Raw genomic sequence first — 144179 nt, forward strand, 5'->3', positions numbered from 1 at the left:
AGTTTTGTGGGCCCCACCATGATGTATGTGTTGTATCCACACCGTCCATCCATTTGGAGAGATCGTTTTAGGGAATTATCCAAAGAATGAGAAGGATCCAAAGATAGAGTGGACCCCACCACAAAAAACAATAGTGAGGGTGACACCCACCGTTGAAACCTTTCTAAGGTCCACCATGATGTTTATTTGAGATCCAACTTGTTCATGTGTTAACGCAGACATGAAAGAAGGGAAAACTCTAATATCAACTTGATCAAAAAATTTTGTGGCCCTTAGAAGTTTTTAACGATGGGCATCACTCTCCCCACTTTTTTCTATGGTGGGGTCCACTAGAGCTTTTGATTTGCCTCATTCTTTGGATAATGTCATAATATGATCTCTCGAAATGGATGGATGGTGTGGATACAATACATACATCATGGTGGGGCTCACATAACTTGGTGATGTCACTTCAGTAGCGAGTTTCGCTACTCAACCTCTTAGTAGCTAATCCGCGTCCCCCTCCAAGACGGAAGTGGATCGCGTAGTGAGTAACTCATTATGCTTAGTGTACTGAGTAAACTATGTGAGGTCCACCATGATTTATGTATTTTATTTTCTGTCCATCCATTTTCCCGGATAATTTTATGGCTTGAGCCCAAAAATAAAGTATATACAATGATCAAATGGACCACACCACAAGAAACAGTTGAATTAAACTTCTACTGTTGAAAATTTCTTGGGGGCCATAGAAGTTTTGGATCAAGCTTATATTTTTGTTTTCCGTTCGTCCATGTCCGTATGATCTTATGAACAGGTTAGATGACAAATAAACATCACTATGGGGCATAGCAAGGTTTCAATGGTGGAAATCATTATCCACACTGTTTCCTGAGGCATGACCCACTTGATCTTTGGATATGCTTCAATTTTGGTCTCAACCCCATAAATTAGATGGACAAATGGATGGACGGTGTGGATCGACCACATACATTCAAGGTGGGCACAACTTAGTTTACTCAGTACAATGATAGCCTACTGAGTAACTCAGTACGCAAGCAATCCGATTTCCTCCGAGACTCTGTATGAAGATCTAGAAAGGATTTATACGGCTCAATACAGATGGACTGTATAGATGAAACACATACATCATGGTGGGGCCCACATAGCACGACCACCAGCCAGGGAGTAGCCAATCCGTTTCCTAATTCCAGGGGACGCGGATTTCCTACGAAAGCCTTTCCTAAGAGGTTCCTGCACAAAGATTCTGTGTGGGGCCCACTGTGACGTTTGTGTGAAATCCAACCAATCCATTCGTTTTTAGATATCATTTTAGGACATTATACCAAAAATGAGGAGGATCCAAAACTCAAGTGGGCCATAGAGATGAAACAGTGGTGAAAGGAATGCTTACCGTTGAAACCTTCCTAGGCTCCACCTTGATGTTTATATTCCATCCAAACCGTTTATAAGGTCATTTTCACTGAGATGAAATGTGCAAGTGCTATAATGTTCAAAGCACACTTCACACCTTGTTTGTCAAATTTCATTTAGTCAAAACATCTTAGCAAGTGATCTTCAAGTTGGTTCAAGATCAAAGATCAAGCTCAAGCTCAAGTTCAAAATCAAGATCAAGCTCAAGTTGAAAACCAAGCTCAAGCTCAAGTTGAAGATCAAGCTCAAGCTCAAGTTAAAAAGCAAGATCAAGCTCAAGCTCAAGTTGAAAACCAAGCTCAAGCTCAAGTTGAAGATCAAGCTCAATCTACTAAAGTGTTAGAAGAAGATCAAGCTCCTTAGAGAAGTTCAAGTCTCTAATATTCCAAGTCTATGAAGTTTAGTCCATACAAGTATGATAAACCCTAGAAAGACCTAAGTTTTAGCTCGACCAACCTAAGAATTTCTCGATCAGTCCTAGTTCTAGCTGAAGTAAAACAGAAATTTTGTTACTCCTTCGACCAGTCGAGTGGACTCCTCGACCAGTCGAAGGACACTCTTCGACCAATCGAGCATTTCTCGGCTTGAAGTCCAGGAACAAATTCAGTTCAGATTTTGGCTCCTTCGACTAGTCGAAGACCACCTTCGACCAGTCAAGCAGAGCCTTCGACTAGTTGAAGATTCATTAGATCTTATCCCGCTCATATCTGAAAATTTATTGGAACTGAATCCGATGCTTGAGCCAGTCGAAGACTGTCTTAGATGAGTCGAAGCAATAACTTTTTTGTCTATAAATTAAGGTTCTTTCTCAATCCAAAAATGCATTCAAGTCTATCAAAATCCTTCTGCAAGAGAGAGAGAGAGAGAGAGAGAGAGAGAGAGAGAAAGAGAGAGAGTGAGAGAGAGAAGCCTCAGTTATTGTCAAACTATCAAGCGGTATTTATAAATCATTTTATAGCTTCTTTTATTTAATTCCTTAATCTCTAATTATATCATTCTGATTCTAAAAAGAGAGGGAATACACTTCTTTTTGAGATTTAAAGGAATTAATACAAGTAGCATTGGTCTAAATCTAATTAAAATCAATAGAACCCTTGACCTTTTCTATTGGGCTGAACATTCAACATTCAACATTCAAGAAAAGGGTTCTTCAACTATAACTTCTTATACGGTGAAGATAAGTATACATTTACATTTTATATTTGGTTTTTCTGAGATAACCGGAAAATCTCAGTGTTGGTTTTTCTGAGATAAGCCAGAAAATCTCAGTAAGGGGTTTCTTTGTTTGTGATAGCTCGATAAAATCACAACTGTATCAAGTTTTAAGGTAACCTTATGAAAACCTTATTCATAGTGAAAGCCAAGATTACATGGTTAGTAATCTTGGGAGTGTAGTAGGGGTCGCTATTTGAGAACAATTGTTGACACATCGAACCATTATAATTCTTATTGTTGTGGTGAATACTTTTATTATTTTGTGGTGAATGGTTGTAATTCCTTTTATCCTAAAGTGGTGAATGTTTGTAATAGTTAGTTTTATTTACTCTTGCTTTGATTGGAATTTTGATTCTTATCAAATTCGTGAAATAAGATTGTCCTACCTAAACTTGTTTGGGTGAAGGTTATCCTACGAATCAGTTTGAATCAACGTTTAAATATTAGTGAGATTGAGATCTCTGATTTATTTATTATTCAGCACTTTATTCGATTATTTGACATATTCCTATTCACTCCCCTCTAAGACTTCTTAAGCTTTTCTTTTCAAAATGAAAACACAAGGAACTTAAACCTATACAAAACTTTTGTAGCCATATAAAAATTTCAACGGTGGTCACTAAATCCGCACTATTTCCTTTCGTGTGGCCCATTGAAGTTATGGATACACCTTGTTTTTGGCCAAAAGTCTTAAAATGATCTCAAAAAATGGATGGATGGGAGTAGCTTTCTCACAAACATCGTAGTGGGCCCCACACAAAATCCTTACACAGGAACTTCATGCGAAAGGCTTTTGCAGGAAATCCGTGTGAAATTCCAAAAGTCTCGGAGAGAGTCATTTAAGACTCTCTCTCTCTCTCTCTCTCTCTCTCTCTCTCTCTCTCTCTCTCTCCCTCTCTCTCTCTCTCAATGCGCTGAGTCCCAGCCATTCTGGTAATCTTACATCTTATATGAAAGCTTTCATATAAGTTATTTGCGGCCTTGTGCGTAGGAGACTGGATCTCTCTCTCTCTCTCTCTCTCTCTCTCTCTCTCTCTATATATATATATATATATATATATATATAGTGCACAAGTACCATGGATGCATCCCTAACTAACACAAAATTATACCTAATCAACATGAAAACTGTAAAATAGTTTACATGCTAACTGTAAATATTTTTTTTTTTAAAGTTCCCACAAACATCAACCATAAGTCCAAAAGTCTAGAGTCATACAAGAACAGTCTAAACTGTGACAATGGCACATACACACCAGTTACCGTCAAAAGTCAGAAGTAAACAACGTAACATGCAATCCAACAGACGAAGGCTACAACGACCAGCCGTACACAGGGACACACTATGTCATGCCCCAGACTCGGAAACCGGGCTCACAAAATTCTCGATCGCCGAATCCGGCACCGACAGCCTCCATAGTACCCCATTCTTAGCTCTTGGCACCCATATACCAGGTTCTGATCGTGGGATCCTATAAGGAAGATTTTCAACATAAATTTATTTCATAAGAAGCATAACCATAAGCATAACCCATAAACAACAACCAGCAACATCACCACATATCCATTATAATAAAAAACTTTAAGTACAATGCATAAAGAAAATACAATATCAATATCAAAAGCTTCAGAAGACAGCTGCACTCTCCAATCTCAATGCTGTTGCGGCGTCCTAGTTCACCTGCATGCAACGATCGTTAATAAGTCTATAGAAAGCTTAAAGGGTGGTGTAAGTGTGTGCGTAAGGTATATATGCCAAGAATACAATACCAGAGTAATGCAGAATCACGCTGGTAAGTCCATGAATGCTATCAGCCATGCCAAGGCTATGAAATATGGGGCCTACATGGCCAAATGACATGCGAGATGCAACTCAAGCATACCAATCCTCATTTGAGTCCACATACCAATACAGCTCATCTCTGAAAAATCACCGGAGTCTAGTACACTATACACCAAATTGCCGCCCCAACTGGACGCACAACCATACAAGTGGAAGGGACCTCACTATCTGCCTAACCAGTAGTCAGCCAATATCTACCTGGTATATTGATACAGACCCATTTATGAGCTGGTCAAACTCAGCTTAGATTGCCCCCTACCCTGGGGTGGGTAAGGCCATACCCCCTTCCAACCAACCACAACACAGTGAGAGACGTAGCCTAATGGTATTTGACACTCATGCGCTCATACATCTACTCGGTCTCGACGTTCGAGCATCCTCTTGGTACCATAAGGGCTTAGGTACTTTCACCCAGGGACATCTATGGCGCCCCAGTGCTGGAATCAAGAATTTTTGGTATCCAGACCTGCCATCCACGATACGCCTATAGAGGCTATGGCCTTGATTTTGCTAAGGCATATAGCAATCGAATCATATAATGTAAGGTACATGAATCACACTATCCAATCATACATCAATCCTGCGCGTATCACGCGCTTATATGTGGCAACTCCGTCTATCTGGGAGTCCCATAAATAATCTTTCCAATGGCATATGTTATGATCAGTCACTCCTTATAACAAGCATGTAAATTATTCACATGGGCATGTAACATGATGTTATGCTAGCTTATACACAGTATGTCCTACTAACTTAAGTACATTAGCATGATTAACAGATATAATATCAATATCAGTCCTCAACAGTGGATATACCAAATCTGATACCACAGATTCTTCTATGTACGTCAATGATGTACTCTCCTCATGACAAGGATGGGCCTAGATGGCCTACTCATATCAATTTCGGTAGCACGGGTCTACGGTGAGGATGGACCATGCAACATCAATAGGGCCTAATAATTTGGGTTAACCCACTAAGAAAATAATGAGAATGGGCCTAACAAGGCCTAAAGGAAGGTCACAATGTGGACTTTTAACCATCATTGCCCATCAATGTGGACATTTAACCAACATTGCTCCCAAGGAGTGGCCCACATAGAGCCACACGTATAGTGAGCCCACGACCTCACACAATGGCCTAATATACATCACAATGGGCCTCACTCAAGGGCCACATATACATCACATCGAGCCTCACCATATGGGCCTCATATATATCACGTCAGGCCTCACACATGGGCCACATATATATCATATTAGGCCTCACTCATGGTCCTTATATACATCACATTGGGCCTCAACCCATGGGCCTCAAATACATCACAATAGGCCTCATATACATCAAGTGGGGCACATCACATGGGCCGCACCAATGGGCCTCATATACATCAAGTGAGCCGCATCACATGGGCCGCACCAATGGGCCTCAAATACATCAAGTGGGCCACATCAATGGGCCGCACCAATGGGCCTCACATACATCAAGTGGGCCGCATCAATGGGCCGCACCAATGGGCCTCATATACATCAAGTGGGCCGCATCAATGGGTCACACCAATGGGCCTCATATACATTAAGTGGGCCGCACTAATGGGCCTCATATACATCAAGTGGGCCGCATCAATGGGCCACACCATCTACACCATTCGTCTATTTTAAAAATCATTTTAGAGCATTACCCAAAAAAATGGATCACATCGGAGGATCATCTAGACCATACAACAAATAACAGTGGAGATAGTGATTTCCGCCGTCAAACAATTCACCGGGTCGGGGCCCGCTATCACATTTATTTCCATCTAATCTATTTATACGGTCACAAGGACTTGAATTAAGTGGAAAAACAAATTTCATACTAATCCAAAACTTCTGGGATACCAAAAGGGTTTTAATGGTAGCCGCTCAATCCTCCACCGTTTTTTGCAGTGTGGTCCACCTAATATACGGATCTACCTCATTTTTAGTCTCAAGTCTTATGACGAACTTGCCATTTGGATGGACGGTTTGGATGTAACACATACATCTACAGTGGGTTCCACCATCCAACCATCTGGATGGTATGGATATAACACATACCTCATGTCTGACCCACAAATGGATAGTTGGCGTGGATGAAACCCATACATTTGGTGGGTCCCACGGAACTTGCTAAGTCACTACATCAACTATATAGCTGGGGTGGGTACTCTAGCCAAACCGTCCAGCAGGTGGGTCCCACATGGGGCCCACCACACACACACACACACACACACACATATATATCATATAATATTATATTATATTATATTTAAAAAAAAAAAAAAACATGTAGCATCCAGATGGTTGGACGTCCATCCAACGGACAGTCTAGATTTACATACATCAAGGTAGGGCCCCACATAGCAGATGGACGGCGTGGCTACATACTTCTGGTGGAGTCCCACCTTGGATGGATTGTGTGTGTATGAAATACATACATCTAGTGGGGGCCACATCCTAGCTGGATGGTGAGGACCTCACACGTGTGGCTGGGTCCCACCGTTCAGCAAATGGACGGACGATGTGGATCATCCGCATACATCGTGATGGGGCCATAAATCTTGATGACGTTGATACATCAACCAATCCACTTCCAGGTGGGTCCACATGTGTGGGGCCCACCAGGATAAAGCTGATATCTGGGATTTCTCTTCGTCTAGGCCTATTGGACGATGTTAGCAATGCTGGACCGTCCAGCCAGCCACTGGACGCCAGAAGTTGGGTCCACACGTGTGGCCGGCATGGATATAGAATACACACATCATGTGGGGTCCATCAGGGTCGTCACATGGCCCCGGAATCGGCTAATATTTGTGTTTTTACTTCATCCATGGTGGCGGGAAGGGGCCCAACCGATGGATGGTCTAGATCAAGTGGGCCACAATCCATCACAAAAGAGAGAGAGAGAGAGAGATCAGCATATTAGAGGGACCCCGCCACTATGGGTCCCTCTTTATTACAACACAAACATCAAGATGGGTCCCATCACAAGTGGACCTACATAAAAAAAAATCAAGATCCTACGTTATGATCACCCACCAATTGGCCTTCTTCTTTAGCTCCTTAGAATGCTAATCTCCTCAGCTCCTTTGATGGAGGATGATGAAGTTTGGATGGTTGGATGGTGAGATGTGGGGGGTAGAAAGTGGGCCACACTTAGCTCTTTGGAATAGCTTGGACGTTGGCTCTCTTGGTTGCTTAAGAGTGAAGAAAGAAATGAGAGAGAGAGAGAGAAGTGATGGGATGAAAAGGTGATGGAGTGATGGGTGATGGGTGTAAGGAAGGGATGGTGGAGAGAGAGAGAAAGTTGACTTTGGGAATGGGAGAGGTATGGGTGTTATAAGGGGAGTGATGGGATGTGTATTTGACTTTAGGTGATTAATTGATGTGATGGGTTATAGAGATTCTTCAAAATTCACAACGCGTGACATTTTCCTTGAAATAAATGTGAACCCACAACTCCTGACTTGGGTATCACATCAGTGCGTGAGATGCTGCGTTGGAACTACGACGATGGCGCGGTCGCTAGGGTATAAGTCTTAGGTCGATCCAACTCTAATATATGGGATACGACTTAAGGTCGCACACAAATGTTATTAACACGTCGCGGGTTGACGAAATTTGACCAAGAGGACCGCGGGATCCTAAGGAATGGTACGGACTAGGTTACGAGCCTTACAGCTCTCCCCTCCTAATAAAAATTTCGTTCTTAAAATTTACACAATCATCATAACTAGACATAACTTATAAGGAAGAGGAAACACAGCATCATCATATAAAATTAGAGACAGCATACAAGATACAACATATAATCAATCATCAAAGAGATGGGGACAGCGCTCTTGAATCTCGACCTTACGCTTCCAAGACGCCCCATCAACAGAATGGTGACCCCACTGCACCTTCACCAAGGGAATGACCTTGGTCCAAAGGACCTACTTCTTCCGATCAAGGATACGAATCAAGGATACAAACTGGTTGCTCAATATAAGAAGCGTCATCGTGAATCTCCAGCGGCAGCCAATCAATAACTGGAATGGTGTTTGACCCACACATCCCCAACATAGAGACATGAAAAACATTGTGAACGTCAGACAACTGAGATGATAAAGTATGCTGATAGGTCACGGCACCAACCCGCCCACTGATCTCGAAAGGTCCTATAAATCTTGGGATAAGCTTGCCCTTCCCTCCAAATTGAACTATGCCCTTGATGAGTGAGACCTTGAGATACACTCTATCCCCAACATCGAACTCCAAGGGACGACGCCGGCGATTAGCAAAACTCTTCTACCGGCTTTGATATATGCGTATCATCTGCCTGATGATATCGATAGCCTCTGACGTCTATTGCACAAGCTTAAGACTTAGGAGACGCTGCTCTCCAACCTCGGTCCAACAACTTGAAGATCTGCATGGTCTGCCTTATAGTGCCTTAAAAGGAGTCATGTCAATGGTCGCTTGATAGCTATTATTGTATGCAAACTCAACCAATCGCAGATGCTTATCCTAGCTACCCTAGAAGTCAATCACGCAGGCCTGAAGCATATCCTCAAGGATCTGGTTGACCCACTCGGTCTGACCATCGGTCTGTGGATGATACGTAGTGCTGAGCTGCAAAACAGACCCCATCTCTCTCTAAAAGCTTTCCTAAAATTGAGACGTAAACCTCAGGTCTCGGTCAGAAATGATTGAGATTGGAACATCATGCAGTCTCACAATCTCCTCCATAAATAACCTCGCAAGACGGTCCAAAGACCAGGTTGTACGAATAGCAAGAAAATGTGCCGACTTCGTCAGGCAATCCATGACAACCCAGATGGCATCATGACCCCGCTGAGTTCTCGGCAAGCCCATAATGAAATCTATCGACATGTGCTCCAACTTCTACGTCGAGATGCTCAACGGCTACAATGGACCAGGGGGGCTTTAATGATCGCCCTTGACAGGCTGGCATGTGTCACACTCAGCCACAAAACTAGCGATCTGGCACTTCATCCCCGCCCAAAAATACTGTCGCCTCATATCTCGATCATCTTCGTCGAGCCAGGGTGGATAGAAAACCACGATCGATATGCCTTAGTCATAAGATCTCTGTGCAACTCAGGAATATCCGGGACACATAATCGGCCTCTAAAGCGAAGTCCACCATCAGAACTAATCTGTCAATCTGACTGACTCTCAGATGCTGCCTCTGCCCGATAACCCGGTAACGACTCATCTGTCTGCTGAGCCTCGATCACCCTTGCAATAAGAGAGGGTTGAATCGACAGGCTCGATAGCTGAACGATAAAAAACTGCAGACCAAACTCAAAGTCATACTCTGATATATCCCCAAGCATCCTCCACTCATGAATCATCATGTGTGCCACCAAGCCTCGTGGCTGACGGCTGAGGGCATCCGCCACCATGTTTGTCTTACCTGGGTGGTACTAAATATCAAAATCATAATCCTTCAGGAGCTCCATCCAACGCCTCTATCTCATGTTCAACTTGAACTGAGAGAATAGGTACTTCAAGCTCTTGTGGTCGGAGAAGAGCTCGAACCTAACCCCATAGAAATAGTGCCTCAACACCTTCAGTGCGAAGACCATTACTACTAGCTCTAAATCATGTGTGAGGTAGTTCAGCTCATGGACCTTGAGTAGGCGAGATGCATAAGTCACTGGCCTCTCGTGCTGCATCAGGACAACACCCAAACCAATATACGAGGCATTGGTAAATACAACAAATCCATCACTCTCAGAGGGAAGAGTGTGGACATGAAGTGCTCCTTCAGCTCCATAAATGCTCGCTCACAAGAGTCTCTCCAAACAAACTCTACGCCCCTCCGAGTTAAACTGGTCAGCGGTGTTGCAATACCGGAGAATCCCTTGATAATATCCCGCCAAGCTAAGAAAACTGTAGATCTCAGACACGTTCGTGTGTTGGCCCCACTGACGTACTGCATCAACCTTCGAGGGGTCCACAGGGACACCCTCCCTCATCACCACGTGACCGAGGAACTTCACCTCCTCCTGCCAAAACTCGCACTTCTCCACCTTCGTATATAGCTGGTGGGTACGGATGCAATGAAATCTCCAGATGCTACACATGCTCCTCACTTGTCCTCCAATATATCAGAATGTCGTCAATGAATACCACAACAAAGTGATTGAGATAAGGACAGAAGACCTCGTTCATCAATTGCATGAAGACTGCGGGTGCATTGGTCAGTCCAAAGAACATAACCTGAAACTCAAAGTGACCATAGTGCGTCCTAAAAGTTATCTTCAGAATGTCCTCCTCTCAGACTCGAATCTAATGATAACCGAAACACAGGTCAATCTTCAAAAAGAACTGTGCACCCTGCAACTGATCAAATAAATCATATATCCTCGGGAGTGGATACTTGTTCTTGATCATGACCTGGTTGAGCTCGCAGTAATCCAAGCAAAGCCTCAATGAGTCATCCTTCTTCCTGACAAAGAGTACCAGTGCTCTCCATGATGAACTGTTCGGACGGATGAAGCCTAACTCTAGCAACTTGTCCAACTATTGTTGTGGCTCCCACAACCCCATCGGTGCTAAACGATATAGGGCCTTTGAGATAAGCGCGGTACCGGGAACAAGATCAATCTGAAACTCAATATGTCAGCGTGGCGGTAATCCTGAAATCTCCTGGGATACATCAGAAAAATTACAAACCACTAGCAACTGATCGATATATAAGGCAACAGGCTCCTCAATAGCACACAACATTAAACAAGACAACAGCTCTCCTCTAGGCTCGGCAACGAACTGAAACTGCGACAAGCTTAGTATACAGAACCTGACTGTCTCGCGGAGCAGTCCAACACAGCGTGGTACTCGGCAAACCAATCTATACCCAAGATGACGTCAAAATCTAACATCGGCATCACAAACAAGTCGGCAGGTAAGAAAATCTCTCCCACCAACATGGGGTAAGACAAACAGAAGTGGTCTAACACTGAAGTCTTCCCCAACGACGTCGATATGATCAACCTCTTACAAGCAGACTCTATTAACAATCCATTCGAATGACAAAATCCCTCGGACATAAAAGAATGCGAAGCACCGGAATCAAACAAAACTCAAGCGATGCATGCAGAGACAGAAATAATACCCTCAACGACTCCTCCAGATGAATGTAAGTCATGCTGAGCCGTATAGAACCTAGCCTGAGCTGGCTGGGGAGGTGCCTATCCCCTCTGAGGGTGTTGCTACTGTTAATGTCGCTGAGGCCATCGAAACTGTTGCCTCTACTGCTGAGGTCTCGAAAGTTGGTGCTGATGCTGCAGCTGAGGGGGCCTCGGTGGTGGGAGCTGCTGTCACTGCTACTATGAAGGCTGCTGCGGTGCTCTCAGCTACTATTGTGGAGGCTACTGCAGTGCTTTCAGTTGCTGTTGTTGTGGTCGGGGACACTCTCAAAAAGTAATCCAGGGATCTCTTGTCTGGTATTATTTTTCTTCATAGTCGAGTAAAGGTCGAGCCCTTATTACTAATAACCCCTCCTCCAATAAGAGCTAGAAGGACAATTAGTTTTTCACTTCTAGAGAGTGGGAGGCCCCAGCGGCGAAGCTGGGCAGGTTGCGGTTTTGGGTCCCCGCCAAGTTTGTTAGCCTAGGTCAGAACTTAAGTTGTAGCTTCTAGTTGTTCATTGTTTATTTTTTATTTTGCTCTTTTTGTAGCTTTTCGACTGATCTGGTCATCTCTATTGGCATCACTCACTCAGTGTCAGCCCCAGCTCTTTATGATCCGACCCACCAAGTCCGGAATGTCCGAGAGTGTTTCGCGACTCAACGAAACTAGAAGAAGATGATCACTCCAACTCTCTTAAAGCATGTTGGCTTATCGACAGTTGGGTCAACAGGTGTGTTTGTTTAAGTAGATTCCCAAAAGTTTTCAGTTTCTTTCCATTTTCTGAGCATTATTCTTATCATTTTTTTATAGAGATGGCAGATTGCCCTTGGTTGAAGAGGTTGAAGCTTCCCTTCACAGTAGAACTGAGCAACTGACGAGGGCTACTAAGAATGATACTCCCTCGTCCTTAATCCAATAGGCACCTGGGGTCGAGGCTTCGGAGATAGGCACAGGCAGGTCGGAGCCTGCCCCCGAGGTTTTTCCACCGGTCAAGCAGGTCGGCACCAACCGCAGAAGGCAAAACTGGGGTGCTCTAAGAAACTGGCTCGGATGGTTTAGCTCGGGGTGCTCCTCCTTCGAATTCAAGCCCGAGGGAGGTTGTCGACCTTGATTTGTCCTCGGCCCATGCTAAGTAGGAACAGCCAGAGGTCGTTGCAGCCGTGGGGCTAGAGATAGCGATGGGGAGCAGTTTGGGATGCCAGGCTCCTAAGGGGGATAGGGTATCAAGTTCAGCAGCTCCCGTATCCCTCTCTTGCCATATGGCGGTGCTAGCTCACTAGAACCATCGCCACATGACTGAGGAGGAGCTCAGCTCAATGCTCTCCCTGCAACCTAAACCCTTGCTAGGTGGGGTGGCGTCAATATTGATTAAGCTAATAATGTCGATCTTTTTGGTATATATGTGCTCTCCCCTCTTTTTCGTTGGCAAACTTTTGTTGCTTTTTCTATTCGCAAGGTGCCACCGGAGTTCTCGCCTCCCACCATGCTTTCCTCGAGCTAAGGGGCCGCTTCGAGGAGGTAGCTTGGAGGCTCGATTTTGCTAGGGTTGAGCTCCAAGCCAAGGCATCGACTGTGGAGGCCAGGACGGCGGCCCATGCTGAGGTCGAGGCTTTGCATGGGCCTTAAGGGTTATCGAGGAGGACAAGGCCACCAACACTACTTTGTTGGTAAAGGAGCAACGGGAGAACGCTGAGCTGGTGGCCTAGGTGGTTGAAGTGGAATCTCGCCTTACTAAGGCAAGTGGTCGTGCATTCAATGCGGAGACTAGGCCGGCGGAGGTCCAGGCCTCGATCCCTGTGAGGGAAGCAGCAGCCGTGAAAGTGTTCAAGGCTTTTGAGGAGTGCACAACCAAGCTGGAGTAGATTTTCAACCTTGGCTTCCAGCGATTCTAGGAAGACATTCAGAAGAGATACCCAGACCTGAACCTGCGCTGCCTAGACGGCGACACTCCAAAAGACCCTCCTGTTGCTGCTGCCCCTAAGACCAAGGAGCCTCCTTAGGGATAGATCTCCCTTTCTTATACTTCCCTTTACATTTTTTATGGAATAGAAATATACTTTTTGTTGATTCAGCTTTGTGCCTATGTGTGTGATTAGTCGGTATGGTAGTTGCGCGTGTAACTTTTTACTCGATAATCAAACATGTAGATTTTCAATCATTAGTAGAGCATGCAGATCGTTAGGTCATGTAACTTAGTAGATAAAACAATATAAATGTAAAAAGAACCTTTTTCTCTTTAAAGAAGGGAGGTTTCTTATAATCGTGCATGAGTAGCTTTTTTCGAGGTGGATAGTCGAGTACAATTGTAATGCCCGTAGAAATCCTTCATGAGTAGTAATTCTTTAAGTGCTTAACATTCCATGGGTGAGATAAGAGTTATCCATCCATATCTTCCAGTTAATAGGTCCCTGGTCAGACTATACTAGCCACCTTGTACGGTCCTTCCCAGTTCAACCTTAGGGCTCCCGAGCCAGGTTCCTTAGTATTTTGGAAGTTTTGTCGAAGAAATAGGTCCTCTACTCGGAATCTACACACTTTGACCATTGAGTTGTATTACCGAGTAGCCCTATGTTGATAAGTGGCGACCTTTAGTTGTGCCCTTTCTCTTAGTTCTTCAACCAGATCAAGACTTAAGGTCATTTGTTCATCATTTTTGCCTAAGTCGAACACCTCGGTGTGTGTGTGTTGAGGGTACTCTAATCTACCAGGATGATCGCTTCTGCACAGAAGGCCAGGGAAAACGGGGTTTCTCCAAACATCGTTCAAGCGGTCGTTCGATATGCCCATAGGACATGCAACAGCTCGTCTGCCCAGGCCCCTTTGGATTTTTTTAGTTTTCTTTTCAAGTGGTTCTTTATGATTTTATTGACAACTTCCACTTATCCATTAGCTTGGGGGTACCAAGGTGAAGAGAAGGCATTACGAATGCCAAGCTTTTCACATAGTCCTCGAAAATGAACATTGTTAAACTACCTGTTGTTGTCCGTAATGATGGTATGGGAGATGACGTACCTATAGATGATGTTTTTCTAGATGAAGTTGGTGGTTTTCTACTTGGTAATTTTAGCTAAAGGCTCGTCCTCAACCCACTACGTAAAGTAGTTGACAGTGACGTTGGCGAATCTGGTCTGTCGCCTGCCCATATGCAGAGGTCCTATGATGTCAACCCCCATTGCACAAAGGGTAATGTGCCACTCATCAGGGTCAACTGCTCGGGCAGTTACAGCGGTATTACGGCAAAACATTGGCACTTGTCGTATCTCTTTGTATATTGCTTTACATCTTTGTGTATGGTAGGCCAGTAGTACCCCTGTCAAATTACTTTATGAGCTAGGGCTCTCCCACCTAAATGTTTGTCGCGGACACCTTCATGAATTTCTTTTAGGACATATTTGGCCTCGTCTGGTTGTAAGCATCTCAAGTATGGTAACGAAAAGTCCCTCTTATAGAGTACATCTCCCAAAATAATATACCGAGATGATCTGTTTTTTGCTTTGAGGGCTTCGATATTGTCGTCGGGTAGCTTCCCCTGCTGCAAGTAGCGTATTATCAGATCCATCTAGCTCAGTGACTGGTTTATTGGGAGAGTCTCCTTCTGATAAGGCTAACTAATACTAGGCTTGGGCAAGAACTCGATCAGTACGATCCTGGCAAGGTCATCATCAACTGTTGCGGCTAGTTTTGAGTAGAGCATCTGCCTTGGAATTTTCTAACCTAGGGACCAGGATGACCTTGCACTTGTCGAGTTTGCAGAGCAATTATCGCGTTCTTTCTAGATAGGCAATCATTCTTTCTCCTATGGCTTGGTATTCTATGGTGACTTGGTTGACTATGAGTTAAGAGTCACTATAGATTTTTAAAACTCAATCTCCTATTGCCTTACCTAGCTTGAACCCTACAAGGAGAGCTTCGTATTCTGCTTTATTGTTGGAGGCTGGGAATCCGAACCTCGAGGCATACTCTACATCGGTCTGGTCATGTGCAATGAGTATTAGACCTGCCCCACTTCCCTTTGAGTTTGATGACCCATCGACATAGAGGGTCCATTCCTGCAGGCTGACTATTTGTTTATTCTCTACCTCTTGTGGGAGAATGGGATAGGTGAATTCAATAACAAAGTTGGCAATAGTTTGGCCCTTGATTGTGGCTCCAGGTCAGTATATGACATCGAATTCACCGAGCTTGATCACCCACTGTTTTAGTTGTCCTGATCCTTCGGGCTTTTTGAGCACTTGACAGAGTAGCAGATTAGTTGAAACAATGATGGTGTAGGCCTGAAAGTATGGTTAAAGACACCAGGACGATATAATTAGTGTCAGCGCTAATTTTTCTATGTTAGGATATCACATCTTGACTTGAACCATAGCCTTGTTGACATAGTATACGAGGAGCAATTTGTTCCCGACCTCGTGTATTAGGGCCAAGCTGACTGTTGTAGTTGAGACTGTTAAATATATCAATAGTGGTTCCCCCAACTCGGATTTAGAGAGTAGCGAAGGTGATCCTAGATACTCCTTGAGCTGCTGAAATGTTTGTTCGCAGTCACTTGTCTAGGTTGGCTTCATGTTCCCTTTCAGTTGCTTAAAGAACAGTAGGCACCTGTCCGTAGCTCTAGATACAAACATGTTTAGAGTTGTTATCCTGCATGTGAGGTATTGGATTTCTTTCATAGTTCTCGAGGAGTTCATCTCCACAAGGGCTAGGATCTTGTTGGGTTTGCCTCTATCCCTCTCTGATTGACTAGGAAGCCGAGGAATTTACTCGAGCTGACACCAAAAGCGCACTTGTTCGAGTTCAATTTCATTATGTACTTTTTCAAGATCGTGAACATTTCTTCTAGGTTTGCCACGTGATTTGTTGCTTTAGTACTTTTGATGAGCATGTCATCGAATAGACTTCCATCATGATATTGATCTGTTTGGCGAACATCTTGTTGACGAAGTGTTGGTACGTCACCCCAACATTCTTCAATCCAAAGGGCATGACTTTGTAACAATAAAGTCCTTTATCAGTGTCAAGGTGCCGAAAAATGAGTGTAAACAATGCCCTATGTCCCTTCGTATTGAGAGATACAATGGGACATTTGATATATGAGTTCTTAGTGGTCGTACAACATGTGTCAGTGCGGCATTTGCATTCAACTGTTGTGTGAGTTAATGCAAGCATTGAAACCATAAATGGTTCATAGCTAGAAAAGATGACCTTTTTCAAAGGGTGGTGGCCCGTGCTTAACCACTATTTATGGAATGATGATGGGATTCAGAACCTAGTTCAACTATGGACAGTGTGTCCTCCTTGTCATAGCCACTCATCCCGATTTAAGTGATTCCTCACTCTTCATCTTGGCCAACTTGATTAATGGCTATTTCTTTTTAATCTGAATTGTCTCCCACAACATTGGGTACCATTTCTTCAAGTATCAGCCATTATTTGGATTCCTATTTTCCCAATCGTTCATATCTTGCAGGAGATATGCTCCTCCACGTAAGATTTTCTTTACCTTCGGTGGCCATTCCCATGTTGCTGACCACTTCTCGTGTTGTAACACCCCGTACCTTTTAGTACTCGGGTGTTACCATGAGGACTTAATTTAGTATAAACACAAACCTGATTCATCTAAACATTCACTTTCATTCTAACTTAAATATGACCATTAGAAATATCTTCACCCATAAATCGAGCCATCCCTCCATTGATTTCTAAAATTGGACCATCACGCTATGTGAATAACCCATTTTTGGGAGTTAACCTCCTTGATAAGTGAATCTAACCGTCCACTAATAGCCTACAGTGTCGGACCATTGAATCCATCAATCATTAGCCTTAAAAATAGGTTGCAAATGTTACATGACTATATCGTAAGAATGGGACCCTAAATCCCATCGTAAATCACTAGGTGGATAGTCCTTGGGCCCTTAGAACCCTTTAGATTGGTGATAATCAAATCTAAAAGAAATATAACCATTGGATTAACAGGAATCAAGAGTTGACCTTAAGATCACTAAGTATGGCCCATCTGAGTTTAGGATCTGCCTCATCCTTTGGGATGGGTCTTAATTCGAGCAACAAAACAAATGAATGGAGTGAATTTGTCATATTCATGATGGTGGACCCCACATTAGGGTGTGAGTGCATAAGGTATTCGTGCACCTGTGATACACCAAGCCGTGAACCCGGTCAAATCGAGCACTGACCAAGCCCACTCAAAAAAGAGAAATTCTTTCTCTTTTTACAACTTTCCCTCCCAGCAACCATTTAAAATGGACAGTGTCTGTTGGCAACATTGGGGCCCATCATGATCAACCATCAAGATGATCTAAACTGTCCATCTTGTAGAGCACTCGAAGTTGACCAAACCATATTTGGCCCATTCGATGATACGCATGCGTATGCACACGAGCACCAGCGTAAGTGAAGTGATATGCGCAGCCCATTTTCCAAAAATGGAAAAAGATGCTTTTATTTCTCTTGCTTTACTGGCGATCCATGTGCACCTCTCACTAGCATCATGGTCGTCTGTTTGAGCATATCTTAAGCCTCCAGGTTAGGGTTTTCTTGGTCAGAATAGAGTACAGAGGAATCTTCTCTATTGTGGCTCAATTATTGGTATGGGGAGCCGGGATCACATCTTAACCATCTGTGGCCCCTTCAATCCATCCCATGCATCCATGTAAGCCCTAAGTTGGAGCCTAGTAGTGTCCCTCGAAGTGATTAGGGTTCCAGCCGCCATTTGGAACTCTTCTTCGTGAGCTGTAGGATGAGCTTAACCCATCATAGGAATGTACCTACCGTTCAAGAGATGGGCCTCACAAGGTCTCTATGACCTATCTGAACCACTAGTGGCCATTGGTTTTATGAAAGGTGAAGTCGATCGAAATCCACCATTATCAAGGAGATTGTCTTCCCTGCTCCTTTGAAAAACCCACCGATTTGAGATGGGCCCCATTGCTCAATCAAGGGTGTCCATTAGGTGGGGCCAGTGTCCCATAAATTCATCCCTAGGGTTTGATTGAAGCTATGCAACAGTATAATGGTAATCAGCATCTAATGAGTAATAATAATGTTGGGTTTGGGTGCGGATTAGAGTCCAACTCATAACTAATCTAGAGATTAGTTGATGATCGAGAAAGGGTTATAAATAACCACCCTTTAGGGTTTCCTTTCCAAAAATAGAAGATGAGAGAGAAAAAGAAAAGATCGAAAGAGAGGAGCTTCTTCCTATTGAGTGTGAAATATTGCATATTTTCCCATAATTGTGCCTCAGTTTTATGAACATGATAATGCTTAATCAATCTATTTATACATGTTTTTCTTGCAAAGTGATTTTGAGAGCTTAAGGTGAAAAGGATGCTAAAAACATGGATTTGATGCTCAAAAGATTACCAAAGTGAGGAGTGGATCTTTAGAGGTTAAGAGTGAAGATTTCAAGAGTCCAAGATCCAAGAAAACTAAGTGAAAAGGGAAGAAATTCGAGATTGCAAAGTGCATAAATCTTGAACTGTTGAACTTGACAGTTCAATGCCATCGAAGCAAGTGTTCGATGCTATCGAAGGAAGCTCGATCCCATAGAAAAAATCAGAAAAATCAAGTTTGGTTGTTAGACATATGGGTGCAATTCTCGATGTCATTGAAGGAAGGCTTGATCCCATTGAAGATGTGCTCTGAAAGGATGAGCTATAGATGTTCTAGAGGGGGGTTAATAAGATAATACAAAATATTTTAATATAATGTAGAATAATAAAACAAATACTCTCAATTGCTTAGAATATTGAAATCTTGATTCCAAATAGTTTATAAGACAACCTTCACCTAAAAAATTTATACAAGGCAACTTTATTTCACGACGTTTTTTAGATCAAAATATCAAACTTAGCAAGAGACAATCAATCACAAGAAAAAAAATAAAAAAATAATTAGTCACCACCAATACACGATGAGTTATAGTGGTTCGGTGCTTAACCCCACACCTACTCCACTCCCAAAATTACCCTCGGAATTTTGGCTTTCACTATTTCAAGGTTTTCACAAGGTCACCTTAACAACCTTATACAGTTCCTATGATTTTCACGGGCTATCACAACAAAACCCAATTTGTGATTTTCACGAGCTCACCACAAAACAACCTATTGAGATTTTCGAGCTATCTCAGAAAAATCCAAATGAAATAAAAGTAAATACAGTACTAATCTTTAGATGCCGAGTCAAAGATGTAACTATAAATTTAATTGCAACGATCTTCTTTCTTGAGATATTGATGAAGACATATATGTGTTCAACCCAAAAAGAATATAGGGATCTAATGTATTTTCAAGTAATAAACAAAAACCCTAATGCTGCAAATTCAATTCTCTAATTCTCAAGTAGAGTATGGATTACTCTATTAAAAATGATTAAAATTAACTTGAGAAAGAGAATAAAAAATCTAAATTAAATATCAAATTTACCACACAAATAGCTTAAGAACGTACTTAGTTTCTCTCCTTGCTTGAGTATATTGCACACAATTTTTCATTGTTAAAATGAATGAGAGAAAACCTCTATTTATGGCCAAAGGTCTTGAAAATTCAGTTGGCCTAATTTTCAGTTCGACTGGTCGAATTCCAACGATTGTGTTCCAATGGCACTTGGATTTCGCAAGATAATATCTTTCAAAAATTCGGATGGCCGAACATAGGGTTCGGCTGATCAAATTTCCTTGAGATCCGAAATGCAACCCTTGCTGGAAACTTGACCGAACACATTTGGGCTGACCGAACAGACAGGTTCAACTAGCCAAACTCAAAGTTTGGCTGGCCAAACTTAACACGGAAAAATCATATCTTGTTGTATACTTGCCCAAAATGTATTGGGTTAGCCAAAGGTAGTTAGGCTGATCGAACTAAAAGTCGGGCTGGCCTAACTTCAATGTATGTTACTTATACTTATACATATCATGTCACCATGTGAAATACACCTAACCTAGGGTCATTCTAAGGTTATACCACATGATGGTTGACAAATACAAAATGCTTCAAACTTTGAATCATACGTATTTAAAGCTTTAAATGTTGAGTCTTCCTTAAGATGTTGATCCAGTCTTTACGAAGTCTTCATGAGTCATTGAAGAACATCTTCATGAGTGCTTGTGATCCATTCAAAACTACAAAATTTGACAATCGTAATTGTGATTTAAGTATAAGCACTTATTATCTCCCCTTTTATCAATTTTGTGACAAAACACAATTACACACAAGTCATCATATAACATTACAACATCTCATAGACTTTATCATACTAATATGTGCTTCGGTTCAAAAGAACATCTATACACCACCTGTAGTACCATATCTTGACGTTCTTACTTGATGCTCCCCCTTAAAGCAAGCACCAATAGCTCTCCCTGAGCACTTAGACAAAGAGAAATACATATATCCAATCCAATATAATCCAATGTAAATATAATCCCATATCATATCATGCATCAGAAAAAAAAAATTCATAAGTTCATTTTGAAAGTGCCCTAGTTTGTCAATTAGCGTGAGCGTTGAGTCAGCAAGACAAAGGAGCCCCATAGGAAGATTGATCAAGCGTCTGCCTCAACAGGATATGTGCCCGAACTCGCCAAAGGTAAACCTTAGCCTCACATCCCATGTTCAAAAACACGAGGTATATAAAACCTTTAAAATTAAATAGAACATCCTAGGATTTTTGGTAAAAAAACTATTTTACAAAATCAGAAAAATCTTTAAAGTTTTCTACCTTTGTCGATTTATCGATACATGGCTCGATGACAACAAAGCCTGTTATCAATGTCCTCGAAGCTCACTCGATATTATCGAATTGAGGACTTCAGATGTCCAGCAACCACAAAGATCTCTGAACTGAATTATCGATATATCGATGAACTATTCAATATCATCGAATTTTGAATCTCGAGTCCATCGAGTCGACTCGATAAAATCGACATCTGGACAGTTGTGTCCAAAATACAACTAAGGCAAATTTTGTGATTCTCGATATATCGAAGGGCTCCTCGATGTCCAAGGAATTCAAATCTCGTTGATATCGGTAGACCTTCGATGATATCAGATTGAGACACAAATCTATCCAGGAAGTTTTTTAGGTTAATCTTTCTCGGATCGAGGATCACTCGATAAAATCGATATTCAAATATCGATCATATCGAGGCTGGGTCGATGTCATCGAAATAGGACATAAACTGTACAGCAAGCTGATAGGAAAATTCTTTGGAATTATCGATGAATCGACACTATCATCGATATCATCGATATTCAAATTTCGATGATATCGAGTGATGCTCGATCGTATCTTATACCTGATTTGTTTCAAAGGCAAGCGCTCCCACATTTTCAAATGTCGAGAAATCGAACCTCATGTCGATGAAATCGGAGTTCGAAATCCGATGACATCGAAGCTTGTTCGATTTCCTCGACCAGTTGGCAAAAAGTTTCAAAATCGTTTGACAATTAAGTTCGTACCATCAGGCGGACAATCGATGCTATCGAGAGTATACACTCGATGATATCGACCATGCTTGATGATATTGAACTCTGTCAAAAATGTGACCATTTTATATCTGTTGGAACCTTTTGCCTATTTAATGAGAGCTTGCCCTTGGTTGTTGGTAGAGAAAAAAAGAGAGTGCTTTTGAGTGTTTAACCCCAAATCATATACCCTAAGCCTTTTCTCTCATGGGAGTTCATCCTCCAATCCACCCTCATCATTGATATTCAATAGAGTGGATTGGGGGTTGAACTTTCACATTCAAGGATCCTGCAGCTATCATCTTAATGGCAAATCATTAAGCTGGGATGCCTTGAATGCATAAATGATTGGAATCGCTCTATCTCCTTTATAGGAAAATATTTAATAGAGTAGGATTCCATCATAACCTTGACCCAACCCATCGTCTTACATTGGTAAATCATCTGAGTTGCGGTTCAAGGGAGCTGAAGATTCTTCGTCATCAAAGGAGGAGATCTTCATCAACGTGCTTAATGGGGCTCATCTACTTATCTATAAGTTATTAGAGTCCAAAGGACCCTTGTGATCATTCCTTCTATAGGATTAGGTCTAAGGTGTTTCTCACCCCTTTTAAGCCCTCATAAGATACCTCCGACGGGAGTGTACGTGGTAGGTGCCTTGTGTTGACCCTTGCTCTGTGGAGAGCATAAACTCTTAGGTCCTTGTGTAGGTCCTTGACCTGTGTAGTCTAAAAGTCAGGTGATGTGTGTTGACCCTTGCTCATGGGAACATAAACTGGTGAGGTTCCTTGTGTGGATCCTTGGCCTGTGTGGCCTAAAATTCGCGTGCTGTATGTTGACCCTTGCTCCTATGTAGGGCATAAACTTGTGTCGTGTAGACACGTTAGAGAAGCCTTGAGTAGCTTGTACTAGTTTGAGGTGAACCTGATTTGAAACCTCTAGTTTGAGGTGAACCTGATGTGAAACCTCTATTAGTGAGATCCGGTACACTCAAGGGTTGAGTGCGTCCGCTGGAAGTGGAGTAGACAAGTAGTCGAACCACTATAAAAATAACTGTGTTTGAGATTTGATTGTTTGTGTGAATTCCTTAAATGTTTTCATATTTAATTATCTGAGATCACACCTCACACATAGTCACATTCATCATAAACTATGATTTGCATCTTGTTTATCTTTTAAATAGATATATGACTGGATCCTCTATTTGGCTTGGAAGCCATTAGAGTTACTTTGAAGAAATCCTGATGCATGCATATTTTCTCAGGATAAGATTGATGGGATTTTAAATTACCATAAAATACTAAAAAGTCCTATTCACCCCCCTCTAGGACATATTGGCATATTCCCACTTCAACTAAAGCGGTCATTACCACAATTTCACATTTCTCCATACTTCATATCATGCATATCATTATATACTATCTCTAAATATCCGATCTCATCAAATAAATATATTGATATATCATATCTCCAGATATCTGATCTCTTCCTATTTTTGTTAGAAGTTGACAAAGGAAGAAATAAATCAAAACTATTTATAATAGAAGACATGAATATAAAGGATAACATCATAAAGATTAATGATATAAAATCATCTAAGAGTATAAAGAAAATTATCTGAATAAACTGAATCTAACTCTAATTAAGAGTGTGGCAAATCCAGGGAGTACTATAAAGTTATTACAAATCATAAATTTATAATCATTCTGATTCAGAAGATAACGGTGCAGGCATCTCAGGATCATTAATCTTCAAACTCCTGTTAAAGCAATAAAAGTACTTTTTAACGTACTAATGTGTTTTTTTTTAGTTTAAAGAAGTCATGGGATACTTGTAAGGCATCCACCTACTTCTCTAAACTATCTAACCTATCAGAAAATTAAGAAGGCTGGAAATTAGAATCATCTGTATCTCCTGATTCTTCCAAATCAACAAAAATATTATCCATGTTACTGTCGCCTTCACGCGCTTCTTCCCAATCACCTTGATGCTCAGGACATGGATTTAACCGCATCATATTTAGATTTGCATTTTCAAATAGGAGTTCAGTTTTCGGTGTTTTGATCGCGGGAATTTGAACATTAAAGTGCAAAGCAAGGGAAGTCATGAGGAATGCAAAATGAATGAAGTCATGACACGAATGGAGGCGATATTGAATAATCAGGAAAGAAATCAAAGATGGAAAACAAATATGTATACCGGATGCAATAACATGCATAACTCGCATCATGAAGGGAGTAAGGTCAGTCTTATTCCCTGCCCTAGGATAGACATTACATGTAAAGATGTGGTGAAGAACGCAGTATTTTAGAAGTAAATTATAAGTGGGGAGAGAGTTACCAAAACTCTATTCATTGTTAAACTCACATAACACTCGGGTAATAGAGATTCTTTCTGAATTGTTCATATCTTCAGAAAGAGTAGCAATTGGTACCCCCATCATCCACCATCTCAACGTCCATAACGGACGATATGATGAAGGGATCTAATGTTTATATTGATGAGACGTAACTGTAGCTTTGATTGCAGTGATCTTCTTTCTTGGGATATTGATGAAGACATATATGTATTCAACCCAAAAAGAATATAGGGATCTAATGTATTTTCAGGTTATAAACAAAAACTCTAATGTTACAAATTTAATTCTCTAATTCTCAAGTATGGATTACTCTATTGAAAATTATTAAAACTAACTTAAGAAGGCCCTGATTTTCTATCCTTGCTTGAGTATATTTCTCACAATTTTTCATTGTTAAAATGAATGAAAGAAGGCCTTTATTTATAGCCAAAGGTCTTAAAATTTAGTTGGCCTGATTTTTTATTTGGCTGGCTGAATTCCAATGATTGCTTTCTAGCAGCACTTGGATTTTGCGGGATAAGATCTTTCAAAAATTCGGCTGGGAGAGCACAGGATTCGGCTAGCCAAATTTCCCTGAGATCTGAAATGCAACCCTTACTGGAAACTTGACCGAACACATTTAGGTTGGCCAAACCCAAAGTTGGGTTGGCCAAAATTGACACGGGAAAGCCATATTTTACTGTATACTAGCTCTAAATGTGTTGAGTTAGCCGAAAGTAGTTAGGCTAGTCAAACTAGAAGTCGAGCTGGCCTAACTTTAGTGTATTTTACTTAGAATTATATATATTATGTCATCATGTGAAATACACCTAACCTAGGGTTATCCTAAGGTTATATCACTTGATGGTTAACACATACAGAATACTTCAAACTTCGAACCATGCATATTTAAAGCTTTAGATTTTGAGTCTTCCTTGAGATGTTGATCCAGTCTTTACGAAGTCTTCATGAGTCGTCGAAAAACATCTTCATGAGTGCTTGTGATCCATTCAGGATTACGAAATTTGACAATCTAACTGTGCTTTAAGTATAAGCACTTACATGCTCGATGCCATCGAAGCCAGTTCGATAACATCGGATAAATCAGAGAAAAATTGATTTACTCGCTAGACAGTTTTGGACATTTCTCGATCTCATCGAGAACATGTTCGATGACATCGAAGCCAGTTCAATGCCATCGAAGGTCAGACAATCTCATCGAAGGACTTACCTAGATAGTTGTTCACAGTTTCCAAATTCAAATTGAACTCGGCAATGGAACTTCGATCGCATCAAAGTTGTGTAAATTCCGTAAATTTGAGGTGGTTTTAAAGTCGGTCTGAGCTAAGCATATATAAGGAGATCTTCTGAGTTCTTCTAAGGACGAATTAGGGTAAGCGGAGTAAAGCAAGTTATTGGAGAACTTCAAGTCTTCCATCTTCTTTAATTCATCCATTCTAGTTAGTTTTTCATGTTTTCTTTTAAGAGTTTTAGTTCAGTCATGCTTTTGGTTGGCTAATCTCTTAGTTAAAGTTAAAAAGTAATGTTTGTATTTTATTTTAATGTCTTTCTTACTTTGACTCAAGTTTAAGATCTTCATATTGGATATTTCATAGTTTATGGTTTAATAAAGAGGCATCTTTGAATTTACTTTAATATCTCGTCAATTCTGGGCACGGCGGATGCTTAAGAACTTCCTGAATGCCTTCTTTTCTATTTTGTGATTGATTGATCTATAGAATTCCTTGATCTAACATTGACTAAGGGCATGGTGGATGCTTTGAACTCTCTACAATCAATACAATAAGACTGTTATATGTGGAACTGTTGCTATGAATGTTTAGAATCTATTTTGAATTTGTTTATGATGTTGTAACCACTCTATCATCCAGCTGGATAGATTCAGACTTTGATTTAAGTTGAAGTATTGATTAAATCAAGTAAGATAGCATTAAGATGACTACAAGTGGATCCTTGCTGCTCTAGTTTCTATTACATTGACAGTTTCAATTCACAACAACATTCTTCTTAAATTCCAGATTTAGTTTACAACTAATTCTAATTCTCAAGTAGTTCAGAAAATCACAACACATTTAGTCTTTGTGGGTACGACCTCGGCCTCACCAAGATTTTTACTGCTTCGCAACCTTGCACTTGGGGTACAAGCAAACAAGTTTTGGCATTGTTGCCGAAGACTATGCTGTATTTTCTAGATAATTTTAGTTTTAGAATTAGTTTAGGATTAGAACTGATTTTTCGTTTCTTTTTTTATTAGTTTTGAATTTCCTAAATTATAGTTGTTCTATTGTCAGTACTAACCTTATTTTTTCTGTTTTGTAGCATCTAACTTAGCAATTCTTCTTCGGTAATATCCTTTTAAGTTTTCTCTTTCTCGAATTTTCTAGATTCTGAAATTTTATTTTTAAGAGTAGTTTGTTTAAAACTAGAGGGATTTAGAGTATTTCATGCCCAAATCGGTACGTGACAACACTGTACATATTTTAAGTGAATGAGGATTAGTCGAAGGGTTGCCTATCCATCACCGGATTAGACATCACTTAAGATCCTCTGAGTTAGTGGAATCAATAACTTCAAATTAACCTCACCATCCGGTTAAGGAACTTCAAGATGAGAATGAGGTACATCAGACACCCCCACCTAAAACCTTACGCGATTGCTTATAACCTACAAGGGCGAGTACACCTTCCTGCATAGTTTTTCCACTCAATGCAGGAAATGTGGATTTCAAGTCGCGAATAATACAACTCCTTCCTAAATTTCATGGATTAGACTCTAAAAGTCCATACTTGCACTTAAAAGAATTTGACATGATCATCGCTACCCTATACTTTAACAATGTTTCTGAAGATACTCTAAGACTGAAATTATTTCCCTTATTACCGAAGGAGAAGGCCAAGTCATGGTTTTACTTTTTAAGGTCGTGATCCATCGGTACATGGGGTAAGATGACTTAAGAGTTACTTAAAAAGTTTTTCCTAGTTCATAAGACAAACACCTTAAGGACGACAGTCATGAATTTCGCTCAAAAAGAGGAAGAGACCTTCTTCCAATGTTGGGAGACATTTAAGGATCTCTTGAATTCGTGTCCACATCATGGCTATGAAACATGGTAGGTGATAAGATTTTTCTATGATAGATTGACTTCGCCCATGCGCTAATTTGTAAAGATGATGTGTAATAGTGAATTCATGAACAAAGAGGCTGATGATGTGTAGGATTACTTTGGTATACTCCCTGAAAATGCACAATCATGGGACACCTCCTCAAGGCCCACCACTTTTAAGCCAACTAAGTCAAGAGAGAAGAGAGGAATGCATGTCTTAAGGGAAGACGATGACATGAACGCTAGGGTGGCCAATCTCATAAGGAAAGTTGAGGCCATGGAGCTTAAGAAGGTAGAAATGGTCAAATCCGACGAGGCCGTGGAAGTTGCTTGCAGTATTTGTGCTAGTAACATATACTTAACACGGGATTATCCTACAATTCTCGTGTTTTAAGAGTTGTTGCATGAGCAATCAAACGTCGTGAACAACTACCAACGATCATTCAGCAAACCCATCTTAAATACATATAATCCCAGTTGGAGAAACCATCCAAACTTCAATTAGAGGAATGGACAAACGACTACCTCTCAAGAGGCCTTTACTCAACTTCTTAATCAACGAAGGCCTCAAGAGAATACGGTTCAGAAATTCATACAGAATCAAGAGCAATTTAATCAGAATACATTACTAGCATTCCAGGATATCAAGACAACTTTAGGAGTGTTTGTATCGTCTATCCAAATAATAGAATCACAATTAGCTGTTAGGGAGAAATGGACTCTTCTGGCCCAACCTCTTCCTAATCCAAAACAACAATGTGAATTAAGTGATCTTAGCACTTCGAATCATATGGAGCAAGATAAATCCATCACCACCTTGAGAGGTGGTAAGACAATCGATAAGACCATGCCAACGAGGGTTGAAAGCCTAAGGACTCAGAAGAAGCTGAGAAGGATGATGGACCTGGTGATGTTCCACAAGAAAAAGAACCGAAAAGACAATACAAGTTGGTTGTGCCATTCCCCCAACGGTTGATTGCACCAAAACCTCTGTCTAACACTCAAGATATCTTGGAGGTTCTAAAACAGGTGAAGGTAAACATTCATCTTTTGGATTTCATCAAACAAATACCTTCACATGCCAAGTTCTTAAGTGACCTTCGTATGGCCAATAGACGATAAAGTATCCAAAAGAAAATTTTTCTAACTGAAAAGGTGAGTAACATCCTAAAGCAAGACGTGCAACAAAAGTACAAGGATCCGGGTAGCCCAACTGTCTCTTGTGTAATCGGGGACCACTAGATTAAGCACGCACTTCTTGACTTAGGAGCAAGCATGAATTTGATTCCTTATTCGGTTTACGAGCAGCTTGGTCTAGGTGAATTAAAACCCACCCGGACTACACTACAGCTTGCTGATCGTCTGGTTCGTATACCAAGAGAAATGATCAAAGACGTGTTAATCCAAGTTGATAAATTCTACTATCTAATAGATTTTTTGTCTTGAATACACAGCTCATCATGAACACAAGCACTAAGATTCCAGTCATCTTAGGTCGTCCATTCCTAGCCACGTCAAACGTCATTATTAATTATAGGAATGGAATCATGAAATTGACTTTTGGAAACAAGACACATTAGACCTGAATATTTTTAACATGTGCAAATAACCCGAGGAAGTTGACGATGCCCACGAAGTTAACCTGATTGATTCATTTGTGGAAGAAATAGTCGTCTTGACTTTTTACTCTGATGCTCTAGAGACGTGTTTGGCCCACTCCCCTGATTTGAATGATGAGATGATTGGGGAGATGAACACCTTGCTTGATGCAACATTGGTCCTTGAAATTGATCGATGGAGGCCACAATTTGAACAATTGCCCCTTAATGCGACAAAACCACTACCGTCAAGTATCAAGGCACCGAAGCTTAACCTAAAACCGTTGCTGGCTGATCTTAAATATTCCTTCTTAGGTCAATATAAGACACCCAATGGTAATTTATACCCACCTAGATGAAGAATAAGAGAGTATGCTCATTGCTACTCTGAAAGAACACAAAAGAGCCCTTGGATGGACCAGTGTGGACCTCAAGGGAATTGATCATTTGATTTGCACTCACCGCATTCACCTTGAGGATAATGCAAAAACTTCTAGACAACCACGACATCGATTAAATCTAAATATGAGGGAAATGGTTAAATTTGAGGTGCTTAAGTTGTTAGGTGTGGGTATTATATATCCGATAGCTAATGAGTGAGTTTAACTTAGGTGGTTCATAAGAAGTCCACGATCACCATTGTATCTAATGCGGAAAATGAACTCGGGCCAACTAGAGTTACTACTGGTTGGAGAATGTGCATTGACTATTAGAAATTATACACCGTCACTAGGAAAGACCACTTTTCTTTGCCTTTAGTTGACCAAATTCTAAAAAGGTTAGCTGGTCATTCCCACTATTGCTTTCTGGACGGTTATTTGGGTTATAACTAGATAGAGATATCCTTTAGAGACCAAGAAAAGACAACTTTCACATGTCCCTTTAGCACTTTCGCATACTGGATAATGTCATTCGGGCTATGTAGAGCTCCCGCCACATTCCAGCGATGCATGTTGAGTATCTTTTTAGACATGGTGGGGCAATTTTTAAAGGTCTTCATGGACGACTTCTCTATTTTTGGTACATCTTTCAGTGAATGCCTTAACAATCTAAAACTTGTGCTGAAAAGATGTGAAGAGAAGAACTTTATGCTTAATTAGGAGAAATGTCACTTCATGGTTCGTAAAGGAATAGTGCTTAGATATATCATATTCTCCAATGGAATCGAGGTAGATAAAGCCAAAATTGATCTTATCTCTAACATACCTTCACCCAAAAGCATACACGACATGCGTTCCTTTTTAGGACATGCCGACTTTTATAGAAGATTCATTAAGGACTTCAGTCACATATCATCCTTTATGCATTCTTCTTAAAAAAGGCACCCTATTCGAGTAGTCGGAAGAATGCCAAAAAACTTTCTCTATGCTTAAGGGCATGTTGACTAGCACTTCAATTATGCAACCACCCGACTGGAGTGTCCCTTTTGAGATTATATGCGACGCTAGTGATTATGCTATTAGGTGGTGTTAGGCTAGAGAAAAGACAAAAAGCCATATGTCATCTACTATGCAAGTAGAACTCTAAATTTTGTCCAGATGAATTATTCCACTATGGAGAATGAACTCTTAGCCGTAGTCTTTGATCTGGACAAGTTTAGGTCCTACTTGATTAGATCCAAGATCATAATATTCATGGACTAATCAGCGCTGAAGTACCTTCTTTCTAAGGATTCCAAGCCCCATCTATTGAGATGGATCATCCTACTATAGGAATTAGATATAGACATTCGTGATGAGAAGTTAAGGAGTAGAGAATGTAGTAGTTGACTATCTTTCCAGGCTAGTCCTATCCGATTCCTTCGAGACAACTCACATTAAATATAGTTCCCTGACGAACAACTATTTAACGTCTCTCATTTACCTTGGTTTGCTGATATTGGCAATTATTTTACTACAGGTATCACACCAACACATTGGATAAAGCAATATAGAAAGAAATTCTTTACCAAGGTGCACAAGTACATGTGGAATTATCCATATTTATTCAAGTATTGCCCATATCAAATCATGAGGAGATGTGTTCCTGACGACAAACATCAAAGCGTAATCTCCTTATGTCATTCACAAGCATGTGGTGGCCATTTTTCGTCTAAGAAGACCATAACAAAAATTATATAGTGTGACTTTTACTGGCCCACTGTGTTCAAAGAAGCTAACAATTTTTGCAAAGCATGTGAGCGTTGTCAAAAGTTGGGTGGGTTGTCATGTCGAAATATGATGCCTTTATACCTCCATTCTTACCATTGAAGCATTTGATTGATGGGGTATTGATTTCATGCGACCATTCCCCCAATCATTCTTTTTTTTTTTTACATATTGCTTATAGTAGATTATGTTACTAAATGGGTCGAAGTGATCCCATGCCAAAATAATGACTATCACATGGTCATTAAATTTCTAAAAGAAAACATCGTCTCTCGGTTCGGAGCGCCTCGAGTCATTATCAGTGATGGAGGAACCCACTTTTACAACAGGCCATTTGAAGCATTAATGAAGAAATATGGTATTTCGCACAAAGTTAGTACTCTCTATCACCTACAGACAAGCGGTTAAGCTAAGATTTCTAATAGGGAAATCAAATAGATCTTAGAGAAAACGGTAAACCCCGATCATAAAGATTGGTTAATTCAATTGATCGATGCATTATGGGCATACTGTATCACATATAAAACCCCTATAGGAATGTCTCCCTTTAAACTAGTTTATGGGAAAGATTACCACTTGCTTGTGGAGTTGGAGCATAAGGCATACTGGGTAATTAAGAATTTTATTTTTAATTTGGACAACGTGAGCTTTTGGCACAAATTAAAACTCAATGAACTTGAAGAGATCCAGAACGATGCATATGAGAGTTCCAGAATTTACAAGGACAGGATGAAGAAGTTCCATGACCAGAACATCCTTTGGAAAACATTCGAGGTAAATCAAAAGGCCCTTTTGTCTAGACTTCATTTATTTTCAAAAAAAAAACTATGATCTCATTGGATACGCCCCTCTGTTGTTAAAATAGTCTATCCTTATGGGGCTGTCGAGATAAAGAATCCAGTGAATGATAATATTTTTAAAGTGAACGGTCATCGACTCAAACCATTCGTTGAGAATTTTGTTTCAAAGGTTATGTTATCCCTCTAAGTGATCATGTGTATCAGGACTGAACTTCTAGTCTGATTGAGGTTCAGTTAGATTAGAATTAGGTTTATTACTTTCTTAGAATTTAGGACTAGGACAGTTTTATTTTATTATTATTTTATGTTGTGCTAATTCCTTTATATAATGAAAATTTTGAACCAATTTGATTCTTCTCCTTCAGGTACTATCATTCCTCCTCACTCCTCTTTTATTTTCACTATCTCATGTTGCTTTAATTGCTTATATATCTTTTACATTAAGGACAATGTAAAATTTAGGTTGGAGGAAATGAGCATATAGATCATTGCTCTATAGGGAGATTTGATGACGTTGGAGAGAGGAGTGTTGAACGTGATCGATAGAGGAAGCCGGACAAGGACCTGGCCACGTCTATTAAAGCTCAAACCATAGTTATTAGTCGAGCTCGTCGAGCCACCATCAAACATGAGATCATTTTGTGCAAGGTGAAGGGTTGACTAGAAAAGGTCGAAGCATTGATTCAACAATTTCTTCCTTTGAATTGTAACTATTTATCCTTGTATTGTAACAATAAATCAATGAAATTGGTCTTCGAGCCTTCTTTCATCATCAGTAACTTGACTTTGCATTTTCCATCTTTTATATTTCTTTATAACCAACTAATGATATGACGCCAAAATTAGAGGGGTCGTGTACAATCCTCTGAAATAATATCCAAGGTGGTTGCATGTTCTTACTTTCCTAGAATAAGAAGTGTCTTTGCCCGCCATAATTGCATTGAACGTGGGTTTTGTAATTACCTATTTATACTGCCTTAGACCTTGTCTTGAACTCTCACTGAAACCCAAGTATATTCTCCAGCTCCCTGATCTTGCAACCATGGCTTCCAACCCGAGCTCCTCTTCCTTCCTCAATGATGTAAAGAGTTATTTAAAGGAAATTCTTGACTAGGGTCTCGTCGACTTCAACCAATCCTCGCTGCTCTTTGATGTCGATCTCTTCATCAAGTAGGCCTTAAAACCCACTAAATCAGATGTTGTGTTGGAAGAACTTATGAAAATACTAAAGTGTTTGTATTTCCTTAAAAATTGTTACTTCTAATTCATCTTTGAGTCTACGAAGCTTGTCGAATATTCGAAGCAACAAGCTACGACCAGGGAAGAGTCCCTACTAGTCAATGAAGCTTATAAGTTGGCCTAGACCAACCAATTACGGTGGAACCAAATTCACCAGTTCACCCATATTTTGCTCTATGTGCTACAAGCATAGAGCACCTAGTTGTTGGAGGATGTCAAGGAGAAAGAGAGCTCCTATGTTGAGCGCTCCTACACTCCTAAGGACCTAAATGTCCCCGAGAATCTCTTCCCCTTCCTCGATTCAGAAATCGCCACTTACTAGGCTTAGTCAAAGATAAGCTTGCCTAGGAAAAGAGAGGCCAAGAACCGAGTCTCTTCTCATGGCAACTCGTTGACCAGCTCATGCATCTTTTACCCATCCTTGTGGAGAAAGGAGCCGACTAGAAATGAAAGCAAGAACAAGGTGAGGTTGAGAAGCAGCAACTCTAGGAGTTTGAAGAAATAAAGGCAAATAATTTCTGAACATTTGAACTGCTTGGCTGCTCTATTTTTCTTTTTGCTTTCTCTTTTTTTTCTTACTTTTGTAATGTGGCCGATGGCCAGCTTAGTTTCAAATGAACTTTTCCTTTTTCAATTCTTGTGTTGTTCACGTACTTGCTAAGATTTATTTTTCTCTGCAATGTAGAATGACATATTCTTCATTGAATTGTTATTTCAGGACATCGAGTATCTGCCTTACCACTTTAATTGGTCATGGCTCAAGATATTCGTAGTGATCAACTGACTGGAATCTTTCACTACTATAGCGAAGGGCATGATGAACAATTACCTTTGAAATTTTTTTCAACTTCAAACTCTTTTGAAAATTGAAAATATGTGTAGTTGAGTATGTATTTGATATAATGAAGAAATATAGAATAAAATTTAAAATTCTAGAGTTTACCTAGTTATTAAACTTTAGAATAAGTCCCCCCTAAAAAACTGATTAATAGAAAGTTTAGACTTCAATTGAGTCTAGTCCACAATTCACACTTGACTCGTATTCTGTGGAAATAACTTAAATTTCTGATTTTAGTATGATTATTACTGAAAAGTACTAGGAACCAAGTCTGAAGATCCTTATCTACCTTAAAAATAATGAAAAAAAGAAGAAAAAAAGAACCAGTTAGAAAACAGTGAAATCGAAAGGGGCTACTATTCTCTGTGTTTCAATGAAAAATCTATGAAAAGAAGAAAAAGACTGAACATAGTGTGAAAGTCGTCGATATAAAATTGAAAAGCTAAAAAATAAGTAAAAATGAGATAGGTTCGGAATCAGTAACTTGTGTTGATCTGCTACTTTGAAATAATGAACATAGCTAACATTATAAAACGAAGTTAACTTCTATGGAATGTGAGTTGTGAACCACCAAGCACATTAGGAACTTGATGTTTAGATGCATTCTACTAATCAATTCATGAAAGAGGACTTACTTCATTTGTTACTGATTTTGTTAAGCACTAGATTGTCATTGTTTCATTCTTACATCTCGGAATTTTACTCATATATGCTGGATTGCATGGAATGTTGTTTTCTGAAGAAAAAAAGTTTGAATTTTGGAAGTTTAATTCACGCATGTTTTGCTCGGGACTAGCAAAATGATGGTTGGGGGGTGTGTTGAGTGTGAAATATTACATATTTTCCCAAGTTTTGCCTTTGTTTTATGAACATGATAATGTTTAATCGATCTATTTATATATGTTTTTATCTTACAAGGTAATTTTGAGAGCTTAAGGTGAAAATGATGGTAAAAGCATGAATTTGATGCTCAAAATATTACCAAAGTGAGTGAATATTTGGAGGTCAATGGTGAAGATTTTAAGAGTCCAAGATCTAAGAAAAGCAAGTGAAGAAGGAAGAAATTCGATATTGCAAAGTGCAGAAATCTGGAACTGCTGAACTTGACAGTTTGATACCATTGAATACAATTTCGATGTCATCGAAGTAATTAGTGTTCGATGCCATTGAAGGAAGCTTGATCCCATCAAAAAAATCATAAAAATCAAGTTTGGTTGCTGGACATATGGGTGCAATTTTTGATGCCATCGAAGGAAGGTTCAATCCTATTAAAGATGTGCTTGATGCCATCGAAGCCAGTTCGATGACATCGGATAAATCAGAGGAAAATCGATTTACTCGCTAGATAGTTTTGGAAGTTTCTCGATCCCATTGAGAACATGTTCAATGACATCGAAACCAGTTCGATGCCATCAAAACCAGTTTAATGCCGTCAAAGGAAAGGTCGGGCGATTTCATCGAAGGACTTACGTAGACAGTTGTTAACAGTTTCCAAATTTGAATTGAACTTAGCAATGGAATTTCGATCCCATCGAAGTACCATTGAAACTGCGTAAATTTGAGGCAATTTCAAAGTCAGTCTGAGCAAAGCCTATAGAAGGGGATCTCATGAGTTCTTCTAAGGACGAATTAGGGTAGGAGTAGTAGAGCAAGGTGTTGAAGAACTTCAAGGTGTAACGCCCCGTATTTTCAGGACCCGAGTATATAACCTGTTTCCCAAAAACCCGAGTGTTAGCTTATAAAATCCAGTGTAAATTTGAACCGTTTATCATTAATTAGAGTTAACAGCAACGAAGCTAGATTAAACTATGCATTGTATAAAAACATTCTGATCATTACAAAATTCCAAATGTAGCGCCCATACAGGACTTATACAATTTCAAATAATAAAGTTCAGGTAAGTAAAAACATGAGTCTATCAACTAGTAGTGGAGATCAATGCGGGCTGCAAGGACCCCGCCTAGCTCCCTAGCTACTTGATCTGCTCCAGCAACTTAGTGAATAGCATCGGCTCGCCCTATACCCGCATCAACTGTTACGGTTTGATAGCGTCAATGGCTATCGTAATGAGGAGCACCCTCGAAGATTATGCACTCATCATTCATAATCCAATATAGATTACAAGTTATGAAATTAGATACACTAAACAGGGCATTTCTTAGTCATATCATATTAAGAAAATCAGACTAATCAACAGAATTTCATCATAGGCAAAATATAATGGCAGTCGCAATGCAAGGAAACATGTCCAGATAACCAAACAATCAACCATACGATTTTCTATTATACCCGAGGATCGCATTTGTACGTGAACTCCACAAGATGGCTAGAAAATCGATAAGCGAACTTCAGCTCCACTTGAAAATCATGGTACAAGTGAATCCATGAGGTGAATAAAAAATCAACCTTCAAACCTCCTCTTCATCCGGAGATCATGTCATACGTGAACTCCGTAAGATGGCTGGAAAATCAATAAGAAAACTTCAGCTCCACCCAAAAATCATGGTGCGACTGAACACCGCAGATGAAGAGAAAAACAATATACAAACTCTAGACTATCCGAAAATCATGTCGTACGTGAACACCGCAAGATGGCTAGAAAATCGATAAGCAAACTTCAACTCTACCCGAAAATCATGGTACGATTGAACACCGCAAGATGGCTAGGAAAACAAACATACAACTCTAGATCACCCGAAAATCATATCGTACGTGAACACCGCAAGATGGCAAGAAAATTGATAAATGAACTTCAGTTCCACCCGAAAATCATGGTACGATTGAACTTCGCAAGATGGCTAGGAAACAACAGATGTGTAAATATATCCAATAAGTCATAAAGGACACTAATGACCCATCCAAACCACAAGGGTAAATGTGTCATTCAAACCGTGTAAGGCAAATGTGGACCGCAGGATCATAAGTCCAAGGTAAGTTCCATTCAATTCGTCATTCAAGCACAAGCGGTAGCATATAAATAAACTAATACATATACAACAAAGGATAGCATGTTATCATCGAACCATTCATGCATGTTATAATTTAAAAGAAACATTTATCGTCCAACACATGAATTAACTATACAACAAGTTGGCATATTCAATAGTAAAGTAAGTAACTCAGTTAAGGGAATCATGTCATCATCTATATCTAGATTGATGAAATCAAGTAGGAAGCTCAAAGGGTGAGTCCTCACCTTGGTCAAACAACCTAGTTGTGTGGCCTGCTAGGCAGCACGAATGTAACCGATTGAGTCAACCCTGATTGATACACATGCGACCATGACCAAATCAACACATCAATGAACATGCTAAATGCTTGGCTTCAAGGGCCAATAAACTTAGTGAAGACTTGTTGAGTCAACTCAGAAGTAAACAAATGAAATGGATTCTGATTTACCTTGACTTGAAGTTTGTCTTGGTGACTCAGATCTGGGTCAACCAGGAAGGCGTGGATGCAACTATGACCTACTGAAATGATAGTGGCTGAGTCGCTTAACGAGTCGACTCGACAACAACTCCAACCAAAGCTCCCTTCTTCCTTTCTTCTTTCTTTCTTTCTCCCCTCTCTCTCTCCCCCTTTTTTTTAAAAATGCTGGAATATCCAGTAACAATCTGGACCGAGTCAACTAGGACTCAACTCGTCAGCGAGTTGACTCGCAACTCTCTCGCCCTTTCTCTCCTCTTCCTTTCTCTCTCCCTCTCCTCTTCCTTTCTTCTCTTTTTCTTTCTTTTCTTCTTAGGCCACCCGACTCAGTCAACTCAGTCCCAAAACCGAGTTGACTCGGTTTTTGACCAGACAGCGGCTCCCTCTCTCTCTGTCTTTCCTTCCCTGTTCCTTCTTGCTTTCTTCTTCTTTTCTCCTTCCTTTCTTCCTCTAGCTTAGAGAGGTCCGGAAACCTCCGGACTCGACCCAGCAACGACCCAGCTGGATACCGGACTGAGTCAGGTCGGCGGGTCAGCTTGACCCGCCTGCGTCTCTCTCTCTCTCTCTCTCTCTCTCTCTCTCTCTCTCTCTCTCTCTCTCTCTCTCTCTCTCTCTCTCTCTCTCTCTCTCTCTCTCTCTCTCTCTCTCTCTCTCTCTCTCTCTCTCTCTCTCTCTCCTTCTCGTATCGACCAGCAGCTCCTGGACTAGGCCAGGAGTAGACCCGACCCAATCCTTATGGCTCGACCCGAGCTCGAGCTAGCGCGGCAATGGCAGCGGCCGCGACAGCAGCGGCAGTCTCCCTCCCTCGTTCTCTTTCTTTTCTTTCCCTTCTCTCCAAACCGTGCTCAGCAACGTGACCAGCCGATCCTGCTTCGGTGCGGGTTATGATAGCAGCGGGGTAGAGCTTGTGCTCTCGGGGAAGAGGCTCCGGCTCTAATGGCGGATTGCCATCTGATGGATTTTTCTCCAATCCGAGCCGTGAAAATGGTAGGAATCAATCCAAGGAGGCTAGAGGAGGGAGATTTCGAAGCTCCCAGTCAGTTTTGGTGGTGGGTTCGAGATTTGGAAGAAACGGCTGAGTTTAAAGGTGCGGCTGCAAGGGGTAGAGCAGCGAATCCCTCACGCAATATAAGCTCCCTACTTTGATGCCCTAAGTCTCCCTGAGCCATTGGATGGATGGCCTGGATTCAATACCGCTGTCTGGCTTTTTGAAACGACTTGGCGAAACAGTGGGCTTTGGCGTCGGTTTTCTACAGAAAACCCCTAATCCGCGTGAACAGACATGGACGGTTGGGATGGCTTGCTCCCACGGCTAAGATTCCTGGATCTAGCCTCACGCGGATCGGCCACGTGGAGGCTTTCCATTTTTGGATAGGAAAGAAACACAATCGCCTTCGTGCGCTGGTTTTTGTGATCTCTTGTGTGTGAAAAATCGGGTGAAACTAGGCATAGTTTGTACGGATTTGGGTCCTATACAAGATGTACGGTTTGGATCGTGGTACAGATCTATGATGCCGGGCCGAAATTCGCCGAAAACATCTCCGTCCGTCCGTCCTGACGAAAAATTTTTAAAAGAAAGAGAGAGGGAATTTCTTTCCTCTTTCGGGCGGGCACGGGTCAGCGCCCGTCTGACCGTGCCAGTGGCCTGGTGCACATCGACTGCGCGTGTAGGTGGTGCACATGCATCAATGGTGGGGCTCACAGGGACATTATTGATGTGATCCACTCCGTTCATCTGTTTTAAAAACTAGCAATAAGGCCCAATCCATAGTATGGGTCAGATCCGAGCCTTATGTGGGCCATATCATCTGAATCATGGCCATTAAGTGCTAGTTATCATTGATTTGGGGTAGAACATGGTCCAGACCCGTGATCAGAACCGTTCATCTAGCTAGTGAGCCACCCAGGGCCACTAATCATGTATATTAGCATCATACCACATAATCCATGTATATATATGCATATATACATATATGTATATTTGAATATAATTACTAACATATTATATTTTATATATATATATATATATATATATATATATATATATATATATATATATATATATATATATATATATATATATTTCATAATTATCATTAAGAATATTCCAAGTGTACTATAGTTAATTTATGAAATATTCTTATACATTCATTATAAATATTAGTAATTAATATCTTAGATTAAAATATATTTACATATTTGTTTAATATAATACATTAATAGTTATAGGTAAATATTTATTTACAATCACTACATTTACAAGGCGTTTTTGTCATGCACATATAGTATAGTAAAATTAATATTAAGTAATATATTATATATATATATATATATATATATATATATATATGCTACAATAGTATAAAATTTAAAATGTAAATATATATCAATTATATAATGATGTGTGGGTGTACAATTTTTTATTTATTTATAGTTTAAATAGCATACATGATTGAATAATTCATGTAACGTACGAATAATTATCACATTACTCTATATTATAGCATACGTGTACAATTACATCACATTAAAATGAATTATTAGGGTATCAACTTAAGATAGGCCACCCATCTGACTTGAGGTAGATCCATAGCTTTAGATCACGATCACTCCTAAAATTAGATTCCCCTACATATCAGTTGGATGGTAGATCTCGAACATCGTAGTTGCTTCACCATCTCGACGGTAGGATTTAGGCTGGAGTGTGAAAGTCTACATAAATTGGGGTTGTATTTATATTAAGTCGAGTTCTCATGGTAACACCCGAGTACAGAAAAGTACAGGGTGTTACAATCTACCCCCCTTAAAGAGAATTTCATCCCGAAATTCAGCACTTTTATCCTATCATCCATTTTTCCTTGCCTTTAAGAATTCACCACTTTCCCATGAAGAATGTGTGTTAAGGATTGGGGTTGTTACACAAGAAGTCTTCCATCTTCTTTAATCCATCCATTCTAGTTAGTTTTTCATATTTTCTTTTAAGAGTTTTAGTTTAATCATGCCTTTAGTTGGTTAATCTCTTAGTTAGAGCTAAGAGGTGAGGCTTGTAGTTTATTTTAATGTCTTTCTTATTTTGATTTAGATTTATGATCTTCATGTTGGATATTTCATAGTTTATGGTTTAATACAGAAGTATTTTTTTAATTTACTTTGATCTATCATCAATTTTGTATACGGTGGATGCTAAGGAACTTCTTAAATGCTTTCTTTTCTATTTTGTGATTGATTGATTTATAGAATTTTTTGATTTACCATTGACTACGGGCATGATAGATGCTTTGAACTCTCTACAATTAATATAATAAGACTGTTATATGTGGAACTGTTGCTATGAATGTTCAAAATCTATTTTTAATATGTTTATAATGTTTTAACCACTCTATCATCCAACCGGATAAATTAGGACTTCGATTCAAATTGAAGTATTGATTTAATCAAGTAAGATGGTATTAAGATGACTACAAGTAGATCCTTGGCGCTATAGTTTCTATTACATTGATAGTTTCAATTCACAAAAACATTCTTCTTAAATTCCAAATTTAGTTTACAGCTAGTTATAATTCTTAAGTAGTTTAGAAAATCACAGTACATTTTATCTCTGTGGATACGACCTCGGTCGCACCGAGATTATTACTACTTCCAAACCTTGCAATTAGGGCACAAGCGAACACATGTGTTGCACAGTCTCAACTCGTCCGAGTTGTTGGGGGAGTCTGTCCTGCCCTTGGCATGTGTACACTTGAGCTTAGTCCAATGGGAAGAAGGTAAAGAAGAAAGGGAGAGAAAAGTGAGGAAGAAAAGAGAAGAAAGAGAGGGGGAAGGTGCTCTCGCTACCTGAGTCGCGAGCTGCTGGACCAGGTAGTTAAAAAAAGTAGAGAGAGAGGAGGGTTGTGAGTTTGATTGCTGGGCAAACTGAGTCAAGTTCTGACCGGGTTTGTCTCAATCGAACGGGTGCTTCGGTCATGGAGTCCGGGGTCAACTAGCTGTGCTGGGCGAGCTTAATCACATCCAGGAACTTCTAGAAAGAAGAAAGGAAAGAGAAGCATAAGAAGAAGAGAGAGAAAGGAGAAATGAAGCTTTGTGTAATAATAGTCAATTGTCATAATAATGAAGCTTCGTAGCTTCAAAGAAGTTGAGAAAATATAATCTATGATGTTGATTGCCCATCCTTGAAAAGGCCATGGTTTCTCAATCGGGTGAAGTTCTAAAACTGGGGTGTGTTGTAGTGGGGTCATGTCTTTGACATGCCTAGCATCCATTTGCATACTCTATACTATCCTTTTGTATGGATGGCTGAAAATAGCCATGTTTTCAGATCAACTGGCTCATCTTTTGTTCCACTCGATAGGCTCCACAGATACCTTCGTGTATTTCCTTCATTACCACCATCACATTGTCTCAACCTAGACAGTTGAGAAGGGAGACCGTCAACTCCTTTTCTGTATAGTTCCTCATCTCGAATGAGGTAGTGAAAAGACGTTTATCACACTGATCTTTCTGTCTCTGGGTTACGCCAGAGTAAATATTGGACGATGGGGCAATGCCAATCATCGTTTTCATCTCTAATGATGCTGCTTCGATGACTAGAAGCCTTTGTTGCATGGTTGGCAATGAGAACTTTTGGACAATGATGAATCTTTTAAATAAGCCTTCCGGGAGCTTCAATCCGGTCTCAATTTGCATCATTTCATTAACATCTTCATTGAGTTCCCTAGGGACGTACTTTAAATCTATGTGGTCGAACTACTCTAACAATTATATCACTATACCATAATAAGGTAGAAGGGCCCAACTGGTGCATCTGTACTTTCCCATGAGCTGACTTAAGACTAATTGAGAATCACTTATAACCTTGATATGCTTAGCCCCCACCTCTCTTAAAATCTCCAAGCTCATTATTAATGCCTCATATTCAACCTGGTTCTTGGTACAATCAAATTTCAATTAGAAAGCATATCTTAAAATATGCTTAGCCCCTAGCTCTCTTAAAATCTCCAAGCTGATTTTTAATGCCTCATATTTAGCCTGGTTCTTGGTACAGTCAAATTTCTATTAGAAAGCATATCTTCTCTCCTTCCTCTATGAGAGATTACGTTTATTCCCGTTACAAAGGAACTCTCTACGAGAGACCCATCAAATATCAATTTCCACGGAACAATATGGATGGCGTGAATACCTATCTCCTCTATTGTGATGTGGTTTTTGACCTGCCTCAGGTGATCAGGCGGGAAATCTGCCAATGCCTGACCCTTCAACGCCTTCTTGGACACATATTTGAAAGAGAATTCTAATAAAGACAGGATTCATTTATCGATCCTTCCTCACAAGATTGGTGGCATGAGCATGTATCCTATAAGGTCAGTCAAAAAAATGACATTTGACTTATCTTGTCATCAAATGGTGAAGGAGCTTGACTACAGCAATGTACAACGGCAAGCGTAGCTTCTCAATAATAGGTATCTCCGCTCAGCATCATGTAGCCTTACGGAGAGTTAATACATGACCCGCTCATTTCTGTCATCATTTTCCTATGTGAGTAACACTGGGAAAATGAGGCATTAATACATGACCCGCTCATTTCTGTCATCATTCTCGTACGTGAGTAACACTGGGATAAATTCGTCGGAAACCGTGAGGCATTAATACATTACTCGCTCATTTCTGTCATCATTTCTGTCATCATTTTCCTATGTGAGTAACACTGGGATAAATTCGTCGGAAACCGAAATATATAGACAAAAAAAATTATCGCTTCTTAGGGGAATCAACGCTGAAGATTTTATTAAATATTCCTTCAACCAGTTGAAAGTGGCCTAATAGTCTGGTATCCAAACAAAGTTTTGGCCAGCTTTTAGTTTAATTAGTGATAAGAAAGGGCTGATCTTTCCTGTAATTTTTGAGATGAATCCATTAAAAAAATACAAAAAAAATAAGAAAAATGATTCCCGCCGTTAGAACATTCTAGGGCCTACCATAATGTGTATTTACCATCCAATCTATTCATAATGTCATACACAACCAGGATGAAGACAAAAAACAAATATCAGATCGATCCAAAACTGCTGTGACCTCCAGGAAGGTTTCAATGATAGACGTTCAATCCCCTCTGCTTTCTGCAGTGTGGTCCACTTGATCTTTGGATTTGTCTTATTTTCGGGATAAACCCTTAAAACGATCTCACCAAATGGACGGACGGTTTGGATATAACACATGACTCAGGGTAGGGCTCACAGAACTTGGTGACGTCAACACATCACCGAGTTCACCGAGTTCGGTGGTGAGTGGTACACCCGCCAATCCGCTTCCCTGAAAACGGATAGGACGGATTGCATTCCAGCAGGAGAAGATTAAAAAAAAAAAAAAAACACTCGACTCTCCCTCTCTGGACGAATTTAGATGGCTTCCTCGACAGTTGCTTCTCACCATGTCCCCCAAAATCCTCTTTCTTTCTCTGCAAAGGGAAGCCCTTGGAATCCCAAAATAAGAAGGAAACTCTTCATTTCATCGAAGTCGGCCTCTTCCTTCAAGACTTCCACTCTCTCCATCCAATCTCCATCGACAAATCCATTCACGGCAAGTTCAAAAAAACCAAAAGGAAAAAAGTCCTCTCTCTCTCTCTCTCTCTCTCTTTCTCTCTCTCTTCTTCTTCTTCTTCTTCTTCTCGATTTCCTTCTTAAAGTCCTGGGCATTCGAGTGCATCTGTGTGCGTTTGGGTGTGCTTCTGTTTTCTTTTAATTTAATTTTATTGGTTTGAAATTCAGAGAGAGATATGGAGTTGGCTTTACTCCAAGAGTCGGAGTGTTAAGAGAGGAATGTTCATTGTACGGGCGGAGATGTTTGGACAACTGACGAGCAGCCTCGAAGCCGCTTGGAACAAACTCAAAGGAGAAGGTCTCCTCTCTCTCTCTCTCTCTCTCTCTCTCTCTCTCTCTCTCTCTCTCTCTCTGGATAGAGCATGCCCGCCACTGCCAAAAAAAATAATAATAAAATAAAAAAAAAAAGAAAAAATAAATAAAGAAAGAAAAAATCACACTAATCAAATGATCCTAATTGTCCAATTGCTAGGGGTTATCCTAATCGTCCAATTGCTACAGGTTGAGCAAAATAAGATTGTGAATAGGTCCAAGCTGACAAGCCATCCTCAACAATTCAAACTCGAGGATAAAACCAATCCAGCCCCCCCTGGCCGATTTACACCCCTACCCACTGATAATGTGAAATGGAAAGCAACCCAAGTTCAGTAAGCAAAATCAAATGGTTAAGATTGTTTGATCAGTCTGATTTTGGGCTACACTGCCACGCTTTAAACCATTATGTGAACCATCATTTGGATGTTCCTGATAGTTTTGTACATATGCCACATTCATGGTGGATGGAAACACCATTACTTAAAAGTAGCTTGACTTATCACCAAAGTTGTCGCTTTTTAGTATTATTTGATTTTATTTTTTTTTTTTATGTATTTTTTTTTTTTTCTGGAGTTAGCTGGGTCAATCACAACTTACCAAAAGATTTTGAGCATGATAAGATTAAATTTTAGGTAGAGAGTAAATAACATTACTCTGTAAATATGCAATGTAATTAAATATGGTAATTTGCAATTGATGTTTGACACTCCCTGCTCGAATTTGATCAGAGCTGAAGACAGTAGTTTTATGTGCCTTGTAAATCTTAATGATCAAGCACTGAGATTAGGCAGAATTGCATGGTTGGTTTGTAGATTCCCAGACATTGTAGATTTTGAAATTCTAGTATAACGAGTGGTTGTCAATTCATGATGCTATTGTAGTTTTAGAAGCCTCCTTCTTAATGTTTTTCATCTAATATTTCATTTTTTTGTTCTTGTCATTGTGTTTGTTAAACGCCCGCTGAGGTGGCTCAAGCTGATCATGATCCTAGCTATTGACGTAGCTCATTTCCTTTAATACTGGAAACCAATCCTTCGATTGTGAAAATCTTTTGAGCTCGAAAAATTAATCCAGCACTTGGAGAATTCACAAAGTAGGTTTAAGTAGATATCTTGGGTTCAAGTCAATTTCTTTAAAATCCAGAAAATTATATCAGATAAACTCGGAAAATCAGAGTACACCTGTTTTCGTTTCTTTTATTTCTTTCATTTTTCTTGAGGATATAAGAACCGAGCATGTGAATGGTGTAAATACAATGTGTGGAGGATCTATATTTTATTGTATATCTCAAAACCCTATATATACAACCATATAATGAATCTATACGGAAACCCAAATCTACCACCTGAATCTCCTCAGATTTACAAATCTTCACAATGTACACACACACAACTATACTCCCACCACACACACACACACAGACACACACACCATATGCACAACATACGTTCATTCATCTCGATACTTCCCCTCAAACTGAGGCTGAGTAACCAGCAACAGTTTGCCCACAAGATAATTGTGTCGAGCACATGTCATTGCTTTAGTAAATATATCAGCAAGTTGATTTCTAAGACAACGTGAGGAAGCGTTATTTCTCCATCCAAGTATTTCTTACAAATGAAGTGACAATTAACCTTAATGTATTTAGTCTCACGTAGAAGATTAGATTAGAAGCAATACATAGGGCTCTCTTGTTATCCCCATTAAGGGGCGTAGGGGACAGGAGATTGATATCCAAGTCTTGTAGGTGTCCTTGTAACCATGTAACCTCAGTGCAAGCTGAGGACATAGCCCTATATCTTGCTTCAAAGGTTGACTTGGATATTTCCACAATAAAAGGCCCTCATGTCATCCCTATGAAGAGGCATAGGGATCAAGTACATGAAAAGAAACATGGCATGTTTCAGAAGTTAAAAAAATCGAACTTTTTTCTAGCCTTTTAAGCTTGAAAATCTTGATCAAGTACTTGTAAAACTTATCTGCTTCAATTCAATCTAGGCTTGGGTGGGATTTAAATGAGTGACCAATCTTCTTTTTAAAAATTTTCTTTAATAAGGAAAAAAATACAAGATAAAGTACATGAAAAGCTCAAAAAATATGATCATACATGAGCTGTTCAATTTGAAAAATTCAAATGAGTGCTCTATCAGGTTTAGAGTCCACCTGGAATCAGGCCCCCATCAAGTTCGAGTTTTCAATTCTGTTTGCGTTGATCAATAAAAGAAAAGGATAAGATTAAAAAAATAATAATCTTTCTGTTGATGTGAATGCCTTCTTTGTAATTTCATACGTTTCAGATGTTTTGACCAAGGAGAACATTGTTGAGCCTATGCGAGAGATTCGGAGAGCTCTTTTGGAAGCGGATGTAAGCTATCAAAACATTAAGATTTACTTATCACAGGATTAATTCATCTTCTCTTGCTTTAAGAAAGACTACTATGCTGATTTGTGGAACAGGTAAGCCTACCAGTCGTGAGAAGGTTTGTGCAGGCTGTAAGTGAACAAGCTGTTGGTGTTGGTTTGATCCGTGGGGTGAGACCTGATCAGCAACTAGTGAAGGTATTAATAGTAACTGGATCATTGTTTGAAGATACCTTGTCAATAGTTGCTCAAAACCAGAAATTCCAATTAAAATGAGTGAACTAATTAAACTGAATGAAATGAAGCTGAGGTCCAACCTCAATAAGTGTTAGAAGTTAACAAATAGAACTGCTTCTTGTATACTTATATCAATCTGGCACTCTTGGGCATGGGGTCAAATCATAGTTGAGTCAAGCTTGAGCCACCCGGTTTGACTTGTCAAAGTGATGCCTCGAGCTAAGTCGGGTCCAATGTTCCAAATATTGGTGATAGTATCAATAATTTCACCTATATTATTGCTATTGCCGGCTCATTGATATTGCAACCCAAGTAATATAGAAAATTCCAAATATCGTTGATAATTTCGACATTTTTGGTGATATGTGGTGATACCAATGATATTTGGTCTCTAGACAATATAAAATATTAAGATTGCTGATGCCAGGGATACTTTCATGAAATGACATAACTTAGTTGCAGGATGCTTCTAACTAGGTGCCACGCCCACATTGAATTCCCTCTTCGGACTGTCACTCTTGCTCCCCACCTATTTATACTTTTTAACGTTTTGAAAGAAGCACTTCCCCGCTCCCACACCGGAATTAGTTGCTTCTTTGCTTCATGCTTCGTGCAACTATACGCTGATAATTAGTGAACCAGCCAACCCATGGACCACTTTTTTTTTCCCCCCAAAGTTTCAGCAAACTCAGTCTGACCTAGTCCAAGAATGTGGTCAAAGTTTGAGGTAAGTATTTACACATTCTATGATTGCAAGACCTTCAATTGTTAACATGACTTACATAACTGGATTATGGAGACAACTTCAACAAGCTGAATTGGCATGTTCTTGGCAATGTTGAGTCATGATTGACTTGTTGTTTGCATTAGGTTTTTAAACCTTGTTCATGAGTAATTTTATATGCATTTTTTTGGATTCATCCTGTTCTTTGAGTAATTTTCCTGAGTAGAACTTAATCTAAAACTTAGTAATCATTATAGAAAGAAACTCATTGTCCGAGTTGGGAAAGGGCCACACAACTGTACATTTGGGTGGGGTTGGTAGCTCTTTAACTGTGGATAGGCACAAATGCACCAAAAAAAAGTTATTTTATTTTATTTCATTTTATGGTTTAGAGATACTCTTCCAAATTTGCGAGACTGCATATGCACCCAATGGTTGATGTAATTGAGTTCTCTTTTTTACTCTGTTTAGTGTATTTCTAACATTTGGAGTATCTTCTACTTCTCACTGCATTAATGGGCTGAGCGATGACAATTGGATTTTTCTAAGTTGAGAATTTGAGAACAGTTTCATGCAATGATAGCAGTACCCACTGAAAAGCGACAAACATGTAATCTGGTTTTTAATTGTGCAGATTGTTCACGATGAACTAGTGAAACTGATGGGTGGAGAAGTATCTGAACTGGTTTTTGCAAAATCTGGTACTACAGTGATATTACTCGCAGGTCTTCAAGGTGTTGGAAAGACAACTGTTTGTGCAAAGCTAGCCTTTTATCTTAAGAAACTGGTTGGTCCAACAACATAATTTTTCTTGCGACTTTCTTTTATCTAGATGAATCCTGCTTAACCCATTGACACTAGTAAATGTAACACGGAGTACAGGGAAAGAGTTGCATGCTGATCGCTGCAGATGTGTACAGACCTGCAGCAATTGACCAACTTAAAATTTTGGGCGAACAGGTATATGATATATCATATTCCATTGTTTATTCTTTCCAAAGCATTGCATCTTTTCTTAATATTTTTGGACTCGTATTGTCTTCTATATTTCATTTTTTGGGATACTAGCATTTTATTGCAAAAAGAAAAAGGAGAGGCTTGTATCCATCAAGGCAATTGATAGCAATTGCTAATTACAGATCAGTTTGGAAACTCCGCCTTGAGCAAGAGAGTGATTAATGTCTTTAGGCACAAATAAAAAATAAACAGGTTGGCCAAACCAGTGGTTTCAGTATCTCGTGATATCATCATTATATCCCATGATATCTCTCTTATCCTAGCTGGGCGATACAAAACTGGCTTTGATATCCATTTTTCATGGTATCATGCAATATATTGCATGATATCGCGATACATCATGGATATTGCGATATCATGCGATATATCCGCACTCACCCATTATAAATTCTTAATGTATCGTGCGATATATCAATATCAAAAGGGATAAAAGGAAACCAGTGGTGTTTTGTCTTAAAAATCCTAAAAAATTCACAAAAATCAATTTAATTTAATTTTTTATTTTTTTAAAAAAACTTCTTCCTAGTGCATTGTAAGGTGATTTCGACCACTTCACTCTAGTTTGTTGGAAGAAAATCTTCAAAATTTCTCTGAAATCATGATCGGAAGTTTCTTGGGGCCAAATTATGAAAGGTGCTTGTTTTTGAATTTTGATTCGGGTTTTTTTATTTGTTGTAAATACTATCTTGTAAATACTATCAATTGGTAAGAAATTCATGATTCTTCATGTTTTGCATGAAAAATTATGGATTTGGGGCTTCGATTTTGAGACTTGGGGGAGATGGGTTGAGTTGTGAAAAATCGGGAAAATTTCCCAAAATTTCCGAAATCGGTTGCAACCTTAGCATCTAAACACGAAATCAAACATGTATATAATCCGATTTACACATTCTTGGCAATTTGGGAATTTTTCGAACAAAGCAAAATTTTAATTAAAAATAATTAAAAAATGTTAAAAATAATTATTTTTTCCAAAATCCACAAGTATATTTCTAGTTTTCTACTTCTTTTGCTTTTGAATATAATGCTTGTGTTTCCATAGATGTCTTCTTACATTTACAAATTTTATGAATTGACTTTGAATATAGTTGTATCAGTTCAGTCAAACAGTTCATAGATTAGGACCCTATACGGAGGAAACCATTTTTGTGATTTATTCATTTATTTATTTTTTTAATTTCTAAGTGTTTTTTGTTGTCTTTTTTTAACAATCCTTAAAATTATATTGAAAATTTCGATCAATTTTCCAATGTTTCCCAATAACAACAATAAATTATGCAATACAACCGATATATCTTGTGCGATAACTGATGTGTATACATATCCCAAGGGTGCGATACATTATGCAATAACAATACGGAAAACATTGGGCCAAAAAATGGCTTTGGCGGCCATCTTGTTAAGGATGAAACTTCTTCTCCACAAGGTTATATAAGATACAGAAGCCCAAGAGATCATGCAACAAGAGTCACCCTCTCACCAAAAGCTTCCAGAAAAGACTTCATGAATGAGCTAATTCCTCTTAAGGATGGCTTACAGTTCAGCTTTCTTTGAATCCCCAATACCCATTGGGCTAGGGAAAACCAACTTGGTTGCACCATTCTCATCATGAACCACACCTCCAATACTAGATATCTCGGGATTGCCCAACAAGCATCCATTGTTATTTAACTTCCACAATCAAGCTAGTGGTGCTTTCCACTTTTCTTTTTTCCCTATGCTTGTAGCTACACCATTGATGATATCGGGCGAGCATCTCAACAAATCTAAATGCAAGACAAGACCCACACTGCCATATTTGTTTTAATTTTCTCTTTCATGTGAATCATATAGAGAAACACCATCAATAACTTATACTATAATCCTTCCATATGTGATATGCCCCACATGATAGCATATGTCAGCTTGCGCTGAAGGATCTTCCTTCTTTGCTAGAATGGTTTGAATGACCATCCCACATTAAATTAGAAGTCGAAGCTAGGATAATCCACTTTATGTGAAGCAATTGAAAACAATGACCAGATACCCACCACAAATTTTTAGTGTAAAATAAGGTGATCAACCAACTCCTTAAATTCTAAACATAAATAGTAGTCATTTGGAAGAGACCAAATCGTTATCTTCATATCTTCAATAGTGAGGATTTGTTGGCTAATGCCATCCAACATAAAAGCTTCTAGCAAAAGGTGCTTCACAACCTAGATGCCAAAACTTCATAGTGATTTGAAGAATTCCTTGACCATGAATTTACCTAATATGGAATCGGGCTCGATGCCGCGACAGTAGATAAACTCAAATCGATAAAAAACCGGGAGTCACCACAAGCTCATTTGCCACAACATGTGTAGAGAGTTAGAACCATTGCTTGGAGTATCTTTGATATTGTTAATAATATCCACGATATTATATGCATCTCTAGCTCGGCGAGACCAATAACATTGGTAGTCTAAAAAATTCCAGGTATCGGCGATATATTGTTAATATCGTCAATGTATTGATATCATCTATGTATTGCCAATATTTTCAACTGTGTAAAGTCTAGGTGTTGTTCATATCACCAATGTATTGATACCACCAAAAATTTGTTTATTAAACCAAAAATTTGTTTATTAAAAAAAAAATCCATTTCAAATTTTTATGGGTGCATGGTTGTATGATGAAATGCATGTTTGTATGTGTGTATATGTACACATGCATGGATGGATGGTTGGTTGAATGGATGGATGTGTGTGTGTGTGCACGCGCATGCATGCATGCATGGATGGATGGACGGATCCACCATTTCCCCTATGTTTTCCCAATGTTTCCTTGAGTCAACGCTACATGCTTTTAGGCCCCATGAAAGGAAAACTTATTATTCGATTCCTCAATATGCAAATGTGCATCTTCTTCGCTATTATTTGATTATTAAATATGTGTATTTTAACATCTCCTGAAGGATCATTGAAAAATTGCACGATTTCCCCCATGTTTCTTTAACGTTTTCCTAAGTCAGCATTACATGCTTTTAGACCCCCAGTAAACGGAAACTTATTATGCATGCTTCATTTTTGCAATTATTTGATTCCTAAGTATGCAAATATTTGTATTTAGCATCTCTTGAAGTTTCATTGAGAAATTCCACCATTCCCTCATGTTTCCCTAATGTTTCACTAGTCAGCGATGCATTTCTGGGTATCAACGATATTTCCATATCCCCTGTCAGCAATACATTTCTAGGTATGAGTGATATTTCCATATCCCCACCCAACGATACCGATACTACGAACGCTGGTTAGAACTACACAAAAATGGTGAAGATGATTCCCAATCATTGATCTACTGGAGAATTTCGGTATAAGGGATCCGGTTACAAGAGAGGAATTAGGCACCTCTTGCTTGTTCTTTGTCTCCAACACCAAAACCTAAAAAACATTAAAAAAGAAGAAGAGAGAATTCAAAGCATTTTCATAGAAATTTCAAATGACAACAACTAATATCAAATGACCACAAAAATTGAAGAAAAATGGTCTTTTGAATCCTGATTTGCCAGCCTTGATCTTGTGTCTCCAGTTAACAACTTGTTCTCATTTTTGTTTTTTGTTTTTAGTTTATCAAAGTGGAAAACTCTCATAATCCAAAGGGGCATTCGTCCTTATTCCAACTTTTCCTACTTCTCTTCTTTCTCTCTGTTTTTGAAATTGCAGTTAGACTGCTACTATTGAAGTATGGATGTATGACCAAGTGTCCTAGAGGGGGGTGAATAGGACTTTTAAAATTTTCTAATCCTACTAAACAATAAATTCTACCAATTCAAGTCTAGTTGAGCAGGATTATCAAGAAATCATTTACATTCATGTTTTAAGATAGTAAGAGATCAAAGTACTGCATTTATCAAACATATATTGTGCATAAGTAAACATTTCAACAATCAATCCATATGAACAAGAATAATCAACACAAATACAACAATATATGGTGGTTCGGCTATATGCCTACTCCACTCCCGGCTGACGCACTCCACCCTAGAGTGTGCCAAATTTCACTATCCAATGGTTTTAAATCAGGTTAACCATAAACCTTCACAACCTACACAAGGTAGACACTGGTTGCCTACACAAGACAAACACACATGCTTACACAAGGCAAATAACACTTACTTTAGGTATCGCCTATACAAGGCAATCACACATGCCTACACAAGGCAAATAGATCCCACACAAGGACTCTCTATACGTATTCTCCCATCGGAGGCCAATGAAGGTCTTAGCAAGCTTATGAGACAACATCTGAATCTCGATCCTACACAAGGAAAGGTTTTCAGGATCTCTGGACTCTAAAGACTTACTTGTAAGTAGGCGAGCCCTGTTTCTAGCACATGCTGAAGATGACCTTCCTTGTTGATGAAGTGTCTTCAACTCCCTTGATCTGCAACAACTGTAGATGCTCCCAATGCAAGTCGCCGGTGTTGGGTAAAGGTATTCTAAGAAATATTCTCTATTAAATGTTGGTCCTTAAGTGAAGGAGAGATTCCAGAATATAATCCTTCAAAGGATTCCAACTTAATAATTTGCCATTAAATGTGTTGTTGAAGGATCCTTGAATGGTGGAGTTCATTCTTTAATCTAATCTATTGATTCAACAATGATTGCATTTAAGAAGGGATTGAAGGATGAACTCCCATGAGAAAATGGATTTAAGATGGTAGGTAGATCTTCTATAGTAATAACTCTCTTAAATCTCTCTTTTTCTCAATGCAAACCAAGAAACCAAGCTTTTGTATATAAAGGCAAAAATCCCAACAGGAAAAAAAGGGCAAATTTTGTCCACGTTCGATGTCATCGAAGTGTGCTCGATGTCATCGAAGATCACTTTCGATGTCATCGAGTGACAGTTCGATGGCATTGGGATTTCTGCTTAAAGCTTGCTTGACAATCTCACTTAATTGTTCGATGTCATCAAACATGCTTTCGATGCATTCGATTAACTCGAATAGTTCAATTCATTTTCCTTAAAACACTTTGGACAAGTCTGGTCCATTTTCGATGTCATCGAAGTTTGAATTCCAATGTCATCGAAGGAAATTTGATGTCATCGAAGAGTTCATGATTTTCCAATAGAACTCTCTAGATAAGTCAGGCTCAAGATCGATGTCATCAGCCATATGTTCGATGTCATCGAAATTTGAATTTCCATGTCATTGAACGTAGTTTGAGTTATCAAGTATTTAAGTGATTTTCGACCTGAGCTTGCTGGACATGAGTACTTATTTTTCGATGACATCAAGATAGTTCAATGTCATCAAACATGTAAATTCGATGTCATCGAACTCTATTCGATGTAATAGAGTATTGTCCTAGAAAATTGATTTGGTTGCTAGACAAAATTCAGTCCTTTCTCGGTGCCATCGAGTACTGTTCGATGACTCGAAAGTTGCAGAAAAGTTATGATTTTTGCAATTTGATTTTCTAATCTATCCAAGATGTTTTCCTAGTTGTTTTTGGGAAAGATTAGTTCATTTTTAGGGGAATAATTACCTGAGGTGTTTTAGTCATGGGATGTGAGGTTTCATTTACCTTTGAAGATCTTTTGAACACTTCCTCTTTGTTGAGTCTTTAGCTTGTAGTCTTCATGTGGGGCTCACTGGACTATATGACTCAAACATCACATTAATTGACAAACAAGGGCACTTTCAGTTTTCTTTTTTAATTTCAGTAGAGTCTCAATACAAGAGATCAAATTACCATTTTCATAAATGAGGCTCCTCTACTTATTGAGCTCCCTGGATTGCAAAATGCAAAATTGGAGACTATTGAGAGCATTAACAAAAGATAAAGCCAAAATTTGTTGGGGAATTCTCAAGGATGCAAGGACAAGATGGCAATTTCTCTAAGTAGAGAGGTTAAGGTTTGTTAGAGACAGAATATATATAAGCTTCTTAGATATTGCCAAATTGGGGTTATTGTGAGACTTCACCCCATGCATGGCGTTTTTGCAATTTTTAGCAAGCTTCTTGGTTGATAATCTGGTTTAAGGGAGTCCAAATCATGTTTAAATGATGTAATTCCTTTTAAAACTTGGAGGGAAACTGATTGGGATTTTGACCGTACTAGCATTGTGGTATGGTCAAAATCTCTAAATCGAATGGAAGTTCCAAGTATTCTAAAGGTAGTCATTTGATAAATCTTAAAAAGTTTTTCAGACCAAATTGCCCTTGTCATTGTATTAGTAGTTGTACGGTTTTTTAGTGAATAAGAAGTTAAATCGTATTCAATCCCGAGAAAGTGACGTGGCGGAAGCCCTTTTTGGGCATGGGGAAGGCCCAAATCGTGGGGCCCACATTGATGTTTGTGTATAATCCAAGCCACCCATCCTTTTTTCCATGTCATTTTAGGGCTAGGGCCCAAATATCAGCGTGATCTAGAGCTAGTATGGGCCACATGATAGAAAACAATGGTGACAGTGTTACCCACTGTTGAAACTTTCTAGGCTCACTGTCATGTTTATTAGAAGTGGACCATGCCTAAGTCCAAGTCAGGACTTCTTGAGACCATGACGAGCTGGTCGATAAGGTGGACGAAATGGATCACCCCATTATGGGCCTTAGACTATGGTACCAATGGCTACAGACTAAAACATTCTTTCACTGTGGATTTAGTCCATAGCCTTTCATCCATTTTTTGTAGTAAAGGAAGTGAATATATGACAACCATGACCCTTAACACATCACAACCCCGACCCTTAACACATCACAACCTCAACCCTCACAACCTCGACCCTTAACACATGATAACCTCGACCCTTGACACATCACAACCCCGACCCTCCCAACCGCGACCCTTAACACATGACAACCCTGATCCCTAACACATGATAACCTCGACTGATGTAGGACAATTAATCACTTGCTCTAGAAGTTTGAACCGATAGAGCATAGTGAATTAATCCCTTTATCTCATAGCCTAGGCCCCAAATCCATGGGTTAGGTCCTCGGCCGAACCCTCCTCGTGGGCCCCAAATCCATGGGTTTCGCCTCACACGAACCACCCATCTCACATGGGCCCCAAATTCATGGGTTCCATGGGCCGCCCGCCTCGAGTGTGCCCCTGCATCCCATAGGCCACCCCACTCGAGTCCGGTGTAAAAATGCCTCACATTAAGTACCCCCGGTGAGGAGTCTCGACCTCTCAATCTGATACCAATTTGATGCAGGACAATTAACCACTTGCTCTAAAAGCTCAAACTAATAGAGCGTGGTGAATTAATCCCTTTATCTCATAGCCCAGGCCCCAAATCCATGGGTTAGGTCCTCGGCTGAACCCTCCTCGTGGGCCCCAAATCCATGGGTTCCGCCTCACACGAGCCACCTGTCTCATACAGGCCCCAAATCCATGGGTTCTGTGGGCCACCCACCCCGAGTGTGCCCCTGCATCTCGCATGTTACCCCACTTGAGACCATTGTGAAAATGTCCCCACATTATCGACTCTCATAACGTCGACCCTTAACACATGACAACCTTGACCCTTAACACATCACAACCCCGACTCTCCCAACCTTGACCCTCAACACATCACAACCTCAACTCTTAACACATGACAACCTCGACCCTTAACACATGACAAACTCGACTTTGATAGCCTTTCATCCATTTTTGGTAGTAAAGGAAGTGAACATATGACAACCCTGACCCTTAACACATCACAACCTTGACCTTGATAACCTCGACCCTTAACACATGACAACCTCGAGGATGTGAGGGTCGAGGTTGTGATGTGTTAAGGGTCGTGGTTGTCATATGTTCACTCCTTTACTACCAAAAATGGATGAAAGGCTATTAAGGTCGAGGTTGTCGTGTGTTAAGGGTTGGGGTTGTTAAGGGTCGGGGTTATCAAGGTCAAGGTTATTATGTGTTAAGGGTCGAGTTATCATGTGTTAAGGGTCAGGGTTGTCATGTGTTAAAGATCAAGGTTGGGAGGGTCGCGGTTGTGATGTGTTAAGGGTCGAGGTTGCGATGTGATAAGAGTCGAGGTTGTCAAGGTCGAGGTTGTGATGTGTTAAGGGTCGGAGTTGTGATGTGTAAAGGGTCGTGGTTATCATATGTTCACTTCCTTTATGACCAAAAATGGATGAAAGGCTATGGACTAAATCCGCAGTGAAAGAATGTTTTAGTCCGTAGCCATTGGTACCATAATAGCCTAAGGCCCACAATTGGGTGATCAGTTCCGTCCACCTTGTCGGCCAGCTCGTCGTGGTCCCAAGAAGTCCTGACTTGGGTATGGTCCACTTCCAATAAACATAATAGTGAGCCTAAAAAGTTTTAACAATGGGTGGCACTATTGCCATTGTTTTCTATCATGTGGTCCACACTAGCTATGGATCAGGTTGATATTTGGGCCCTAGCCCTAAAATGAGACGGCAAAAAGGATGGGCGGCATGGATTATACACATACATCAATGTGGGCCCCACGAGTTGGGCTTTCCCCACGCCCAAAAAGGGCTTTCACCACGTCACTTTCTTGGGATTGAATACAACTTGACTTCTTATTCACTCAAAAACCGTACAACTACTAATACAAGGACAACGACGATTTGGTTTGAAAAACTTTTTAAGACCTGTCAGATGACTACCTTCGGAATATTTGGAACTTCCCTTCGATTTAGAGATTTTGACCATACCAGAGTGGTAGTATGGTCAAAATCCCAAACTGATTTAAATGAAGAATTTTCTGAAAGTGGCAAAACAGTAAAAACAAGGACTGCATATTCATCAAAATGGACCATGAGTTTTGCTTATAAATCAAAATGGACCATGAGTTTTGCTTATAAATCAAAATCATGAGATCTTAGTACTGTTAGAAAGTTTTTTCGGATGCATTCGTGATGTATAAAAGATCGAACCAATTGATGTCCGATTTTCTAAAAAGTTAAAGTCGAAATGTCCAGTTAGTGGCCCAGTACAATCTGGATAGCAGGATATTGTCCACATGTGCATCATAATTCAAATCATGCACATCTGATTTGGGAAATATCACTACCATTGCAGATCTTTCAAGTACCGTACAATAGAACCCAAGATAATTAAAATCCAATTTAAGATGAGGGAGAAATCAATGTGAGCCATTCGATGTATATGTGGGCAGAACATCTTCATGATTTATCCAAATAAACTTGAAATTTCATCAAATCGAGTTAAAATTTGTAATCTAAGGTTAGTCTCTAGTGGGGTGTCTACACTAGATAGGTAGGGGCCCAAATACTTTCGTTGGGTTCATCGAGGGGAATAAAAGCATTACCAGAATACCTAATAATTCCGATATCATAAGAATTTCATCACTAATCAATCTCCTTAATGGAACATTAACACCATTTTCCTCCCGAAGGCTCATATCAATCCTTGATTAGAATGTCCTTCTGAGAGATGTGATACAACCTTAGGTTTTCATGAGCCATCGTAGTCCCCGACCCAAAGGTACTTCCAAAATATGACTTTGTCACCAGTGCCAATCTTGTATCTAATCCCCTCCGCAAAAGGTTTTTCCACTACATTTACTTTACTGAAAAATTAGTTAAGATTGCTGACCAAGTACCCCGAAATGGCCATTTTCAATGCCTTGGGATGATAATTCGAGAGAGTAGAGAGATTGAGAAGTACGTTGCTCAGAAAATTAGACCTTGGTGGATCAAGTGGAGATGTGCCTCTAGAGTTTATGTGATATTTGCATGCAAACAAAACTAAAGGGGAAATTTTATAGGATAGCTATAAGACCAGTAATGCTTTATGGGATGGAATGTTGGACAGCCAAGAAAAAGGATGTTCAGAGAATAAACATAGCTGAAATGAGAATAAGGAGATAAAATAGTGGCAAGACAAGGATATGATAGATGAATGCATTTGAAGGATCATAGGAGTAGCAATAATAGGAAAAATGAGATGAGGGAAAGTAGACTTAGATGGTTTTGCCATGTGCATTGGAAACCACGAGCTGCACTGGTTAAGTGGGAGTTGGTTCAAGTTGAAGGCTCTAGAAGGGTATGGAGAAGACCCAAAACAATGTAGGTGGAAGTGATAAGAGAAGACTTTGTAGAAAAAGTATTGAACAAGTCTGGAATGGTTTAACTGAGGATATGGTCCTGCATAGAGTGGAATGATGGAACAAGATTCTTATAGCTGATCCAGTTAGTTTGGGTTAAGACTTAGATGATGATGATTTGGGTTACTGAAAACAGAGATGTTCTTCCACACCAATGAGCCCCTAACTCTTCTGATTTTTCCTGGGGTCCATCTCATAGCTTTCTCTTTATACGTTCTAGTAATAACTTTTCTCTACAGAGCTTCATGTTTGCTGCCAAAGCCACGACCACTTCAAGAGCAACACCCGATATTTCTCTCTCTTATTCTGTCAATAACAATCTCCCTTCCTTTGGCTTTTGCATATCCTCCCATTTTATTAAGTGGTATTGTCTTCCGTATTTGAATGGATTTTGTATCCATGAAAAGGGCAATGAATTGTGGACTGAACTAGCCATTTTTTTCTATATTGTTCATATTGAGTGCTTTAGCATCATATGTTAATGATCATGAGGTTTAGGCTCTTGGGAGATTGCTCACATCATGTTTGACTCATTGAATTTCTTTTTGTTTCAAATAAATCTTGTTTACTCAATTAGAAATGTGAGCTTTTAGAAGGGATGTTCATACCCAACACAAGCTTCTGGCAGGTTTAAATCCTTGTTTTCAGTTGGTGTTTCTAAACTCACATGCATCCCTCAACATGCTCCTCCACATGCAACCTCATGTGCTAGCCAAGCACATGAGTGGGATATCCGAGGCATGACGCCCCACTGGGTAGATAACTTGGCCCAAAATCAGGCCATCATTCAAAGCGGGCATACATAGAAATAGTAGATAACAAATTGCCAACAGCCCACATTCAACCTAAACATTTCATGCTCCTAATGAGTTGCATACTGGGAACCGAAAATGGTAAAAATAAGATAGCAAATTTTATTGATAACTTGGTGAATGAGATCCACCCAAACCCTAATAATAATCTTGTTAGCATCTAATGATTTCCCGAAATCATTGGTCTTCCTATTCTAGGAATATGTATATTTTGGAAACAAATCCATATACAATGGCCTTAATGTAAATGAGCTACATGATCATAACAAGTGGGCAAGCCTGATTGTGGGTGAGGTTATCAACATGTCATGGCCTACCTAATGAACATCTTCAATGTCCATTTATAGAGGTGCATTGTGGAGAGTTACATGGGGGTGTGGCAAAGCTCTTCAAGCATTCAAGTAACACAAAAAGCAAAGCTCTTCAAGCATTCTAGTAACACAAAAAACAATTATTTTGTTGAGATACTAGTAGAGGTTCTGTGACATGCATGTATGCACAACCTAATCCAGGAACCATCTAACATTATACACATTCACCTTAGTGGGTTAAGTAATAGACAAAATGGGATGTCCCATTGAGCATAGATTGAACTTTGAAGTGGTGGTGCCATTTCAGATCAGCTCTAGAATATAGAATCAGTGAGTAATTCTATCATCTATTCTTACTAGCAAATTCAAAGATGAGCTGTATTTGTATTTCCACCATTTCGGCCTTTGAACCTTCCAATTCATGCTCATTTTCTTTGTGACTGTATGATAGGTAGATGTGCCTGTTTATTCAGAAGGAACTGATATAAAGCCTTCAGATATAGCTAGACGAGGCCTGGAAGAGGCCAAAAGGAAGATGACCAATGTGGTCATTGTGGATACAGCTGGAAGACTTCAGGTTTTATGAAATCTTTTATTTTCTGTTTATTTGTTTACTTTGTGGTTGACTGAAGACTTTATATTTTGTGAGGTTTTGGTTTGATAAATGGAAATAGTAAATTTGGTTTATGATTTATAGCTACGTACAAAGTGAAGAAATTATAACAATCTTGTTCCATATGTAGTCAGTAGATCCTTGATAAGCTACAAAATATTTTCTTGCCTCACAGAATAAAGTCCTAACCTGCAAAGGTCTGATTATGCAAGCGCATTGGTAGATCGTTTAATTGTTTACAGATACATTCTCATGATTACACTTCTTATCCATATAGAGACATAACAGGGTTTATATTTGCTGGGGCTTTGATCAGACTGGTCTGATATGATTCAGCGACCATGTTTATAAACTTGAACTCAATGATTGCTTTAGTGTGCAAGTTGGTTTCATGTCAGCATGTGTGGCTGATGTCAGCTTATTTGACATTTTTTTATCAGATAGACAAAGCTATGATGGATGAGTTGAAGGAAGTGAAGGCGGCAGTAAATCCTACAGAAGTTCTGCTTGTGGTTGATGCGATGACTGGCCAGGAAGCTGCGGGTACTTTTGAGTTTCACTTTGAAAAACTGTCAATAAATTAATTTAAGCTGCAGGTATTTTAGAGTTCCACTTTGAAAAACTGTCAGTAAATTAATTTCGGATCTTCCAAGAACTATGGCATGGGATATATGTAGCTTAGTAGAAAATTTTGGACTATTAAGAGAGTACTAATCGGGTTAGTTCTCGAGCTTTTTATTGGCAAAGGTATCAAGATCTCGAAATTCATAAGCATGTTCACAAACTTGTACTGAAATCATTCAGGATGGATGTTTTTGATCTTTTGACCATGTGCAAGTCCGACCATTGGAGAGCTTGGTTTTGTTCCTTGTATCTCCTCCTATACATGATGCAAAGTTGTGCAATCAATCAAATGAAAACAAACGTGTATAATGAATATCTGGCTATCTCATTTCTCATCAAGTTGTGGATATGACTTACCACCGCATTGAGAGCTAGTTTGATTAGTTACAACATTGGTGATATATTTACGGACTAATCACAGGGACAATATGTAGTTTAAAAGGCTACTCCATCTATCCTCCTATTGATTGGGATTCGTATTGAGTATAAATATTGGATAAATATTGCACTAGGGATTGTATTCATTGTCATTCATTCATAAGACATTCTCATCACATTGCCATATTCGCACAGGAGATGAGAATGCATGTAGTTAGAAAGCTATTATTATAATATGGGTTCTTAATACATTTTGGGTTGTGATTTATTGTAAACCCTTAATTACATTTCATAAAATAACCCTTGATACTAAGTAAGATATGGTGACAAAACTGTGATACATATAGATATTGTGACAAAACAATGATACATGATAGAATGTAAGAGATGCATGATATGCAAAAATGAATGCAAGGATGGTTGCCTTTAGACAATTCATGGATTGACTGTGCGATCATCAGTCTAAGCCAAGGTATCCCGTATCGGTATCGGTTGGCGTAACGGTGCCCTCCAATACCGATATGGATATGGGGGCGTAACGGCGATACGGGGCCGTAACCGGCCTGTAACGGCGTAAAAAAAAAAATTTGCCAAAAAAATATGAAAAAATATGGATTAAATCCGGAATATTCTAAGCATTCCAAATATGCATTCATTTATAAATTGAAAATGTTTATGGTGGTGTAACAGTCCACTCTTTGGTGAGAAGTTGTATCGGACTGTCTGATGAATTTAATTTTCTAACTATCTACAATCAATGATAGATATATTAGAATGAATGTAATATGAAAATATCTTACATTAGGTGTTTGCAATTATTTTTGAGGAATTTCTCGAACGTACTTGTGGATGTGACTGTGATTCCTGTCTATGACCTGTCATCCTTATGTCAAGAATATTAAAATAATAATAATAAATAAATAAATAAAAATAGTAGTGTCTGATATACTCCCTTGCAACTTGATTAAGGATTACTTGATTGGTTGTCGGGGGAGCTATTTTAAATAAAAGTTTGGCAGTGTCAAGTGTATGCTTGGCTTCTTGCAATAATACTGCTGTGAGCTATCTGCTGCAAATACTTACCTTAATACAAATATATACTTATAATCACAAGTCACCACCAAAATGAAAATCTATTTTTTTGTGGTTGCTCGACCTCCACATCATCGTCATCGTCATCGTCTTCATCAGGCTAAGGTTGTCCAATAGGTGTAGATGCTGCATATCCATAATATCCAGTGCTAGAAGGTAATATAAGATCAATGAAACTAGAGGATGACTGATCCTGACTAGGCAACGACTTCGACCCCGAGTAAGGATAGTCATACTGGTGCCCATACTCAAAGCTGTTGAGAATCTTGAGATTGAGAGTGCGTCTGGTGTGATAAGTAACTTGGATTTGGATCTGGATATCTATAATTATATAAATATTGATCGGGAGGACTACTCCAACATGAATGTGATGGAACAGGCTCAGTATAACCACCATAATCATAATCCAATTGACCATAAAAATATCCATCATAATAACCAGGACCATGAGCCTGCTGATGTTCCGGACCTCCCAGACCCGGTGCACCACTAGACGTACCCTTCTCCTGCTTGCTGTATCGTGACTCGGTATACTCATAAGTCCGACCTCGTGTACTACCTCGTCGATGTTCATCGACATCGCAATCTGTAGACGGCTGTATAGGGTGCTGAGCAACACCAGAAGTGTCAGCACCAGGGGCAAGGGGGTCATCATCACCATCATCCGACACGGTCACGCTACCACTGCTCGTACTCTTTTGTTGATCTTGAGCCGTACCCGTACTTGGCATAAATGTTACCCCTCTTATTAGGTCCAACACATCTGCACGGCTCTCTTGTTGCGCTCTGCGTATTTTTGGATCATCAATTTCCAATTCTTCACTATCTTCTTCAATTTGTTTTTCCATTGTTTCCAACCATGGTAGAAGCGGGTCATCCTCATCATAAATATTGTCAACGTTTATTGGACTGTAGTCTGCGTCATCGGCAGTTGTAATGCTCCTATGATGTCGTTGCATTCTTAGTTTTATATTTTAGTGCATGAAGACAAGTCTATCTAATGTCCTAGTCTGCAATCTATTCTTATTCTTTGAATGAATAAGCGCAAAACAACTCCAATTCTTTTTGCAGCTAGAGGAAGATGTTGTCTAGCTCAAAACATATACTGCGATTTTTTGGAGAGCCTTCGTACTCTCTCCTAAATTAATCCACAATTCGGCCGGTTGCAACCTAGATACTGCATGCTGTGCAAAAGCATCTCCAAAGCTATCTAGGCAGTTTCCAAATGTATCTAATTCATTCAACGCTGTTATTTGCATATTTAAGTCAGGCTCTAATCTCTTTATCACATAATTTAGCTCGACACGAACTTCATCATCCGCAACAAATGATTGGGGCATATCTGTACATAGGATTTAGTAACTTACAGCATGAAGATTTGATGGAGTTGTCTTATCCATCTCCTGTCGATCATCCTCTAATAAGAATCCCATCTTCTGCAATCACGTTGAATTGCCAACTTTTCTATATCCATGGCATCATATAAGAAGCCCATGGTAGGTGCTTCATCGGTTTCAAGAAGACGGAGTACCCTCATTAGTGGCTCCATCACCTTTAGGATCGACTTTACCATTTTCCAATATTCATTGTCCCATATGGTGTTCGCAACTTCAACCGGTGTCCCTGATGTCTTCTGCCCATGTTTTGTGTTGAGCCATTCTCGGGAAGCGAACATCTCACTCAACTCTCCCCTATGCTGGAATAAACTCTTTAATGCTATAAAGTTTGTTGCGAATCTAGTCGCCGCAGGCCTCAACAACTCTTGTCCTTTCGTGAACTTTCTCATTATTGCGACCACTTGATTATGGTTATAAATAAACGTCGTCACTTCTCTTGCCCTTTCAACCATTTCCTTAACATTCTTCTTTTTCCCAACATAAGATTAATATAATGAGCAGCACATGGTGACCAAAAAAGATATTCTCTCTTATTCATCAACTTATGTCCTTCAAGCTTATATGATGCTTCATTATCTGTCACAATCTGCACTACATTCTCATCTCCAATCTCTTCCACAACTTTATCCATTAGTCTAGTAATATAAGTAGAATATTTTGTTACCTCCGAGGCATCAATTGACTTGTGGTATATAGTTCCTAAGTGGCAGTACAACATGAAGTTGATCATGTTGTGTCTGGTTGGGCCAGTCCAACCATCACACATGATCTTGCATCCTCTGGCTTGCTATATAGGTTTAAAGGTAGCCACGTATGCTTTCACATTCGCATACTCTACATCTATCCATTTCCCCCTAATCTCTTTAGCCGTGAGAGCTTTTATTCCTTCACCCGCTTTTGCTGCTGCATCAATTACCAACTTTGCTACTGCTCTACCTAGCTTCTCAATGGAAGTTCTACTCCACATTTGTTTTGTCTTCTTTTGTTTAGTTGATTCTTTCCTAAACAAGATTGGATCAATAGAGGGTCTCCTAGGCTCATTTACTTCTTCATCTAAACGTATAGGGGCATCATGTGAAGATGTCTGTCGTCGGCTCCCAAACAAACGTCGTAACCCACCAAACCTACCCCCCTGCAGAAGCAGTTACATTCCCACTCCCACGCCCACTCCCACTGCCCCCCTATCATGTGGCGACGTTCTTTCCCTTCATGAACTAGACACAAGCTCTCTCTCCTAGCTATAATTAATTCCCGATCTGAATCTTCGTCAGAATCAATAATATATTCATCATGAACACATATATATTCAGGACCAAACACCTCCTGTCGAGCTACATCCAAAATCTCATCTTTCTTCTTTTGTAAAGTAGCACGTTTACCCTTCGACTCATCCAGACTAGCTTGTATTAAAATCATTATCTCTTTCGGTACTCTGGTACATTCCACAACTTGATCCTTTCGATGTGCCAAATGTTGTTTAAGAGGAGTAATTCCACGAGTCATTAGTCTATCACAATAGTTGCACTTTATTTGGTGCCTAGTACTACCAACCCTTTGACAATGTTGTCATCCAATATCCTCACTTGTTGGCCAGACCCACACATTTCTTTAGGTTTAGGTAGATGCTAGATAATTAGATATAGATTAGATATAAGTATGAGTGTATGACCTATGTCTATGTGAGATTGTAAGTCCAGTCTACTCGACACTCTCGCTATTCTAAATTTATAATATTATATACAGTTTCAGAATCTAATCAATAAAGATGATTTTATGTTTTAAACCCTAAGAAGCTCCAAAACCTATCTAATATAAGAAAATAAAAACATAAAATCACTAATTTGAAAATAGAAAATATATATATATATATATATATATATATATATATATATATATATATATATATATATATATATATATATATATAATGACAATAATTAAACATGTACCGAAACAAAGAATAAATTGCTCATAAAACAAGTTAACACTGACATCTATCATTAAAACAACAAAACATTTAATAAAAAAAAAAAAATTCGAATTTTCAAAAAAAGGGCCGAAAATAATGCATAAATAGATTTGTTTTTTAAAAATGACATCAAGAATCTGTAAAATGCACATTAACATGTTCCACTATGATTAACACATCATATTCTATCATTAAAACAGCAAAACATTCAATAAAAAATGATTTTTCGATTTTTTTTTTTTAAAAAGGCAGAAAATAGTGCGTAAATAGAAAAAAATTTAAAAAGAAAAAGAAAATGACATCAAGAATCTGTAAAATGCACATTAACATGTTCTACTATGATTAACACATCGTATTCTATCATTAAAACAACAAAACATTCAATAAAAAATGATTTTTTGAATTTTCAAAAAAAGGGCCGAAAATAGTGCGTAAATAGAAAAAAATTTAAAAAAAAATAGAAAATGACATCAAGAATCTGTAAAATGCACATTAATATGTTCTACTATGATTAACACATCATATTCTATCATTAAAACAACAAAACATTCAATAAAAAATGATTTTTTGAATTTTCAGAAAAATGGCCGAAAATAGTGCGTAAATAGAAAAAAAAATTTAAAAAAATAGAAAATGACGTCAAGAATCTGTAAAATGCACATTAACATGTTCTACTATGATTAATACATCATATTCTACCATTAAAACAGTAAAACATTCAATAAAAAATATATATACCTATTTTTGAGGAATTTTTGGAAAATGACCCACGGAACTTCGAATCAAGAAAATCCTTAATATAAGTTGTTTTTCTCTGAAATATGAAGCTAAGATTGGTCGAAAATAGTAATAGACTGATTTAGGAAGTGTTTGGAAGAAAGAAGTCTGAAAAAAAAGTGAAAAAATAGACCTTAAAAAGCCAAAAAAAAAAGGTTACCGTTTTCTAACCGTTACACCCTGGCTGTTACTGGGCAGTAACGGCCGTTACGTATACAAATATCGGAGGGGTGCCCGTTACGGCCCCGTATCGCGTAATGGCATCGGCCGTTACCGATACGTAACGGTCGATACGCCCGTATCGTAACCAATACGGGACACCTTGTTCTAAGCTCTATGGCTTCTCACATAGTGAGATATCAATGATGAGGACATCCGAACACCATTTCGGAGGAGGGCTGAGCCAGTCTCCTTATTGCTAGACGACTATTGCATGAGGCCCACATGGCCCAATTCACATTCCTAGCAACGATGAAGACCCCACGTGCATGTTCGTGCATCTTTGAAGACCCCACACCGGGAAGATGCACATGGGTTGCATATAGGAGCTTGATGGAGCCATCAGACCGTTGAATCAGGTGGACACGATGATCAAACCGTTGAATCATTATCATCGGACATCTTGATCATAGACTCTTATGGGTCATGAAATAGTTTAGTTGTTTAGATTATTTATATGCTTCGTTATTTTGGTATAGCTTATATTTGTGTTGAGATTAAGGAGTTAGGAATAACTTTTATTTTATTAAGCATCTTTATGTTGAGAATCTTATCTGAAAGCACCTTTTTGTAAAAGGTCTTTTCTGATACTATAAAAGAGAAATTGGGGTGTGTGGAGCCCTAATGTCATTATTTTGAAAAAAAAAAGTTATGTTTTCTCTTTTTTATATGATTTAAAGAATACTTCATGTGATTTGGAGCTTGAGTGTGGTGTGATTCTATTCTTCATTCAACGGAGGTGCAAGGCCTTCATCTATCATTTTCTTTTTCTCTTCCTTTCTATTCAAAAAGAGGTATTTTTTCAAAAAACTTCATCTCTTTTCTTCTCTTCCCAACCAAATCATCTTTTTCTTCAACTTTTCATTATCCAACTTCAACCCCAACTGAAATCAATTATTGAGGACCCAAAATCCTAGCCAACGACCCACGGTGTGACCGTACGACCACATGTGCAAGCTCCTAGGCTAACCATACAAACAACCCCTCAATCCCTTGATTTTCCCTTGCTTCCCCTGTCAAAATCCTTTGATTCCCCATTCCTAACACTACCTATAAACCCTAACCCTAACCCTAGATTCTCTAATTCCCTAATTTTCCCAAATTTCCAAACCCTAAATTTCTAATTTTCTTAATTGACCCAAAATCCCTAACTTTCCTTCAATCAAAACTTTAATTCCCCTCTACTAATACCTAAATCCATCGATCCACACAATTTAGCTCTAATTTCATCTTTTCCCCAAATTATAAAAAAAAAAACCCTAATCCCAAAATCCCAAATTCCCACGAACTCTAAAATTTTAATTTTCAAAATTTTCCCTTCCTAACCTTAATCATGGAACGTACAAGTCAGTTCCTTGAGTGTTGAACGTGCATATGCTAAATTGGAAGTTCTATCCTTCCATCGGGCTTAGTTTTAATTGATTTATTTGTTTTCTTATCATGCGGGCATGTGATTTAGGTTAAATCAGATTTTATTTCCTATTGTTTACTCTTAATTACGTGGTGGGTTAGCATCTTTTGTTAATTGAATTACTTTATGGACTCTTTCATAATCTTCACATTGCATGCTAGTATTAAATCATTTGTCTTGCATCAATTAATATATGAGAATGCCTTTTTGGGTTCTCCTTTCTAGTACAAATCCACAATAGTGTAGGAAGGATTCGGGATAAGGGAGTATGCGCATTTTGCGTATAAATCTCTGAGATAGGGAGTGAAGCATTGTGTTTGCATTAGAGAACGCATTGTTTGTGTATAAGGGATAGTGCTAGGGCATTGAATTGGATATGTATGGGATTGCTTCCATGAGTCAGTACTGGATTAAAGAATAATGAATGTTTCTCGTGATAGTGTATTTGATCACCATGTGAGTGGTAATAGGGACGAAATTGATAGTTTTGATGTTATGAGCTCATTTGTGGAAGAGGATTACAATTAGGGGTGTCAATGGGCCGGGCTTCAGCCTGGAAAAACAGAATTTTGAATAGGGCTGGCCTGACGGCTTGGCCTGAAACGGTTCAAAATTCGAGTCGAGACCTATCCCAGGCCCGACCCGTTGACAGCCTTAGTTTACAGTAATGGAGAGTAGGAAGCTCTCATGGTGTGATGAATGAGATGAAATTAAGAGGTAAAAAAAGGAGAGGAATGAGGATAGCCACGTCCCTAAAGGAGTTGGTGTGGCTGCGCTAGAGACTTCGACAACCTCCCGACGTAAATGGGCACTCAAAGGGAGTTGACGTGGTTCAACATAAGAGTCAGTGCGGTTCTCCCTCGGGCTACGCCAACCTCGAAGTTGGTCATTTCCCTTGGAAGTGTCCCCAAGTTTCACTTGGGGATGGCCACACTAGCCTACAAGAGAAAGACTTGGAGAAAATGGAGAAAATTTCCGAAATGAAGGCATCAATGGGGTATTTATAGGCATCTAGGGAGAGCTGTTGATAACTTGCCTGCTTTCATTGGTCAAAATTGTGCCACATGTCAGTTGTACCACGCTAGGAGGGGCTGATCATGATGTGGCAGTGCGACGAATCATATTCATCCACATGGCAAGAGGCTGCCACGACTCAAATTATGGGCTGCACAGAGCACCTCACTTAGCTGGGGTGCACCAACAATGATGAAGTTCGCGCCAACTTGGAACTTGCACTCTTTTTGACCGTGCTAGCACCATACCTAGCCAAAATTTGAAAAATACAAAGTTAATAACTTTTCAGTCCCAACAGATGCCTCCACTTGTGTCCAATATGATCTCATTTTCAATGCAGATTGGAGATGTATTGTGTGTTGGATGTATGTACACTGAATCTATCGAATCTGATCAAACCTTCTTGCAAAAATGCATTTCTAAAGTAACTTTAAAAATATTCTAAAATGTACTATAAATAGTTGACTTAAGATCATTTCCCACATTCTATAACTTCAAATTGCGTAACTGTTGGCGCAACCTTCCTTTGGGTAAATCCCTTTAAAACAACCGGCATGGCCACGCCAGTGTCCATATTTATTTAAGCCTGGGTGCGCTAGCACTACTTAAAATGGTTTAGCATTGATTTTCATCTATAGAGCTGGTGTGGCTGCACCTTTGCATAAGTTGGCCAAATTTTGCCTTTCTAATTGGCATTCATTTCCGTTATTTCTACTTTTTCGTTGTTATTAACCAAAGCGTACTTTGTTTGCTGATGCAGAAAAATGGTTAGGACTAAACGTACTGCTAGGGGGGGTGGTAGAAGTGGTAAACCCCCTTCTTCAATATGGAAGGGGATAGCCTCATTTTCTAGTTATGGTAGAGTACACCATCCTCCACTCCTACCGCAAATACAACAAGCAAAATTGAGAGAATTGTTGAGCGCACTGCCCCTAGATGATCATCTCATACATTGCATTCGACTCCTTTATTGTCTGATTCTTCTAACACTAAGTTCAAAGCAGAAATAAATATTTGGAAGACCAAAAAAGAGAAATGTTGATAAATCACTGTCAAAAGGCCCAAGTGAACATGCTTAGGAAAAAGAGCCAAGCAATATGGCATTGTGTAGGTTGGAAGCAGGAACAAGTTTGTTTGAAGATGCTTTCTGTGGAAGGGTCATTACTTTGGATAGGGACCTCTAGAGACAATGTTCGTTGGCTAGCAAAGGTTCTTTGGATAATGGAGATACATTGCATTATAGAGACATTTGAGCATGGTGTCATTGGGAGCCAAGGCTTCTTTTCAGCTCGTTGGAGAATGGCGGTAAGGATCAAGTAATTGAAGGTGTTAATGAAGCCATCCTACTATACCCATTCTATAACCCTCATGAAGTGAACCCACTTCATTATTTTGAGACATACTAACAAATATATCGGGAAGTTGACGATGAACTATGGGATAGTGAATTTAGAATTTAAGGCCTTGCAAATCGTTGAGCTAGATATGCTGCATGGGCAAGCTCCATTTTGAATATAGAGGTATACTGGAGGCTACAAATATTTATAATGCGATTGCAGCGACAAGTCAACATTTCGAGAGGGAACCCATAGTCATCAAAGTTGTTATAACTTCTGGTCCCCGATCACAAACTCATTCCACTTCCCTATTAGTGAGATAGCACCACCTTGTGGGATTTGTATAAGATTGTCAGTCTAAGTTCAGCTGACATGCTTTATGAAGAATATGTCCCTTGTAATGCCGAATTGAACCATGAACTGGAAGAAGATTGTCCCCCACATAAGAAGGCCACTCTGGAATTACTTACAAAGTTAGGTTTCTTCAATAGCGGAAAGGTCCATCTTAAGAAATGGCTCGGTAATTTCACCCGCAAACCATAACAAGCCTTTAATTTCTATATGCCTTCAGTTTCTAGCTACATTTTCTTTTTAGACCACCCTTAACTGATCTTCATCCTTCATGTTTATCTATAGTTTGGATTTCGACAAGTTCTTCACTAACCAGTTAGAGAGAGAAGAGGTTCTTAAAGACTGCGGACACAAGTGCATTCAAGGTGTACCAACGAAGAAAGCGCCAACCACAAGTACCGTCCTTGTGGATAGGCGAATATTGAGGAGTTGAAGACCTTTCACATGTGATTGGACATATAGAAGACCCCACTTAGGAAGACACATGTGAAGGAAGATTGGAGAAAGAGGACCGAGCGCCCAAACTTTCCCATACTTATGTTATTTGCACGTTTTTGACTTAGTTAGCGGTCTTTTAGTAATCTTATATCTTTATTTGCTTATTCTAGGGTATTTTAGTAATTATATGTCTTTATGTGCTTATTTAAGTGGGGTAAAGACCTAAACAAGAATTTCAACTATTTATGAATGAAAAGAAAACCATTTGGTTGACTCAATCCTCTCTTCTCTCTAATGGTGCTTCTTCTCTCAACTTGATCTTCTTATTCTAATTTCTTCTTGTGCCCCTCCAACTTCCTCAAGGTAATAACTTTCTTTCTTCTATTTTTTTGTTTTGGCTAATTCCTCTTCGATCAAAATCTTGAGAACCGATCTAAACCCTAAATCCCCAAATTCTCAAATCCCTAATCCGAGAAACTTCTTGGTTCTTCGGACTAGTGATCTTCATTGATCGATTGGGTGTGACCATGCAAGATCGGGAGGTCTCATCCTTACGGATCCAACCTAAGTAGTAATTGAATTCCATACTCCATGGTTGTAGTGATGGCCCGCTCCATTGCATGTTTCCTTTATGATTTTCTCAGTTATGATGATTATTGTTAGAATTTTAGATCATTTATTCCTTTTATTTCCGCTGTTTAATTATCTCCATGAGCATGCATCATAATTAGGGCCGTCCTGCGTCAAATTTGGTATCAAAGCCAAGTTGCATGGTTTTTGTCTAGATCGAGTTATCAAATTAGGGTTTTGATTTTTAGGTTTAACTTGGGAAAGTTTCAAGTTTAGAAAGTTTTCAATTTTCGAAACTTTCCAATTTTAGAAAGTTTCTAATCTGGAAAATTTTCAGATTTGAGTTGTTTCCTGTTTCAACTTAATTGTGTCAGTTCATAGTAGTTTTGCATTCATCGCATTCATCTTGAAAGTCATAACACCTAATAGTCTAGTTAGGTAGAGTTTGGTTCAAGTCTTCATTGTATGCCCACGAGAAGAGGTAGAGGTTTCGGACTTCAACCTACCATGAATAACGAGCAGTTATCTGAGCAACTTGCTCAATTGATACAAAAGATAACCGCCCTAGAAGCGGGTCAAAGACGTGAGTTTGCCCGCCTTGAGAACCAAATTACCACCACCATGACTAAGGTGGAGCAACTAGAGGCGTCCCAAAAGGAAAACCCCGCTGTAGGGGAAGATGCGCACTCCCAAGTGGAAGGAATCATTGAAGAACGTGCTGCCACACGTGGTGGTAGTGAGGATAGAGATCGTGGTAACGGTCGTGGTGTGGTGCGAGAGGCACGAACCACATGTGGTTATCAAGACCGTTATGATCCAGATGAGCGTGCGATGAAGAGTGTGAGAGTTGAGGCCCCGAGTTTTGATGGACGCTTGGATCCCAAGGCATTCCTTGACTGGGTTGCTGACATGGACCACTACTTTGAGTGGTATGGCATGTCAGAAAACCGTCAAATGCGGTTTGCTAAGATGAAGCTTGTGGGTCAAGCCAAGCTCTTCTGGACCAACACCGAGCGTAGGGTAGAGAGAGTTGGTAGAGCCCCTATCACACATTGGTATGAGATGAAAGAGAAGTTGAAGGAGAAGTACCTTCCTCTCTCATACCGTCAAAGCTCCTTGACCAATGGCAATCCTTACGCCAAGGGTCAATGTCTGCCGCTGACTACATCGCTAAATTTGAAGAGTATGTGATGCGATGTGATATCCGAGAAGACCCTCTAGTAACGCTCTCGCGTTTTAAGACGGGCCTTTGTGCAGATCTTCAGCGCGAGCTTATCACTCGGCCCTTAACGGACTTAGATGAAGCATATCAAGTCGTGCAGGAGTTAGAGCAGTATCTGAAGGCTCCTGTCGTTCGTCGTTTTGAGTCCCGAGACTCCAATACTAGATCTAGTTCCCAAGGAACTAGACCTAATATTGGTAATCAACCTAGGGCACAGGCGACCATTCCGCCTAGGCCTAGGGAGGACAAGGGCAAAGGGGTTCTTGGTGCCGGTCCTAGTAACATGAGCCAAGTGAGGTGCTATGAGTGTGGCAACCTTGGCCACATGTCTAATCAGTGTCCTACGAAGAGCCGTGGGAGAGCCTTAGTTATAGGCGAATCCCACGAGGGTGGAGATGACCAGGGTGATTATGAAGTTGAAGAGTATCACCCTGAAGGAGGACTTACTGATGAAGAAGTGGATGGAGAAGCAACGCTTGCAGTAGTCAGGCGTGTGTTAGCTCAGTCTAGAAGTAGTGCTGACTGGCGTCGAAGCACTATCTTCTACACTATTGCCAAGTGTGGTGAAAAGAATTGCAAGGTGATAGTGGACAGTTGAAGTTGTCAGAATGTGATTTCCACTAGCACCTTAGATCGCTTAAAACTGAAATCCACACCTCATCCAGACCCGTATAAAGTTTCTTGGGTTGACAAGACATCCCTACCTGTCACCCAGCAATGTCTAGTCCCCATCGAGTTTGGGTCATACAAAGAGTCCCTGTGGTGTGATGTTTTACCTATGGATGTGGGGCATGTTATCCTAGGTAGACCGTGGCTATTCGATAATGATGTCACGATCTTTGGCCGTTCGAATGCGTGTACTTTTATGTATAATGGTAAAAAGATCAAACTTAATCCCATGCCACCTGAGAATACACTAGGAAAGAAGAAGGATGAGAAGGCAAGTGAGCCTAGAGAAATGGGGAAATCCAAACCTAAGTCTTTACATATAATCAGAAGAGAGTTTGAAAAAGAGGCTAAGGAGGATTCTATGGTGTATGCCCTTGTGGCTAGAGAAATTACACCCGAGGTTCCATCAGAGTTGCCCTGTGAGGTGACCTCAGTCCTGAAGGAATACAGTGATGTATTTCCTGAAGACTTACCGAATGAGTTGCCACCTATGAGGGACATACAACATGCCATTGATCTTGTCCCTGTGGTCTACTCTACCGAACCTTCCTCACCACAGGATGAACCCTGCAGCCATGCGAGTTGAAGAAGCAAGTTGATGAGCTTCGCAAAAGGGTTTCATCCAAGAGAGTATGAGCCCGTGTGCCGTGCCTGCATTGTTGACGCCAAAGAAAGACGGCACGTGGCGCATGTGTGTGGACAGCCGTGCCATAAACAAAATTACTGTCAAGTATAGGTTCCCTATACCTAGACTTGATGATATGCTTGACATGATGGCCAGGTCCACTATATTCTCTAAGATAGACCTCAAGAGTGGATATCACCAAATTCGTATACGCCCAGGAGATGAGTGGAAAACGGCGTTTAAGACGAAAGATGGGTTGTATGAGTGGTTGGTCATGCCCTTCGGCTTGACTAACGCACCCAATACTTTCATGCGGGTGATGACCCAAGCTTTGAGGCCGTTCATGGAAAAATTCCCAGTGGTGTACTTTGACGATATTCTTATTTATAGTACCACTAAGGAATCATACCTTGAACATTTAAAGAAGGTCTGTAGTGTCCTTAGGAAGGAAAAGTTGTACGCTAATCTTAAGAAATGTGCATTCATGTCTAACCAAGTTGTGTTCTTAGGATTTATAGTGTCATCTGAAGGGATGCGCGCAGACCCTGAAAAAGTCAAGGCCATAGTTGAGTGGCCAGAACCAAGGAATATTCATGAGGTGCGAAGTTTTCACGGCCTAGCAACTTTTTATCGTCGGTTCATTAGGGGTTTTAGCACGATCATGGCTCCCATTACCGAGTGCATGAAAAAGGGAGAGTTCGTGTGGTCTAAAGCCGCCGTCAAGGCTTTTAAAGAAATTAAGGGCAAGATGGTGGAAGCTCTGTCATGCGTCTACCTGACTTTTCTACAATCTTTGTAGTAGCGTGCGATGCGTCTGGTGTCGGTATAGGTGGAGTGTTGAGTCAAGAAGGACACCCAGTGGCCTATTTCAGTGAGAAACTGAATGAGGCAAAACAAAAATACTCCACTTACGACAAAGAATTTTATGCGGTAGTGTAATCCCGAGACATTGGCGACACTACCTCCTACCGCAAGAATTCGTTTTGTTTTCGACCATGAGGCTTTGAGATATTTGCATTCTCCGAAGAAACTCAACCCAAGGCATGCCAAGTGGGTAGCGTTTCTTCAGAATATTCGTTTGTTTTGAAACACAAGGCCGGGGTTGAAAACAAACCAACTGGATGCCCTTAGTAGGAGAGTGGCGTTGCTCAACTCTTTGAGTGTAGAGGTAGTCGGATTTGAGCAACTGAAAGATGAATACCCCATATGTCCTGATTTTGGGGGTACTTACACGTCGCTCTCTAGTGACCAGCATATTATGGGTGGATATGTTCTTAAAGATGGCTTTCTTTTTAAGGGAGACAGACTTTGTATTCCCCGTATGTCCCTTCGTGAATTCCTCATCTGGGAGCTTCATTCGGGAGGGATAGCCGGCCATTTTGGTAGTGATAAGACCATTGCCCTCGTGGAAGATCGTTTCATTGGCCAAGCCTCCAGCGAGACGTAGCCAAAGTTTTAGGGCGGTGTCGACTTATCAACCGGCAAAGCAAAGAAAGCAAAATACTGGGTTGTACACGCCATTGCAGTGCCACATGCTCCGTGGCAGACATTAGTATGGACTTCGTGCTCGGGCTTCCCAAGACTATAAAAAGCACGATTCCGTTTTTGTCGTTGTGGACCGTTTTTCTAAAATGGCGCATTTCCTCCCATGTTCGAAGACGTCAGATGCGTCTCATGTTGCTCGTATCTTTTTTGATGGTGTGGTGCGTCTCCATGGGTTATCTAAAACCATAGTGTCTGATCGTGATGTTCGATTTACTAGCTATTTTTGGAAGACACTGTGGCACATTATGGGAACTCATTTGCAATTTTCTATTGCTTACCACCCACAAACAGATGGTCAAACTGAAGTGGTAAACCGTAGCCTTGAAAATCTTCTACGTTGTCTAGTGGGTGAACATGTTAAGACTTGGGACCTAATTTTACCAACTGCTGAACTTGCTTATAATGGGTCAGTTAATAGATCTACAGGGTTGAGTCCTTTTGAAATTGTAAGTGGTTATAAACCTAGAATGCCCATAGATCTCTTACCTATGTCTGTTACCCAAAGGTCTTCTGAGTCAGCCGATGCATTCGCACGGCTTTTTAATGATTTGCATACACATATTAGACTGCTGTTAAATAAGTGCAATGATGATTTTTAAGTTTCAGCCTATTCTCATCGTAGAGTGCAAGAATTTCAAGAAGGAGACTATGTAATGGTGCGAATAAGGCCAGAGCGATTCTCTTAAGGATCTGTAAAGAAATTACAAGCGCGTAGTGCTGGACCATTCAAGATATTACAAAAGGTTGGGTCCAACGCGTATCGGGTTGACCTTCCACCTGAAATGAGCATTAATCCAACTTTTAATGTGGAAGATCTAGTCTGTGCCCATACTCCCATTGTTGATACATCGTCCTTTTCATGGCCTTTTTCTGAGTTTGCTACCCAACCCCTTACACCCCCTTCTCCACCTATTACCCATAACGAAGCAATTGAGGAAATCTTGGATGACAAGATAGTATCCACGAGAGATGGGAGTTTCCAAAGGTATCTTGTCAAGTGAAAGAACAAACCATCATCTGAATCTACGTGGCTGTCGGGCGACGCATTGCAGGGTATTGATCCAGATCTACTCGAGCGTTACAACAGTTTCAACTTGTCGGAGTCGAGTTTTTCTCACCCGAGGGGAATTGATGCGGACACAAGCGCATTCAAGGTGTACCAACGAAGAAAGCGCCAACCACAAGTGCCGTCCTTGTGGGTAGGCGACTATTGAGGAGCTGAAGACCTTTCACATGTGATTGGACATATAGAAGACCCCACTCAGGGAAGACACATGTGAAGGAAGATTGAAGAAAGAAGACCGAGCGCCCAAACTTTTCCGTACTTATGTTATTTGTGCGTTTTTGACGTAGGGGTCTTTTAGTAATTTTATGTCTTTATTTACTTATTCTAGGGTATTTTAGTAATTTTATGTCTTTATTTGCTTATTTAAGTGGGCTAAAGCCCTAAACTCGAATTTTAACTATTGATTAATGAAAAGCAAACCCTTTGGTTGCCTCCTTCCTCTCTTCTCTCTAATGGTGCTTCTTCTCTTCCCTTGATCTTCTTCTTCTAATTTCTTCTTGTGCCCCTCCAACTTCCTCAAGGTAATAACTTTCTTTCTTCTATTTTTTTGTTTTGGCTAATTCCTCTTCGATCAAAATCTTGAGAACCGATCTAAACCCTAAATCCCCAAATTCTCAAATCCCTAATCCGAGAAACTTCTTGGTTCTTCGGACTAGTGATCTTCATTGATCGATTGGGTGTGACCATGCAAGATCGGGAGGTCTCATCCTCGCCGGATCCAACCTAAGTAGTAATTGAATTCCATACTCCATGGTTGTAGTGATGGCCCGCTCCATTGCATGTTTCCTTTATGATTTTCTCAGTTATGATGATTATTGTTAGAATCTTCATCCTTCATGTTTATCTATAGTTTGGATTTCGACAAGTTCTTCACTAACCAGTTAGAGAGAGAAGAGGTTCTTAAAGACTGCAAGTCGGCTTTAATTCCCTTGAATATTCGGATGTGTGTGAACTCGCAGCTTTTCTTGCCTATTGGCTAAGTGGTATTGTATTTCTAAGTTCCCAACAGGCGAATGGCGTCTAACCCTCTAATTTGTCTTGAATGGCATTATGGCGAATGTTTCTACGATCGCCCTTGCCCTAGTTGTGTTGGCTACTATCTACAAAGGATTGGGTGACTTGGCTAGTCACAAGAGAGGGCCAACCTGGATTTCTCCTTTCTTCACCTTGCACTATCTTTCTGGGTGGTTAGGAGTTTATTTTCCTTGGCTCTATAATGCAAATGAAGAGGCATTTTTAAGCTATTGCCCTATCCCTCTATGCTTCTTTCAATTAAGGCCCATGGCTAAGTTCCATTATAGGGACGTAATTGGGCATTTCTGCAACCTTGATGACATTATCTTTTACTGATTCGACATTTCAAGTGAAGATGAAGATTTGGATCTTATTGATTCTACTGAGTTGTCAGAACAAGTGTGAATATCTAGTATCTCTCCGTTCATGTTCTCTACCCATCCACGAACATTTAAAAGTCTGGAGGGAACCGTAGTATTCCAGTTGTTTTGCCATCAATTTGGGCTTGATCAAGCAATCCTAGAGACACTGGGTCCTATCCTGTGACCATCTCAAGAATTTGGACAGGCCTGGCTTTTTGAGGTTACATATGGTGGCATATCCTATCATTTGATACTGAAGTTTCCTTCATCCTTCCCAATCGCAATATGGTTAGTTCGACCATTTATCAGTTGGTGAGGTAGTGGATATGACACTTCAATTCAATTTGCAAGAAATGGTCCACTGACTATTGTTCTTGTGCATCTCCACCACAAACCCTCTAAGTGGTCAACATTCGTAGAGATATTGGGTTCATTATTGTTGAACAGTAATATGATACTGTCAGGGATAGCAGTATTGCCTAATCTCAACTAATTCTTCAGATTGCTCCAAAAGTCTCGATACAACACTTAAGGGCCGGATTGCCTGCAGTGATGTTGGGAACTTGAAGGTCGTAACTACATCTGCATAGGGTTGGATTGCCTCAAACTATCGTAGCATCCCCTTCTGCCATGAATAGTGAGATGGACCATCCAATCAATGGTGAGCACAGTAATATTGTTACTCTCGGAGAAGTTACAGAGAGGGATGCCAATCGAGACGTCAATTCTCCTACTCAACTCCTCCCTTTCTAGTGTTCTCCTTTCCTGTATGAATCCATGATAGTTTAGAGAGGATTCAAGATAAGGGAGTATGTGCATTATGCATATAAATCTCTGAGACAGGGAGTGAAGCATCATGTTTGCATTGGAGAACACATTGTTTGCATATAAAGGATATTGCTAGGGCGTTGAATTGGATATGTATGGGATAGTGTCCATGAATCCGTACTAAGTTAGAGAATAGTGAATATTTCTCTTAATAGCATATATGATCACCACGTGAGTGGTAATAGAGATGAGACTAATAATTCTGATGTAATGAGCTCATTTGTAGAAGAGGATTAGAGCAATGGAGAGTAGGAAACCCTCATAATGTCATGAACGAGATGAAATGAAGAGGCAAAAGAGAGGAATGGGGGTAGGGGCGTCCTTAAAGGAGTTAGTGTGGCCGTGTTAGAGAATTTGGCATCCTCTTGGCGTCAATGGGCAGCCAAAGGAGTTAATGCGTCTCAACATACGAGCCAACGTGGCTTTCCCTCAGCTAGGGGTTTGTGCCGACGCGCCAACCTTGAAGTTGGCCATTTCTCTTGGAACTTTTCCCAAGTTCTACCTTGGGATGGCCACACTAGCCTAAAAGAGTAAGACTTGGAGAAAATGTGGGGAAAAGGTCCTAAATGAAGGCATGAATGGGGTATTTTGAGGCATCTAGGGAGAGCTGTTGATGGCATGTTGAGCTCCCTTTGGTCAAAACCGTGCCACGTGTCAGTTGTACATAGGGCTGAAAGTTGGGCGGGTTCAACCCGAACGACCCGACATTGGGTTGGGCTCGGGCTTGGGCTATACAAACACCAACCCGATAAAACTTGGGTTAGGCTCGCATTGAGGTCTCGGGTTGCCCTACCCAATCCGAATCTGATCGATATATAAGTTACTTATAAATTATAATTGAGTGTGTATCGTCTGTGTTGAAGGCACATGAAATTCCAATGCCGTCGGGTTTCATTGGTCCACGTCATTTTCGATGACTCAAGCTAAGAAGATACGCCGAATTTCTCTCCCAAATAGATTGTGTGCTACAAAACATGACTTTTAAAGGAGTAGTTGTCCTATATTTTAGCTTGTTTGTTTAGCAAAAATGAAGTTCTTTACAGTAAATAACTACATATATAATTCATAAAATTATAGATACAAAAAATAATCGTGTATTGAAATATAATAGACTAATGTAATAACAAAAATATTAGCATGTATCTACCCGACCGAGCCCACTTTGGTTGGGCTTGGGTTTAGAATTCCCAACCCCAAGTTGGGTTGGGTTGGGCTACGGTTGAGCACTAGCCTGATCCAACCTGCCCAACTTTCAGCCCTAGTTGTACCGCATTAGGAAGGGTTGATGATGATGTGGTAGGGTGATGAATCACGTCCGTCCACGTGGCAGGAGGTTGGTGCAGCTCGGATTATGGATCGCGCTAGTGCCTTAATTGGGTTGTGCCAACATCGAAATAGTTTTCACTTCGAGAGCCACACCAACTTGTAACTTGCACTCTATTTGGCCACGCTAGCACCATACTTAGCCAAATTTTGAAAAATACAAAGTCGGTACTTTTTCAGTCCCAACACTTCCTGTTAATGGATGTGGATGTGGGCCGTAACTAGGCTCACTTTGATTTGTTTCTATACTTGCTCTGTTGTTGATGGTGGTTTAGGCATGATGGGCCGTAACTAGGCTCACTTTGATTTGTTTCTACACCTGCTCTATTTTTAATGGTGGTTTAGGCATGATGGGGTTTCTTGCTTTTGTTTTTAAGGGAACTTTTGTCATTATGAAAAATCATTAATATGAAAGAGGGAGAGTGGGGCCGTCAACCCTAATTTGGGTACCTCTGCTCCCAATGTTCTCCTCCTATTTTCTCTCGTTCTCTATATTTTTTCATAGTATCAGAGAATCCTTGTTTCTAATTTAACATTTTTCTTTCTCCTATTCTTTCCGTTCTCCCTCTTTTATCTTTTGGAAACTTCTTATCCCTCTTGTGCTGAAAATCTTGTAAGAAACCTAGGCTTTCTTATTTCTGTTTTTGTATCAGGCCTTTTATAGTGGTCCCTGTGTGGGTAGGTGAATGAAGTTCATGTGATCTCACCTCTCGTGTGATTATTAGAAGCGTGTGGGCTGCTTGCCTATGTTGGATCGGATGTCGTGTTCGAGATCATCTTCATTTGTAGCTGGTTGGAAAGTGTTAATGTGTGTTGATTTCTCTCCAAGCATGGTGTGCACATTATGTGAAGCATACAAGTGGGGTGTTCGTCGATCATACTAGGTCAGCTCGTGTTTCTGCAAGACTTGTAGTATTCTCTTTTTCACTTATTCTGATGGAGATGAAAAGTGATATGAAATCTAGATTTATAAATCCATATGGTTTTTTAAGGGTCCAAATAACTTCTATTAAATTAAATCGAACAAACTATCTCCAATGGTCTAAGTCCATCCAAGTTTTTTAATGGCCAAGGGAAATTAAGATTTTTCACAATGGAGAAACCTGATGAGAGTTCTAATACTTATGATCAATGGATCTAGGAGAATGCCTAAATTATGACATGGTTATGAAATAGCATGGAACCATCCATGTGTGCAAATGTGATTTTTCTGGACATCACAAAGGAAGTGTGGGATGCATTGCGAGAGATTTATTAATTCTGCAAAAATGTCTCTTGTGCATATCGGTTATATGAAGAAATATTTGATCTTCAGCAAGGTGAGAAATTTCTGGGTGAATACTATTCTAAACTCAAAGGAATGTGCGAGGATTCGAATGTGTAGTAGCCTCTCACTATTTATTTATAAAAGCTACGTCAGCAATGTGAAGTGTTTTGTGTGTCCATGTTCTTTTTAAGGTTAAAACATGATTATGAACCAGTTTGTGTACAGATTTTGGGTGGCAAAGTTGTGCCATTTCTGAGAAAGGTGTATGCTCGCCTCTAGCATGTATCGATGGGTTCTACAGGTGGAGCCATTGATAGTTCGATTTTAGCATCTTTTATTGGTCGAAGCTGTGGTGGTGACTATGGTGGAAGAGGTAACCAAGGTGGTGGTGGCAAGATGGGATGACTTAGGAAGTGCACATGTTGTGGACTCTCCAATTACTCTGTTGAAAAATCTTGGTCTCCATGTAAAGTCAGTATGGGCTAATCAAGCATCTTACATTAGCGAGAACAATGGGCCTCATTTGGTTAGTTCTACATTTTCAACCCCACAGCCACGTATGACTAGTGAAATGGTTACACTAACTTAAGAAGACTACTCTAAATATCTGAAAAATCTACAGAATTAGCCAATTCCCACCACTTTTGCAGCTAGTTCCACCCATACGACTATATTTGTTACCCCAGGTATGGCCTGTTTAAGATCAAAGTCCATGCTTCATGGGTCATTGACTCTGGGGCATCTAATTATATGACGAGTCCAATGTGTTTTCCTCCATTGATACATTATTAACAGGTTTATCTGGAATTCTAGCAAATGACACCCAATCCAAAGTATGTGGAATGGGTATTATTCATGTAAGTCTTTCCCTTTCATTATCATTATCCTATTTGTTTTAAATTTTCCTTAAGTCTTGTGTTTGTTAGCAAACTTGCCAAATCTCTTAATTGCTTTGTCACTTCTTATTCTTCATATTGTGTTTTCCTAGATCTAAAGAGAGAAGAAGAATAGTAGAGGACGTGAAGATGACGAACTGCACTATCCTGATTGTGATGTCGTTGGCACAACAACACATCTCCTTATCAGTGGCATTGCCATCTCAATAACCCATTCTTGAAGATTCTTAAGAGCATCATTCATTTTTTGACATCTATGTGATGTCTAGATTATGATGTGTGTGAGTTGCGCAAACATCATCGTACGACATTTCCACTGTGTGGAAAACATAGTTTAGTCAGTTCTCTTTAATTCATTCAAATGTTTGAGGACCACTCAGTAGGTCAGGGTATAAGTATTTTATTACATTAGTTGATGATTTCTCGAAAATCATGTAGATATATTTAATGAAAGATAGATCTGAATTATTCTCCATTTTTTTAAAAAGATTTTTCACAAGGAAATACAAAATTAGTTTAATTCAAAATTGTCTATGTTTCGTTCTGGTAATGCCAAGGAATATATGTCCCAAGCTTTTAGTCAATATTTTTCTAAGACAAGTATCATACATTGAACATCATGTGTACACACCCCATAACAAAATGGTGTTTGGGAACAAGAAAATAGTCACCTACTTGAGGTAACTCATGCTCTATTAATTTACATGAATGTTCCCCAAAGTTTTTGGAGTGGTGTGGTATTCATGGCATGCTTTCTGATAAATCGAATGCCCTTGTCTATTTGAATGGGTCAATTGCCTCATCAAACACTACTTCTTGATACTCCAATGTGTTCTTTACCACTCATTGTATGCTTTGTTCATCAATTGAAGTTGGACCATGATAAATTAGATCCTCGACTAGTTAAATGTAGTTTTCATGGATACTCTCGAACATAAAGATGTTATCGTTGTTAGTCCTTCACTTCAAGGACAAATGTATGTGCAGATATTACTTTTTCCAAGTCTACTCTACTCTTCTCAAAATATGGTAAATTTCTTTATGCGGACGTTGTGCTTGTACTTGTTGTAGTTGACAAAAGCATCCGTGAACCTTCTTTGTTGACTCTTCCATTCCCACCGTGCCTTAGTTGAAGGACTACAAATGATCAAACAGGAAGATAGTGCAACCAATCATGATGTGCATTCATCATATTCTCTCCTGAGCTTTGTAATCCATTGAGTTCTCCATATAGGCTTGATATTTCTATTGACTTGAGAAAAGGTGTGTGCATGTACTGATTACCCTATTCGTAAAATGCTTGTTTTTGTTGCTTATCTCCAAATTTTCGTAAGTTTGCCCTATCCTTATCCTCTCACTCTATTCCCAAGTCATATCAGGAAGCATTGTTACATAAAGAGTGGAAGTAAGAAATGGAGGAGGAAATGGTTGCCCTTTATTGGAATAAGAGTAGGGAATTAACCAGTCTACCTGCCAATAAATGTATTGTTAGTTGCAATGGGTCTACACAATTAAGTTTCATTTGATGGTACGATTGAATGTCTAAAGGCTCTCTTAGTTGCTAAAACCTTCTCTCCTATGGCCAAGCTGAACTCCATTCATGTTATATCGTCTGTGGTTGTTAATTATAGTTGGCCCCTCTTCCAACTTGACATAGTAATCTCATAGAAGAAGTTTACATGAAGCAAGTACTTGGATATGTTGCTCAAGGAGAGTGACAAAGTGTGTAAACTGTGTAAGAAAATTATGACCAATGTCTCAAATAGCTCTCATAGTGTACACTATGTATCATAGTATTGTGGCAAATAGCTCTCGTAGTGTACACTACGTATCATAGTACTATGTGGCATAGTAAATAGCATAAATCCTCTATAGCATACGGTACAAGGGTCATAGCATATGCTACAACTACGTAGCGTGTAGGGTATGTAACATACGCTTTGATGTATTATTTATTTATTTATTTATTTACATTTTCTTCGTATTTTATGTTTAGGAATGTGACACTTATATTATACTTAATACTTTTTGACCTGCGGGGTTTTTCATTTATTGTCATACTTGTGGCTTATGGTTTCAATTAGACATTATTAATTAAAGTGGTTTGCTTATAAAGTTGTTGATGTGATAATTATTTGATTTGGTTAATATATGTGGATTGGTTCTTGATAAATGATTATCAATAACTTGTTTGAATGTGCTTATACTTGAAAAAATCAATAACTGCCCCCCCCTGTTTAAAAAAAGAGAAAAAAAAAAGAAGTATCGTGTAGGTTACCCTACATGCTACGCTATTTATGCTACACACTACAAAGGACTGAGTGCTACACAACACGCTGCCGCTATTGAAAACACTAGCTGAAACAACTTCCATGTGTATAATTTGACAAATTCAGCGAAGTTTTGTTGAAATTATAGCTTTGTTTGAATCCATGGTGATTATTCCGTTTTGTATGTAAAGGTACCCCTGGCCTCATTGTGTTGGTAGCGTATGTAGATGATATTATTATTATAGGAAGTGACAATGGGGCGATTGAGGTGCTAGAGAAGTACCTTTAGCAATATTTCTTCACAAAAGATTTGGCTCATGTTGATACTTTCTTGGTATAGAAGTAGCCAAATCCCAAGGAACGAATTAATTTGTTTCAACAGAAATATGTTGGCGGCATCCACATCACAAACAATATGGTGTCTCATGAAAGGATTAAATACATTGAAGTTGATTGTCACTTTATACATGAGGTCTTCAGTGGTGAAATCTCTACACTATACATCTGATTTCAAGATCAACTTGTTGTTGTGTTCACCAAGGCTCTTCGTCACAATCAGGCTTCACGCTTATACTCTATTAACAATAGTGGATACAGGCACTGTTCTCTCCAACGTAAGATGCTTGATTAGCCCATGTTGGCTTTCTATGAATATCCCAATATTTTCAATATAATGATGTGTGAGCCCACAATGCTTACACTTTTTAGGTCCACGACCTTCTCCCACTTCACCATGATTATGTTGATTACCTTTGCCACTACAGCTACCGTCGCGCTCTCAACTAGTAAAGAATGCTAAAATAGATTTGTCATTGGCTCCACTAGTAGAGCTAAGAGATATCCATTTGAAAGCTCGCTTGGTTGGTAAGGGATATACTTAGACCCTTGATGTTTATTATACTAAACCTTCTCTCTAGTTGTCAAGATGAATTCCATTTGTGTTATTCTCTCTATATTAACATGGGTGACCCTCTTTCAATTGGATGTAAAAAAGGCCTTTCTTTATGGTGATCTTATAAAGGTCTATATGGAGCAACCGCTTGGATTTGTTCCTCAGAGGGAGTCAAATCAAGCATGTAAATTGAAAAGGGTGATTTATGTGCTGAGGTAGTTACTACATGCATAGTTCGAGAAATTCAGTATAGTTGTACTGAACTAGGGCTTTCTTCAAAGCCATGTCGAGCATTCCATCTTTGTACGAAAAAGCACCTTAGGTCTTATTATGTTAATAGTATATGTTGATGATATTGTTGTTAGTGGAAGTGATGGGGATTGATAAGCTTAAGAAGTATCTTCATAGACATTTTCTCATAAAAGATCTGGGTCATCTTTGATATTTTCTTAGTGTAGAAGTGGCCAAATCGAAGGAAGGAATTAATCCATCTCAATGGAAATATGTTCTGGATTTGGTCATGGAATCGGGCCGTCTTGGTACTAAGCTGGTTAAAACACCAATGGATTCAAATTACCAACTTGTTGGTGATCAAGGAGATATATTCAAAGAACCAGGAAAGTATAAGAGACTAATGAGTACACTCATCTACTTAACCATTACTCGACCAACCATATGTCATGCTATGAGCGTGAGCTAGTTTATGAGCTCCACGAGGGTACCTCACATGGATGCAATTATTTAAGTTTTGTGATATCTTAAAAAAGCACCATGTTAGGGAATTTTGTACAAACAAAACAATCATTTGTAGATCATAGGATACTTTGATGTAGACTGGGCAGGTTGTTTAATAGATAAGCGGTCTAGTATCGGGTACTGCATGTTTATGGGAGGGAATCTAGTTATGTCTAAAGTATTAAAATAAATAAATAAAATTTAAAAAAAAAAAAACAAAAAAAAACAAAAACACACACACACACACACACAAAGTATTATAACCTGATCAAGCATGGAAGTAGAATATAGAGCATTGACTCATACTACGTGTGAGTTAATGTGGATCAGAAATTGTTACATGAGATGGGGTTTGTAGTGAATCTACCTATGTGGGGAGAAGGGATCCGTTCAGCTCAATTATGGCTTTCCTCTTCTCTTTTTCTCTTCTTTTGATTCCTTATCATGTGCTATAGTGCGTCTAAAGCACTGCTTCAATAACCTGCTATAGTGCCACACTACATGTCGTTGTAGTACCATGTTATGGTAACAAACAAATTGTGCTACAATGCATGATTTGTGAGCCCATAATGCATGCACTTTTTAGATGCACATCCTCTACCATAACCTCCTCCTATTTCACCACAACCACCTTAATTACCTCTGTCACCGCAACCGTTGTCGTGGCCTCGACTAGTAAAGGATGCTAAAGCAGAGTTAATGGGCTCTACTTTTAAATCCTAGAGATACCGGTTGGAGGCAATCACCCACCTCATTCAGAGATGGTACATCCTTATCACCCACGATCTGTGAATGAACTAGTTCATACCAGTGTTTTAAATAGCAGTAGCGTGTTGCGTAGCGTTCAACCCTCCGTAGCGTGTAGCGTAAGCTACACAATACTTCTATTTTTTAATTTTAAAAAATATATATGATAAATATTAAATAGTAAGAAAAAAGAAAAATATATAAAACAATACTTCTATTTTTTAATTTTACAATCATACGCACACCACAATGGGCCCACCATAGAAAACAATGCAAATCCACCCCTTCACGCACCTCAGTGGGCCACACCATAGAAAATAATGCACATCCCACCCCTTCACGCACCTCAGTGGGGCCCACGTGGGCCATATCACAGAAAAAAATGTATAAAGAACAAAAAACCGACAGTAACCGACATTTTAAGAGGGAAAAAATAAGGAAAAAACTGAAAATACCAAGTTATTTTCATTGTACATAAAAAAAAAAATTCAAAAAAAAAAGGAACGAGCGGACCTATTTTTGTCTCAAGATGAGATTGAATTAGTGAAAACTACAAATGTTGAAGCTCCACAGCGATCGGTTTGCGTCTGGAAACAGTTTTTCCAACTCAAGATTGAAGAGTGAGGAGAGGAGCAACGTCAGTGGTGTCGGTTTGCACCTGGCAGCAGATTTTCGACCTTAACATTGAAGGGTGGGGAGAGGAGCAGCGTTGGCAGCATCGGTTTGGGCCTGTAAGAGGATTTTCGATCTCCAGATGGAAGGGTGGGGAGAGGAGCTGTGTCGGCTGCGTCGATTTGGGTGTGGAAGCCCTTTCAAATAGGTTTTTTTTTTTTTAGTTGTGGTGTGAGTTCACCACTGTTTCATGTAAAAGAAATAATAATAATAATAATAATAATAAAAGAAGCCAGACAGGTAGCGCACGCTACGTATCCGTAGCGTATGCTACGACCCCTGTAGTGCACGCTACAGGGGATAAACGCTATTTGCTACGGTACGTAGAGATTTCGCTACGCTACGCTACCGCTACTCTACGGGCGCTACTGAAAACACTGGTTCACTAACATTTCAAACTAAATAAGAACTCGGATGCCCGAAACTCCTCTCATTGCTGACATAGCTTTTCCAAAGTAGTAGTAAAGGACTGATACACATTTAACTCCTCCCATATTCCTTTAAGTCTGGAATAATATTCACTTAGCATTTTATCGCATTGTTGAAGCTCAAACATTTCTTCATGTAATTGATATGTATGAGAGATGTTTTTTTTTCATATGAATACGTCTCCCATAATGCATCCCACACTTTCCTTTGCTCAGAAACATTATATTTGCAATGATAGATGCTTCCATACTATTTTACAAGCATGTCATAATTTAAGCATTCTCCTAGATCCATTGATCATAAATACTAGCACCCTCAACAGGTTTCTCCGTGGTCAAGTATTTTAATTGCCATTGGTTAAGAAAACTTTGATAGTTTTGGACCATTGAAGATGGTTGGTTCCGTTTAATTTGATAGAGGTTATTTGGACTCCTAAAAACTTAAATGAATTTATGAGTCTAGTTCTCGAATCGCCTTTCACTTCCATTTGGAAGGAATTGGAATATATATCTTAAGCCTATACGAACATGGGTTGACCTTTCGTGACCAAGGAACACCCAACTTGTAGGCTTCACATGGTATGACACCACACTTGAAGAGAAGAATGAGCCCACACGTCCTTGCCAATCAGCCCACACATCCACACATCCCACACACGAGAGGGATGATCACAAACACTTCATCCACTTTTCATGCACATACCATCACAAAGGTCTGGCACACCAAAGAGAAAAATGAAATCCTAGGTTTCTTTTTAAAAAAATCAGCACAGGAGGGATGATAAGAACAAAAAGCAAAGGAAGAGAGAAAGGAAGTAGAATAAAAGGAAGATGAAATGGATCAGGAACACGGACGCTCTAATACCATGTAGCACAATCTACTTATTATTGTTGCATGTTACTACAATAGCACTGTAGCAGGGCACTATAGCGGGTCTTGTAAACGCATTGTAGCACGTGGTAAGGAATCAAAAGAAGATAAGAGGAAAGCCCTAATTGAGTTGGATGACCCCATCTTTCCCTTTTTATTTATTTATTTATTTTATGACGTCTCTTCCTTTTTTTATAACTAAACAAATTCAATATGACAATTATATCCTTTAAGTAACAAAAGCCAAACATACCTAACAGATCCTAATCAACATAAACCAAAGATGATAAGAGAATAAGAGCTAGGTGGGCCATATCTACTTCCATTAACATACTCCAAGCTTGGCATTGACAATGTTTATGCTCCAACTTGAGGGGAAGTGTTAATGGATGTGGATGTAGGCCGCACCAATGTACAATCCACCTAGGCTCACTTAGAATTGTTTCTATACTTGCTCTTTTGTTTATAGTGGCTTAGGAAATGATGGGGCTTTTGTTATGAAGGGCACTTCTGTTGTTATGAAGATTCATTAATATAAAATAGGGAGAGTGGTGCTATCAACCCTAATTTGGGTCCCTCTATACTTTTACACCTCCATTTGATGATATCCATATGCTTTGCACATGTGGTTGGACACGAGGCGCATGGCACTTGTGCCTTCAATGCAATAAAACTCAAGAGTTCTTTGTTTACTCATTAAACTTAAAGAGCACAAAATCCAAGATTTGATTTTTTTAGCATTAGAATTGTTGCGGAAGGTAGTAATATTTCTACATCTTTTGTGCATTTTTTGAAAAGATGAATTGATGCAATAATTATCATGGATATGGGTGAAAAATCTCCTCATCTCATGGTACCATCTTCTCATGCCTATGCAGCCCTTGTCACATCTTTCAATCTTGAGATTGGGATTACTGGCGCCATACTGACAAAGTTGGATGGGGATTCTAGAGGTGGAGCAGCTTTGAGTGTTAGAGAGGTATGGCTTTAATAACCTGAAATAGTTTCCTCACCATTTTCTGTCCTTTCCAAGCAGTAATTCCCTTAATAACCTGAAATAGTTTCCTCACCATTTTCTGTCCTTTCCAAGCAGTAATTCCCTCCCCCCCACCAAAAAAAAAAAGTTCTAATACTGTGTACTTCACTTCAGTAAATACTGTTCTGTAGAATCAATCACACTGATTTTTTAGCTCTCTCAAGGGAAATACACGAGTCCTAAATCTCTAGTCAGAATTCTCTTTTTATCCATTACTTATAGATCTGTGGCATAATATGTATTGGTTGCATTTGTCTTCATTGAATTCTCCATAACTACCACTCCCACAGGAATTGAAGATTTCTTTCTTAATATATGTTGTTTGCAGGCTCAATGTTCAGTGCTTATTTCAGTAAATGTGCAGTTTTCATTCCACCTTACTATTGCTTGAAATCTGATCTGAGTTTCTGAGTGAAATCTTCAGGAATTTTAGGTCTTTTGAAATCAGTGAGAATCTATGTTTATAGTCTTGGTGAAGGCATTACTCATGTCATAGTTGGCTATGCATCTTTTCTATTCATGCTTGTTGCAGAGAGACCTATATGTATGTGCGTGATATATATCTATCTATCTACACACATATATGTATATATGTGTGTACACACACACACACACACACACACATGGGCTCCACTAGAAGGATCATCTAGTACAAAAACCATCACTAATATAATTATCAGGTGGACTACTCCATAGGAAACAATGTATAGCCATGGATAAATATCAAAATACATGTATGGTCAACTCAATGAGTGGATATGGCTGATTTTTGGATAAGGTGATCCCAGTGGTGGGGCCAACCTATTGAATGGGTTGGATGCCACACGCACGTAATAGGTTGGAAGTTTATCTTCTGGTTGGATCATAACTTGCTGTCCAACTTGTTGGATTTTAGACCTCATCCAAAACTCTGGTGGGCCATAGCAAAGAGAGATGCAAATAAAGGGAGGAAACTGTTTCTTTTCATGGCCTACCAAAGTTTTGAATCAGGGTAAAAGTTGGGCCCTGGGGGTTTCATGGTGCTGCATCACGTGGACCGTTCAGATTTTGGGATCACATCACGTGTGATGAGTTCTAAAAAATTTCTCACGAGAACTCATGAGAACTGGTGTGCAGCTGAGCATTGGGCTATATATATATATATTGATAAATTTTCTCCTAGGAACTGGTTCTCATGAGAACTAGTGAGTTGTGAGAACCCTTTGAGAACTCATCTCATGTGATGTGTGCACAAAATCTGAACTGTCCACTAGATGAGTCACCTCATGAAATGCCTAGGGCCCAAAAGTCAGCCTGATCCAAAAATCAGGGGAACCATAGCAAAGTGGGAGGGAATTCTCACCCTTGATTTTCACCAAGGTCCACCTGAGTGGCTAAACAAAATGATTTTTTTTCTCAACCTTTCATCCCAACTAGATGGGCCCGTATGGCCTAGATTGCACATACACATCACGTGAGATGAGTTCTCAAAGGGTTCTAATGGGTTCTCATGAGAATCGGTACCTAGGAGAAATTTTCTATATGCATATATGTGTGTCGGTTCCTAGGAGACAATTTTTGTATTTATATATATCCGTGCATGCGTGCGTGCATGTACATACATACATATGTACACACACACATTTATAACTGCGAACTTGGCAAGATTGACTGATCATAACAACTGATGAGCCAGAGGGCACTGTTCAAAAATTTTTTTGCAGATGTAGCTCATGTCTATTTGTTCACTGTATGAAAATAATTACAATTATGCTAATGCTTTGACAGAAGCCATAAAATAAACTGGGCAAATCTTTCTCTGATTCAGTTAGTATGGTGGTTTGGCCATAACAGGTGTCAGGAAAGCCAATCAAGCTTGTGGGACGGGGAGAGCGCATGGAAGACCTTGAACCTTTCTACCCTGATCGCATGGCCGGGCGCATCTTAGGAATGGGCGATGTTCTTTCATTTGTGGAGAAAGCACAGGAAGTTGTGAGTGCCCATCAATTTTCTTCTATTGTTTGGTTAAAGGATGGTACTGTAATTTGATTTTGATTCAAATTACGTAGATGCGTCAAGAAGATGCTGAAGATTTGCAGAAGAAGATAATGAGTGCAAAATTCGACTTCAATGACTTCCTAAAGCAGACCCGTGCTGTTGCACGAATGGGGTCTATGTCCCGTGTGATTGGAATGATTCCAGGCATGGGGAAGGTATGTCTGCCTGACTTTCCTTTTTGTTCTTAGCTAGGATTTCTTTGTTAGTGGTCACTGATATGTAGCCATGTTTTCCATATTCATCTCATGAAATGGTCAAACAATGGGAATCAGTTCATGACTATCAGTTATGATTTTGAAAATGAACATACTGACACTCTGTAGAACTGCTGTTCTAGTCACCACCATTTATGTTGTAGGGGAAAACTCTGATTAACTTTCCATTGTCTATGTATGAAACAGGTGACTCCTGCACAAATTCGAGAAGCGGAGAAAAGCTTAAAGATAATGGAGGCAATGATTGATGTAATGACCCCTGGTATGTCTTGCATGGATATGTCTAGCATTTATATAATGCTTCTTTCCACCACTCTTTGCCCGATAAAATTTTAGTTCAGTGGTTACAGGCTAAAAATTACTGCCATTCTTTATGCAGCTTGCTTGTTTGTTTTTGTTTCATTTACATACACATAGTTTGGTCACTATATTGGTTGCTGGGTATTATTTGTATGAGGTTCATTTGGAATTTGGAATTTAAGGATCATCATTTTCCAAATGAGCATGTAGAACTTGAGAATAGCATGATTGACAGGCTTCATAAGAGAAACTGATTTTGTATCATATATTCAGAGTTTATATTAAGGTAAAAGCTGATAGTCCTTAAATAGATAATGAAATAAAGAGAATGACAAGACTTAGAGATCATTTTCAAGTCCATTGGTTGGTGAGTGTGCACGCAACCATTCAACTATCAACACTTTCTTCAAGGTGGTGGGAAAGCATTAACTGCTCCCTCTTCCCTCTTTGGCAACCCTCAAAAGTCATAGTTTGTCTAATATCAGTTGTTCCACAATGTATTGGTTTTGTTGAAACTCCTTTCTTCTTTTCGTCAAAATTCACATCTGAGACCTTGGCCTTTATTCTACATTGTTTTGCATCAATAATCCTAACAATATGACAATTAAAACTAATGCTAGGGTGTTCCCTTTAAGAGTGAGTTGTACCAGCACCTAAGTGCAGTGAGAAATAGGCAAGGGTTGGCTAGGGTGTTCCCTGTAAGCGACACACTGCATTGGAACACACTTGTAGTAGAAATGGGCAAGGGTTGGCTAGTGTGCTTCATGGAAGCAACTTACTACAACAATGTTCAATTGTAGTAAGAATTAGGCAAGGGTTCCTATGCCATTTTGAACGAGTGCAAGTAAGGAAGCTAGTATATGAGAATAGGATTTGTCTTGCCACATGGAATGTAGGAATGTTGATAGGTGATTAAGAGTGATGACTAGAGGGTAAGGATGATGATATCAATGAGAGGTGAAGAAGCTATATCCATAACTTGCTAAATGACGACCTTTTTGAGAGCTTAGGGTAGAAGGAATCATTAATTCAAATGAGGTTGGAGGCCAAAGATACTTTCATGGGATTAGGATATTTGAAGTAAAAGAAGCTTTGAGAAAAAGTTGGGAAAGGCCCTCAAACTAGATGATATACCAGCTGAGTTTCGGAAATGCACTCGAGATATTGGTTTATTTTAGTTGATGAAGTTCTTCAATAAGATTGTCAGATTGAAGAAAATGACAAACGAATGGAAGAGAATTACTGTGGTACCAATTTATGAGAATAAAGGAGACATACAATGGTTATCCTCAACCCTATCGAGTCTCATGGGTTGATGCGTCTTTGATTCCAGTTTCTCAACGTTATCTTTTTTCCATCCAGTTTGGTTCTTATACGGACACGTCGTGGTGTGATGTTTTGCCTATAGATATAGGCCACATCATTTTGGGCAAGCCTTGGTTGTATGACATGGATGCAACACTATTCGGTCACTCGAATACGTATTCGTTTCAATATGAAGGCAAAAGGATTATCTTGAAGTTCCTCCCACTCAAAAGCACCCCAGAAAAGGATGACGTCAAGAAACGTAGTCTTGAAAATGTGACAAAACTCCAGGTTGAGTCTCTTCCTATAGTTAATGCCAAAGAGTCTGAAAGAGAGACTAAAACTGATTTGACGATGTATGCCCATGTGGCAAGTGAGGTCACACCTAAGATTATTATAGAGATGCTACTTGAGGTTACACTCAAGGGTAGTGTAGAGTTACCACCTAAGGTGAGTCCAGTATTGGAGGAGTCTAGTGTTGTTATTAGAGGACATACCGGATGAGCTTACACCCGTGCGGGACATTCACACGTTAATTCTACCAAACCTTCGTCACAATCAAATGAGTCCCGAGGAGGAAATGGATTTGGAAAGACAAGTAAATGAGCCTAGGACCCCTATAGATTGCATGCCCATGTCAATGTTCCAGATGACTTCAGAGTCTGCACTAGGGGTGTACATCGAGTCTAACTGAGTCGATCTAGCCTCAGCTCGACTCGGCTTGGCCACTAGCTGACCCCAGCTCGAACTCGGCTCGGTTCAGTCCTCAAGCCTGACTGGCCAACTCGGCTTAGTTCCATTAGCAGCTCGGGCTAGTTCGAGCTGAGTTCGAGCCAAGATCGAGCCGAGTTCGCCTATGCAGCATTTTCACAAACACATGGATTGCACCTTCAAATTCTTACTGTATGTAAAACACCAGCAATGGTTTTACAGGTATTTCATCAAACACCTTGTAGGCAACATCAAAATCAAGAAAAAAGAGTATTTGTTTGATGAAACATACCTTCCTTGCCACCAGCTGACACTTCGTTGAGTCATTTCATCAAACACTTGGTGAGCAACATCAATATCAAAGTAACCGAGTCACCGAACTGATTCGATCCGAGTTCAGTTCGAGTTGGGTTCGATCCGAGTCGAGTCGAGCTGGGTCCAGCTCAAACTCATTTTCGAGCTCAAAAAATCAGCTCGACTCAGCTCAAACTCAGCTTCGAACCAAGTCGAATCGTGCTTTTTCGAGTTGAGTCGAGCTAGCTCGGTTCATGTACACCCCTAGTCTGCACATGCATATACATGACATATGCATGACTTGCATGTGTAGATTAGAAAAAGAATCAATATAAGTAATGAAACACACAAAATGATTGCTAAGTGCTAACTCACACCATAGGTTTGAAGAGTTTGTTGTGGGTGATGAAGTCATGATTAGAATATGTCTAAAAAGGTTTCCACAAGGAACCAAAAATAAATAAATAAATAAATAAAAATTACAAGCCCGTAGCGCTGGACCATATAAAATCTTGAAAAGATTGGGTTCAAATACTTGATAGATCTTCTATCTAACATGGGTATTAGTTCCACATTTAATGTGGAAGATCTTGTATCATTTCATGAACATTCTCATAACCCTCACATGAACTTTGATGATGATGCCATTGACCTATCCCATAAGCCATAGCCATTAATTAACCCTTCTTCTCAACATTTACCACCTGTACCATCTATATCTATGAGAAGAGAGGAGATAAAGGATATCTTAGATGAAGAAGCAGTTTCCACACAACATGGACGTTACCAGGAGTATATTGTCAAGTGGAAGGGCAGACCAAAGTCAGACAATACCTGGATCACAGAGGCAAAGCTTCAACAACGAGACCCAGATCTCCTCAAGCATCACTGCAGCTTTATTTCACCAGAATCAAAATCTCCTCAGTTGAGGGGAATTGATGAGAACATCCGAGCACCATACCATAGGAGGGCTGAGCCATTCTCCTTATGGTTAAACGACCATTACATGGGGCCCACTTGGCCCAATTCAAATTCCTAGCCACGTTGAAGACCCCACATGCATGTTCATGCATCTTTGAAGACCCTACACTGGGAAGATGCACATGGGCTGCATATAGGAGCTTGATGAACACATCGGACCATTGGATTGGGTGGACACGATGATCGGACCGTTGAATCATCATCATCGGACATCTTCATTGTGGACCCCATGGGCCACGAAATAGTTTAGTTGTTTAGATTGTTTACATGAGTCGTTATTTTTGGTATTCCTTATACTTTAGGGAGTAGGAACAACTTTTAATTTATTAAGCGTCTTTATTTTGAGAATCTTATCTGAGAGCGTTTTTTTGTAAAAGGTCTTTTCTGAGACTATAAAAGAGAAAGATGGGTATGTGAAGCCCTAATGCCATTATTTTGAAAAAAGCAAAAAACTTTTTGTTTTCTCTTCTTCATGTGATTTGAAGAATACTCCATGTGATTTGGAACTTGGGTATGGTGTGATTCCATTCCCCATTCAACAGAGGTGCGAGGCTTCCATCTATCATCTTCCTTTATATCCAAAAGAGGTATTTTCCTAAAAACTCCATCTCTCATCTTCTATTCCTATTCAAGACCATCCAAATCATCTATTTCTTCAACTTTTCATCATTCAACTTCAACCTCAATTGAAATCAACCATTGAGGACCCAAAAACCCTAGCTAATGACCCACACGTGTGAGCGCCTAGCCTAACTGTACGGATAACCTCTTAATCCTTTGATTTTCCCTTGCTTCCCCCCATCAAAACCCCTTGATTCCCCATCCATAACCCTACTCTAAACCTTAAATCCTCAATTTCCTATTTTCTCCAATTTCTAAAACTCTAATTACAAAATTTCCAATTCCATGAATGCTAAACTTTCAAATTTCAGATTTTTCCCTTCCTAACCCTAATCATAAAACTTACAAGTCATTCTCTTAAGTGTGGAACATGCCTATGGTAAATTGGAAGTTTTATCCTTCCATCGGGCCTAGTTTTAATTGATTTATGTGATTTCTTAGCATGTGGGCTTGTGATTTAGGTTAAATCATATTTTATTTCTTATTGTTTACTCTTAATTACTTGGTGGGTTAGCATCTTTTGTTAATTGAATTACTTTATAGACTTTTTTATAATCTCCTTGTTCCATGCTAGCATTAAATCATGTATCCTGCATCAAATTTAGTATCAGAGTCATAGGTTTAGCATAGGATTTTTGTGTTGCACTTAGATTAGAGTCACATCTAGCCAAGGTGTGCTAAAACGGTTACGTATCGGCCGTTACGGCCGATACGTAACGGTAACGGTGGGAACCGTTACGCGTTTCGGGGTCGTATCGGCCGATACCCGATTTTGTACCCGTATCGGCCGATACGGGCCCGTTACGGGGTGTAACGGCCGTAACGGTAACTTCTTTTTATTTCATTTTTAGCTCTGTTTTTGCTGTTTTTTTGAAACCTCTTGCTTCCAAACTGTTTCTCACTCCTTCTACTACTAATTTCGACCAACCTTGGTTAGATATTTGAGATAAAAACACATTATATTACAGATTTTTTTGAATCAAAGCTCGGTAGGTCATTTTTCAGAAATTCGTCAAAAATAGGTATTTATACTTTTTTAATATGTTTTGCTGTTTTAATCATGTCTTATGATGTGTTAATCATAGTAGAACATGTTAATGTGCATTTTATAGATTTGGGGTGCCATTTAATAATTTTTTAATATTTTTTTCTATTTACGCATGAATTTTGGCCCCTTTTTTTAAAATTCGAAAAATCAATTTTTAATGTTGTTTTGCTGTTTTAATCATGCCATTTGATGTGTTAATCATAGTAAAACATGTTAATGTGCATTTTATAGATTTGGGGTGCCATTTTATATTTTTTTTAATATTTTTTTCTATTTACGCATTTATTTTGGCCCTTTTTTTGAAAATTCGAAAAATCATTTTTTAATGATTCTTTTGCTGTTTTAATGACCTCATATGATGTGTTAATCATAGTAGAACATGTTAATGTGCATTTTATAGATTTGGGGTGCCATTTTATATTTTTTTTTATATTTTTTCTATTTACGCATTTATTTCGGCCCTTTTTTTGAAAATTCGAAAAATCATTTTTTAATGATTCTTTTGCTGTTTTAATGATGCCATATGATGTGTTAATCATAGTAGAACATGTTAATGTGCATTTTACATATTTGGGGTGCCATTTTATATATATTTTTTATATTTTTCTATTTATGTATTTATTTCGGTCCTTTTTTTGAAAATTCGAAAAATCATTTTTTAATGATTCTTTTGCTGTTTTAATGATGCCATATGATGTGTTAATCATAGTAGAACATGTTAATGTGCATTTTACATATTTGAGGTGCCATTTTATATTTTTTTTATATTTTTTTCTATTTACGCATGAATTTTGGCCCTCAAAAATAATTGCAAATACCTAAATGTAAGATATTTTCATATTACATTCATTCTAATATATATATCATTGATAGTAGATAGTTAGAAAATTAAATATATGAATTTTGTAGTCAAATTCAGATTATCTGGTTCATAAATTCATCAGACAGTCCGATACAACTTCTCACCAAAGAGTGGACCGTTACACCACCATAAACATGTTCCAATTTATAAATGAATGCATATTTGGAATGCTTAGAATATTTCAGATTTAATCCATATTTTTTCATATTTTTTTGGCAAAAAAAAAAAAAATTTGCGCCGTTATGGGCCGTTACGCCCCCGTATCACCATTACGTCCCCGTATCCCTATCAGTTTTGGAGGTCACCGTTACGCCAACTGATACCAATACGGGACACCTTGCATCTAGGGTAGAACTTACAACACAAAAATCCCATGCTAAACACATGGCTCTGATACCAAATTTGATGCAGGACACATGATTTAATGCTAGCATGCAACATGGAGATTATGAAAGAGTCCATAAAGTAATTCAATTAATAAAAGATGCTAACCTACCAAGCAATTAAGAGTAAATAATATGAAATAAAATATAATTTAACCTACATCACATGCCCGCATGCTAAAAAATCACATAAATCAATTAAAATTAGGCCTGATGGAAGGATAGAACTTCCAATTTAGCATAGGCACATTCCACTTTCAAGGGAATGATTTGTAGGCTTTATGATTAGGGTTAGGAATGAGAAAGTTTGAAATTTGAAAAATAAGAGTTCATGGGAATTGGGGAATTTTGGAATTAGGGTTTTAAAAATTGAAAAAAATATGAAATTGGGAATTTAGGGTTATGGATGGGGAACCAAGAGGTTTCGATGGGGGAAGCAAGGGAAAATCAAAGGATTGAGCGGTTGTTCGTACGATCAGGCTAGGGGCTTACACGTGTGGGTTGTTGGCTAGGGTTTCTGGGTCCTCAATGGTTGATTTTAGTTGGGGTTGAAGTTGAATGATGAAAAGTTGAAGAAAAAGATGATTTGGATGGTCTTGAATAGGAATGGAAGAAGACAGATAAAGTTTTTAGGAAAAAACCTCTTTTGGATATAAAAGAAGATGATAGATGGAAGCCTCGCATCTCCGTTGAATGGGGAATGGAATCACACCATACTCAAGTTCCAAATTACATGGAGTATTCTTCAAATCACATGAAGAAGAGAAAATTCAGCTTTTTTTATTTTATTTTTTTAATAATGGCATTAGGGCTTCACACACCCATCTCTCTTTTATAGTCTCAAAAAAGACATTTTACAAAAAGATGCTCTCAAATAATATTATGAAAATAAAGTAATGCAGGGGCATTTTCACACTGGGCTCGAGTGGAGTCGCCTGTGGGATGTAGGGGCACACTCGGGGTGGGCGGGGCTCACGGGGGAGGTCTCGTGTTCGAGACTCCTCACCAGGGGTGATTAATGCGCATTTCACACTGGGCTCAAGTGTGGTAGCCTGTGGGATGCGGGGACACACTCATGTTGGGCGGCCCGTGTGAGATGATACCCATGTGATTTGGGGCCCACGAGGGGGTTCGACTGAGCTCCTAACCCATGAGATGTGGGGCCTAAGCTATGAGATAAAGGGATTGATTCGTCATACTTTAACAGTTCGAGCTTTTAGAGCAAGTGGTTAATTGTCCTACATCAAATTGGTATCAGAGCGAGAGGTCTCGTGTTCGAGACTCCTCACTAGGGGTGATTAATGCAGGGGCATTTTCATACTAGGCTCGAGTGGGGTCGCCTGTGGGATGCAGGGGCACACTCCGGGTGGGCGGGGCCCACGGGAGAGGTCTTGTGTTCAAGACTCCTCACCAAGGGTGATTAATGCGCATTTCACACCGAGCTCAAGTGGGGTAGCTTGTGGGATGCGGGGACACACTCGGGTTGGGTGGCCCATGTGAGGCGATACCCATGTGATTTGGGGCCCACGAGGGGGGTTCGACTAAAGTCCTAACCCATGAGATGTGGGCCTTGTGCTATGAGATAAAATGATTAATTCGCCATACTCTAACAGTTCGAGCTTTTAGAGCAAGTGATTAATTGTCCTGCATCATAAAGATACTTAATAAATTAAAAGTTGTTCCTAATTCCCTAATCTCAACACAAATATGAGGTATACAAAAAATAACGAAGCATGTAAACAACTAAACTATTTCGTGGCCCTTAGGGTCCACTATCAAGATGTCCGATGATAATGATCCAACGGTCCGATCATCGTGTCCACCCAATCCAACAGTCTGATGTGTCCATCAAGCTCCTATATGCAGCCCACGTGTATCTTCCCAGCGTAGGGTCTTTAAAGATACATGAACATGTACGTGGGGTCTTCAACATGGCTAGGAATTTGAATTGGGCCAAGTGGACCCCATGTAATGCCTGTCTAACCATAAGGAGACTGGCTCAGCCTATCGATTTCGGCGATAGCTTGAAATGTTGCAAAACATGGGGGAAATTTTCAATGGAACTCTAAAAGATGCTAAAATACACATTTGCATATTTAGGAATCAAAAATTGCAAAAAGAATGCATACATAATAAGTTTTCATTTAATGGGGGCTTAAAAGCATGTGTTGTTATAAAAAAATCAGTCCAACCATCCCATCCTACCTTCCATCCATACATCCATCAAGTTTCAGAATATCGACACCACATGATATTTTACTAAGAAATCGTCGACAACTATAAAGGAGACAAAAGAATGTGGTCTCGATATTGCCCATATTGCATTAATGATAATATTATCGACAATTTGATCACTGCATACAACCATGCACTCATTAAAAAAAATTGAAATGGAAAAATTTTTAATAAATAGATTTTTGGCAATATCGATACATTGGCAATATTATCAAAATATCACAAATACACTGGCGATACAAGCGACACCTAGAATTTACACAATCGAAAATATTGGCGATACATTAGAGATATTGATACATTGGCAATACAAGCGACACATGGAATTTGCATAGTAAAAAATATTAGTGATGCATTGCCGATATCTGGAATTTCTTATACTACCGGTGTTATTGGTGTCACTACCAGTGTTATTGGTATCACTGAGCTGGAGATAGAGATAATATCAGGGATACTTCGAAACATCCCCCGAGAATGATAAAGAATTCTATAGTATGGTAGAGTTGTGTAGAGTAGTGTAGAGATCTCTGGAAGATTCTAGAGTCGTTCTAGCCACGCGGCATCATCTAGCCATCACATATGGAGTATAGATCTCTAGAAGTTTCTGGAGTCTTTCTGGCCATGTGGCATCATTCTGGCCATTATGTTGGAATAGGGATCTCTGGAAGTTTCTAGAGTCTTCCTAGCCATTGATGATTGCATGTGGCATCATTCTAGCCATCATGTATGGAGTAGAGATCTCCTGAAGTTTCTAGAGTCGTCCTAGCCATTGATGATTGCATGTGGCATCATTCCGGCTATCATGTATGGAGTCTAGAAGGTTCTTGTGCCATATAAGTAGGAAGGGTCCCTGTTAGTGACCATCCAAGAAGAGTTTCGAGCTTTGGAGTTCTCAAGCAATAGAAGAATTCTTCAATATCTCTTCTCTCTCTCTTGCATTTTAGTGACATTCGGTGCATAGCGCTTCGGGTGTGCACTTGGGAGATGGGCTGACTCATTCACGATGAAACTGTGAATTGAGTGCCACTGTCTACGTTTGGGGGAAGCACTAGGGCTGTGACAACATGCTGCCTTCTGATGACCATACCAGCTTGATTACTGGACCTCAAAACAATAAAAGGTGGGACCTGCCTGATAGAGCCTGGGCCTCATACGCATCATGAATGCATAATTCAAATTCAAATACGACCCTCGCAAGTAGGCTTGGCATTTGCCATGTACTCAGCATGAGCTACTGTGGATGCCAGGTAGTGTTTCTCTTCCAAATCTTACCATCTTTCACATTGCTTACTTGCAGAGGAAAGAGAGAAGCCTGAATTGTTAGCAGAATCACCTGCAAGGAGGAAGCGAGTTGCCGTGGAATCTGGAAAAACAGAGCAGCAGGTACATTCCATGTTAACATTTTCTAGCAGCTCTCCCTGTATAAAAAAAAAAAAAAAAAAAATGTTTCCATCAAGGTTACATGCTGTTGAGCATTGCGAATATATGCTTAATTTAGATTCAGGGTAAAATGGTTGGCCTTTTTAAACCGTTTCAGGTGAGCCAACTCGTCGCACAGCTTTTCCAAATGCGAGTGCGGATGAAGAACTTATTGGGGGCCATGGAAGGAGGGGGATCCATTCCTGCATTGAGCAATATTGAGGAGGCACTTAAAGCCGAGCAAAAGGTTGTTTTTCTTTTCACATGACCACACATTTACTCATGCAACTCCCATGTGCACACATGTGCATGCACTTGCACATGCATGCCCTGCAGTCCACATGACCATATCACTCGCTTTCACTTGCCAACATGCATGTGCTTGTACAGATGCATTTGGCTGAGCAGGGATGGTGGTGAGTTCCATGCTTTTAAACATACATGCACATGCTTGTATTGTATCAATGTATCTAGACTTTTTCATACTTGATTGCTGGTGTAGCTGCACCTTTGCATTTGTTTCCACAGAGGGATTTCTGTTACTCAGCACATCATAATGTGAATGCTTAATAACCTTTGTTGTCTTCAAAATATTTCGGACCAAATCTCACAAACTCAATGGAATTCTTGACATGTTTTACATGTATGGAGCAGTTTTGTGGGGAAAGTTCCATGAAAAAGAGTAGCTGTCCTCTTTTTTTTTCTTTTTTTCTTTTTTCTTTTTTTGTTGGTGAAATGGGTGAAGAGACAGTGCCATCACTGTTTATACAGGAGAGAGGGGGAGGGTGTGGTGCTGGTGCATAACCAAATATGTTTTAAAATTCTCGAAAGCATTAACACAAAAGGCCATCTGGGCCATGAATCCAATGAACCCCACCATTTCGATGACATGGCCAAAAACCAAACTGTTCAACTTATCAAAATGGATCAAACATGTACGAACACAGTAGGTGGTATAGAAGAACTTGCCAGCATCCACATTCAGTATATACATGTTTCTGGGCAAGGTTGTCTACGCTTTTTGGTTCTACCTGATGTGCACAGCTCAGATGGCCCATGGGCATGCAATGTCAGTGCACATGCCCTTTACGATCTATCTTGTAACTATAACTCTCAAGTGTGGTTCATTTTGATTTATTTTAAATATGTTATTTATTTATTATTATTAGGCTCCTCCTGGCACTGCAAGGAGGAGGAGGAGATCAGAATCACGGCGCCAGTTTTCAGATTCAGCACCAAGGCCGAGCCCTCGTGGTTTCGGGACCAAGGCTTGAAAGTCAACTCATTGAAAAGTGCAGACCCCTAAAAATGCCTTCTTGGTAATTGTCAGTTTCAGTTCTTCTTTTCTTTCTTTTTATTTCTTCCAATCTACAGAATATTTAATGTTGTTCATCCAGTGGTGGCCATAACATCAACTGTTTGGATCAATGAACCATAGAACCCCACATTGGTTTGGTTCTTGAGAAGTCTTTAAGCATATTATTGTAATAGAGACTAATTCCTTTGGTTTGGTTAATGAAAATTGCTGAGCGTTTGGATGTAGATCTTCCCTTGAAATGAGTATAATAGTATTAATTGATATCAGAGCAGGTTCCCTCTTGGAAATTATGAATTGAACGCCAACTCCAATAAACCCTAAATCCTAACCTTACTCCTGATTTCCATTCTAAACCGGTCTTTTTCCACCCCTGAACCAACAAGCGCCAGGGGAGGGAGGGAGGGAGGGAAGGAGTAAGTGAGCTGTGGTTTCTATGCAATTTGTGCTTATTAATGTGAATGCTATACCCTCACTTGCACATTATGCACAGGTGGAAGCTGTGGTTGCATGATTTTTTTCCTTCATTTATTGACTATTTATGCAAGGGCCTGTTTGGGTTCATGGAAAGGAAACATAATTTCCTATTAAACTAATTTTCTATTGTTTGTGAAAACTCTTGTGGGAATTTGTGGGAAACATCATTTCTCACTTCCTCTTTTGGTTGGCAAATCAATAAATTTATTTTCCCACCTCTCCCCCTAAGAAAGGAATTTTCTCAAAATTGAAGGAAAATGAATTTATCAGGAGTTAAACACATATATGCCTCTGTCTATCTCTAATTGCTTCACATGTGACCCCATATCCAAATGTTCCATTGTCCATCTTCTATTTTGTCACAAATGCACCAATGCGTCACATGTACCACCATTCATTTTCACTTGGGCCCCAAATATACAAAGCACCTCAAATGTTTTGGAAAGTGCTGACTTTCTCTTGTCCATCTTCTGTTGTATTGCATGTGTGCCACTATCCATCTTCACATGGACCTCACACGTACAAAGCGCCTCGCATGTGCGACATGTGCCAACTTTCCATTGTCCATCATCTTTTGCTTCATACACTGCAACAATCCATCTTTCGATTGCGCTCCACATGTGCAAAAGCACCCACGTGCCATTGTGCCACATGTGCAATTGTCCATCTTCATCGCTCGATATGTGCTACATGTGACAACATGCCACTGTGTCAATGTGCCTATGCGCACATTTTCCACCATGCCCACATGTGTTAATGTGTCGCATGTGTCACGTTTGCTGTCATCCAACTTCAAGCACCCCTATGCATCATCTGTGACACCATTAAGGTTAAGCACCCACAAGTGCCATTGTTTATCTTCGACTGCTCCAGATGTGCCACATGTTAATTTGGCATGTGCCAATAACAACTAGGAATTTATTTATTTAACCAACCAATAAAATGAGAAACATACCCCAAATGTTTTAGGAAAATCTTATTTAAAAACAAACATGAAAAAAAAGGTTTTCTTTTTTCACAATTTCTTAGAAATAAGGTTTCCTAAGAAACAAAGTTTCCTTTCCCACACTTTCCACATATCCAAACAAGCCCTAAAGGACACAGATCTAAATGGGTTTTATTTTTGAACAATAATAGCCAATTGGTCTAGCATACATTTCATGGGTTACCATGCAAACATCACAGTGATCTGACAAATATAACCATTGGATCAATAGCCTTTAATATGGGCGTTCAAGATCATTCACACAAAAATAAGTCCACTAACCAACTTGATCCATCTATTTTTTAGGATCCATCATAGAATGCTTCCTATTCTAAAGAATCACTTTTGTTTGGTAATTGTAACCATCCCATCCATGGCTTGGAAAATGGATTGTTGCAAAAATAAGGCTAAATAAGGAATAGATTGCAGTCTGCTCAGGGTCATTTTTGCATCATAGCCCATGGAATGTGTCCTCCGCTCCCCACCCTCCCTCCACCCCCGCTCTCTCTCTCTCTCTCATTGGTTCAGGTGTGGAAAAAGAGTAGTGGCTTAAGAAGGAAAAAAAAAATGCATACAAATCAGAAACTTCGGATTCAGGACATGAAGAACACACCAATGTCTCTCTGATTGGTTCAGGTGTGGAAAGAGTAGCGGTTTCGGAAGAAAAAGAAAAAAAATAAAATCAGAAACTTCGGATTCAGGACATGAAGAACACACTAATGTTAGCGTGCACGCGCGCACGCACACACACACACACACACTCTCTCTCTCTCTCTCTCTCTCTCTCTCTCTCTCTCTCTCTCTCTCTCTCTCTGATTTGTTCAGGTGTGGAAAAAGAGTAGCAGTGTAGGAAGAAGAAAAAAAACAGAGTAGCAGTGTCGGAAGAAAAAAAAAACAGAGCAAAAAAATCAGAAACTTCGGATTCAGGACATGAAGAACACACCAATGTTAGCACACTCTCTCTCGTTCAGGTGTGGAAAAAGAGTAGCGGTTTGGGAAGACTAGAAAGAAAAAAAATCAAAAACTTCGGATTCCGGACATGAAGAACACACCAACATGTTAGCATTCCCATTAACATGTTGCACTGCAAGAGGGTCATTAGTTCCTGTTGAACAGACCAATGCAAATGTTAACCTGAAGTTGTACTTAACTGGAAATAATGTTACAAGAATCTTTCAAAAATGGAAAATAGAATCTCCAGATAAAATTCCATGTATCATAAACCTGATTAGAGAAATGAAATGGCTCCTCAAGCCAGGAGCGTACGCATCTTTCTTTTTTAACCACACATGCCTGTGTTGCAAGTGCAGGTGAGATTCAGGTTGTATCTTTCAGAAAAAGGAAAAAAAAAAAAAAAAGGTGAGATACAGATTGTCTATCTGGTGGGGTCCCTCCATGTATATTTTAGTAATCCGAATCCTGTTCAGTCTGGTCATCAGGTGGGACAAGTAAAAAATGGACAGTTTGGACAACTTGATCAATAACCTCAATTCAAGACAGGAACTGATTTTAGTGCCATGAAACATGAGTTGGACCTACCTGATGAACAGTTCAGAGATCTCATGCATGTGACATGGCACGTTCGGCACATATGATTTCGTTACTAGGCCACAACACCACTCACCTGATTAAGAACATTAGAATCTGATGCAGAAGAAACAAATGTGATTGCAAGTGTCTTGGTACCAAACCGCCCGGCCCTGCCGACCTGCAATGAGAAAAACAACACTTCAGTCAACCAGTTCAAAGTAGTGAAGTAGTGATGACTCCAAGCATCTCCAGCCATCAAGGAAAGAATGTAGAAGGTAATTTGGGTAATGACCCTGGGCAAGTAGGTGTCAGCAGAATCTGGCATGTCGTAGTTGATGACGATGTTGATACGCGGTGTCTATTCCCTGTCGCAACAAGAATCCTTTTGTGGTCTTCCTTGAAGCCCTTGTACCGCCTCAATCTGGAGAATGACATGCACTGCCCACTTCAGAGAATCCAAGAAATTGGCGGAGAACATGCAAAATGTTGTTAAACAAATGTCTCCAACAAGGTATCCCGTATCAATATCGGTTGGCGTAACTGTGTCCTCCGAAACCAATACGGATACGGAGGTGTAACGGCCCGTAACGGCGCAAATTTTTTTTCTTTTGCAAAAAAAATATGAAAAAAAATGGATTAAATACGGAATATTCTAAGCATTCCAAATATGCATTCATTTATAAATTGGAATATGTTTATGGTGGTGTAACGGTCTACTCTTTTGTGAGAAGTTGTATCGGACTGTCTAATGAATTTATGAACCGGATAACTTGAATTTGACTACAAAATTCATATATTTAATTTTCTAACTATCTACTATCAATGATAGATATATTAGAATGAATGTAATATGAAAATATCTTACATTAGGTGTTTGCAATTATTTTTGAGGAATTTCTCGAACGTACCTGTGGACATGACCGTGATTCCTGTCTATGACCTGTCATCCTCAAGTCAAGAATATTAAAAAAATAAAAATAAAAAAATTTAATAGTGTCCGATATACTCTCCTGCAACTTAATTAAGGATTACTTGATTGGTTGTCAAGGGAGATATTTTAAATACAAGTTCGGCAGTATCAAGTGTGTGCTTGGCTTCTTGCAATAATACTGTTGTGAGCTGTCTGTTACAAATACTTACCTTAATACAAATATATACTCATAATCACAAGTCACCACCAAAATGAAAATCTGTTTTTTTGTAGTTGCTCGACCTCCACATCATCATCATCGTCATCATTAGGCTGAGACTGTCTAATAGGTGTAGGTGCTGCATCTTCATATCCATAATATTCAGTGTCAAAAGGAAATACTAGATTAATGAAACCAGAGGATGATTGATCCTAATTAGGCAACGACTCTGACCCTGAGTAAGGATATCCACCAGTGCATGTCGAATAGCTATACTTATGCTCGTACTCAGACTATTGAGAATCTTGAGATTGAGAGTACGTCTACTGTGATGAGTAACTTGGATTTTTATCTGGATATCTACAATCATATAGATATTGATCGGGAGGACTACTCCAACATGAATGTGATGAAACAAGCTCAGTATAACCACTATAATCATAATCTAATTGACCATAAGAATATCCATCATAATAACCAGGACCATGAGCTTGCTGATGTTCCGGACCCGGTGCACCACTATATGTACCCTCCTCCTGCTGGCTGTATCGTGACTCAATACACTCATAAGTCCAACCTCATGTACTACCTCGTCGATGTTCATCGGCATCATGATCTGTAGACGGCTGTATAGGGCGTTGAGCAACACCAGAAGTGTCAGCACCAGGGGCAGGGGGGTCATCGTCACCATCATCCGACACGGTCACGCTACACTGCTTGTACTCTTTTCTTGATCTTGAGTTGTACCCGTACTTGGCATAAACGCTGCCCCTCTTACTAGTTCCAACACATTTGCACGACTCTCTTGTTGCGCTCTGCGTATTTTTGAGTCATCAATTTCCAATTCTTCACCATCCTCTTCAATTTGTTTTTTCTTTGTTTCCAATCAAGGTAGAAGTGGATCATCCTCATCATAAATATTGTCCAAGTTTATTGGACAGTAATCTCCGTCATCGGCAGCTGTAATGCTCCTACGATGTCGTCGCATTCTTAGTTTTATATTGTAGTGCATGAAAACAACTCTATCTAATGTCCTAGTCTGCAATCTATTCTTATTCTTTGAATGAATAAGTGCAAAACAACTCCAATTCATTTCGCAGCTAGAGGAAGATATTGTCTGGTTCAAAACTTTTACTGTAATTTTTTGAAGAGTCATCGTACTCTCTTCGAAATTAATCTACTATTTAACCGGTTGTAACTTACATACTACATGCTGTGCAAGAGCATCTCCAAAGCTACCAAGGCGATTTCCAAATATATCTAATTCATTTAACGCCTTTATTTGCAGATCTAAGTCAGACTCTAATCTCTTTACACATTTTTTATCCCAACACGAACTTCATCATTCGCAACAAATGATTAGGCATATCTATACTTAGGATTTAGGTAGTAACCTGCTACATGAAGATCGTAATGGAGTTGTCTTATCCATCTCTTGTCGATCATCCTCCAATAAGACTCCCAGCTTCTACAATCACGTTGAATTGACAACTTTGCCTTATCTATGGCATTATATAGGAAGCCCATGGTAGGTGCTTCGTCGGTTTCAACAAGACGGAGTGCACTCATTAGTGGTTCCATCACCTTTAGGATCGACTTGACCCTCTTCCAATATTTATTGTCCCGTATGGTGTTCGCAACTTCAACCAGTGTCCCTGATGTCTTCTGCCCATGTTTTGTGTTGAGCCATTCTCGGGAAGCGAACATCTCACTCAACTCTCTCCTATGTTGGAATAAAGTTTCTAACGCTACTCTCGTCCTTTCGTGAGCTTTCTCATTATTGTGACTACTTGATTATGGTTGTAAATAAACGTTGTCACTTCTCTTGCCCTTTCGACCATTTCCTTAACAATTTTCTTCTTCCCAATATCTTCCAATATAAGATCAATATAATAGGCGGCACATGGTGACCAAAAAACATGTTTTGTCTTACTTATCAACATATGTCCTACAAGCTTATACGATGCTTCATTATCTGTCACAATCTGTACTACATTCTCCTCTTCAATTTCATCCACAACTTTATCCATTAGTCCGGTAATATAAGTAGAATTTTTTATTACCTTTGAGGCATTAATTGACTTGTGGTAGTACACCATGAAGTTGATCATGCTGCGTCTCATTAGGCCAGTCCAACCATCACACATGATCATGCATCCTCTGGCTTACCATACAGGTTTAAAGGTAGTCATGTATGCTTTCATATCTGCATACTCTGCATCTGTTCATTTCCCCTAATCTCCTTAGTCGTGGGAGCTTTTATTCATTCACCTGCTTCCGCTACTGCATCAATTACCACCCACCAATATGGAGAATTGGCCACGTTAAGAGATATGTTGGCATGTATAAATAACTTTGCTGCTGCTCTACCTAATTTCTCAACGAAAGTTCTACTCCACATTTGTTTTATCTTCTTTTGTTTAGTTAATTCTTTCCTAAACAGGATTGGATCAATAGAGGGTCTCCTAGGCTCATTTACTTCTTCATCCAAACGTATAGGGGCATCACGTGAAGATATCTGTTGTCGGCTCCCAAACACACATCGTAACCCACCAAACCTACCCCCCCCCCCCAAGGATCACGCACTGACCCATGCGTGCCAAACATTAGGCGACGTTCTTCCTCTTCACGAGCTAGACGCAAGCTCTCTCTCCTAACTATAGTTAATTCCTGATCTAAATCTTCATCAGAATGAATAATATCTTCATCACAAACGCCCATATATTCAGGACCAAACACCTCTTGTCGAGCTGTATCCAAAACATCATCTTTCTTCTTTTATACAGCAGCACGTTTACCCTTCGACTTATCCAGACTAGCTTGCATTAAAAGCATTATCTCTTTTGGTACTCTAGTACATGCCGCAACTTAACCCTTTCGATGTGTCAAATGTTGTTTGAGACAGGTAATTCCATCAGTCATTAGTCTATCACAATACTTGCACTTCATTTGGTGCCTACTACCACCAACCCTCTCACAATGTTGTCGGCCAATTTCTTCACTTACTTGTTGGCCAAACCCAGACATTTCTTTAGGTTTAAGTAGATACTATATAATTAGATATGAGTATGAGCGTATGACCTATGTCAATAAAGATGATTTTAGGTTCTAATTATACCCTAAGAAACTCCAAAACTTGTCCAATATAAGCAAATAAAAACATAAAGTTACTAATTCGAAAATAGAAAAAAATTATAAAATGACTCCAAAAATCTGTAAAATGCACATTAAAATGTTCTACTATGATTAAAACAACAAACAATTCATTAAAAAATGATTTTTTGAATTTAAAAAAAGGGGGCCAAATTAGTGCGTAAATAGAAAAAATATATAAAATGACACCACAAATCTGTAAAATGCACATTAACATGTTCTACTATGATTAACACATCATATTCTATGATTAAAATAGCAAACCATTCATTAAAAATGATTTTTTGAATTTAAAAAAAAGGTCCGAAATTAGTGCATAAATAGAAAAAAATATAAAATGACACCAAAAATCTGTAAAATATACATTAAAATATTCTACTATAATTAACACATCATATTTTATAATTAAAATAGCAAACCATTTATTAAAAAATAATTTTTCAAATTTTTTTTAAAAAAAAGGCTGAAATTTTACGTAAATAAAAACAAATAAAAAAAATATAAAATGACACCACAAATCTATAAAATGCATATTAACATGTTCTATTATAATTAATACATCATATTCTATGATTAAAATAACAAACCATTCATTAAAAAATGATTTTTCAAATTTTTTTTAAAAGGGCCAAAATTAGTGCGTAAATAGAAAAAAATATTTAAAAAAATATAAAATGACACCACAAATCTGTAAAATGTACATTAAATATTCTGCTATAATTAACACATTATATTCTATGATTAAAACAACAAACCATTCATTAAAAAATAATTTTTCGAATTTAAAAAAAAAAATGGCCGAAATTAGTGCGTAAATAGAAAAAAAATATAAAAATATATAAAATGACACCAAAAATATTTAAAATGTACATTAACATGTTCTTATATAATTAATACATCATATTCTATAAATAAAACAGCGAACCATTTATTAAAAAATGATTTTTCAATTTTTTTTAAAAAATGGCCAAAATTAGTGCGTACATAGAAAAAAAATATAAAATGATACCACAAATCTATAAAATACATATTAAAATGTTCTAATATAATTAACACATCATATTTTATGATTAAAACAGCAAGCCATTTATTGAAAAATGATTTTTCAAATTTTTTTTTTAAAAAAGCCAAAATTAGTGCATAAATAGAAAAAATATTTTACAAAATATAAAATGACACCACAAATCTGTAAAATATATATTAACATGTTCTACTATAATTAACATGCCATATTCTATAATTAAAATAGTAAACCATTTATTAAAAAATGAATTTTCGAATTTTTTTAAAAAAAAGGGACAAAATAAGTGCGTAAATAGAAAAAATATAAAATGACACCAAAAATCTGTAAAATGCACATTAACATGTTCTACTATAATTAACACATCATATTTTATGATTAAAATAGCAAAATATTTATTAGAAAATGATTTTTCAAATTTTTTTAAAAAAAGGGTCAAAATTAGTGCGTAAATAGAAAAAAATATAAAATGACATCACAAATCTGTAAAATATATATTAACATGTTCTAATATAATTAACACATCATATTCTATGATTAAAACAGCAAACCATTCATTAAAAAATAATTTTTCAATTTTTTTAAAAGGCCAAAATTAGTGCGTAAATAGAAAAAAATATAAAATGACACCACAAATTTATAAAATGCACATTAACATGGTCTACTATGATTAGCACATCATATTCTATAATTAAAATAGCAAAGTATACAATAAAAAGTATAAATACTTATTTTTGACGAATTTCTAAAAAATGGCCTAGGGAGTTTCGTTTCAAGAAAATCCGTAATATAATGTGTTTTTATCTCAAATACCAAGCCAAGATTAGTCGAAAATAGTAGTAGAAGGATTGAGTGAGAATTTGGAAGCAAATGGTTTTTAAAAAAAATGAAAAACAGAGCTTAAAAAAGTTTTTTTAAAAAAATCTGACCGTTATTCGACCGTTATGTGCTAGTCATTACGGGTCAGTAACGACCGTTACACCGGTAACGGGCTAGTCGTTACGGGTCAGTAACGACCGTTACACCGGTAACGGGCCCGTAACGGCCATTACGGTACCAAAATCGAGGGATCGCCCGTTACGCCCCCGTATCGCGTAACGGGTCCGACCGTTACCGTTATGTATCGGCTGTTACAACCGATACGTAACCGATTCCGGACACCTTGGTCTCCAATCTTAGAGTCTGAGATCCTCGACCAACCCTCCTTTGATTAGTTGAGGGTTACCCAGACGGTGCACGGTTTGTGTGTGGACTGCATAAATTTGAAGCGGTTTCTAGGGAGTGCGTAAGTGGGAGTTCATCATCTATAAATAGGAGTCTGTGGGGCCATTTTTAGATATTTTAAGGCTTCTTACAAGTATTTCAAGGGTTTCTAAAAAGGTTCTAGGGTTATCAAAGGGTGTACCAAGGGTGAGATTAAAGCTTGTTTGAATCAAGTAAGTCTTTTCTCTTTATAATTTCTATTTTCATAATGAAGATTTGTCACTTTGTGCCGTGGTTTTTTCCCGAAAGGGTTTTTCACGTTAAATCTTTGTGTTCTCTTGCGATTACTTGGTGCTCTTGGATTGCTATCCTAGATCCATATATGTGTGATTCCGCAGCACAAATCCCAACAAGTGGTATCAAAGCTATCTTTGGGGCATACATCTGAATCTGCAGGATTTGCAATAATGGAAAGTACTATGTATGATATTGAGAAGTACTCAGGCAAAAATAACTTTGAGTTATGAAAAATTAAGATGATCGGTTCCTTAACCAAGCAAGGCGAGGATATTGCTCTTAACGCGAAAAAGTCTACCATGACTGATGATGAATAGAATACCCTTGATAAGAAGGCCTTATCCTTAATCTGCTTATGTCTCACGAATGAAGTTCTTTATAATGTTTTGAGGTGAAAACTGCAGCTAGTTTATGGGTGAAGTTAGAGAATATCTATGCGAAAAAATTCTTTGAAAATCGCCTACATTTGAAGCGGCAGTGGTATAACTTCAAGATGGTAAAGGGTAGAGATCTAGAGGCCCACATCAGCAACTTTAATAAATTATTTTACAAATTGCTGGATATGGAGGAAGTGATTAAAGATGAGGAACAAGCGATTATGTTGCTAAATTCTCTTCTGGCATTGTGTAACTCATTCAATGACACAATGTGCATCATAAATAAAACCCTGAGTGTTGACGTCGTTATCTCAGCCCTTCCGATGCACTGATTACGAGAGGCAGGAATTCTGAGTAAGATACAGGATCTTCAAGACCTAGATCTAAATCCAATGGCAAAGGTAAAGAAAAACTAAAGCGTTAGAATTGTGGGATGTCTAGACACATGAAAAAGGATTATACCAATTTTAAAGCGAAGAAAGAAAATTCAGCGGCTTCTTCCAAGGAGGCCAATGTTGTCACATCTGATGAAGAGTCAAGTGGTGGTGATGTATTGTCTGTCCATGATCAAACACTTACACGATAATCATGGAGATGAGTGGATCCTCGACACAGGAGCGTCATATCACATGACTCCTCATTGGAGTTGGTTCACCAATTACAAAGAATGTGATTGTGGACAAGTCTTTATGGGCAATGACAATGCCTATAATATTGTGCCTATTGGTACAGTGAGCATCAAGATGTTTGATGGGATAGAGCGTGCTTTGACTGATATCAGACACGTTCCCAATATGAAGAAAAGTCCAATTTCTCTCGGTGCACTCGAGGCTATAGGGTGCAAGTTCAATGGTATTGATGGTGTTCTTAAAGTAACGAAAGAGGCACTCATGGTTATGAGAGCGCAAAGGTACGTAAACATTTATGGGTTGATCAGGAGCACTTCAGCAGGTGGAGTGGCAGCGGTTGTTGCAGATTCCACGTCTGCACATATCTGGCATGCACGTCTAGGCCACATGAGCGAGCGGGGCATGAAGGTACTATCTGCTCATTGTTTGATTCCAGCTTTAAAGAATTCTGACTTACATATATACGAACGTTGTATATATGGTAAACAATGTAGATTATCTTTTAAATCTGGAAAACATGTATGTAATGAAGATTTGTCACTTTGTGCCGTGGTTTTTTCTTGAAAGGATTTTTCACGTTAAATCTGTGTTCTCTTGTGATTACTTAGTGCTCTTGGATTGCTATCCTACATCCATATGTGTGTGATTCCGCAGCACAAATCCCAATGAGTGGTATCAAAGCTATCGTTGGGGCATACATCTGAATCTGCAGGATTTGCAATAATGGAAAGTACTATGTATGATATTGAGAAGTACTCGAGCAAAAATAACTTTTGAGTTATAGAAAATTAAGATGATTAGTTCCTTAACCAAGGCAAGGCGAGGATGGTGCTCTTAATGCGAAAAAGTCTACCATGACTGATGATGAATGGAATACCCTTGATAAGAAGGCCTTATCCTCAATCTGCTAATGTCTCACGAATGAAGTTCTCTATAATGTTTTGAGGGTGAAAACTGCGGCTAGTTTATGGGCGAAGTTAGAGAATATCTATCCGAAAAAATCCTCTGAAAATCGCCTACATTTGAAGCGGCAGTGGTATAACTTCAAGATGGCAAAGGGTGAAGATCTAGAGGCCCACATCAGCAACTTTAATAAATTATTTTGCAAATTGCTGAATATGGAGGAAGTGATCAAAGACGAGGAATAAACGTGTATGTTGCCGAATTCTCTTCTGGCATCGTATGACTCATTCAATGACACAATGTGCACCATAAATAAAACCCTGAGTGTCGACGCCGTTATCTCAGCCCTTCAAGGGAAGGCCATGAGAAAGCTAAACGGCAACATAGGGACATCTTTCGATACACTAATTACGAGAGGCGAAAATTTTGAGCAAGATACAGGATCTTCAAGACCTAGATCTAAATCCAATGGTAAAGGTAAAGGAAAACTAAAGTGTTAGAACTGTGGGATGTCTATACATAGAGGTGGGCATCGAGCCGAGTCGAGTCGAGTTAGGCCAAGCTTGGCTTGGCTTGTCCATGGTGTACTCAAGTTCGAGCTCGAGCTCAACATTGAAGCTTGGCTTGTTTGCCAAAGCTGTCGAGTCGAGTTCGAGTCGAGCTAGTGGTTCGAGTCGAGTCGAGTTTACCTCGAGTCGAGCTCGAGCTTGTTCATATCATTCATCATAGGTTAAGTTATTAAAATTTTTGCTAAAAAATACAAATTAAATGCCACATTACTAAGACATAAATGATAACCTTTAAATACTATTAATATCATACCACAAAAAATATAATTTGTCCTCAACAATCAAAATCAACATCAATTTAAAATAATTAAAATATATAAAAAATTATTAGATCCGTTCATGAAAAATTTCAAAGCTTTTATTCCTTCAAGCATTTTGGCCCGCATTTTCAATTTCATTCTCCTCTTCATACTCTTCAGCATCAAAAGTGTTACCACCCCAAACTGGATGCAACCAATCTTGCGTACATATCAGTGCTTCAACTGTATTCGAGGCGAGTGAGCTTCGATACTTGCTAGCTACCCTGCTGCCAGTGCTAAAAGCTGATTCTGATGCCACGGTCGAAATTGGAATTGATAAAATGTCTCATGCCATCAACGAAAGTCTAGGGTATTCACGAGCTCGAGACTTCCACCATTGCAAAACATTAAAATCATTATCTTTTATCCTTATGACTTGTTCCTTTAGATACTTGTCCACTTCGGATTCAGTTTTTTGCGTATCCATTTCTTCTTCGTCTAAAAAAGACAAAGTCATGAAGTCGCTCGTCCACAGTAGAAGAACTATCCGCAGTTTGAGAAGTACCTATTGCACTTGATGGATCGGCCGAATTATCAACATATGATGCGAACAACTCTTCAATTGCAGCATTAATAATGGCGGTCTCCGCTGAAACTCTTTCGGAACTGGAATAAAGCGATCTGAAAACAAATCTAACCATTGCCATCTTACATCGTGGATCCAGGACAACTACAATGCTCATTAACAAGTGGCATTCAGCGCAATACTTATCAAATTTCATCTGCATTCCTAGAGCCATCGCTTTTAAAAATTTCGGACCATCAGCAGCACATTTTTTAAGCGCATTCATAATGAAAATAATTTCAGGAAGAAATAAATTTACCGTGGGATACTTATTTCCTAAAAAAATCTTCGTGCAGTTGTAAAAAACTTTGAGAAACCTATGAAAATCTTCAGCTTTCTTCCAGTCTTCATCACTTGGCACGTATGCATACATTTTATCACGTGCCGCAAGTTCAGGGAATGCAACTTTAAATTGTAAAGCCGTATCCAACCTTTCATAAGTGGAATTCCAGCGAGTGCAGACATCTAACTTCAACTGTTGTTTAGATTTCAAATCCAAACGTTGGATTATATCATTCCACGTACTCATTCTTGAAGGTGACCCCCTTATATATTTAATGCTATCTCGTATGTTTGCAATCGTCGAATCAATTGCTTTCAGCCCTTCTTGCACAATCAAGTTGAGTATGTGAGCACAACATCTAATTTGAAATATTTTACCTTCGAAGAATAAATTTCCAGCAGCCTTGAACTGAGTACGTAAGAAAGAAATCAACGTATCGTTGGACGAGGTATTATCTAAAGTAATTGAAGAAATTTTCTTTTCAATGCCTCACTCAACAAAACGGTTGTAAATGCAATCGGACAGTACCACACCGATATGAGGAGGAGGAACATGACGGAAGTTTAAAATCTTCTTTTGTAGTTTCCAATCCGCATCAACGAAGTGTGCGGTCAATGACATATATCCCTTTCTCTGATTTAAGGCCGTCCACATATCAGATGTCAAACTTATTCTGGATACGGATTCTAGGAGAGCTTTCAAGTTAGCTTTCTCAACGGCATACATCCTCATACACTCTCTTTTTACAGTATATCGAGAGGCCTTCTCACATCTGGGATTTAGAAATTTACAAAATTTCATAAAAACCTTGCTTTCCACCATGCTGAATGGCTTCTCATTGACTATCACTAACCTCGCAAACCACTCATTTAATTTATCCGGGTTATACTTATACGTTGAGAGTACAGCTTTAGAGTCGTCATCTTCAGAAATATTAAATGAAAGTAGTTGCTGGACTCCACCCTTCGATGTTCTTGGTCTCTTCACACATTTATCTAGATGCCTCTGATAGTGAGTTGTAGAAGAACCAGAATGCTTGCTATAAAGAGTCTTACAAAACTTGCATCTAATCTTGATAGAACCATCTGGTTGCGTGATCTCATCAAAAGATTCCCATATTATCAATCTTTTTTTTTCCTTTCATAGAACCTGAAGCTGTTTCAACTTTGTTTTCTAATTTTTCTTCATCCACGGAAAAAGAAGAATTGATTGACGCACCAGGGCCAGGAGTACTTGGGTTTTCTTCAGTAGTCATCTAAAAATCAAAAGTTAATAAGAGTAGGGTAAGATCATGGATTTTATAGGTTGAAGAAATCAGTCAATGACATTTATACGTATATATAAATATATAATACAAATAATATCGAGCCCCTCCATAAACTGTAAGACACAAGTGTCTCAAATAATCTCCTAATAAATAAATTTACCAGGATACATACATAACACAATTTTATATTGTATTGTATAGAAAAAAAAATAATTTGTATAATATTTTTTCTATTAATTTAATATTTTAATAATGTAAAAATATTATTATTATGATCTTACCACTTATATTCAAATATAAAAATGGTTAATCAAGTTACTTTTTTTCTTTTTTTTTTTTGTAAATCAAAGAGAGATTGTAATTTGTAATTATTGTATTTTTATGATATCTTACAGCCAGTAATTCTAATTAAGTCAATTACTGCCAACATAGTTGCCTTCCCATGTACTTTTTATACAATTGTCTAAATATTGATGACTTATTAACCAAACAAGTGGCATGCATGTATGTCAATCCTGACCATCCAAAACAGCTCACTTAGGATACGGCCTTACCTATAAGGTTTGGACCATAGATGATCACCTTTTTAATTGTCCATTTGCTGGCCATACTTAGATAATCAAGACCATTTGATCAGTGTGACTATTGGGGGCCGTGATTTGGGCACCGTAGATCAACGTAAGTGTACGTCGTCGTGGATGAAAGAGAAATCATCACCTGCATTTAGTTTTTTCCCATGGGATCCACCCTCATTGAGTTACCATCCAAAAATCAGATTAGTTGAACAATCCTGGCCTTTGATTCTTGAACACTTGTTATATTATCTAATAATCTCAGTTTTCAGTTCATGATACATAAAATCCGGTACCCAATATTTGAATGGTTTCATTTGAATTATTTGTATACCAATGTAAACGGAGAGAGAGATGGGAAATTAATTGATACTCTGCTTGCCTGCCTATGACGCTTGATATGCAGTCACTTAAAAATGATATATTTTTGGAATATATTGACTCAAATTAAACAAATTAAATTACAGAATCCATTTGATGGACAGTTAACATTATTTCTAAGCCCTTTAGAAATAATCAGCAGCAAAGCTCCAGCAGCTGTGGCCAATTTTGGAGATCAAAATCTCAAAGCCAATATAGGAGAGGGTCCTAAAGTAACCACATTCCAGATTCTTGTTTACTGAAAATCCGGTTAGGATTGTGAAAGGTTTATTGGCACGATTCTGTTAAGATGATATATATGGAGTTCCAAAGAAGAGTTTGTGTTGTGTATGGTAACTACCTTCTCTACTCATAGAGAGTGATTCAAGAAGAATTTCTTCATGGCTTATATTTCTAGTTTATAAAAAACTCAACTGTTTGGATGATGGTCATCGCATACGGGCCATGTCTCCATGGCTGTAAACGATGGCAATGGCATGGTAACATACCATCTAGCATATGGTTTATGACGTCCTAAACCTTTTAAATGGCATTATGTGGTCGCCATTATATATAATGGTAGGTCAGCCCAAGCACTGTGGGCCCCACCATAATGTATGTGTTTCATCCATGCCGTCCACCCATTCTTTCATATCATTTTATGATATGTGCCCAAAAATGAGTTTGATCCAAATATAAAGAACCGCACAGTGTTGATTGAACGCCCACCGTTAAAAACTTTTTAGGAGCCACAAAAGTTTTGGATCAAGCTGATAAATATTTTTTCCCTTCCTCCAAGTCTTTATTACCTAATCAACGGATTAGATGTCAAATAACAATAACAGTTGGCCCTACGAGATTTTTAATGGTGTAATTTAATCACTACTGTTTTCCCATGGTGTGGTCCACCTGAGATTTATATCTACCTCAATTTTGTGTTCAAGCCCTAAAATTATATTTCAAAATGGATTGATGGCATAGATAAAACACATACATCATGGTGGGCCCACATAGCACCAACCACTATGCACACCAAATCCAACGCCGGAGTGCATGAATCCATTGCTCCAGCGTAGACTCCAAGGAGGGCTTCACAGCCCATGCCTTGAATTGATGTTGCCAGAGCTCCTCTTGACTGATTACTATCTATTCTCTTGAATGGATTGGCTACTCATAGTCGGTGCTTTGTGGGCCCCATCATGATGTAAGTGTTTCATCCATTCCGTCCATCTATTTTTCTACATCAATTTATGGTAATACTCAAAAAAAGAGATATATCCCGGTCTCAAGTGGACCACATTACAGGAAATAGTGTTGAATGAACTTCGACCATTAAAAACTTTTTGGTGGCAATAAAAGTATTGGATAAAGTTGATCTTTGGTTTTTCCCTTCATCTGGGTCTTTATGACCTAATCAACAGATTGGATGTCAAATAAACAGTACAGTGGGCCTTAGGAGGATTTAAATGATGGATGTCCAATCATTGTTGTTTTCCTGTGGTGTGGCCCACTTGAGATTTATATCCCTCTATTTTTTGGGAGAAAGACGTAAAATGATTTTTAAAAATGGATGAACGGAATGGATGAAGCATATACATCATGGTGGGGCCCACAAAGCACCGACCACCAGAGGCTGGTGTCAAGATGAGTAGCTTATCCGTATGACCGTATCCCTCCTCTGAACAAAACCTGCAACCCCAGTTCCGTCTATCCTCTCCACTTCCAACCCTCCTACAATTATAGGTATTCTTGGACCCACGCTACAGGCAGATACGTGAGACATCTAATCCATCCACTCATCAGGTGGGGCATCAGGCGGGCCATCACGATCCCGATTCAAAATCCAAGCCACTCATCAGGTGGACCCCATTCTCCAGCGGAATAAAAAAAGACGAAAAAAGAAGAAGAAGAACTCACCTTGATGATGTTGGTCGGGCGGGCGTGCGGCGAGCAGGGGCAGCGGGATGGGTGGGGACCGTGGGGTAGAGACAGAGAAAGAGAAGAAAAGGGAGGCAATCGTGCAGGTGGGGTGGGGACGTGGTGTAGGGTTTTTAGTTTTTAGTTTTTACCATTATATATATAATATTTAACAATATATAGAAACCTATTTCTAACGAGCCGAGTCGAGCTCGAGTTCGAGTTTCGAGTTGAGTTCGAGTCGAGTCGAGGTAAAATGGCCCATGGTCGAACTTGACTCGAACTCAAATCGAGCTACAATATTTTAGCTTGACTCGGCCCGACTCAGCCATTCAAGCCGAGTCAATCAGAGCTAACTCGAGCCGAGTCGAGCGAGTTATTCGAGCTAGCTCGACTCGTGAACAGCTCTATCTAGACACATGAAAAAGGATTATACCAATTTTAAAGCGAAGAAAGAAAATTCAGCGGCTTCTTCCAAGGAGGCTAATGTTGTCACATCTGATGAAGAGTCAAGTGGTGGTGATGTATTGTCTGTCCATGATCGAACACTTACACGACAATCATGGAGATGAGTGGATCCTCGACACAGGAGCGTCATATCACATGACTCCTCATTAGAGTTAGTTCGCCAATTACAAAGAATGCGATGGTGGACAGGTCTTTATGGGCAATAACAATGCCTGTAATGTTGTGCCTATTGGTACGGTGAGCATCAAGATGTTTGATGGGATGGAGCGTGCTTTGACTGATATCAGGCATGTTCCTAATATGAAGAAAAGTCTGATTTCTCTCAGTGCACTCGAGGCTATAGGGTGCAAGTTTAATGGTATTGATGATGTTCTTAAAGTAACGAAAGGGGCACTCGTGGTTATGAGAGCGCAAAGGTACGTAAACATTTATAGGTTGATCGGGAGCACTTCAGCAGGTGGAGTGGCAGTGGCTATTGCAGATTCCACGTCTACATGTATCTGGCATGCACGTTTGGGCCACATGAGCGAGTAAGGCATGAAAGTACTATCTGCTCGTTGTTTGATTCTAGCTTTTAAGAATTCTGATTTACATAGATACGAGCATTGTATATATGGTAAACAATGTAGATTATCTTTTAAATCTGAAAAACATGTATTTAAGGGAGTGTTTGATTATGTACACTCTGACGTTTGGGGGCCATCGCCAAAGATTTCCATTGGAGGGTCATCATGATTTTTTTCATTCATTGACAACTACTCAAGGAAAGTTTGGGTTTACTTCATGAAACATAAATCCGAAGTTTTCACCATATTCAAATAATGGAAGGTAATGTTGGAAAAACAATCGGGCGAAAAATAAAGGTTTTAAGGACTAACAATGGTGAAGAATTTACTTCTACTGAATTTAATAAATATTGTAAAAATGAAGGGATCATTAGGCGCAACATAGTGCGTCACACGCCCGAACAAAATGGTGTAGTTAAGTGAATAAATCGGACTCTCTTTGAGAAGGCTCAATGCATGTTAAGTAATGTTGTGTTGGACAAGGATTTATTGGCTAAGGCCGTTAACATAGCTTGCTATTTAGTGAACCGGTCTCCTTCTACGGCAATTGAATATAAAATTCCAGAAGAAGTATGGAGTGGTCATAAGGTTAACTATTCAGATTTGCACATATTTGGTTGTAAGGCTTACTCTCATATACCGTTAATTGAGAGAGATAAGGTAGACTATAAAGCCAAAAAGTATATATTTGTTTACTATGGCATTGGTGTAAAAGGTTACAAGCTATTCGACAAGGTCACACGCAAAATCATCACTAGTCGTGATGTAAGGTTCGACGAAAGCTCCCTATTTCGTAAGAATAATCATGAGAAGCAAGAGGAACAAGAAATGTTGATTGTAGACATCCAGATTGACACAAATGATACTCAAGCAAAGACAGATGTACAAACAGAGGTACAAGATCAAGTGAAGCAGCCACCTGTGAAAGGGAACCCACCGCATGATCGCAGGTCACTGGCAAGATACATGGACGACTCTAATATTACATATGCCCTTGTTATATATGAGGGGGACCCGTCTACTATTCAGAAGACTCTCCGTAAGTCTGATGCAGAAAAGTGGAAGGCGGCTATGGACAATGAAATGGACTTGTTGCACAAAAATCACACATGGGAGCTGGTAGAGTTTCCAGTGGGTCGAAAATCAATCTGATGCAAGTGGTTATTCAAAAGAAAACAGGATAGATACAAAGCTAGATTGGTAGTAAAAGATTATGCTCAAAGAGAAATAATTGACTTCACAGAGATATTCGTGCCGATGGTTAAGCAGGTGTCTATCAGATTCGTATTCGCACTAGTTGCCCAATACGATCTTGAGCTGGAACAAATGGATGTGAAGACTACATTCCTACACAGGGAGTTGGAAGAGTAGATCTACATGAAGCAACCAGAGAACTACGAATGTAAGGCCCGTATCCTAGTCCGTACTGTTTCGTCAACTCCCGCGATCCTTCCTGTCGAATTTCGGCAACCTGTGACCTATAATCAATGTTTACTCATAACCCTAAGTTGTATCCCATAGATTTGAGTCAGCTTAATCTAAGACTTGTACTATTGCGACCACATCATCGCTGCGGTTCTAACACCGCGTCTTGCATACCGATTCGATACCCTCGGCAGGAGATGTGAGCCCGCGTTCAGTTCGAGGAAAGCACTGCGCATTTACAATCCCAAGAGAATCTCTACAATATGTCTCATTAATCAATCAATCAATCACCTCATGTTAAGTACAAGCAACCCCAAAGTCAACTCTCTCTCACCTTCTCTCTTACACACTCATACATGTCAAGTACAACTTTCCATCACTCCATCACTCACATCTATCACCCATCTCTCTCTCTCCTTACAACCACCCTCTTTCTCTCTCTTTCTTTTCATATTTTCCAAGCAACCAAGCATAGAAAAAAATGGACGTCCAACCTATTCCATGAGGGAAAAGTGAGATGTTGTGTGTGGCCCACTTCCTCTTCCAAAATCTATCATCGTAGCCCTTCATCTCTCATCACCTTCCATTAAGTGAGACACAACGAGCTCGGCATTCCATCGGACCAAGAAGATTAAATGGTGGGTGCTTCTATAGGCATAAATTTCATGTTTTTATGATGGGCCAAATGAGGCCTACCGAGTGATGGTATGGATCTCACTTTGGACCCTAGATGTGGCCGATGGTCCACTTTAATTTCATGATCATTCCATGATGGGGCCATTCTCTACGGACCCCATCATGATGTTTATTTTCCTTGCATAAATAGGGTCATCTAGACCTTGCATTTTGGTGGGGAAAGGATCTCCACAGTTGATTTTGATCGATAGGCCCACATGAAATGGGACCCACTTGATGAATCTTGTAAATCATGCAAGGGAGGGCCCATAGTGCCGGGGTCCTTCCATCATCACGTGCCTCTCTCTCTCTCTCTTTCCTTCATTTATTTTGTGGCACACATGATGAGTGTATGGGATATCTAGACCGTCCATCCAACTGACCACATGGCCGTCCAAACCATGTGGGCCTTACCCTTTGGTGATGGAAAACACAAATATCATATTGATCCAATCAAGTGAGGCCACGTCCATGTGGGACCCACCTTGATGATGAAATGCATTCACAGCCCCTCCAACGTCCCTGGACGCTGGACGTGGGCGCTGTGAAGTGTGAACAGATGTTGGAGGTGTGTGTGTGTGTGTGTGTGTGTGTAATATCAGTTGGTTTTTAAGCTTTTGGGTGGGCCACTCATACAGGCCCCACCTTGATGCACTGATCTAATCCATGCCGTTCATTTCATTCCTCAGCTCATTTTAGGCGTTGAGCCGAAAAATGAAGGCAATCTGACTTCTGGTGGGCCTTAGCTTAGAAAATAGTATTTTCTACCATGGAAATCCACTCTGATGTTTCTATACACCAAAGCATATCGAATATTGGGATCGTTTGGTCTATCTTAAGCCGTAGAAGCCAATGGGTGGGGTGGATTCTATTGATGTGGGCCCCACCTATGAAAAACTATGAAAAAACTTGGTTTTTCAAAAAAATAAATATATAAACAAAGCAGCTGATGCTGCTGCTACACGTCCAGAGGACGCTGCAGTAGCCGTCCTGCTGCGTGGAACAGTGGCCAGGGACCATTGGGTCCTAGCCATGGGCCCCACCGAGAGGTGTGTTAGTCATCAACACTGTGCATTTGGTAGGTCCTTTAGGGCAATGGGCCCCCTCCAAAAATCAGCCACATGTGGAGCTCAGGTGGCCCACATCACAGGAAACAGTGGGATTGAATGGCTGCCATTGAAACCTTGTTTGGGTTCACAGAAGTTTTGGATCATTATGAAATTTGTTTTTCCTATTCATCTGAGTCTATGTGACCTTTCCAACAGATTGGATGGAAAATCAACGTTATGTTGGGCCCCAAGTGGGACCCACCTGTTGATTGGATGTGGATTGGTTGGCGTACTACACACCAGCAGGCGGCTGGTGTGATTGACGTTAGCAAGTTCTGGTGGACCATACCTTGTTGTACGTGGTGTATTTGTACCGTCCACGGGTTCTAGATGGTGGGCCACACCTTAATGTATTTATTATATCCTCATCGTCCATCCCTAGACATGGGTCCCACCTTGATTGCATTCACACTGTTCGTCACAGATAAACGCACCCTGATGTATGAGGTTTGCCTTGATGAGTGTGTTGTATTCACACCGTCTGTCCATTTTAATGGACGTATGGCCCACCTTGATGTATGTAATCTATATGCACACCGTCCATTTGCCCCTGGATGGTGGGCCCCCCTATTGTGTATGTGTTTTATACACGTCATCCGTCAGCGTGTGAGGTGCACCGTGATGAATGTATTTCAGCCACGTTGTCCATCTGCAGGACCCACCTTACACATGTGTCCCAGCACCATCCAGCAAGGATTGGATGGTGGGCCCTGGCATGATGTAGGTGTTTTTATCAATGTTAGTCATTGGCGGGCCCTATCGTAATGTATGTGTTTTACCTGCACCGTTCATCTGGACGTGGGGATCCACCCCATGTATGTGTAGTATACCCAGTCCGTCCATCGCTAGACGGTACTATTTGGGGCCCACCTTTGATTAATGTATTGTACATCCACCCCGTGTGATGAGGCCCACCTTAATGTTGTGCTGTGGAGTTTACCTTGGATGTATGTATTATATTCGAAGTGTATGTCCAGATCATGGGTCCCACGAGAGACTCCATGATGTATGTGTTTCATCCATGCTGACCGTCCATTTGTTGGAGTGAGGCCCACTCTGAGGATGTGTTGTATTCACACTGCCCATCATGTGATTGACGTGGCCCACCATGATAAATGTATTGTATATCCGCATTATCCAGCCCACTGGAGGGTGGGACTCACCTTGATGTATGTATTTTATATCTGCACTATCTACCTGTCTTGATGGCGCAGGGCCCACTTGCTGCATGTGCTGGGCCCGCCTGCACTGTATAGGCCACCATGCTGTGCGTGCTTCATCCATACTGTCCACTTGTGCGGCCCACCTAAATGCACGTATTTTGTATTCACACCGTCCATTTATGTGGCCCCACATGATGTACATGTTTAATCTGGGTTGTCCATTTGACGAGGCCTGATGTAATGTATTTGGGGCCCCTGGGTTGAGGCCCATTGTGATGTATTCGAGGCCCATGGGCAAGGCCCAATGTGATGTATTCGAGGCCCGTGGGTGAGGCCAATGTGCTGTATTCGAGGGCCACCTTGATGTATATGAGGCCCGTTATTGAGGCCCACCTTAATATATATATATGAGGCCCACCTTGATGTGTATGAGGCCCATTGTTGAGGCCCACCTTAATATATATATATATATATATATATATATATATATATATATGAGGCCATGTTATGAGGCCCATTGTGATGTATGCAAGGCCCATGGGTTATGGCCCATTGCATTGTATGTAAGGCCCAATTGGTGCGGCCTCTTCGATATATATATATGAGGCCCATGTGATAAGGCCCACTATAAATTTGGCCCTACGAGGGCCACTCCTTGGGAGCAATGTTGGTTGAATGTCCACATTAATGGGCAATGATGGTTAAATGTCCTCATTGTGACCTTCCCTTCAGCCCTTTGTTAAGCTGATTACCGATTATGCTTGTCGAGGCCGATTATCAGTGCCGGTTATCAATACCGATTATTGATATCAATTATGAGTATGTGACAGCATAGCATCATGATACATGCCCATACGCATCATCTGCATGTTTGTTACGATGTATGCTTGACCATCGCGTATGTCATTAAGCAGATTGTTACGAGACTCTCTAATAGGCGGAGGTTATTTCATGTGAGCGCACGGTATACACAGGATTGATGCATGACTAGATTATATGACTCATGCATCTTTCATTGTTAGTTATGATTAATGTACGCCCTAGCGACATCAAGGTCGTAGCCTCCACAAGCATATCGTGGATGGCCAGATGGGACACCGAAAATCTGTTCTAGCATCAGGCTGCCATAGATGGCCCTGGGTGAAAATCCTAAAACCCTCTTGGTACCAGAGGACGCCCCAACGTCGAAACTGAGTGGATATACATGAGCGCCCGAGTGCCGAATACCAAGAGGCACGTCTCCCACTATGTCATGGTCGGTTGGGAGGGGGTGTGGCATTACCCACCCGAGGGAGTAGGCATAGCTAGGCTGAGTTTGACCAGCTCAAGGAATGGGTTCGCTATCGACGGGCCGGGTAGGTATTGGCAGACTACTGGCCAGGTTGATAGTGAGGTCTTTTCAACTTACCCAGTTATGCGCTTGATGGGGCGGCAGGTGACGTGGAGTGTACTAGACCCCGATGATGATCCCAGAGAGGAACCGTATTGATATGTGGACTTGTTGAGCAGGAATTGCATATTCATTCATTCATTGATTCACTATCCACTCGGGCTGGTTGTGCGCAACTATTTGTTACGTGTATCTTCGCATGGCCAGGATTTCAATTGGGCGCGCGACTAATCTGAGACCAAGAATTTACTACATTGAGTCTGACTATCCAATTTTAGATATGAGACTAGTTTGGATAGAAGTCCCTTGTGATGGACCCCGTAGCCTACGATACTACGTACTGTCATCCTGACCTCACACTCCAGCTTGGTCATTTCATTCGCATCACATATTGCACCCACATTCATATGGCATTTTGGGTCATTATGTTTTCTATACTTATATGGCCTAGACAGATGTTCGGCATCTGATATTTGGTATGACTCCTCATTTGTATAGCTGATCTATATTACGTATTCTGATATTATATGACTCATAGACTTACCAGTATATTTTCGCTTACTCTTATATCGTATGATTCATGATCTTGTCAGTATTTCTACTTACTCTGATTACTCTGATATTGCATACTTGACACTTATCTTGTACACCCACTTTCACCACCCTCTAAGCTTTCTAGAAGCTTATGCACGATAGATGCGTGCAGGTGGCGTTAGGTTATAGCAGCGTTAAGCTTGAAGCGTGCAGCTATCTTCTGGAGCTTTGATTTTGATATATGTATTTCCCTTTTAGCATTATATTCAAATGATTATATTAGTGGATATGTGATGATGTTGTTGCCTTTATAATTTGGGTATATTTGTGGTTATGCTTCTTATGAGACAAATGTACATTGGAAAATCCTCCTTATAGGATCCCAGGATCGGAACCAGAAGTATGGACGCTGGGAGCCAAGAATGAGGTACTACAGAGACTGTCGGCAATAAGTTCGACAATCAGGATTCCTGTGAATCCGATTTTCGGGTTTGGGGTGTGACAACGAAGTTAAAAGAGCAGAGAAAAAAGTTTGCATGTTAATGAGGTCGTTGTACGGCCTGAAACAATTGTGTAACGTCTCGAATTTTTGCCAACTTGGAGTTAAACGTCCTTGGGCAATTGGTCTATCATAACACCTTATTTATTTCTCAGAACTCAATCCCAAAGTCACAAATCCCCTTCTCAACCCATTTCTTTCAAAATCTCACATTTTACCACCTTATTCTTCAAATTTTTCTAAGTGCTTTCATATTAAATATTAATCCTAAAGTTTAAATGATGAAGAACAATACTTAAACTAAAATTTATTATAAATAGTAAATTTATAAATAAAATGGATTTTTGACCATTAACATTTTGGAATCTCATGAAATAAATAGGTTATTTAAATAGATAAGCTTCTCTTACCCCAAATTCATATATGGCACGTCACGTAACTCATTCTGGATTGAAAGATATGCTCGTTTCAAAATTGTGCACGGTAAGACCACCACCAGGCGGGGACGATGCCATCGTGGTTAGGTCCAGCAGACCGCGAGGCATCGCCGGTGCACCAAAAATTCGATGCACCCTCGCTGTAATTTTCTACAGTTTTCGCCCGACTTTAAAAAGTCATATCTCCCCTGTTATAACTCCAATTTAGGTGATTCAAAAGCTAGATTGAAGCTTGATAAGTCTAGTTTCATATAAAAATAAGTGAAAAATAAAATAAAAATTTTAATATAATTGAATCTAGGTTGATGTGACAACTATATAAAAATTATTGGTCCAGACAACTGCTACTTCTAGAATTTTTAGAATTTTTTTGCAACACGAAATCTAATGAAATTTGGTTAAGATAGAGTAGACTTGATAATAAACTAATAGAAAAATATTTAAAATAATATACTAGCTAAAAGTGTCATAAAGGGACATACAACTACCCTAAGACCTTATTCGGTCGTAATTAGGGCGAAATTTAGTTAAGTACTAAACTCAATTAATCGGCGAATTAGCTCGAATCACTTTTTATATGAACTGCAAGACCCAAAACTATTAGAATCACTAACTTAACATTTTCTAAAAACCTAAGATCAGTCTCAAAACCCAGTTGCTCTCGGGAGCGCATTGAAAATCCGTATCGAGCCTGGACCGCGCGTAGAAAGTCCAATTATCACGAAACTATAAGGTTATGACCTTGTTATTGGGCTTGACAACCATCGCGGGAATCAAGCCCAAATAGTATCCAAAAACACACAACTTGAGCCTTGAGCGGAGTGTGTAAGAAACGCGAATATCTTTAGAAAATGAACTCAAACTTAAGTGAATTGGGTCATTCGCTTGCAAGCCAAATTTAAGGTTTCTGACCTTCAGATTTTGACCCAACTATAACCTTGGATTAGGAAAATTTTCCTGCACCCATTGGTATACTTGTGGCCCTGATCGAGTGTCGATGACCGTTGAACTGAAACGAGTCCTCCACGGTCAATCCACTAATCCGATTAGACCGAAACCTTAACCTGGCGTAGATCCATTATTAGGGAACTTTCTTCAGACCGTACACGAGCAATGGACCTCCAGATGAACTCCATTGGCCCGAAACAGCCACTTTTTAGGTATAACCTAAGTATACTATGGCCCTAGGGCCATTTGGACCAATTCTGGGCCTATATAAGGACCTTAACCCACAACTCACTCATTCCATACGAATTTTCCTAACCCTAGGAGAGAAAAGAGTAGAAAGGAGTGATGATAAGAGAGTGAGAGGATCGTTGCTGGGATTCACTCCCACTATTCCACACACCGAATCGCCTCTCCACTATAGCTACACGAGCGATTCCAACTCCGATTTGGGTAAGAAATCCTAACCCTAATCTTATTTTAGGAATCCAAATAAAATAATCAATGAAATAGCAAACCTGTTTCGTGATTTAAGTAGTCGTTGTGCTGTAGATAGAAGCGTAGTGTGCGAATCGAGTTCGTAACGAGCATACCGACGAAAGGTGCGGACTATAAATGTTTAGGTTATGGTTTTCAAGGCTTTTAATGGCAGCAATGATTTATGACTGACTTGTTTGCCACCATAGGATCTTAGTTACGATGTATTCGCTAGATTATACATGTGCATAAACTATGTGAATATATAATGCATTCCAAGTGTTTGTTGAAATGTGTGAATGAAATTACTATCATGATTTGTACTTGCCATGACAATTAATCTAGAATACAAGTTTGTTGTATGTATGACAACTCCTTTATGAAAGGATTTGCTATAATATATGCTATAACTAAGTTAGGGCATGTATGTAGTAATGTGTAGGCTAAGTGTTTAATAAAATGTCCAAATGAGTAATTGTTTGTTGAATTGGAATTCTTAAGGGTGTTGAGAAAGGTTTCTCAACTACCTTATCTATGTGTATAAATTCATTCATGTAACCTTAATTTCACACACATGATTTATGTATAAAAATGCCTATGTATAGTAGCATGCTTTATGTGTTTGATAAAATGCTCAAATAATTAGTGTATTTGGATTGTTTGTTAAATGTTGTTATGACTATCACATATGATTACCTATTACAATTGAATGTGATTGGGACTGCTACGCAGTCCAAGCCATCAGTAATGGATTCCAGTTGAGTGGCCAAACTAGATTCGCCACATTTGATGCATTCGGTGAATCTGAGTCGTACGATGATTGTCAACAGTGGTTAGGCCACGTGGAGTGCTTATGCGCTCCATGTCGATTAATTCAGCATACGCTTATACCAGTCGAACTTGTCACGCCCCGAACTCGGAAACCGGGCTCACAAAATTCCCGATCGCCGAATCCGGCGCCGACAGCCTCCGTAGAACCCCATTTTCGGATCCCGGCACCCATTCACCAGGTTCCGATCCTGGGATACTACAAGGAAGATTTCAAGTCATCAGTCTGATTCATAATGAGCATAACAAAAGCATAACCCATAAACAATAACCACAAGAACACCACCACAAAATCCACTATGATCAAAAACTTTTGAGTACAATGCGGCAGAAAGGGGAAATACAATGCAACAAAAGAAACAAAACTCCAGAAGCTCGGCTGCACGCTCCAACTACAGCGAGACTATGGCTGCGACTGCGTCCTAGCGTCACCTGCACGCATCAATCGTGTATAAGCTTATGGAAAGCTTAGAGGGTGGTGTAAGTGTGTGCGCAATATAAACGTGCTCAAAATGCAAGGTTAGAGTGATGCGGAATCATGGTGATGAGCACATGAATGCAATCAGCCGTACCAAGGCTATGCGGTGCAAGATATGAATGCTATCGGCCATAACACAGCCATGCTATGCGAGATGCAACTCAAGCATGCCAATCCTCATCATGTATCAGTACAGTTCTCATTCTGGATAATCACCAGGGTTCAATACACTCTAAATGGCACTGTCGCTCTCCTAGCCGCACAGTCCAAGTGAGCGTAAGAAACCTCACTACCCGCCTGGCCAATAGTCTGTCAATACCTATCCGGCATGTCGATAGCGGACCCATTCGGGAGCTGGTCAAACTCAGCCTAGTATTGCCCCCTACCCTCGGGCGAGTAAGGCCACACTCCTTTCCAACCGACCACGACACAGTGGGAGACGTGGCCTCCTGGTATTCGGCCCTCGTGCGCTCATATATCCACTCGGTCTCGTCATTGGAGTCATCCTCTGGTACCATCGGGTTTAGGGATTTTCACCCAGGGACGTCTATGGCGCCCGTATGCTAGAACCAAATATTTTCGGTTTCCAATCCTGCCATCCACGATGTGTCTGTGGAGGCTATGGCCCTGATGTGGCTAGGGCATACAGTAACTACAATCACACAAATGCAAGTGCATGAATCACACTATCAATCATGCAACAGCCCTGTATATACCATGCACTTATATGAGGCAACCCCGCCTATCAGGGAGCCCATAAACAGTCTATCCAAAGGTATATGCTATGATCGGTCATTCCTCACATCAGGCATACATATGGTGCGAATGATCATGAATCATGCATCTATACTAAACATGTAATAAGAGATGGGTTCTAGGTATAATGGAGATGGGCCTAGACGGCCTACTTACCACAAGTTTGGACCTATCAGTGGGCCTTAGGGAGAGCTATAATGCGGACATTTAACCAACATTATCAATGTGGACGTCAAACCAGCATTGTTCCCAAGGCGTGGCCCGTTATAAGTGTCAATACAGAAGCTATGGTGGAGTCACACTATAAGGGATATTATGTTCATCCTATTGGGCCTTGACCCGTGGGCCTCCAGTACATCAAATGAGCCTCACAATATGGGCCTAATACAAATCAAGGCGGGCCTCAACAAGGACCACTAATACATGAAGATGGGCCTCCACAATGGGCTTTAAATTATCTCCCACACAGTTGGACAGTTGGATGAAACACATACATCATGATGGAGCCCACACTAATATAGGGCGTGATTTACAATACATACATAGGCGGGTCCTAAGTAGGACTCACCATAATGCTTGTTCTCCACCCAGCCTAGGGCCCAATATAATGTTTATTTTCCACCCAACTTAGGGCCCATTATAATGTTTATTTTCCACCCAACTGTTCATAAGATCATGTGGACCAGGGTAGGGCCCACTAAAATATTTATTATCATCCAATCTATTCATAAGGTCATGTGGGCCTGAATAGGGCCCACTGCAATGTTTATTTGCCACACAAAATGGGCCCACTGTAATATTTATTTTCCATACAACCTGTTGACAGGGTGGTGTGGACCAAGGGCCCACTGATATGTTTATTTATTTATTTATTTATTTATTTATTTATTTTACAACCTGTTGGGCCACGTGGTGAAGGGGCCCACCATAATGTTTATTTTTCATCTAACCTGTGGGCCGGTCACGTGGGCAGGGAGCCCACTGTGACGTTTATTTTAACGTCCAACCTGTTGATAAGGTCATTGGACCTTGGGGCGGATATGGGGCCCACCGAAATGTGGTTCACAAATCCAGCCCATCCATTATGTGGGTCCCATCTAAATGACGGTACATACCAAGTTTCAGCAACATCCAAAACTCAGGTAGGCCCCACCAAGTGATTTCATATGTTTTGACATGTCTTCACATGATTTTAAATAGTATGGCCCACATGAGTTCCGTGTAAGGCTGATTTTTTGAATGACCCACGGCCAGGGAGATGGTCAACGAATGGACGGTGTGGATGTGCAAAATACACATCATGGTGGGACCCACGGGCGTGGATCCGGCCCGTCCGCCCGCCCTCGGCGTCACGACAATAGCGGCGCGCCGCCTTACTTTGTGTTTTTTTTTAGAAAATTATTTTTTACAAAAACTCCTGTGTGGGGCCCTCATCGGATGAAATCCACTCCGACCATCGGATTCCACGGTCCAAGACCGATCAAATGAGTCTAATATACGGCTTGTTTTTGGCGAGTAAAAGGATCTAGGTGGTTTTCAAGGGTGATACCGCTATTTCTTATGGTATGGCCCACCGAGTATCAGATTACCCTCAAAGTTCGGCTCAACGCCTAAAATGAGTGGAGAAATGGATGGACGGATTGGATTGAGCACATACATCAAGGTGGGGCCTACATAGGTGGCCCACCCCAAAAAGGCAACTAACCCCCTTTTTTGTGCTTGCTGGTACACATCCACGTCAGTGCACACACTTCACTTTCCAGCGTCCAGCGTCCCCTGGACGCTGGACGACACTCCTAATCACATTGCTATGGTGGGTCCCACGTAGATGTGGCCCACCATCATATATGTATATTTTATATATTATATTATATATATGATACATATCATATTATATATATATTATATAAAATATAACATATATGTATATACATATATATATATATATATATATATATATATATATATATAAAATGCATTGGGCCATCCAAACAATGGATGGTGTGGATCATCACCTGCAATAGAGTGGGCCACACCGTCTGATGTAGATGGACGGGGTAGATGTAACACATATTGGTGGGATCCACACCATTACAAAGAAAGAGAGAGAGAGAGAGAGAGAGAGAGAGAGAGAGAGATATACGGTGAGATAGAGGAACCCCGCCACTATGGGCCCTCTTGATTAAATCACATACATCCAAATGGGTCCCACCAACAAGTGGGCCCTAAAATTTAAACAATAGAAAATCACCCACCTTATCTTCCTTCTCCTTGCTCCCTTGGCTTCAAATGCACCTTACCTATGCCTTGGATGGTGGATGATGGGGAATTAATGGTGTGGATGAGAGATGGGAGGGTGTAGATGGATGATGGAAGGTGGAAGGTGGACCACACTTGTGGTTTGGGAGAGAAGTGTTGGACGTGAGAGGCTTGGTTGCTTGGAGAGATTTGAGAAAATGAGAAGATGGGAGTGATATGAGGTGATGGAGTGATGGGTGTAATTAATGAAGCATGGGTTTGTTTGAAAAGTGAGTAAGAGAGGGATGGGTGAAGAGAGAGAGAGTTGACTTTGTGGAGAAAGAGGGATGGGTTGTTGTACTTGAGATAAGGTTGCATTTAATGGTTGATTGATGGGACTAATTGTAGAGATTCCCTCGAAATCTGCAACGCGCGGTGTTTCTTCAGAATAAACGCTGATCGGCATCTTCTTGCCTGGGTATCGGTTCTGTGCGCAAGTCACGGCGTTGGAACCGCGGCGACGGCGCGGTCGCTATGATACAACTTTCGGATTAAGCCGACGTCGGTACGCGGGACCTGGCTTAGGATCGTGCGCAAACACCGAATACGGTGCGAAGGTTGATGCAATTTGACCGGAATGACTGCAGAAGCTAACGGAACAGTACGGATTAGGACATGGGTCTTACAGAACTTGTCTAATAAACTGATTGGCCTATTGTGTGTTTACCATGTATGGACACTACTGCTTGAATCTAAGGTACCACTTACCAATGTAAAGCCCGTTCAACCATAGTACCATGATCTGCTAAGACTCATGAGCCGAACATGGTGGTATGGGACACCGTGGTCGAGCTGTCGGCCTACGCTGGGGTGATGAGCCTCCCCGTAGTAACCAGTGAGCAACCCAAACTCGTGAGCCGAATACAGTAGTATAAGACACTGTATTGGAGCTGTCGGCCTACACCGGCATAGCCTGGTTGCGGTCCCAGCATGGGTTGGAGTGTACCGTCTGATCCGGACCCCCTTCGAAAATAACGGTCCAATTGGTAGGGCATTGGTGACCTCGAGTATAATCAATTAAACTTGCATATCCACTGTTTTCATCAGGGGTGATGCCCTATAACTTGCCTATCGTATGTGATTAACTAGATTGACGACCCTAAATGGATCATTGTTTGGGTGAGTTATATAAAGGGAGGTACCTTAGCTTCCCGAATTTGCTCTATGAATAAGTCTAATTAAGAACTTGGCTAACACGGCCATGCACCGCATTGCATGTGCCTTTGGCAAGGAAGAGCATAGTGGGGATTTAGCATGCGCGACCATGAGAGGATGTCGCTGAGGGAGTGCAGGGGAGGGCATGTATCATTACGCATATCATTCTTGCATTAACCGGAGTAGTTAAGAAATGTTTGTTGTATTGCCTTATCATTACTGCTTGATTGAATTGATAACATGTTAACCTTTGCCTTATAGTACCACTGAGTTGGCCACTCATTCCCACCCTGAGACTGTGTTTCAAAACACTACCCAGACTTTGGTTTAGATGCAAGTGATAGCGAAGTCTATACCACGGAGTTGGACTTCGTAGGCAAGGAGGAAGGATTCTCCTATGTTCAGCTCTCAGACGGGTCTATGTAGACCCCGTGCTGATTCGATGGGATTACAGGGTCTTATGGATTAGTTGGACATTTACACTTTGATATTTTGTAAATTTTTGAAATCATACATGTATATATTCAGCCTGGTAACATACTCATACTCTGGAGATTGTGAAACACCTATATGCTTTATATATCTATCTCAGTCTTCCGCATGCCTAATTACATTAACTCTAGAGTATGATATGTTGATTTAGTATAATCTCACTTATGTTTAAATGCATTAATATGGACAACATTTAAACATTATTATCTATGTTACATAAGTGATGCATTAGAACTCGGAAGTTGAGCTTGATTTTCAGGGTGTTACAAATCACCTAGGAAGTGGTATAAAAAATTTGATTCTTTCATGGTAAGTTAGAAATTTACTTAGAGTGAATATAATCACTGTGTCTATTACAAGACACTGAATGATAGCAAATTCATCATCCTAATATTGTATGTTGACGATATATTGATGGTCAGTCATTATATGTCTAAAATCAACGTACTGAAGACTCAGTTATCAAGGACATTTGAGATTAAAGACCTGAGGGCTGCAAAGAGAGTTCTTGGCATACATATTCATAGAGACAGGAAGAGGAGCAAACTTTGGTTATCACAGGCAGAATACCTTAAAAAGGTGTTGATCAAATATGAGATGAACCAGGGAAAGTCAGTGAGTGTTCCCCACGTGGCTCATTTCAAGCTTTTCTCAAAACAATGTCCTAAATCAAAATGAGGAAAAGTAGGTTATGTCTCATGTGCTGTATTCAAATGCGGTTAGCAGTTTAATGTATGTCATGGTCTGTACGAGACCAAATATTTCACAGGCAGTCGGTATTATGAGCAGATATATGTCAAACCCTGACAAGCAACATTGGGAAGCGGTGAAATGGCTACTTCAATACATTCGATGTACAAAAGACTACGTCTTAACTTTTGAGAAGACAGGAGAAAATTTAGTAGGTTATGTGGATTCAGACTACACAAGCAGTGTAAATTCAGAAAGTCTACCTCAGGATACTTGTTTATACTAGCGGGTGGAACAATCGGTTGGATGTCGAAGCTTCAGTCTGTGTTGACTCTTTATATGACCGAAGCAGAATATATGGCAGTGATAGAATCGTTTAAGGAAGATGTTTGGTTGAGAAGCATGATAAATCAGTTAGGGCTTCAGCTGGAAGCCGTGCCAGTTAATTATGACAGTGAAAGCGTTAAAAAATTGGCTAAAAAATTTACTTATTACTCTCGTACTAAACGTATTGATGTTCGTCACCACTTTATCTAATAGGTGCTTGAGGAAGGAAGTGTAACACTGGAGAAGATCACACCAGGGTGAATCCAACAAACATGGTCACTAAGGTTGTTCCTACAGAGAAGTTCAAGTTCTGTGCAACTTCTCTGGGCTTGGCAATGACATAAAAGAAGGACAGAGTGTGCATGAGGAGCGTAGATTAAAGCTATGATGTGATGCAGAGATAAGAAAAGATGTCAAGAAACTACACGGTTAAAGATTGAAGACATGGCAGAGATTTTTGTTAAACAGATGTCTCCAATCTTGGAGTCCAAGATCCTCAACCAGTCAAGGGACTTCATCAACTAGTCGAAGGTCCCTTCGACTGGTTGAAGCCCTCCTTCAACTAGTCGCGGATTACGCTGATGGTGCGTGTTTTGTGCACGAATTGCGTAAATTTGAGGCAGTTTCTAGGGATGTGCATAAGTGAGAGTTCTTCATCTATAAATAGGAGTCCATAGGGTCATTCTAAGATATTCTAAGGCTTCTTAAAGGTATTCCAAGGGTTTCTAAAAGGGTTCTGGAGTTATCAATGAGTGTAGCAAGGGTGAGATCCAAGCTTGTTTGAATCGGGTAAGTCTTTTCTCTTTATAATATCTATTTTCATAGTGAAGATCTGTCGCTTTGTGCTGTGGTTTTTTTCCGAAAGGGTTTTCCACGTTAAATCTTTGTGTTCTCTTGTGATTGCTTGGTGCTCTTAAATTGCTATCCTAAATCCATATCTGTGTGATTCTACAGCACAAATCCTAACAAAAAAAACTGCAGATGACTCTCTTGTTGAAGGAACTTCAATTAGAATTAAAGACCTAAAATACTTAGATTAAGGAGATGGTGAGAAGAAATATGGAGTCTGTTGATTTTTCGAGGGATAGGTTGGCAAAATAGGAGTGTTAAAGCCAACACCAAATAGTTAGGAAAATGCTATCTAGAAAAATGATGATAATGATGAAAATGTAATACATGTCATGTGGGGTACATTTTGACTGATGATATGACAATGATAATTACATGTGGGTGTTCCAGTATAAGAGTGCAAAGCCTCTGTTTCCTGGAAACAGGTAGTGGGTAATTCCAGCCTTATTATTGATCCACATCATTGTATTGCCACGTCAACAGTTTTTTATATATTAAAAAATAATATTTCAGAAAAAATCTACCAGAAACAGTAGCTTCTAATGATGGTTTCTATTTGGGGATTTCTATTTGGATTTTATTTATTTATTTAGATTCTTCTTCTCTTGAATCTTCTTGATTTGCTTTTTAATTTCTTTCCGATTTGAATCATGGCTTCGAGTAGAAGATATTTTTCACAAAACGGTCATTTCGCAATTACAAACTGGGGTTTTGTTGCGCGCCCCCCCCCCCCCCCCCCTCATGCTCTCTGGAGTGCATGCACATTGAATCATCTTGGAGTTTCGACACACTACCTGCCGATAGCCAATCTCTGGACATTGACGCTTCTTTCATCCCTTCCTCCCTCGACGATTCACAGCATTTTACAGGTATTATAATATATATATATATATATATATATATATATATATATAATTATTTCAGTAGACGGCATAAATATACAATGCATACATCAAAGCGGGCTCCACGGACATGTCCCACTCGCATCCCAGTATCTGGGGTCCTAATAAAGCCTTTTGTCACACCCCAAACTCGGAAACCGTGCTAACAAAATTTCTCATCGCCGAATCCGGTGCCGACAGCCTCCGTAGTACCCCATTCTCGACTCCCAGCGTCCATACGCTAGATTCCGATCATGGGATCCTATAAGGAGGATTTTCCAATGTACATTTAACTCGTAGTAAGCATAACCACAAGTTTACCCAAATCACAAAGGCAACATCATCATCACATATCCACTAATATAAACAGTTGGATACAGTGCTGAAAGGAAAATACATATATCAAAAATCAAAGCTCCAGAAGATAGCTGCACGCTCCAAGCTCAACGCTACTGCAACCTAACACCACCTGCACGTATCTATCATACATAAGCTTATAGAAAGCTTAAAAGGTGGTGAAAGTGTGTGCAGAAGATAAGTGTCAAGTATTCAATGCAATGTCATAATCATACGATGTCGAAAATATTGGCAAGATCATGAATCATATGATAACAGAGTAAGCGAAAATACTGACAAGTCCATGAATCATACAATATCAGAGTACGCAATAAAGATCGGTTATGCAAATGAGGAGTCATAGAGAGCCAAATATCAGATACCAAGGGTACAATGCAATATGTAAATCCTACTAAGTCCATTTAGGCCATATAAGTATAGAAAACATAACAACCCAAAATGTCATAGGCCTGCAGATGCAATATGCGATGCGAATGAAATGACTAAGCTGGAATATGAGGTCGAGATGATAGTACGTAGTATCGCAGCTACGGGATCCATCACAAGGGACTTCTATCCAAACCAGTCTCATACCTAAATTTGGATAGTCAGACTTAATCTAGTAAACTCCCGATCTCAAGTTAATTGCACGTCCAACCGAAATCCTGGTCATGCGAAGGTACACGTAACAAATAGTTACGCACCACCAGCTCAAGTGGATAGTGAATGAATGAATAAATGAGTATGCAATTCCTGCTCAATAAGTCCACATATTAGTATGGTTCTTCTCTAGGGAATCACCGGGGTCTATTACACTTCAAACCAGATTGTCGCCCCATCGCGCACAACAAGATGAGTGGAAAAGACCTCACTATCCGCCTGCCAATATCGGGCCCGGCTCGTCGATAGTGGACCCATTCCTCGAACTGGTCAGACTCAGCCTAGCATTGCCTCCTCCTCTCTGGCAGATAAGGCTGTACCCCCTTCCAACCGACCACGATACAGTGGGAGATGTTGCCTAACGGTATACGGCCCTCATGCGTTCATGCATCCACTCAGTCTAGACATTGGAGCAACCTCTAGAATCAAGAGGGTTCTGAGACTTTCACCCAGGGATATCTATAGCACCCCATGTAAAATAGATTTTCAGTGTCCCATCGGGCCATCCACGATATGCCTATAGAGGCTACGACCCTGATGTCGCTAGGGCATATGGTGGTCATATCACAAAATGCGAGATGCATGAGTCATACCATCCAGTCATGCATCAGACATGCATGTACTGCGCTCTCATGTGGGACAACTCTGTCTATCAGAGAGTCCCATAAACAACCGGCACTATGGCATATGTAATGGTCAATCATATCTCATAACAAACATGCAGATGATGCGTATGGGCATGTATCATGATGCTATGATATCACATACTTATAATCGATATCAATAACCGGCATCGACAATCGACCTCGATAATGTGGACATTTAACCAACATTGCCCCCAAGGAATGGCCCACATAGAGCCTAACATATAGTGGACCCATGGCATCATACAAGGGCCAAATATACAACACGATGAGCCTCACTCAAGAGCTTAATACACATCACAATGGGCCTTTCACATGGGCCTAACATACATCACAATGGACTCCATCGCCTGGCCCTCAAATGCATCACAATGGGCCACATCACATAGACCTCATATACATCACATTGGGCCTTAAACACGGGCTGAATACACATCACAATGGGCCTCAAATATGGGTCGTATATACATCACATTGGGCCTCGTCTATCGACTCGATATCTGGCTTCGATAATTGGCCTCGACAATCGAAATCAGAATCGGCTCGATAATTAGAATCGGAATCGGAATTAGCCTCAATAATCGGAATCGGCCTTAATAATTGAAATCGAAATCGGCCTCGACAATCAAAATCAGAATCGAAATCGGCTTCAACAATCGGCCTTGACAATTAGAATTGGCCTCGATAGTCGGAATCAAAATCGGCTTCAACAATCGGCCTCGACAATCAAAATCGGCCTCGACAATCGGAATTGGCCTAAACAATCGGCCTCGATAATCGGAATCAGAATCAGAATCGGCCTCAATAATCGGCCTCGACAATCGGAATCGGCCTCGATAATCAGAATCGAAATTGACCTTAACAATCGGCCTAGACAATCGGAATCGGCCTCGACAATTGAAATCGGCCTCGACAATCGGAATCGGCCTTGATAATGGAAATCGAAATCGGCCTCAACAATCGGCCTCGACAATCAGAATCGGCCTCGATAATCAAAATCGAAATCGGCCTCAACAATCGATCTTGACAATTGAAATCGGCCTCGACAATCGAAATCAGAATCGGCCTCAACAATCGAAATCGGAATCGGCCACAACAATCGGCCTCGACAATCGGAATCAAAATTGGCCTCAACAATCGACCTCGACAATCGGAATCGGAATCGAAATCAGAATCGGCCTCAACAATCAGCCTCGATAATCGAAATCGGCCCTGATAATCGGCCTTGACAATTGGAATCGAAATCGGCCTCGACAATCTGATTCGAAATCGGCCTCAACAATTGGCCTCGATAATCGAAATTGGCCTCGACAATTGGAATCGGCCTCGACAATCGGAATCAGAATTAGAATCAACCTCAACAATCGGCCTCGACAATCAGAATCGGCCTCAATAATTAAAATCAGAATCGGCTTCAACAATCGGTCTCGACAATCAGAATCAGCCTCAATAATCAGTCTCGAAAATCAGAATCGAAATTGGCCTCAACAATTGGCCTCGACAATCGGAATCGAAATCGGCCTCAACAATCGGCGGCCTCGACAATCAGAATCGAAATCGGCCTCAACAATCGGCCTCGACAATCAAAATCAGAATCAACCTCAACAATCAACATATAAACAAGGCAGGGTCCATAGATGGACGGCCAATCAACCATAATATAAATATTGGCCCACGACCATTGTTATATCAAATCTGATGGCACGGAACCATCCATCTATGGCGAATGGAGCCCACTTATTTGGGTTAACCCACTTAGAGAATGGTGTAAACGGGCCTAACAAGGCTTACGGGAAGGTCACAATGAGATCATCTAACCATCATTGCCCATCAATGTGGACATCTAACCAATATTGCTCCCAAGGAGTGGCCCACATAAGGGATTCATACACAACATAACGGCCACACCTACATCACATTGGGCCTCATTCATAGGCTACTCATATATCGCGTTGGGCTTCATACAAGGGCCTCGAACGTATCACAATGAGCAACGCCCATGGACCTCAGATACATCTTAATGGACCGCGCCCCATGGGCCTCAGATATATCATAATGGGCCACGTCCCATGGGCCTCCAATCTATTGCAATGGACCTCATCAAATG

General features: G+C 39.7%; 1 protein-coding gene across 2 annotated transcripts; it reads left to right on the forward strand.

Moving 5' to 3' along the window:
• Positions 1–43969: 43969 nt before the first annotated feature.
• LOC131248901 (signal recognition particle subunit SRP54, chloroplastic) lies at positions 43970–104680 on the forward strand. Of its 2 annotated transcripts, XM_058249412.1 has the most exons (15): positions 43970–44205; positions 44394–44519; positions 46834–46901; positions 46994–47095; positions 48493–48645; positions 48741–48818; positions 60521–60646; positions 61123–61225; positions 90570–90670; positions 92561–92698; positions 92776–92919; positions 93166–93241; positions 103017–103102; positions 103257–103385; positions 104308–104680. In XM_058249412.1, exons 1-15 carry the CDS (start codon positions 44025–44027, stop codon positions 104410–104412), a joined length of 1716 nt encoding a protein of 571 aa, XP_058105395.1. In that variant the 5' UTR covers positions 43970–44024; the 3' UTR covers positions 104413–104680. The 2 variants fall into 2 exon arrangements, with proteins under 2 accessions (XP_058105395.1, XP_058105396.1); XM_058249413.1 differs by lacking the exons at positions 43970–44205; positions 44394–44519 and adding an exon at positions 45549–45629.
• The last annotated feature ends 39499 nt before the right edge of the window (positions 104681–144179 follow it).

This window comes from Magnolia sinica, chromosome 6 (assembly GCF_029962835.1).
Source record: "Magnolia sinica isolate HGM2019 chromosome 6, MsV1, whole genome shotgun sequence".
NCBI classification, from domain to species: Eukaryota; Viridiplantae; Streptophyta; class Magnoliopsida; order Magnoliales; family Magnoliaceae; genus Magnolia; species Magnolia sinica.

What these genes read in the sequence shown, in the direction of transcription:
- LOC131248901 (XM_058249412.1), top strand. Translation starts at nt 44,025, where the DNA reads ATGGCTTCCTCGACAGTTGCTTCTCACCATGTCCCCCAAAATCCTCTT. An exon ending in CCTTTTATCTTAAGAAACTG is followed by an intron (nt 48,646 to 48,740) that starts GTTGGTCCAACA and finishes CACGGAGTACAG; the next exon opens with GGAAAGAGTTGCATGCTGAT. An exon ending in ATACAGCTGGAAGACTTCAG is followed by an intron (nt 60,647 to 61,122) that starts GTTTTATGAAAT and finishes TTTTTTTATCAG; the next exon opens with ATAGACAAAGCTATGATGGA.